At 43.3% G+C, this 144179-nt stretch overlaps 4 long non-coding RNA genes across 5 annotated transcripts; 2 read left to right on the forward strand and 2 right to left on the reverse strand.

The window, feature by feature from the left end:
- Nucleotides 1–1085: 1085 nt before the first annotated feature.
- LOC128328367 (uncharacterized) lies at nucleotides 1086–56286 on the reverse strand. Of its 2 annotated transcripts, none has more exons than XR_008309167.1 (6): nucleotides 56092–56286; nucleotides 36166–36307; nucleotides 6511–6568; nucleotides 3818–3965; nucleotides 2589–2747; nucleotides 1086–1434 (listed from the first exon to the last, which is right to left on the reverse strand). It is a non-coding gene; the product is annotated as an uncharacterized LOC128328367 (long non-coding RNA). The 2 variants fall into 2 exon arrangements; XR_008309168.1 differs by lacking the exon at nucleotides 56092–56286 and adding an exon at nucleotides 39596–39861.
- Nucleotides 56287–58255: 1969 nt separating this feature from the next.
- On the forward strand, nucleotides 58256–72073 carry LOC128328369 (uncharacterized). The gene is made up of 5 exons (XR_008309170.1): nucleotides 58256–58319; nucleotides 63010–63166; nucleotides 66551–66672; nucleotides 67214–67276; nucleotides 71612–72073. It is a non-coding gene; the product is annotated as an uncharacterized LOC128328369 (long non-coding RNA).
- A 9487-nt stretch (nucleotides 72074–81560) lies between these two features.
- On the reverse strand, nucleotides 81561–109819 carry LOC128328366 (uncharacterized). The gene is made up of 4 exons (XR_008309166.1): nucleotides 109645–109819; nucleotides 87268–87406; nucleotides 83777–83884; nucleotides 81561–81703 (listed from the first exon to the last, which is right to left on the reverse strand). It is a non-coding gene; the product is annotated as an uncharacterized LOC128328366 (long non-coding RNA).
- Nucleotides 109820–114065: 4246 nt separating this feature from the next.
- LOC128328368 (uncharacterized) lies at nucleotides 114066–118400 on the forward strand. Its single transcript, XR_008309169.1, has 2 exons — nucleotides 114066–114224; nucleotides 118055–118400. It is a non-coding gene; the product is annotated as an uncharacterized LOC128328368 (long non-coding RNA).
- The last annotated feature ends 25779 nt before the right edge of the window (nucleotides 118401–144179 follow it).

Raw genomic sequence — 144179 nt, forward strand, 5'->3', positions numbered from 1 at the left:
CTCTGTCATATATGCATGCTTCTCACAAGACAGCAGAAGGCAGATAGAACTTTGTGTTTGCTCCAAACGCAGTGCATGTCATTTGAGTCATTTTGGGGAGGGGCCTTAGATCAGTTGTAGAGCACCTATTTCGCATGCAAAAAGTTCCAGGTTCAATCCCCTACAGCTCCACTTAGCAACCCCTGCTAACTGAGCAGCGATACCTTTTAAAGTACGTTTTCTTACATTTAGCAGGGGGAGAGAAACTGGCCCTATCCAGCCCCAGCACAGCATCCCTCCAGTGGCTGTTGCTGGTGTTCATGTTATGTTTCTTTTATATTGCGAGCCCTTTGGGAACAGGGGAACATATTTATTTTTATTTTTATCTTTGTAAACCGCTTTATGAACTTTGGTTGAAAAGCGGTATATAAATATTAGTAGTAGTTAGGGCTGGAACAAGACTGCTGTTTGAAACTCTAAAGGATCACTGCCAGTCAGTTCAGACAGTACTGACCTACATGGACCTATAGATTGTCCATGACAGTACTGACCTACATGGACCAGTAGTCCTGCTCACATGTTATGGTCAATGTGCATACAATCTGTATAGAGCAGAACTTATGCCTACTGAAGCCCTGTGTGGAAAGGGAAATGCCAGATGTTCAAGCTGGTTTCAGAAAAGGCTGAGGAACAAGAGACATCATTGCTGATGCACAGTGGGTAATTGGGAAAGCCAAAGAATACCAGAAAGAAGTCAATATGTGCTTTATTGACTACAGAAGAGCCTTTGATTACGTTGACCATGTCAAGTTGTGGAATATCCTTAAGAAAATGGACGTCCCAGAACATCTAGGCATCCTAGAACATCTCATTGTTCAAATGAGTGTCCCAGAACATCCCATTGTTCAAATGAGCATCCCAGAACATCTCATTGTTTTCATGAGAAACCTATACACAGGGCAGGAAGCCACAATCCAGACAGTACATGGTGAAACAGACTGGTTCCAGATTGGGAAAGGAATAAGACAAGGCTGTATACTTTCTTCTTCTTTATTCAATTTATATGCTGAACATATACTGAGAGAAGCTGGATTGGAAGAAGATGAGCGTGGTTTTATAGCTGGAGGAAGAAACCTCAATAGCCTGCGTTACGCTGATGACACCACTCTGATAGCTGAGAATGCGGATGATCTAAAAGCTCTAGTAATGAAAATCAAGGAGCACAGTGATAAATGGGACTACAATTGAATGTAAAGAAGTCTAAACTAATGACAACAGGTACAGCAACCAGAATTGACAATGGAGACATTGAAGTGGTGGATAGCTTCTGCCTTTTAGGATTGACCATCAACAGTAAAGGTTCCAGCAGTCAAGAAATATACCTCAGACCAGTACTTGGTAGGGTTGCGATGAAGGCCTTGGAAAGGATATTTAGATGCTGTGACTTGTCTATACCTACAAAGATAAGAATAGTTCAGACAATGGTTTTCCCCATGACACTCTATGGATGCAAAACCTGGACTTTGTAGAAGCAAGATAGAAAAAGCACAGACACTTTTGAGCTTTGGTGTTGGAGAAGACTTTTGAAGATACCATGGACAGCCAGGAAAACAAACAAATGGATCATAGAACAAATCAATCCAGAATTTTCACTTGAGGCACAATTGACCAGGCTCAAACTATCATACTTCAGACACATTATGCAAAGACCCAGCTTCCTTAAGAAGTCTATAATGCTGGAGAAAGTTGAAGGAAAGAGAAGAAATGGACAACCAGCAGCAAGTTGGATGAACTTGATTACGGCAGCAATGAATGCACCACTGAGAGACCTTAAAGGCCAAGTTGGAAGACAGATCATCCTGGAGAGAATCTTTCTACGTGGTTACTAAGAGTCAACACCAACTTTACAGCACTTAATCAGTCAATCAGTCAATCATTTCAAGGAACCATGCATTTCCAAGTGTTTAATGCTATTTTTGCTTATATTTCTTGAACAATAGCTCTCCATAAAATACACTTTTGTAACTGATGGAACCTTCTACAATGAGGTCCTGCTGTTTAAAGGGGGTGGGGGGGAAAGTGGGCATGCCTAAGTCCTTGGCAACACCTAAGGTAGATCTTTGGATCCCAGTCAAGTCCACACTAACAAATCTCTATTAATATTATATATGACACTTAATGACATGTAACTTGCTGCTTCACAATGTCATAATGCACAATGACCTCTAGAGGCATTATTCCATAGTATTTCCTTAATTTTGTCTTGTTTAGGCTTCCTTAGTTGTAAGATGCATACTACCATGCATTGAGTCAACCCTCTTTCTCTTCTGTGTTGTGTGCTTGCTGAATAAAGCATGTTCTGTGGAAAATGTCCTGCAATCTTCTTTGCTAAGATATTACACACAGAACTTTATTTGAAAAGTAAAGAAAGCTCTGTCAGTGGTGTTTTATGGCTCTTTCACACTTTTGACCCATCTCTTGAATACAGCTACATAGTATTATTAATTTTACTTTTTATAGCTTGAACAAAGTTCTCACTTTCAAAGAAAGGTATAAAATACAAATTTGGTATAAAGTACAAATTTCATACAAAGGTATAAAATAGTCACCACTGAGTAGTCGAGCTACACTGTATTCATTCAAACATTCCTTTCTTCTGGCAGAAGGAACATCCTCCAAGGGAAGACCCCATGCATTGGAGGAAGTCTTATTCCAGGGAAGGGCATATTTAGATAGATCTGTAGATAGTGCCATCGTAGGTGTCCTTTCTAGCAGAGACAAAAACAAATGAAGCAACATAGTAAAAAAAAAAGTGAAACAAAAGAAGAGGAATCTGAAAAGTACTGTTTAAATATAATAAAACTGACTTTTCATTAGTTGGGGTTATCTGTGCAGAATTTTAGCCTGCTTTATTTGGCAGAGACCTGAGAAGACACTACTATTTTTTTAAAGTTGATATTGAACTCATTCAGCCTTGTTAATATGGTTGTACTAGCAGATGTGCATCTGACACACTAAAAGACTCTGAGAGACCTGGGATGGGTGGAGGACCTTTTTGGCTGGAGATTATTTTGGAAACAGATGTTGGAAAAATCACTGTGATGGACACCATCTGAATTTTTTTCTGACATTCCCCACTTTGGTCTGACTCTGCTTTCCTTGATTTCATTTGGGACAAGCGTTAAAGCATGCTCAGCACTCCTGCAAATCCCTCCGATGTTGCATTATATCCCCTACCTAGGCCCACATGCCACAGGAATGGTTTTATTACATTTGAAAGAAAATGTTAGTCAGTCTTATGGCCCGCTATGATGTTATCTGAGAAGACAAACCCTAAAGAAAGATTAAGCAAATGTGGGATACGAGGAAAAAGTCTCTAGCAGCTAACCCTGCTATATTTGACATCCAGAAATTTCATATTATTTAACAGGCAGATGGATTGAAGAAAATGCATATTGAGTAAAGATGTGTGCAAAGTTAAATAAGGCTTTATATAAGGGACAGACAGCAATGAATCACCCTTTTTCTAATGTGTGACTCATCTCTGCCTTTCATTCTTCACATTTATAACAGGAATTAAATTCAGTCGCAATGAAATGTTTATTCCAGCACCCTTTAGGCCAAACCCCCCTCCTAAACTAAGCAATATATCAGAATCTACTATTCCTATTATTAGTTGGAAGTGTAACTTATAACATAAAATATTCAATTCCCCCCCCCAATGCAGTACAGATGTGAAACCATATGCCCTGTTCATTTTGATGCACATGTGTTTCCTCACATTAAGCAAATTTATACATACGTATTACTGAAAAGTCACTTGATGTTCAGCACAGACCTCAGTGAAGAGTTTGGCCCTTAGAATCTTTATTCAGCGTGACTTTCAGCAAATTGGGCCTCTTCCTTGCATTTTCCCACCATTTGCTAACCAAGCAGAATCAATAGTTTAGCTGCACAAATGCACTTATCAGGTTCCAAGCAGGTATCTGCGGACAGATAATAAAGCATTCAGCTCCTTTTTAAAGGGTTCACTTACTAAGATTACTTTTTTTGAAAAGGGGAGAAATTGAGTTTAAAAACATTTTGCACAGCAGAATGACTGTGGGAATCAAGATTGAAATGTAGGAGTTACCTTATTAAATAAAATTCCTACCATATATCTTTTCATTCACATACATTACAAAGATATAGGACAGAGATGAAAAAAGAGAGCTTCCTGGTTCTGGGTCCCTGTGCTGTTTTACTTTCATGAAGATAGAGAAGCTATTCTCACAAGTAGCAGGAACAGGAGCTGTGCAGTTCCCCCTGATGGTGCAGTGGCAAGCCTGCTTATGGAGCCCACCACTTAATCCAGGTTCCCGGAGCAAGAGCACCTTAAAATCAGGTTAAATGATTGTGTGTTGCCACGGCGTGTGCCACAACGACTCATGAGTAGCCTTCCGACCGGGAGGCTACAAGACTCATAAGTAGCCTTCCGACCGGGAGGCTACAACAAGCCTCCTGGTGTCGGGAGGCTCCCTAAAAGGCACTGCGCATTCGCTGGGTAGGGAAAGCTACCTACCTTGAGTACCTAGGCTTTCCTCCTACCTTGCTTCCACACAACTGAAAATTGGGAGCCCAGACAGCTCCCAATTCTGGGTAGAACACAGATCTTGAATGTGTGAATGGCCTCATAATGTTCCAAATGTCATACTATTGGTGTACAGTGTACACAGGTACAGATCTGTACGCAGGTAAAGTGATTCACATGTTACGCTGAACACAGGTAACACAGTATACGTCCTAACTAAAGCATGTATTTGAGGGGCCAGTACCCAGGTTCACTTTAAAAATGAACCCAGGTACAGTGATTCACACAAAAACATGTATGAATGTACAGAAATTGTACACTTGTACAACATAATATATGGATGGGGTTTTATTCTTTTGCTTTGCATGTAAAAGGTCCGGGTTCGATCCCAGCATCTTCAGGTAGGGCTGGTAGAGCCCCTCATTGAAACCTTGGAGAGCTGCTGCCACTTAATGGGCCAGTTCGAATGGCACCACTTTAGCACTCTCTGAATCAGATAGGGAGCAGCACGTGCATGCACATTTCCTCTGGCTCGTTGTCATCCTGCCACCACATCAGCCCATGAAGACAGAATGTTCAAATAGGGGTGTGCACAAGACTGGAAAACCCAGTTCGGCTCGAACTGAACTGGACTCGAGCCAAACTGAGTCCAGTTCAGTTTTGTGCACACTCAAGTCAGGCCTGGTTCTATTGGAATTTGAACCAGTCGGGCCTGGCTCAAGGGTGCGGCTGAGGGCTGTGGCGGCTGTGGGGAGGGGTCTCTGGCGGCTCCCCTTCTCCCCATTGGCCTCCCCCTGAGTATCCCTGGGCTGTTTCAGCCCATTTGGGGGGCATTTCGGCATTCTGCATATGCATTTTATGGCCACCACACATGAACACTGGCATGCAAATGGTCAGTGTACATGCGCGGAAACTCAAAAAAAACAGCCCCAAAATGATCCAAAATGGCCCTGGGAGACTAGGCGGGGATGCCGGTTGGGGGGAGGGGAGCCACTGGAGACCCCCCACGTTCACTACAGCACTCCCTGAGAAAACCGCAGCCCTTGGCAGCTGTACGTCATTCATTTTTAAAAACAATTTTACTGCCCCTTGTCTTCTTTGAGTCAGGCCTGAACTGGGCCCAGCTCGAGGTCGAGCCTTCAAGCGAAGCTTGTTTGAGGTTGAGCCGGCTCGATTTCAAGCTCGCTCACACACCTCTATGTCCAAATAACCCCTCAGTGTGCAATCTAGTATAAGGCAACTTGCTGTGTTCCAGATTCCAGACCGCCCTACCCCAGCAGTTGCATTTCATTAAAAACAACATGTTGTGGGACGGATATTGCATCTCCTGATCAGTGGTCCCTCTAATTTTTTTTCATCTCTGTGTGGAATGAGTTTTGCTCTGGGCGGTGGTATCAAGACAGTGTGTGCGCACCTGCATTCAGAATGGGGCCTTCCTGATTCAACCTGAGCAGGATCTAAAATGAACTTAGTGGACATCCAAAAACTTGTGAGCCTGTGCATGTGTGTGCACCTTAGAGGGAACAGTATTTCTGATGCTTCATCCGGTTTGTTTGATCATAAGCCAAGGAAGCAAAAAGAGAGGTAGACCTTAGGCTAATGTCTGAAGAAGTATTGACTGGTCAAAATACACTTGTAATCATTTCAAGAGGAACATTTTCTTATTGTTTCACAGCAGGTGTGAATTAGAACTCTGAGGAAGCACTTTTTGAAATCAGAGAACTTTTATTTTTCTTGCCCTCAGGCATTTCATTGAAATATATTTGGCAGCATAATTGAATCAATCAATTCTTTTTTCAGGCAGTGATTTAGTTCATCTCTCTCTTTTTGTATCTCTGGCCACTTTTGATGCTGCACTTCATTTCATTTTCACTGTGCATTTGGATAATAGAACATACCAAAATATGTATTAATATGTGTCAATTAGTATTCCATCTGTTGGTAGAGGCAGAAATACTTACCAATCCCACCAGGGTTACAGCAAATGCCATCCTTCGTAGGGAAGCAGGGGTCACCATTCTGAAAGTGAAAGTATGGTTTTGCATAATTAAATGTTGGTTAAGCCTAGTCTTCTTTCTGGCTGGTCTTGCCCCTTTAGTGTTATCAGGGAGGTTTCACTTCCTAATGGAAATCAGCTCTGAAATTAAAATTGCATCACTTGAGCACGTCTCAAGAAGCTCTTATTGGGTGAGGATTAGAGCAGGCGCTTTGCTTTGTGAAGCAACGACTCTGAGATATAGATTTGCAGGAGGAGTCCACACGGCTGCCCAAGGGAATATATTTAGGTTCTTTATAAACCGGCTGAATATTTAGACCAGATTTTGGTACCAAACTTTAGGAGATTTTTGTCCCTAAGGTGATTGAACGCTCTCCCTTGGGCAGTACTGGATGGTAAATTCAAACAACTTCCTTATGATCAGCACTGTTGCCCTTGTGGCTCAGGGGATATAGAGTCTATCATCCATGTTATTCTTTATTGCCAATTTTATAGGGACGCTCGCACCAAATTTATTGCACCCATTTTAACCATTTATCCTGGTCACACAGACCAATTTTATTTGGAAATTATGCTGTCAAATTTCAAACCTGTAATTTCTGATTACAAAAATAAATGCTTTACAGCTGTTTCTGTAAAGTTTTGTTTCATGGCGTCGAAGCTCCGTAACGACTGTATTAGCAATTTGAACAGTTTGTAATTTTGTAAATTTTGAAATTTCTTGAATTTTGTTATTAATGTTATTAATTGTTAAGCCGGTCTGTGACCATAAAAACTATCATTCATTCCTACCAATCCCAGTATCACAGCAGGTGAAGTCTGCTTCTCTAAAAAAGACACAAAGACACAAAGCTGAAAAGCTAGCAATGGCCTAGTATCTTAAGCACCCCTCTTTAGTTATTTTGATGAAACCTTAGCTTTTAGTGGTTAGCTTCTTTTTAAAAACTTTTCCTCTATGGAATGTTAATGGCAGATTGAGATTTGGCAGAAAGGTAGATGTTAATTCGGTCTTCCTTTGTTTTAAATTAGTCAGCCATAACTTCTAGTATTATGTTCAAAACACTCATAAACACACTGACTTGGAAATATAATTCAATGGAATATATTTCCAGATCAGTTTGCATAACCTAGGTTACAGTCCAGAGCATGATATATTTGCTTAAGTCTCATCAATCTCCAGGGAACTTACAATATGATCAGTTGTGGCCTTCATGAGCAAATAAAGGTAGGCAAGGAAAGCATTGGCTATGTCATGATATCAGCACTGAAACATGCTTGAAGAAGTAACTTTTGAAGTATCCTCTTGGTCCCTGTCTTGTGAAGGGTTGGCCCAGCCCAATAGGTAGTCCAGACAGTTGCTTTGGGCGAATACAGCATCTTATGTCTCATTCAAGTGAATGGAACCAAAGCCCCTCCTCTGGGTAGAGAAGTGCTTTGAGGGTGGCTCAAAGGTGAGGGGCATATCTTTAAGGGCGGGGGGGCACCCTTACCCCTCCCACCGCATTTCCCCTGCTGGCACTCCATTTTAAAAGTGTCCGTCAGGGCAGCAGTATAACTCCCTGCCACCCTGTGTCCTCTTTGGCTGGAAATAACGAAGTACCTAGCGCACATGCGCATGCCTGCACACATACCTTTAAGGTATGTCATGCTCGCTTGCACACATACTCACTCACTCTCACATATGCTCACACACATGTTTGCTTACACACATACCTTTAAGGGCACCCTCCCCACCCTTAAAGATATGCCCCTGCACACTTTGAACCGGCCGCACAGCCAGTCATTCAAACCAGTTCGGAGGCCCTTAAAAGGGGCTAGTTCGAATGACACCAGTTGATGGTGGACCATTAACTGGCCCGAATGACACCACTTTTAGCACTCTCTGAATCAGATAGGAAGCAGCACGTGCATGCACATTTCCTCTGGCTCATTGTCATCCTGCCACCACATCAGCCCATAAAGACAGAATATCCAAATAGGGGTGTGCACAAAACCAGAAAACCCAGTTCGGCTTGAGTTGAACTGGATTTGAGCCAAACTGGGTCTGGTTCAGTTTTCTGCACACTCGAGCCAGGCCTGGTTCTATTTGATTTTGAACCAGTTCAGGCCTGGCTTGAGGGGGCAGTAAAATTGTTTAAAGAAATGAATGACTTAGCACCCCAGAGGGCTGCGGCGGCTGTGGGGAGGGGTCTCTGGTGGCTCCTCCCCCCCTGGCTTCCCCCCTAGTCTCCCCAGGTTGTTTCAGTCAATTTGAGGGCCTTAAAAGGGCCTCTGGACATTTTGGGGCCCCATTCTGGCCTTTAAAGGGCCTCTGAACAGGTTCATGCACATCCCTACTTCTGGACTTTATTTACTCATATATTTATTTTATTATTATATTTGTATACTGCTCCAAACCTCCATCTTGGGGCAGTTCACAGCAACACAAACTAAAACAGAAACTAAAACCTTAAAACAATTTAAAACCACAAAACTAGTTTAAAAGGTTTCGGTGAATAAATTGTCTTTAGAGACTTTTTAAAAGTTGTAATAAATGGAACTACTGATATGAAACTACTTATACAAATATGAATATGACAGATATTTATATACCACTTTTGAACAAAAGTTCCCAAAGCAGTTTACATAGATGGATGGATAGATAGATAGATAGATAGATAGATAGATAGATAGATAGGAAAAGAAAAGGGCCCCCTGTCCCCAAATGGCTCACAATCTAAAAAGAAAAGAAATATAGCAATAGCAATAGCACTTACATTTATATACCGCTCTATAGCTGGAAGCTCTCTAAGCAGTTTACAATGATTTAGCATATTGCCCCCAACATTCTGGGTACTCATTTTGCCGACCTCGGAAGGATGGAAGGCTGAGTCAACCTTGAGCCCCTGTTAAGGATCGAACTTGTAACCTTCTGGTTACAGGGCGGCAGTTTTACCACTGCACCACCAGGAGCTAGATAGATACTAGCAACAGGCACTGGAGGGATGCTGTGCTAGGTTGGATAGGGCCAGTTGCTCTCCCCCTGCAAAATAAAGAGTATCACCACTTTTAAAAGGTGCCTCTTTGCTCAGTTAGTAGTAATTCCAAATAAGTTCCATAGACTTACTGTATATGGAACTATTGATATGCGAATCTCCCCATAACCTTGTCTTGAAAACTATGTTTTTTTTTAAAAAAAATTATGTTGAACATGCAAAAGACCTTGTGGGTCTTTGGGAGTATTTGACAGGTAGATTCAAAAACACCCAATGGATAAAGTATGCCCTTTCCTCTGCCAGTTTCCCCTTCCCATAGCAAAAAATAAACCTTCACCTATGTGAAGTGGGAAGGGGATAATCTGTGGCAAAGATGGCTAATTAGGCATAGGATGAAAGGCCTTGCAATGCCTTTCTTTTGCTGAAAATGGTGCTCCTGAGCATGTCCAGGAGTGTCATATCTTGCTGAGGATTATGGGGCTTATAGTTTTCACTGTCTTCTGAACCCAATCAAGAGGAAAAGGAAGCTGCAACCTCATGTTTTCTAATAACCAATGATGGCCAAAGAACATTGGATTTTTTCCCCAGCTTCAGTTCTACAAACCTTGTGATTCCTGGCAGAAAACACTTTCCAGCTGAAGAGAGGCCCTGCAAATCATACTGACTGCCTAGATGTGCTGATAATTTGATGAATTTCAGTGGTGGTGGTGAATTGTGAGTAGGGTGAATTTGGCTAATTTCAGGAGTGGCATGAAATTTTTTAAACATTTGAGGCAACATATCTTACTTGCCTTTATAGAAAATGGTAAGTCTCTGTGTGTGGTAGTGACAGCAGCAGCACTTGAACTACTGTTCTCCTTTTCAATAGCTGGCTCTCACCAAATATCATTCCCTTCTCCCAGAATGCAGCTCAGGGGATTGACACAATGTTGTGATGTCATGGAGCATTCTGGGAAAAATTGTAGCCCCCTATGGAGCTGCCATATTTCCCCTGGAATGCAATAAGGATGACATAATATCACAACATCTCATAATTCCTTAGTCCGTAGGGAAATTGCCAGTGCATTCAGGGAACCTTCTAGGAAAACAGAGGCTGGTAGGAGCTGGCTATCAGGAAGAGGAACAGCATAAGTAACAAAAAGCAAGATAAATCTCCCCCATCCCCCAAAACATTTAGAAAAGGCTGTGCCCTCCAACCTGGAATTGATAAAAGCTCCAAATCAGTGCCATCTCCAAAAGGGGCAGCAAAAATTGGAGCGGTGTACAATCTGCAAGGCTTTCCCAGAGATGGCCAAGCTGAAGTTCTGTAGGTGTTGTTGGACTACAGCTCCTATCATCTCCAGCTACAATGGCCAAATAGCCAAGGATTGTGGGATATGAGGTCAAACAGCAGCTGTAGGGCTTCAGCTTGGCCAACTAGTGAGCCTTCCTCACCACTACCTATCCCTCCCTCCCTCCCTCCCTTCCTTCCTTCCTTCCTTCCTTCCTTCCTTCCTTTTGGCGGGAGGGAGTGAACTGGCAGGGGGAGAGCTGACTAGCTGCAGGAGCAGTATGAACCCATTTCAAGCTGCACCCAAACTAAAAGGTGTATAGACCAGTTTAAAATGACACGAGGATTTTCAAATAAAAGGAATTAACATTCTAAGTTTCCAGGGTGCATGCATGCACACACTACAATTCCATGTCTGTCTCCATCTCGATATGAAATATGGGGAAACAAGCTCTCCTCATGTCTGTCATTGGTTCTTTTTTTCTTAATAGGTTCCATGTACCAACTATCATTGTCTTTATTGTCCATACATCTCCACACTTCCAACAACAGCTCTAGAATCCTTGGCAAGGCAGCTCAGGACATCTCTCTTTCCAGTATGACTAGAAAAAATGGTCTCATCTTGCCTTCCATGCCTAACTCCTCTTGCCTGCTTTCCATATCTTTTGACACCACCATCCTCCTGATTTGCTTCCTAGGCATATAGTACTGTGTGTGTTTTTCACACCTCACTGCTCTCTTCCTTTACAACATAGATTGATTCCATGCTTTCCTCTTACATCACGCCACCCAAGCTGTTACTTCTGTTTTCACTAATATTTCCTCTGATTATTAGAATAAAGGGCCCCTTTGTTTTGGTGGTGAATCAATGGCTATTCATGCATAGGAGCTATTATAACATAGTGGTCATGAGACTAAGGCCAAACTCTGGCCCTTTGGATGTATTTGGACCTAGCACATCACTGGTCCTTGAATGTTTGTTTTTTGTTTCTTAAATAGTATCCTGGGGTGAGGCCAATAAGGACTGGAACTGTGGTGTCAGGGGTGCATAGATGCAACTCTTTGCCTCTGCTATGGTCCCAATCTGGAGCCACCCCTTTCCCCCCTGTGGGTGCTATTTGAATATACCTGATGCCCTTAGGAAGCAGTGTTCCTCTGCCTGAGCCCACAATCTACACAATGGGGGATAACTTGAACCTATTTTCAAGATGGTGGTGCTGGTGCTGGTTGTTATAAGAACTGCTGACCTAATATAGGTGAAATGCTTTGGATTCATTAAAACTCTATATTTCAAAAGCTAACAAGGAAGCAGCTGTTTCATGTTATGCACTAGAGATATGCACAAATCAGATTTTGCTATTCAATTCAAGCTCTAATCGAATTGCAAAATCCTTGAATTGATTCACCGAAACAGCCGGCTTGGCCAGCTGTTTGGACAAATCAACCTCAAATTACAGATTCAATGATTTTTTTCTAGGGAGAGCTGTTCTACCAATTGGCGTCAGCAGGTAGACCAGCCATTCAACCTAGACTTAGCGCATCAGCCTGCCTCAGACGACTGGTCTACTGGGTATAGACCATTACTCTGAGGTGGGCCAATGAGCTAAGTCTGGAGCAGAGGACTGGTCTACCCCCAACCTTGATTGTTAGACCAGCTCTTTCCAGAAAAACAGCACCATTTTGAAGCCTGTTTTTCCAGGGAGATCTGGTCTAGCAGTTGGGGTCAGTGGGTAGACCAGCTCTCCGCTCCAGACTTAGTGCATTGGCCTGCCTTGGAGAACTGGTCTACTGGGCAGATGTGCCAAGACAGGGGTGGAGGGCTGGTCTACCCACCAATCCCAATTGGTACACCAGCTCTCCCTAGGAAAAAATGATGCTCAAATCACTATTTCAGTCAAATCAGGGTTAATTTGATTCAAACTTGAATCAGACCCTTTATTCTAAGGGTGATTCAATTTGAGTTCAAATCACTCAAATTGCCCCAATTTGAGCTTGAATCAATTTGACTCAAGTCTATTTGCACATCTCTACTATGCACATCACTGCAGACAAATGGCCTGAGCATGAATGGTGGTTGTTTCAGAACAATTGTACAAATATGTTTAGTACCATATTTTCTAGGGTCTGCAATTTGCAAATTGCCAGACATCTTACCACAAAAAGATATTTTCCTTTCCTAGTGAACAACTGCAGAACCCACAACTTGGAAGTCATCAATCTAGTGCACACAACAAAGGAGCTGTCTGAAGTTTTGTATACCTTGTCGATCTTGCATTTCCCTGGTATAAGCCACAGAATCTTGTGGTTCCAAGGATAGTAAGTATGCATTCAAAAGGCCTTGCAAATGAATTTGTGTCTTGGCTTTTCAGAATAAACAAGAATATGTCTTTACAAGGCAATAAATGAATGAATTGGAAGGCTCCTCCCAACATTTTGCATGAAATTGCGGCCAGCAGCAGCCACCCACCATAAAGTATACCGTATATACTTGGCCTGATGCTGACTACAAGTAACTAATTTTTTTAATTACTCCTTAATTCTTGAGGTTTAAGTAAGGGATTTAACACAGCTTTAATTCAGTAAACATATATGCTACATAGCTTGCACTAAAGAACTGTTCCTTGCTTCAAAAGCATAGATTCATATCTTCTCATGGCTCAGACACAGCATGTAGTTAGTTTTGCACAGAAAATGTTTCCAAGACCTGCAGATTATTAATATATTATTGATCTTGATTATTGTAATTTTGACAGTCATACTGCTGAGGGGGCCCATTCAAAGACTGTTTACACTGGAGCAGTTTCACTGGTCTTTGAATTGCCCTCATATTCTGTAATAGTAGAACTGAAATGAAGAAGACTGCTGAATGTTTCCAGCCAATTTTTTCATTATTTGTTTATATGAATAATTTGAATTCTCACAATGGCAACTCTACAATGACCTTTTGCTTGATTTCGTTTTGGTTTTTTGCCTATGTAATGGGTAATACTGAAATCCTATGTGCATTTACTTACATAGGAACATAGGCAGCTCCCATATACTAAGTCAGACCATTGGTCCATCTAGCTCATTATTGTCTGCACAGACTGGCAGCAGCTTCTCCAAGGTTACAGGCAGGAATCTCTCTCAGCCCTATCTTGGAGATGCTGCCAGCGATGTAACCTGAAACCTTCTACATGCAAGCATACAGATGCTCTTCCTAGAGTGGGCCCATCCCTTAAGGGAAATTTCTTACAGTGCTCACATATGTAGTCTCCCATTCAGTCGCAAACTGGAGCAGACCCACTTAGCAAAAGGGACAATTCATGCTTGCTACCACAAGACCAGTTCTTCTCCTTTCATCACTGTAATCAATGAGACTTACTTCAAAATACGTGGCTGGTCAGATGATACCAGCTGACTGGCCCGCTCAAAGCATGATGAGGCTAGGTGTGCATGTCACACAAATCCTGCCCCTGGCACACTGCCTCATCACTTCATAATCATGTGGAGGGGGCATATTCAAATAAATACTACTACTTTAAAAAGCCACCTAATGGCACAGCAGGGAAATTACCTGACTAGCAAGTCAGAGGTTGCCGGTTCGAATCCCTGCTGGTATGTTTCTCAGACTAGGGGAAACACCTATATCAGGCAGCAGCGGAGATGTCAATGGTAAACCCCTCCTGTATTCTATCAAAGACAACCACAGGGCTCTGTGGTCACCAGGGGTCAACACCAACTTGACAGCACACTTTACCTTTACTACTTTAAAGGAGTATTTATTAATAATTATGCCAAAACCACAAGACAGTTTGGAAATCTAGAGACTGACTGCATTTACTCGTGTGGATATACAACTGCACTTGCATAGAGATTCTCAAATTTAATGAATGTTCCCCTCTTGACTTCAACAATACTAAGCAGGCATATGTACAAGGAGTCTAGCTGAACAAATTTATGGATCAGGCTGTTTGTCATTCAAATTCTGTTGTGAGCCCAACATTGTATATAAATAATTGCAGTGAAGCCACACTTTTCCAGGCTGTATTTTAGTGGGGTTCTGGGGTTATGAGGTTGCTGTATAATTTTTAAACTGGCAGCTATACAAGGTGGTGATTTCAAGCTCAATGAAGCAATCCAAGTTTAGAGACTTGGTTTTTGAAAGAAATTAATCTACCAGGTGTTTTGTGTTCTCTGAATTTCAGCAGGAGAATCAAGTACTTAGAAGTCAATGAGACGTCAGTGTGTTAACTGTGGCTCGGTGTTGCTCAATAATTTGTCACTTTGAATAATTGTTGTTCTGCTGTCAGTTTCCTGGATGACTTGAGTGAGCAAAATGAACATCACTCTTTAATAGTTCTCTTGGCTGATTTCTGATGAGATAAATCATTTGGCACTCTTTTACAAACAGGCTTGTGGAACACAGTGAGGAAGTCTTGAGTGATTTCATTTGTTGGCTTGTGTTTTAATTAGACCAGCAACTGCACCTGAGATTCCTGGAAATGTAGAATGAGGTTATGTGGCTCAGAAAAGAATTAAAATGGTACTTGAACATTCTGGGCAGCAATGTTTACTTAAGCAGGATGCTTAAGGTCAGAGGCTCTGCAGGCTGTGTGTTCCATTGCTCTGAACTTGGTGAGGGGATGTTCAACCATCCCTAGCAGATTCTAAGTATTTCATGCTTGTTTGCTTGTCCAGCTATTGTCAAATTCCTAGACACAGTTCATCAAAAGAAAACAGGCCTTCTGTGAATAATATATACAGATGCAGATTTCAGCCAAGAGATCTCAGTGTGGATTGGGTTCTTGTAGACGTTGTGCTTAGAACCAAAGATAGAAAGTGCTATATGTGATATTTTTGGTTAATCAATTCTTTGATCTAGGCCAGCTTTTGAATGGGGTTTAGTTACTTGTATACCAATCCTGGAGTACAGGCGGGGCTAACAAACAGCAAGCAGCAAAAGCACTGAAAAGCAGTCAGCACTTGCCTCTCTGTACATAATGAGGCTATTCTCACAACCAGGAGCAACCTGGCTAAGGGAGCCTAGCCCGGTTCCTCCTGGTTGTGTGCTGCCACAGGAGCCATGCGGCTCCCGGCAGCAAATCTCACAAAATACCCCTCCCCTTAAACAAGGTTTCTTCAAGGAACAAGCAGTCTTCTAGTCCCATTTAGTTGATTGTGTGCTGGCATGGCTCCGCATCATGGCGACACACAAGTAGACCCCCCGACCTGGAGGCTACAACAAGCCTTCCAGCCTCAGGGGTCTCTCTGGGATGCCCTGCACATTCTCATGGGGCATCTTGGGCCTTCCGGGGGCTGGGCGGCCCCCAATCCCCACTGCCCCTACTGGTTCCGCGACGGAGCCAGTAATCGTGTGGGCGGCTGATCTGGCCACCCAGGGACAGCTCCCTACTCGTGTGGGAAGAGCAGGCTAATCCCACTCTGCCTGCAAACCACCTCGAAGAGCTTCACTTTGGTCATGTGAAGTGCTTCAATATCTATTTCATTAAACTATTAATATTCCTGATCCCACTCCACTGCCTTGTCCTTGCATACCACAACTATTTCCTCTGGATTCTACACTATATTTGGAGCCAGAACTAGGATTTAGTAGAGTAAAAATGTCTTCCCAGAGGAACCATTTGAATACTTCATAGCCGACAGAAAAGCCTGCAGAACAATTAATTCATTTTTAAAAAATTATTCATAACCCACCCTTTGGGTCAAGTCCTCCTAGGATGGCTAATAGTAGTCAGGTAAAACAAAACAACAACAACTAAGATCACAATATAAGCACAGCAAACAGTAAAACAGCAGCCAAATCAAAAATACCATCACATTCTCAACCCCAGACATATTGATAATATATATTTTCCCACATAAAACCATGGAAATGAATTATCACATGGGATGGACTGTTATTAGTATTCCAATGTGGTTGCATCATGCCATTTGTTTGCTATCTTTTATAAAGTAATTTGACATATAAGAATAAATGATTTGGCATTTTAAAGTATAGTGGTGATTTGGAATGACAACCTGGCATCCTTTTGTTGATCACCATCGCTTCTCCCACTCTTTTTGTTATACCAGAGGTGTGATCATAGACATAAAGATAATCCATAGATCATAAAATGTGCAATGGCCTCATTGAAGGGAAGAGAATACAACTTTGTGCTAAATTCCTATTGATCCCATACAGGCATGTGTAACTTTATTCAAGTTGCACAGAAAGTGCTGACTTCCTTAAGGGTGATTGTTTGGTGGAGCAGTAAAAGCCAGTTAACTACTGGCCATTTATACTGTAAATTTATTGTCATTGGAACTGATGTCTTACCTCATTGCCTTGATGGCTTAGAAAGCTTTCCTTTAATTAAAATAATGTCATTTCCATATGCTAATAGCTCTGTTCAGAGTGTCTCCGGAGTTCTGAAGGAAATATGCTTGTAGCAATTTAATCAGACTGCTCTGTGTTCATTGAATGGTTCCACTTCAGACAGAAAATGTGATTGTGCAGATATTCATAATGAACTTTGGAGATATTTGCTGTTTAAGATTTATGGTTTAAGGAGATCTATTATTGAAAGCCTTTTTTTAGGTGCCTATTCCACTGTCATTAGCCTTATAAGCTTTATATATGTGTGGAGACTGGATATGCATAATGAAGAAATAGAATCACACCTCCTGGCTTCACTCCCACACATGCACTCTCAGCAGAATTTGTGAATGGAGCCTACAGGCTTACAAGCTGCAGGGACACAGGCTTTGTATGTGCAATCGAGTTCTTGCTTTTTGCAGCATCTCCAGTGGCATGGACAGAGGTTGTGCAAGCACAGCTTGTATAAATGTAGCTTCTGTTCACAAGTTATACAGACCATGCTTTGGTAAGGAAGAGGTTTTTGGGAGTGACCTCTTTCCCCCATATGTGTGTATATTCTGCACATGTACAGTTGATATTTTTGGATCTATATACATTGGCAAGGGAGTTCTTTGTGCATAGAGATAAGTGATCTCTTGTAGAAGAAAATGCTCAGTGAAGGTTGGGGAGGGGGAGTCTGAAACCATGAATCAGAATATGTTTAGAATGAATCAGTGGAATGAACAGAATGAATCAGTTTAGCCACTGGCTTTCTTGGATAAAAAAAGTTTTTAGTTGAACAAGAAACATTGGTTGTAGCCAATGAAGTAAAGGTAGGAAGGAAGGGAAGAATGATCTGAAAGAGAGAAGAAACCCTCCAATGATCTCCCAGATAGAAATACCATTTTCTGATGGCCAGGATATGAGTGGGATCTCTGTAAATGCTCCTACATGAAAAAAGTTGGAAATTACTTCTAAAAAGAAGTGTTGCATACCTGTCTGGTGTTCTTAGAGGATGCACACAAGTTAGCTTTTCTGTCAGGAAAGAGGTAAAAATCGTAGGACTTGTACAGAAAAGAATAATATTCTTCTCTTTCAGGATCACCGCCTTGGTGTCTGAAGTAATTCAGTGTAGGATTCATTTTTTGAGTGTGAAAGGAATTGACGTCTCTCACAGCTGAAAAATATCCCTCTTTCTCTCTCCAACCACCATCACCACCCCACTTATTGTCTGCTGCCAGATTGCACTGAACACTGTTTACAGTGATGTGGAACTGATTGTCTTCTGGCACAGAATTAGACAGTTTAATGGTTTCCTTTGCAGGAAACCAAGACATGCCATGCCCTTTTAAACTGGAGAAGGCATGAACTTTGCAGCTGAAGGTAATAACAGAGTGAGGAGAACTAAGAAGCAGGCCAAGCTGAATGACAATTGAGTGGACTACTCCTGAGCCATGTAGAGCTAAGTGAACAAGGGACTGCCAGCACCCTTAAGTCACAGACTTGCACTTGTCTTCTTAAAAGAAAAATAGGATTCTTCAGAACCTGCATTCCCTTCACATTTATAATTGCATTACTGTTTGGAAGGCACAGCAGCCAATCAGGGGCGTAGCCTCCATTGTGCGGATGGGCCTGAATAACCTGGGTCACCAGAACTACACCCCTGGAACCTTAGCCATGCCCTTGCGTCTGATGTGTGGCAGTGTGGCTCTGTTTGTGAGAAGCTTCAGGCAGCACTGGGCGCCCAGCCTGGATGGCAACACATCTCTCTGCCTATCCAGGTGGGGCAAGGTGCTCCCTTCCCGGCTGAAAAACTGGCACTGGCTGAAGCACCTTGTGAATGGGGCTGTATGGATCTGTTTCCACATATGGCCATGCCCCTGTGTCTGACATCAGATGCAGGGGCATGGCTAGATCCCAGGAACCACCACAGTGGATTGCACTAAGGACACTGCAGCTTCCTATGCACCTGCAGCCAATGCCATCTCTGCTGAGCTGAGGAATACTAGGGAACTGGACAGGAAAGGCCATTCTAGGCTCCTGTACTGGAGAAATGGGCAATTGTTCTACCAAGAAGCTGATTGTCAAGACCCATCAGCCCTTTTTATTTACTTGAAATATGCCTGAAGAAATCCATGTGTCTATTATCCAACTTCCTTTGAAAATGATCAAATGTTTCAGGAACCCTGAAATTCGATTTGAAATTCAAATGGAACTTGAGGTGAAAATTCAACACTGGCCCTAAGGATGTGCAATTCCCCAGCCCACCCCACAAGAATGTTCACTTTTTAAATACAAACTAGTTAGGTTTCCTTTCAAAAATGTCAGATATTTATCCATTGGAAGAATCTTGAAATTCTGTTTGAATGTCATTTTTTTGAGATTTTGGTGCTAACTCTATGTTAAGAAATAACATAGAAAGTAGACTCTTATGAGATCTCCCAGTCCTCTGGAATATATTAGAAGAAGTTGGGCAGTGCTTGGAAATTATTACTGAGGCTGTGACAAGTCTCTACAATTTTCCACCCTGTTTTAATATTCTTCCAAATACTGTAGCACAAAGGATTGCACCACATGGGATTGCAAGTTGGCTCCCACTTTGTTGCAGATATTGTGAGAAGGGAGGCTTTGTTAGGCATAAGACCTGTGACATAGTGGCTATGAGGGTGTATGCACAGAGATCAGTGTGTGGAGGGCCTTTTTCATCTTTTTCTGTGAATGGAACTGGTCAGGAGAGGAAAGCATTTTGCAAGATCTCAAGGCTATTAGCACACGCACCTTAATCCAGGCTAGGGAAGCCCAGCCTGGATTAGGCTGCGCATGGGAACTGCTGGGTTTGGGCCTGATCCTGGTGGGGCAGTTTGAATCCTGGCTCTTAGCCACGGTTAGGGGCTTGGCCGATGTCATGCCTTTGTTCGAGGACTGAGAAGAGGAGTGGGAGGCAGTGAATTTGCCCGAGGACCTTGAGGGCCCACTCTGTGATTGGAAGGAGAAGGCATTTGGGATGGGCCAGGAGGAAGGCTTGGTGCGAGAGGAGCCAACAGAGCAGAGTTATGAATCCCCGGAGGAACTCTTGCAGCCAGTGTTCTCTCCCAGGGCACACAGGCATGGGAAGTGGCATGACCAGGTCAGGGAGTTGAGCCGCAGCAGCCGCTTGCAGCTAATGAAGGGTGGGCAACTGGGCAGAGTGCTGATTCCAGCTGGCAATCTGCTGTAAATTCTGCAGCTTTACTCTTGACGGGCTGCTGGAGACAATTCATCAACACTCTCAATATCTCTTTGTGTGAAGGCGGTGGCGTACGCCTTGGAACCTCAGAATCTGAACCCTTGGGATCTGACGCTGGATGGAGCCTCTTGCCTGCTTGGACGAAGTGTAGAACCCGAGACATCTCTTCACCTGCTACTGCATCATAAATTACAGAAGGCTCATTGAGTGTGGCGGGTTTCCGACTGCTGAGCCTTTAACCTAGGCTCCAGGTTCATGTGTTCAGCCCCAGTGGACACCAAGATGGGTGCCTAGAGCATCTGTCTCCTGGGGTAATCCCCCAATGCATCACACATGTTGCATGATGCATTGTGGGCTAACTGGAGGCTGGGACATAGTCCAAACCTCCAAAGCACTGTGCTACAGCACGCAGCACGGGTTGTCTGGGAGCTCGGTCCACACTCCCAGCAACAGGCAACCACTCATCTGGGGGTAAGGTAAGGTAAGGTAAGGTAAGGTAAGGTAAGGTAAGCCTTCCTTCCCTCCCTGCCCGCCCAGTCATGTGAATGACCTCCTTGTGTAGTATTTACACAAAATATCTCAGGGCAGACACAGAGCTCCTAACAAAGCATTTTCACTGAGCAACAGACACACTAAGTAAAGTGAAACCTAACTGCAGATTCACTAGAGAATTCAACACATCTAACAATTATCCCTCCCCTCAAAAATGCCAATTGCAAAACAAAGATATATACAAGAAGATAGTGATGAACCTCCAGGAGGGTGTCCAGTCAAAAGTCCAGTCTCTTAGGTGGTTTGCATCTCTCTTCGGGATGGCACTAATCCCCTTCCTGCACACAATCCTGAGAGTTCAGTGCAGCTGCCCAGCTGTGAGGCTGCAGAAGCAACCGTGTGTTCTCCACTATCAGTTTCTGGTGCAGTTGTTGTGGACCCAGCTTCCTTGAAAGAGGTCAACAGACAACAGAAAAGTCCTACTCACCTTCACTGCGAGTGGCTTGATTGTTTCCTCCTGAGAGGGTGAAAGAGCTCTTACAGGTCATAATGTTTAAGGGGAATTATTCATACTTATGGAGTAACATTATAGGCCTACAGTCTATAAACATTCCAATAACATTCCAATAATATTGAGGAAGGGTGATATATAAATTAGTGAAATAAAATTTATTAAACATAAAGCAGCAAAACTTAAGCATGTGAAACATTTCACTTAAATGACCCAAAGAACTATTTACATGTTAACCGTGTTTCTAAAAGTCTGAGCTACCTCGGAACCATGTGCTACATATGAATTCTGTATTCTAGGGATGTGCAGAATGTTTCAACGTCAAAACATTTTTACTCAAAATGAGCCGTTTCGACTTTGAAACAAAATGCCCTTTAAATAAAGGGCCTGTTTCAAGCTCACAACAAAACAACCCCATTTCAATGGGAATGTTTCAATGTTTCAAGTGCCATTTTGGAATCCTGTTTTCTCCTTGCTGATTGGTTTTCTGGCACTGGCTTCCGTTAGGCTTGCGACCTCCTTGCTTCTTGGTTGGCTTGTTATTATTCAAACCAAGTATTGTCATGGGCAACTGTGCCACCATTAGATAGAGAGAGGGAGGAGGGATGGAGGAGGGGGAGCACAAAAGGAAGGATTTTCAAAATGTATTTCAAAGGACTGGGAGGCAGAGAGAGCTTTTATATTGTGCCTCTCTTGAAGGGGATATCAGGAAAGGAGGAAGGCAGTTTTGATATTGCGGTTTTCTTTTTCCAGCACTGAGTATAATATGATGTGCTCTTACTGCCATAGCTATCAGGCTCTGCTGGATCTCAGATTGACAAAGCCAGAACTTGGATACCTTCCTTGAGCTGTGGTTTGTTTTGTTTGTGAGATAGTGTTGTGGTGAGAAATGGACAGTGGCAGGTCTGTGTGCATGTGTGTGTTTGTTTGTAATATTTCTTGGTGATTGCTCCATGACTGCCTTGAGACTAACTTGTGCTTCACTCACTGCTCTGGTCTGCTCTGCAATCTGCATTGCAAGGTGTACTCAGTCAAAATGTGGCTAAAGTTGCACTAGGTGAGCTTATGCCTATGCTTGCTGCTAAGGGTGCTGCAGTGGCAACTGTTGCAATGCTAGGAATGTAAGGAGTCATAATTGTGTGTGAGAGAGAGAGCAACTGGTGCTAATGATATTATTGCTGCACAGGCACTATGGCTGGCAGTGGATTCTGGGTCAGTGATCCTTTTTTGGTGATTTTTAGACTCTGTTTGAAATGTGTTCTGTTTTGGGAGGGACAGATTTCCTTTTACTGTGTGCTTCTGCAGTGTTTAAGGAAGGGTTGTAAAAGGCATTTCAAATTGCAATTCAAAACTTCTGTGCAGTGCACTCTGTGAGTGCAGCTTCTTCCAGCCATAGAAAACAATGGGGAAACTCATAGGATCCCAGAGGCGTATCTAGGGAAAATAGCACCTAGGGCAAGCACTGAAATTGTGCCCCCTGTCCAAACATCTGACACCCATCTTTCAGATAACTTTACCATAATATCAGCTCAAAAATACAAGTCAAGCTCATTAATCTTTTAATATTTCAATAACTATTTAGCAGTGGACTTAGACAGACCAAAAAATGCTGGAAAACTACAAATTGCAGTATGTGGGAGCTCATGAAATACCCAAATACTATGTGGAGATGTACTTGGAAAACTAAACAGAAGTGCCTGTCTAATTCTCTACTATGCATTGTAGCATCACTATTATATAAGTTTTAAAAATAAATTGAAAATTTAACTTTTCCCAGATACTCTGAAAATAATTAAAAGATATGCAGAGTAAACTGCATCACTGCTTGGAATATATTCTAGTATTTCAGACAGTTAAAATGAGAGAAAGAGAGCAAGAAACTCCCAGTGGGCCTTAAAACTAAGGATTTCACACTGATTCAAAGACAAACTCACCATTAATAGCCATATTATTAAGACATCACATTTAACTCACTTATCACAAGAAGCAAAGTAAGAGCAAATGAATACAATCCTAGCTCATAATCTTCAGCTCAGTATTCACAAGCCCTGATTCTCTGTACATAGTGCCAGTCTGAATATGTGTACAGTGACTTATATTATATTAATTTTTTAAAAAAACAATTCACCTGTAGCCCCTTCGAGGGGCTTCCTAAAGGCTATTGGGGGGGGGTCTGCAAAGGTTCCCCTCCCCCCTCTGGCCTCTAGGGCCTCGCAGGGACCATTTGAGCATGTGCGGTGGCCATTTTTAAAAATATTTTTTTTAAAAAATGGCTGAAAACAAAATGGCCTCCACGCATGTTCAAATGGCCACTGTGAGGCCTGGCATGGCCTAGGGACTCACAGAGGCCATTTGAGCATGCACGGTGGCTATTTTGTTTTTGGTGGCCATTTTGTTTTTGGTGGCCATTTTTAAAAAAATTTTAATTTTAAAAAATGGCACCCCCCTTCAAGTAGCGCCCAGGGCACGTGCCCTGCCTGCCCCACCCTAGATACGCCCCTGTAGGATCCTATGGGAGTTTTGCAGAAAAGTGGAAAATTTGTTTAATATATCCTGCTTGCCCATTACTTTTGTGGGTTGGGTGGTATGTGGCACCCAACATGCCCTACCACCCAACCCATTTTGGTGTCCCTAGGAGCTACCCATGAAGAACAATGGGGTGTTTTGATTTTCTCCATTGTTCCCTATGGCTGAAACACTTGAAACGTTTCTAATTTGTTTCGTCAAAATGACTGGTTCGACCACTGTTTCGTCAAAATGTTTCGGCCATCTGAGGTTTGTTTTGAGCTAGAAACAAAATGAAAAATCCATTTCGTGCACATCCCTATTGTATTCCTTTCCTTTTTTAAGCACTGACTTTTCTATGGAATTCAGCAGTAATCCCAACACTTGTTAATGTGGAGTCAGGGATGTGGAATTTAACATCCTGTATGCTGTTAGAATGAAATCATATGTACCTTAAAAAACAATTCTTTCCAAAGCTTTTTGTCATTATGATATCAACAAACTATCTGAAGCAACAGCTATACAAACTAAAATACATTTATGATTATAAACATCAGGTATAGATATTCCAGGATTTGCATTGGAAATCTTTTAGTGTAAATGATAAACAGTCCTTTGGCATGTGTTATCAATCTGCTAAGCTAGAAAATGTGTCCATTTTCTTAAGCGAATAAATGATCAACAAGGGAGACAAATGAAAATATTGGTATGTTTATACATTATTCTCATTGGACTTTGTATCTTTCCCTATTTTTAAATGGTCTTTGAAGCAGAAACCATTTGTTTAATTAAAATTATTTCATTTTTGCCAGTATATATCACTCCTCAACATTTCACTCATGTACCCAAGGAACAATGCTTCTAATATATAAATGTGATTGTTAAATTGCTCCTGTAAAACTAAAGAGAGAGAGAAAGAAATATGAGACATTTATAATGAAATCTGCCAGATCTGAAAACATAATCTCTCTTACTGAAAACCATCCAGCAGTATAAAATAATTCAGGTATTGATTTCCAAAATGGAAGCAATAGAGATTTGAAAGTGATTGCTCCCCTTTCCCAGTTTTAGTTATTCGGGATGTTTAGTTTAGTTTAGTTTAGTGGTTCTATAGCATGTGGCTTCAAATCTAGTATTTATTTCAGAATAGCTCTGTTGTAAAATGCTGGGAATTTTTAAACTTTGACCAGAATGATGCACACAATTCCCATCAATAATGTACAAGAGCAGGCTTGTAAATTGCCTTTCAGCTATGGAGAGGAAAAATCTCCGGGTGTCCTGGCAGGGAAACTTATGTACATTGGAAGAAATTGTATTTCCCCAGCCTTGTAGTCATCAGCGTGCCAGTGGGTATGTCTAGGCAGCTGGATTAGTACCTTTTCTTATGGCTAGTGACTCATGTGGATTCATTTGCAAGCTTGTCACTGTATGTCAGCCTGGGATCCCAAACACAAACATGTGCATAGTTTTGCCACTGCTCTGACATGATCAGTGAAGAAATATTGCAGCATCTTTCTGTCTTCCTTGACCTAAGCACTTTTCAGTAGTGCAGCAAGCATTACAGTGAGGCCATTAGTTTGATATTCAGAATTTAGATATGTATCCACTACTAGGGTTAGATATGTGTCCACTACTAGTGTGTCCACTACTGTGTGTCCATTCCTCACATAGTGCCCTGGGTGAGGAATCACTCCTGTGCCCCCACCCTGGTAAGTATATCAGTGTTGCCAATTTGTGTTGCTTGTACAATATTTCAAACCCTAGTAGTGGAACATGTCCTCTTACTGTTCCTAGAGTTCCCCAGCAATGCCCATGAAAAGGGCCCTCTCGATCATATTGCTTGTCAATAATTTGCTGCTTTGCTGCCAGCACTCTCCTTCTCCAGTTCTGGAATCTGGCTGAACGTTCACTAACAGACACCAAACCACCAAGCTCATCTCAGCATCTCTGTTTTATAGCTGCTTCCCTCATACACACAAATAAATCTTGTGTAAATTTAAAGCTTTATTCAGCAACAACTCCATTTTCTCCTTCTTCTTTCCCTCTCTTTTTCTTTCTGACTCCACCCCCATACTCTCTACAGCTTAATACGAAAGGTTATTGGATAGAATACAACACATCCTTCCCCTTTATAACAACCCCAAATTGAACTGATTTAAAATTTAATGACAAAGTCTTTAAGTCTTTTAGGTGGCCTCCTGTCATGCACACATCTCCAAAGTTTTGGGTTCTCTGGCACAGGAGCTGTTTGTTTTTCTGGTACCAAGGACTGTCCATCACTTTCCTCAACTGTGAGGTCAAATCTAGAGGCAAGAGCAAATTCCTCTTCAGTCCCACTATTGAAAACAGACTTCCTTCCTCTTTTCTCATAGTATGCATGCTGGAAAGTCTCAGACTCTTCCATTTCTTTCCATCATCCAATATAACAGAATCTCCTCAGATTTCAGTTATTTGTTTTGGTCCAAAATATCAGGAACATCCCATTTTCACTTTATAAGGCAGCCATACTCGAAGAAAGTTTTCCAACTGAAATGTTTGCTGTTTCTAACCCTGTTTCTGATCTACATACAGTTTATATTTTTGTTGCTTCCTTCCACTAAGCCATTCCCTTGAGAATGATACAAGGAATGGTATTTTATGTTTGTTTCATTTATAGTTTCATTTCAAATAAGGTAAGCTGTGTCCCATTGTCAGTCACTAGTTCTTTGAGAAGACCTTCCTTCACAAAAACTTCAGCCATGAATGGGATCACCTTATTTGTAGTAATGTTGTTAGCAAATGAAACTTCAGCCACCTGGAATAGTAATCTTTTGTTTTGTGGGTTGGTAATCAAAAGGCCCAAATGATCAGTCTTCAGCACTAGCTCATTGGAAAATAGGAACGTGGGAACATAGGAAGCTTCCTTATTCTGAGTCAGACCATTGGTCCTCAATATTGTCCACACAGACTGGCAGCAGCTTCTCCAAAGTTATAGGCAGGAGTCTCTCTCTCAGCCCTCTCCAAGTGCCAGGAGGGAACTTGGAATCTTCTACATGCAAGCATGCAGATGCTCTTCCCAGAGCAGCCCCATCACCTAAGAAGAATATGTTATAGTGCTCACATGTAGTCTCCCATTCAAATGCAAACCAGGGTAGACCCTGCTTAGCAAATTGGACAATTCATGCCTGCTACCACAAGACCATCTCTCCTCCTCAAGGGGCAGCTCACTCACTATATACATGTATGGCTGAAGATGATGTTTAGGTACCTTGTTTATTCAAGGCCATCCATGTTATGTAATGTTTAAGTTAAGTTATGTAATGTTTAAGTTCAACAAGTGCTTGATCAGCACTGAGGGCCACTTGTCATTCAGAAGACCTGATCACTCCATGAAGCTATTTGTGCAATTACTACTCCTTCATCCTGTTCTTTTGGGATCTCCTCTTGGCCTGGAAGTAGAAGCCAAGATGAACAATCTGCAATTGTATTCCAGATATTCCATCTGGAAATCAAAATCCATAAGTCTGATGATCCATTTGACTATTCTTGGGGTTGCTTGGCTGGATCCCCTAGTAGCAAATAAAGCATATAGGGGTTTATGGTCTGACTATAAAGTGAATTTTCTGCCCCACAAGCAAAATATAGATGTTATCTCCAGACTCCAGCCAACTGGCATTGTATGCATCACGCTTCTGCTATAAACACACCCTTAATGAGAAGATTGATTGTTAAAATTAATTATAAGGGCTGGCATCCTAACTAACAAAGCATAATGTGGAGCATGGTGGGTAGGGGTGATTTTCTATGTTCCCTGCTTCCCCTGGAAATGCCCTGTGCCACTCTGTGGAACATATTTTTGGGTGGTGCAGGCCACATCCAGGGAAAACAGAGAGTGAATAAAATCTCTCTCTCTCTCTCTCTCTCTCTCTCTCTATCTCTATCTCTATCTATCTTTTTCTCTCTCACCCTCTCTGTGGTCTATACTGCAGTAATCTGGAAGCCTTTTGTAGCACAGGTGCATCTTCCTAGCATGTATCCATTTCATTAATTAGAATGTCAGCCAATAGGTGTGGTTCCACGGTGGATTCAGCTTCTCCAAGAATGTACATTCCTACACATGCTTGGTTTGAATTAGCTGAAAAACACAGGTGTTAATCCAATGTCCACATTCCTCCTTGTCAAAAGCTCTCTATCTTCTTCCAAATCTTATTATTGTTTGCTCCCTTGACCTCACTATTTCCTCTCGTGAACCTCTCCCATTCTCTGGAGGTCATATTTGTCCTCCAATAAGTTCCACAATCTTCAAAGATTGCCTGGATTTGAAAATGTAATTCTTTAATGTTTCAGTTCAGCAAATATGTTGTTACTCTGCTTTTTTTGGCCACACACCCTAATGAGTTTGTATAATTTTCTGAGTTTTCCCCTGAAGTAGAGAGGTATTCTCTATCATGTGCCAGATGTAAACAGGAGAGGCAGAAAAACTCAACATGGTGCCGATTTTTCATATGTGATAGTTCAGTATTGGGGTAAGGAGATACTCATATATCAGCCTGACCTTTTGGATGGGTTCACATATGGGAAATGGCTGACATTTGGGCTGGCTTGCTTATATATACTTGCAGGGGATTTGATGAGGAGAGAAAAATTCTTCACAATTCATTTTCTATACTAAAATATTCAGCTTTGGTTTTAAGCAGCTTACATTTTTTCAAGTGATCAATACATTTTATACAGGGTGATTAAGATGATCCTCAATGATTAGGATGATCCCCTTAATTTGTGAATTAAGTTGGGCATCTTATTTAATTGAGCTGCCACAAGTTTAAACAATCAATTCACAGCACAGAAGCTGAAGTCACAACCTGTACCTTGAAGGTAGATCAGAGATAACCTGCTTTTCCTCAGAGACTTTTTAAAAAGTTGGAGAACAGCAGTGAGTAAGACATCACTAAATATTGGATCTTTTGACCCTCTCCAAAACCATATGGAAAGGCTGCAGAACTAAAACAACAATGAAGTAAAGCTACCACCAGTTGCCCCTTTATTTTTTGAGAGTCCTGTATGCCTGATAGCGAGTATAAGATCACCGATAATCTTATAGCCTGATCCTAAGCAGAAAAGAACTGACCTCACATGAAATGTTGAGGTTACTACTCAGGTGAAACATCCAAGGAATTTCAAAAGGAAATGGGAATAGTTTTGATGAGACTAACCAAACTTGTCAGAAACATTCTTCCTTTTTCTGCAGAAGCACAGAAGATAATGAGAAGTTCCTAGTCATGCTCTGCCACATGTCCTTCATCTTTCACCAGCACTGGATGGCCTTGCGGGGATGGTGAGGAAGCTGGTCAACATAATTGATAGTAGCATCTGGGACTAGAAATGTTGTAAAACATGAAGGGGGATTTGAAATTCAATCTGGAGGTTCTTGCTTGGGCAAGAGAGGAATTCTGCGGGAAGTTAAAAAACTTTTCTGGAACAGAATTAAAATTTCTCTTGCAAACGCTTTAATACTTTGAAAATGATCGTACTTAATATGTATGCATGCATACATTATCTTCTTGATCTTAAGTTGTTTGTATTTTGGATGAAACTCTCTTTTCAATCCATAGTCACAAATCAAGAAAACATCCTGAATTTTTAAGCACCCTGGATCTTTAGGAACCCAATTTTATGCAGCTGAGAGTGATTTAACAACTAATTCCATTCCATTGTTATTACTTGAATATACCCTGTTTGCTGTATACAGTATAATAAACATGTATTAGCTCTTGTGTGTCTAGAGGATAAATTCAATTTAATCATCTCAAGGGAAAGTAAGAAAACATTATCAGTTGACTATTATTAAAAGAGCACTTAGATTTCAGTGTCAAAGATAAATGCATAAGTGCATTTATGGACCCATTCTAATAGAAAACTCATTGTAGCCTAATTACATTCCAAATTTTATTGAAAACATATACGGTATATATTGAAACTTAGCAAGCCCATTGAAGAATGGTATCTGTTAACTGTCAATGAAGGCTCTCTTTTAAAAATAGCCATTGGAATTTCATGTACAATTACTGTCAAACTGTATATTAGACATGCTCAGAGTGTGACCGATGCAACACATTTACTCTTTACAGATGCAGGTTACTGCTCATTTTCATCTGAAGGATGCACAGAAGTAAAGCAAAAGGAAGTCTGAGGGGCAGAGTTTTTCTTTAAGTGGATTTAAAAACGAAGATGTCATACTAGCCTGGGATATGGCATTAGTTACTGTCAGGGACTGCTGTTCTTGAAGCTGACTTATACTGCTATAAACTGTGGACAAAAAATTGGCCTTCAGTTAAAGTTAATTGTGCAATAATCAATTGTGGCCTAACAGTGATAGTGCCAGTAGAGGGCCGTGGGGCTAGTAGAGTGGCACTGCTTTTTTCCTGGCCACCATCATTAAATTTAGTGCCCTTATGGCCTTCTTCTCAAGATAAATGAAGGATAAGAAAGTTTATACTAACAAAAACTGGAATGGGTCTTCATCAAGTTCTACTTATGCCAGTGGCGCTCTTAAACCTGGACTTCAGGGCTGAAGTCCAGGGCCTCCACACACCCTGTGGGCAGAGGTGTATCTAGGGAAAATAGTGCCTAGGGCAAGCACTGAAATTGCGCCTCCTGTCCAAACATCTGACACCCATCTTTCAGATAACTTTACCATCATATCAGCTCAAAAATACAAGTCAAGCTCGTTAATCTTTTAATATTTCAAAAACTATTTAGCAGTGGACATAGCCAGATTAAAAAATGCTGGAAAACTACAAATTTCAGTACACTGAGGCTCCTGAAATATCCAAATACTATGTGGAGATGCACTTGGAAAACTAAACAGAAGTGCCTGTCTAATTCCCTACCATGTATTGTAGCATAACTATTACATAAGTTTTAAAATAAATAGAGAATTTGGCTTTTCCCAGATATTCCTAAAATAATTAAAGGATATGCAGAGTAAACTGTGTCACTGCTTGGAATATATTCTAGAATTGCAGAAAGACAATTAAAATGAGAGAAAGAGAGCAAGAAACTCCCAGTGGGCCTTAATACTAAGGATTTCACACGGATTCAAAGGCAAACTCACCATTAATAGCCGTATTATTAAGACATCACATTTAACTCACTTATCACAAGAAGCAAAGTAAGAGCAAATGAATACAATCCTAGCTCATAATCTTCAGCTCAGTATTCACAAGCCCTGATTCTCTGTACATAGTGCCAAACTGAATATGTGCACAGTGACTTATATTTTACTATTTTTTTAAATTACCTGTAGCCCCTTTGGGGGCTTCCTAAAGGCTGGGGGGGGTCTGCAAAGGTTCCCCCTCTCCCCACTGGCCTCTTAATTCACCTCCGCATCCCATCCCAAGCTGATTTTCAAGCCTGTTTGGGCCTGCAAAGATCAGTGTGGTGGCCATTTTGGAGGCTGCCACACATGCTCAAATGGCCTCTGCGATGCCTGGCAAGGCCTAGGGCCTCACAGGGACCATTTGAGCATGTGCGGTGGCCATTAAAAAAAATTTTTTTTATGGCCTCCAAAAACAAAATGGCCACCACAGATGCTCAATTGCCTCTGTGAGGCCTAGCATGAGGCCTTGCAGAAGCCATTTGAGCATGCATGGAAGCCATTTTGGTTTTGGTGGCCATTTAAAAAAATTTCATTTTAAAGAATGGCACCCCCCTTCAAGTGGTGCCCAGGGCATGTGCCCTGCCTGCCCTACCATAGATATGCCCCTGCCTGTGGGCCCCTAAGTCCTCTTTAGTCTGTCCTGGGTGGTGTGGTCAGTGTTGGTCCACACTGTGGCTGGGTGTGATTATGACCTGTGCTGGGTGCTTTAGAGACAGAAGGGCGAGTGGGGAAAGAAATATGTGGGATAAGAATAGGGGGATGATGCTTAACTTGTAGCATGGGGGCTCCAGCAAGGGGGTGGTTTCCAAAGGCCTTTAGGTCCCAGCTCCAAAATGGTGCACCTAGGTGCACCTCTGAGTTAGACAACTATGCTTTCCCATAAGCCTTTGCTACTAAGTTGGCTCCAGATGTCTTGGCATCTGTCATGAGGACAAGAGGAGAACTCAGATTCTCCATATACATTTGCATTGAATTGGAAAGAGGGCATTTTGCCCTTCATTTCACTAGAATTAGAAATTACAAAGTATATTGTGCTGTCCAAATTATCCAATGGAACATCATCTTCCAAAAATAGTTGCCAGAGAAGAATCAGAAACCAAGGGCTGAAGTTTGATTTGGATAGCATAATTGTATCTTCAATAAATATGTGTTCAGATATTATCTTCAAATAATAATATCCAATTAGAAATGTTTCTATGTTGAAGGCAGAGCCGCATTGTGCTTATAGTTCTGTGACTTTGATGTGCTGCCTCTCTGTCCTCTTCTATGCACAGGAAATCCCTTCTTTGCTTTCCTTCACAGATCAAGATAACACTGTCCACATACTCCAATGCATGGAGTGGGGAGAGAAGTTGTGTTGCCAATATTTTCTCCCTTTTCATACATATGTATGTCCACATGTCTGCAATGTGTATGTGTGTTTACAAACTCTATGAGTGGTTGGGAACTGTGCACCTTGCTGGATCCTGAGCATGTATATGAGCTTACAGAATGCTCATGTGCACTTTGTTTGCACATACACATTACTGATAAACAAATATTTGCATGCGCGGCACAGGTAGAGCTGCCCATCATTACCTGGTTCCCCTTTATACATATATGTTAGTTGTGCCCATCTCTGACTATGTCAACAGTGCTAACTGAAAGCACTTACTATCCCCTTAAGTAGCACAAGGAGTCAAGGGATTACACATGTATGGAAGTTGTCCCTGGTGCAGCAATCCACAGGGGCACATTGACAAGCCCCACCTCAAACCAACATACTTTGTAGCTCCTTCACACTTTGAAGAGATGAATGCTCTACTTGTGGACTGCATGCGGGTGGGAGAAGAGCCATACAGTTTATATCAGAACACATCAGTGGGGCTTGATGGTGGGGCTTGCTCATTGTTCATGAGGCGAGGCAAGGCAGGTCCACAGGGCCTTAGAGAGGTCCAAGGGAGCAAGTTGACTCAACACCAATCAGAGGCAGACTGAGCCTTCAGAACTTCTGAGCCCAGACTACCTCTCATGGGCTCCACCTCCCTTCCTGGAGACAGGGAAACTTAAAGGGGCAGTCTTCTAGCCTGGAATATGGCACTTCTCCTCCAAGACAGGGCATGATGGTGTGTGGGTAGATTGGTTCTGTAGTGGACTCAGGTTCCAAGGATGCTGCCCCCAAAAGCTCAGGTCCTGAAGCAGCTACCTCAGGTGACTCCAGCTCTGGAACCCGCTCAGGGTCTGGTCTGGTGTCAAAATCCATAGTTGAGCAGGTGCTGGTCCTGCCTTCTCAGCATCTGATTCAGAGTTGCAACTGTGAGTGAGAGTTGTGACAGTCTGGACTATGTCACAGGAACATAGGAAGCTGCCATACACTGAGTCAGACCATTGGTCTGTCTAGCTCAGTATTGTCTACACACACTGGCCGTGGCTTCTCCAAGGTTGCAGGCAGGAATCTCTCTCAGCCCTATCTTGGAGAAGCCAGGGAGGGAACTTGAAACCTTCTGCTCTTTCCAGAGCGGCTCCATCCCCTGAGGGGAATATCTTATAGTGCTCACACTTCTAGTCTCCCTTTCAGATGCAACCAGGGTGGACCCTGCTTAGCTAAGGGGACAAGTCATGCTTGCTACCACAAGACAAGCTCTCCTCTCTCACCAGCTCTCCTCTCTATGTCGGCTGATGGCTGGTGTGTTCCCATCCCCTTCTTTCAATAACACCTGGAAAAGACTTATGAGTCTATGTGGGTCATTCAAAAATAAGCATGAGCACTCATGCCAATGTAAGTTTTTCAATGGGAAAAACAAATTAAGCCACCTTACACAGAAGACATAATACCAGGCATCCCCAAACTGCGGCCCTCCAGATGTTGCTGAACTACAACTTCCAGCATACCCAGCCACAAAAAATTGTGTCTAGGGATGCTGGGAGTTGTAGTTCAGCAACATCTGGAGGGCCGCAGTTTGGGGATGCCTGCATAACACCATGAACAGTCCTGCATAGAGAGGCATTCTTTGTTCTGATTGCAGATATTTATTTTGGATTTCAATCCTGAAAATGTAAGAAAGTAAAAAGTAAAGTAAAAGGAGTAAAACACATCACCATGACTCTAAAATAAGACCATGTCGAATAGTCCCAAATGAAAGCTAAGAAGGAGAAACCCATCTAAGGCAGGGTTTCTTAACCTTTGGCCCCCAGATGTTTTTGGACTACAACTCCCATCATCCTCAGCCACAAGAGCTGGGCTCAGGAAGTGGGTTTTCTGCCATGTCGCTGGAGGGAGCTGAGCAGTTCTCATGCACAGGCAAAACCAGGCTGTGCTTTCTTAGCCTAGTTTTGCCTGCACGTGAGAACAGCCTCTTTACATAAGATCTTAAGAGTCTCCGACTGGTGATTCTGGTAATGAGACTCAGGTGCTTTACTCTGAGCCAGCTTTAGCTTTCCAGGGGAGGGATGTTCGCTGCTGTTCTTTGCAGATCATCAAAGGATGGTGTTGTAGCTTCTCAGCAGGAGGAGTCAGGTGATTAGAATATAACTTGGTCTGATAAAGTTTCTGACTCTTGTCTTCATTCTGAACTCAAATTACCCATCTCTGCTTAACCAGTTAGTAAATCCCCTTATCTGCTTAATTGCTTGTCTTCTTCATGGCTTGTTTCCCATTTTGACTGCCTGCTTGCCTTCAGACCACCACCTTTGTAACTAAGCTGGTCATCTGGATGTGCTGTATGTATTAAGGTACACAAGACCATGCTTCGATATTTGAGTAGAAGGTTGCAGTCCCCCTACCAACCTGCTGTACTTCATGCTCCAGTGTAACCAGGCAAGATGGGACACCACAGCAAAGGTCATTACACTAAGAGGCCTTTTCTTTGATAGAAGTGTTATAATTGTCTTAGGTCTTGCCATTTCCATGGAAATATCTTCATCAAAACAGTTCCCAGAAATGCTCAGAAACTTGTCCAAGCCTACTCAGCGACAGAAATTACTGCATTTCCCCTGAGTAGGTAAGGTTTTGATTTGGATACAGTATTATCTTGCCAGAAGATTGGAACTGAGGCATCTTTTGGCAAATATTTTTATTAGAAGCAATTCCATATGCTACATTGATGAAAGGAAAATAAAAAGGAAGGTGCTGCTGACTCAGGCAAACAATCATGAAGTTTGGTCTGAAGTAAAGAAAATGGACATTTGGATGGCAATACAGTAGAAGGGCAGAGTAAGGATATTCTGGAAACAATAGAAAATCAGAATATCTTTAATAAAGCCTCCTGGTGTCAGCAGATTTATATACAGGATCAAATACAGATGGTATATTTTAAAGATTTTTCCCCCTGAAATAAAGCCAGCCTTTGGTATTCCAGGAAACCTCTACTCATCTCTTCTTTGAAGACTTCCTCAGGTGCTGCCTAATCAGTGCCATCTACAACTTGTTTCCCCTCATTTAATTTGAAACACTCTGAACATTTGTAACTTTTTTCAGAGCTTACCTGGGAGAAATAAAAAGAGAAGATGCTAGCAATGTTTGTTAGGTATGGGCCCAGAAACATCTCTGCCCCTCATTTACACTTGCTGGTGGCAGTGGGAGCAGTAGCTGTGTCTGTGTCTCCATCCCTTCTTCCCCTCTCTGGCTAGTGTCTGGTGCTGGTGAGATGTGTAACCTCTCATGGCCCTTGAGAAATATAGACTTTCCCCCAAGAGCCATTGGCGTCTATACGGGTCACCAGTGCCAGGCACTGGCCAGAGAAGATGTAAGAGAGTGCATAAAGTGCCCCAGAAAATAAATGGAGGCATTTCCAGTTCCAGAAGGGAATCTGAAATTGTTGCCAGATTCCTCATCTGCAAATGAGAGTTGTCTCCCAGAGGCCTCTGCATTTCACAAGGCCCTGTAGGGGTCAATTCTCATTTTGGGATGGGATGACCTAGAGGAGAAGAGACAGTGACATCTCCATCTCATCACCTCTGGGCTGTCCCATCTGGTCCTCCCAACCAAGTCACTCACTGACTCAAGGCACCTCAGGAATTGGCTATGGGCAGTCCAAGCATCCAAGGGCTCTCTGCACCTCTTTTAGTGTCAACATCTGATGCTTGTTCCATGCCATCAGCTTCTGGGAAGAACATATAGCTATAGAGAGAACAAAAATATTTTCTGTTTCTGTTTGAGAAGACAATATTTGATTCAGTTCCTACCTTAGTGCTTCAAGGAAGGCCACAATTCAAATTGGTGCTGGAGGACAGGCTGATTTGACTGGATCAGATTCAAAGCAGTACCTTGAATTCAGAGCTGAGGATTTGGAGCCTTCCTCTCCTCCCAGGTAGTTACTTTAATGAGCTGCAAGAGAAATTCTTGCAGTGTTGAGGGAGCAGTGGCTGCAACACATGGCTTGTGTTTCCTATAGCATCCAGGAAGAGGATGCTGTTTGCAGCAGAAGCCTTTCAAGCCTAGTAGTAGTAGGGAAAGCCCAGAGTTTCTAAGGAACTGTAGTCTTCTGCCATTTCAGGGGTCTTTGAAAAGACTATGGTTCCCAAGAAACCTTGCCACTGCTGGTTTTCTTTTTCTTTTAAAAACCCTTGTCATGAGCTTCATTTGGAACAGAATCTGCAAAACGGAATCCACACATTGCAGCTACTGGTCAGACCAGCTACAGTCAGTTGCAACCAGGAGCATCCTGCTTCTCCTGTAGCCATGGTAAAGTAAGTATGGGTAGGGACTGGAGGAAAAGGGATGGGGGGAACTTTGGAGGCTGAACCATTTCAGATCAATTTGGCCCCTCCCAATCTTGATTCATTTCCAGTTTGACCAAACTAGATAGTGATTTGGTTTGAGTCAAATCGGACTGGTGCAATTTGAAACCTGTTCAGCTTTGCTGAACCAAACCTGCTCAGCCATTAGAGCTTCAATTTTCTTGCCTTTATTTCCATAATTATATGTTCTCTGCTTTTTTAAATGTCTTTAAGCAGCATTTACTCTAGGAAATTGCAGAGTAAGTGGTTTTTGAAAGAACAAGTTACTAACAATGGCGTATAGGCCACCTGTTCACTCTGTAATTGACAGTTAATGAAATGTGGGGATTCTGAAGGCTATAATTACTTTTATTGCCTTTCTTAGTAGATTTAAAATACAATGAGGTTCATGTGAAGATTGATAATGAGGGGTGGCTAGAAAAGAGCTAAATGCTACAGCATAAAAAAATTGGTAAGCGGAAAATATATTTTGAGTCCTGCTATGAAAACATCATGTTTGCAAGAGAAACAACTAACAAAGAAATAACAGAATACACTCTCATATGAATCTAGACTGAATTCACTTGGATGTGCTGTACATAATTTCTTGTTCTTTAATTTGCTCATTTGGATGAAACACTACATTTTAAATTGTTTGATTTTTTGGGTGGTGGTGGTAAATAATTGGTTGGTAAAAGTAAAATGCTCAGTTCAAAATAATGTGGCAGAAACTGCTACTGTATGGCATTCACAGTTTCTTATTCCCACAATTTCCTTGTATCAGTTTGGAATGGAAAAAATCCTTGTGATTTAATTTTATTATTGGTCACAGGAATGATTCCTTGCAAATAAGAGCCAGATTAGAGGTTTTCCTGCTCCATCCCTGTATGATGTCTGCAGCTACAATTACAAATATTTATATACCACTTTTCAAGAAAAGAAAAAGTAGTTTACATAGAAAAAATAATAATGAAGTTGCTTCTGTGTCCCTAGGGGCTCACAATCTAAAAAGAAACACAAAAGAACCACCATCAATAACCACTTTACGGGACAGTTGTAAGGATAGTACTACTATTCTATCTTACAGGATTGCTGCAAGGATTACTGAGGCTTGTTTCTTAAATATTGCATCTCCCACATGGCTGCAGCTGCATGGTAGAAGTAGCATATTAACTGACAGGGCTATGTAGCTTCTTAACAGTGATTTGTATAAGCTTGGGAGATAAAATAACAATAATACAGTGCTGCACTTGTAAAATCATAGCTGTGGGCAGCAGCACAGACCAAAGTTTACTTCCTCCATACTGCTGTGGCATGATCGGACTGTTCTAGTGGGGGGATTTTGGAGTGTATTAACTGGGCCTGAGAGGACTTGAAAACTTTCTGGACACTACAAAGAGTGCTATATTACAGAGGAACACAGGAAGCTGCCATATACTGAGTCAGGCCATTGGTCCATCTAGCTCAGTATTGTCTACAGACTGGCAGTGGCTTCTCCAAGGTTACAGGCAGGAGTCTCTCTCAGCCCTATCTTGGAGAAGCCAGGGAGGGAACTTGGAACCTTCTGCATGCAGATGCTCTTCCCAGAGTAGCCCCATTCCCCAGGGGGAATATCTTACAGTGCTCACACATCTAATATCCCATTCAAATGCAAGCCAGGATGGACCCTGTTTGGCAAAGTAGTAGTAGCAGAAGCACAGCATTCTAATAACCATAGGATTCCCATCCATTCAGGTCTGTGGTCCATAGCTCTCTTTCATCTAGTTGTGGGAGTCAGAAGTTTTGATGGCAAGATGGGGTTGATCTGTTCAGCTCTTTCACTCTTGCTATGCCTGATTTAGGATATTTCTTGAACCAAAATTTGCAGCCCCCTTGCGTTCTTCCCCAGAATGTCTGGCAGCACTTTCAGCTGTTTATTCTAGACTACTCTGACCAGACCACTTCATCCCAACAGACTACAACCGTGCTATAGGAGAGATTCTATAGGAAGTCTGATAGTATCAGTGAATAAATATCCATAGGACCAGGACAGTTCAGCATACCAAGATTTTCATTCAAAACAGGTGGTGGTGGGTGACATCATGGGCTGGGTCACATATGCATGTCTATCACTTTGACATGTGCACAGACTTGCATGGGTGAATGAGCCATCACAGATCAAGTACAACAGGCAGAAATCATCTGGTCCAATGGGTTTCAATTGAGTTACTTCATACATTTAGTTGCAAGGCATCTGATTGTGAAGTGATACAATGCATGATATTGATGCCTGTCTGAGATGCAATATGCTGTAGCATCAAATGACTTCTCTGAACTGTCCCACTAGGCCAGGCATCCCCAAACTGTGGCCCTCCAAATGTTGCTGAACTACAACTTCCAGCATATCCAGCCACAAAAAAATTGTGTCTAGGGATGCTGGGAGTTGTAGTTCAGCAACATCTGGAGGGCCGCAGTTTGGGAATGCCTGCACTAGGCAATACATACAATCAGAATAAAGTGAGAATACAACGAGAATGCTTAGGGAAGGAAATGGAATATGCATAGGGAAGAAGATGGAAGAAGATGGCAAGCCTATGCATGTTCAAATACAATACACATCTGCAACATGCCTACACACACATTGCAGATGTGTTCACCCATCATATTGTGTAAAGAGAGGCCACTGCCTTTCACCATAAACTTGTTGATTGAAACATAAACTTGTTGATTGAAACCTGAAACATGGAGACAAACCCTGTTTGTCGGAATAGGGCTCTAGAGGATAATGGTGGTGGTGATGGAGAAGAGGAATCCAGGCTACTAACAATATCATTTCAAATAACAATGGCATTCACCATCTTCTGTAAACATGAACAATTCTATGAGGTCATTCACAAAATCAAAAATTGTGTCCTACCTGAGTTTGGGTGCTGTGTGTGCTCCAAATTTTTGGTTATGTGGAAGCAAAGTAGGAAGAAAACCTGGGCAGAAGTGATTCTGTGGAAGCAATGTAGGACGACAACCTGAGTAGCTTTTCTTTCTACCTTGCCACTCCCTGCCACTTCCATGCAACTGCAGGGGGCAGGGTTGTGCTCCCAGGCCCTTGAGGCAAGCATGGAGACTGCCATTTTGGAGTCTGCCACGTGACATGGACCAGCCAATCCAATTTCATGAGCAGCATTTTTAAGAAGCCAGCTCCACAGCACTTGCTCTTATTTGCTTGGACTGAGCAGCTATCCCTTCCACCCATCTCAGTGAAGGAAGTATGGCCACTGTTTGCGGCCAAGTAGGAATTTTTTGGGCCACACCTGATTGGCCTTAATTTGGCTTTTTTTTTTTTTTTGCCTACTTCTAACTGAAACTGGTTTAGCGTAGTCACTTTTTGATTAGTCACTCTGCTGATGAGTATGGGTTAGTGTAAGTTTATTAACTGGTATTTGACTTGAAGACCATTTAATGGTGAGTAGGCAAGTCGAGGAACTGCCCTTGCAGGTTTTGCGGCCCTTGGGCTGGGAGCCACTCCTACTCAGGAGTAAGCTGGCACCCACCACTCAGAATTTTGCGGACTGGATGAGTGGGGCTGTCTGACCTCGCCTCAGCGGGGTTTCACACTGTAGCTTTTATGATGTCCGGATTCAGTCTTGGCAGAACTAATGCCCAGTTTGTCGCCTGGGGTTGGGCGGTCCTCCTTATGAGATTGATCCTTAGTTGGGGTAACCGCACTCTTGAGTTGTCATGCCTCGCTGCAGGATTTGTATTAACTAAATTAATAAAGTGGCCCTAGTTTATCCAACTATATGTTTCTTGTCTTTATTGGGGCCAGGGGGTTCAGTGCTTCCACACCAGAAATATGGAATCACTTCTACCCAGGTTTTCCTCCTACCTTGCATCCACACAACCAGAAATCGGGAGCACACGCAGCTCCCCAAACCAGGTAGTTTTTGATTGTTTGAATGACCTCTATGTGTGTAAGTATGTATGATGCATCCAGTTTTATTGCCTCGACTTCCAAGATGTGGCTTCCCTACTGGATAATCTCTCAGCCTAACCAACCTTGCAAGGTTGTTTTGATGCTAAAGTGGGAGTGGGCATGGGGGAACCTATGAATGCTACCCTGGTTTCCTTGGATGAAAAGTTAGATAAAAATAGGATATATGAAGTTGGTGTAATATTTGTTGAACATAAGCCTAGTCCAATAATGTACTTCATGCTTTATTTAGAAATTATACTTGTGACTATAGTAAAAGGTATTAGTCACCCGATATCCGGCATTAATATCTCTTTTCATGTGGTTACATGTGTTATTGATAAAAGAATAGACTCTTTTTTCCTCTGTAATTTGTAATCGACTAAAGGGTTACAGTTCCTGCTTGTAAAACAGCCATTTTCCTGTATGTGATTTTTATGTCCACACTGAGAGAAAGCTCAGCCATTATAAATAATACCCTTTAAATATTCCAATTGGCTGGATAAACTGGCAAACAGTGATGACATTTGTGCATAGTTTTTAAATGCTGCAATTCTCCTTTTGTAACTGAAAAGCTCCTTTCTTTCCCCTCCACAGAACTGTTATGCTTTCCATGTAGTTATTATAAGGTGTAATTCCTGTAGGGTAAAACTTTATATTTTATGACATTGCAAGTTCTATGCAAGAGCTTGACAATAACTAGTAGGAAACAGTAGAATACAAACTTGAATGATGTAAGTCAATGAATTTGCTTCAGGGTCAGCTTCAGCACTGCAAAGTTGCAAAAGGCTAACCATCTTCTCCAGCACTGCTGCAACATCTGAAGGTTTTTGTTTTGTTTTTTTTAAATAAATAAATGGTTGCAAGTGGAGCAAAACCTCCAGGCTGTGACTTCTGCAAAGGTCATTTCTTCTTGTTCTTTTCATTTTCAGCCTCTGTGTATTACCCAGATTTCTTGTTTGCATAATTGGCTGTGGGTCACAGAGCAGGCATCAGACTACTGCATTACTGAAGCAAATATGATGCACCAGCAACATGGCAAGAAATTAAAAAATAAAGCTGAGATCCTCAAATAACCATCTCAGTATGGGAGTGGCTGAAGTTGCTCTAGTTGAGCTTATGGCTATGCTTGCTGCTATGTAAGGGTGCTGTTGTGGCAGCTGTTGCAATGCTAGGAAGTAACTTAAGGAGTCATAATTGTATGTGAGAGAGCAACTTCTTCCAGTGATGTTATTGCAGCGCAGGCACTGTGGCTGGCAGTGGATTCTGGGTCATTGATTCTTTTCTTCTTCTTTTTTTGCCATGTTTGGTCTGTCTTTTAAATGTGTGTTCTGTGTTGGGAAGGGACAGATTCCCTTTTACTGTGTGCTTCTGTGGTGCTTTTCAAGGCAGGGTTGCAAATTGCCTTGCAAATTGCAATGCAAAAGTTGTGTGCAGTGCACTCTCTGAGTACAGCTTGTTCCAGCCATAGGGAGAAAATGGGGAAAGACAAAACACCCCATTGTTCCCCATGGGTAGCTCCTAGGGACACCAAAGTGGGTTAGGTGGTAGGGAATTGGGTACTACCTACCACCCAACCCACAAAAGAAATGAGGAAGTGTTCAGTATTAAACAATTTTTTAACCTTTCCCCAAAACAATATATGATCCTTTGGGGGGTTGGGGGTAAGGTTAAAAATTTGTTTAAAATTGCCTGCTTGCTCATTACTTTTTTGGGCTGAGTGGAAGGTAGGTAGGGCCTTACTACCCAACCCACTTTGATGTCCCTAGGACCTACTCATGGGGATCAATGGGGTGTTTTGATTTTACCCATTGTTCCCTATAGCTGAAATACTTGAAATATTTTGAGGGTTTTTTTCATTGAAACAACTGGTTTGACTGCTGTTTCAATGAAACATTTCGACTATCTGCATTTTATTCTGAGCTTGACACAAAATGCAAAAACCGTTCCGTGCACATCCCTAAAAGAAACCTTTACTTGTATTAGATCTTAGGCCATCGTCTCCAGATCTCATCTGTAAGCTCATTATACAGGGTTTCTTTGCTAAATAAAGTGTTGATTCAATTTCTCCCCTACAAGCTAGCACTACAAGCGGCACAAGTAGCTAGCATAACATGTTTGTGCTTGTGTGTCTTATTCTCACGTGCTGTTCATTGCTCTGGTCACTGTCCTGATGGCATGAGCTTTGAGATGTCCTGCCATAGCAGTGCACATCAGGATCTCACAGCCTTGGGCTACAAAGCCGCATCTCCTTTATCTCTGTTAAGGAGACCAATGATTGCTTTACCTATTATGCTATCAATTTTATTCATTATGCTTTACACTTAATATTTTGGGATATGGTTTGCTTTCTTTGGCTGCAATTCATCCCTCAACTGCATTGCTCATGTTCAATCCTATCAAAATAAATGAGGGCCAAGAGTTGTGTGACTGAACCTAGAACTTCAGCCTTAAGCATACAATTATATTCTGCACATAAGGCACACAGTGGACACAGGGAATCCCATCCCAGTGGAGTTGACACCATCCCTTCTTTGCTGAGAAATGGTCTCCACATGGTTTCTCTCTGTATAAAAAGAAATGGGTAACAGCCACCTAATGGTACAGCAGGGAAATGACTTGACTAGCAAGCCAGAGACTGCCAGTTCAAATCCCCGCTGGTATGTTTCCCAGACTAGGAGAAAGACCTATATTGGCAGCAGCGATATAGGAAGATGCTGAAAGTCATCATCTCATACTGCGCTGGAGATGGCAAAGGTAAATCCCTCCTGTATTCTACCAAAGACAACCACGGAGCTCTGTGGTTGCCAGGAGTCAACACTGACTCGACAGCACACTTTACTTTAAAAATAAATGGGTAGCCCTTGTTCCTGTTGAGCACCAGAATTCTGTGGAGCTTGAAACTGGGCCATATATATGTCCTTTTAAAAGATGTCTCGTGAGACACCCACTCAGTCTGCTGCCAAGTGACTGATGTGGTCTAGCCCCTGCGGCATCCCATGATGTATGTGTGTGTGTGTGTGTGCGCGCACACACACATACAGAGCTGCTAAGAGGACTTGGACCGACTGGACCACATTTAAGGGCTGCAAGGTAGCAGAAGGTGTATAGATAAGGGTTGTGGTGTTCTCATCTCATTCAGGCAAGGCAGACCAGCTTACATGTCCTGCAGTATAACCCTCAAACCACCATGATACGAAAAGCCCCATGGAAGTTGAAAAGCCCCATTAGAAGTTGACATCTAATCTCTTGTATATATGTATATATGTTTGAATAAACCAAGCCAGATTTTTCTGATGTTTCATAAAAATAAAAAGATTATTTCAAATTTCAGCCTGTAAAAAAAGGATGAGATAAACTGTTCTAGAAATATTAAATAGTTGCATTGATGATCTTTAGTTCCCAACTACTCCCGATCTTTAAAAAAATCTTAATTGTTTCTCAAGTCCAGTTACCCAAAGACCTGAATTACTATCAATAGGAATATTTTAATATACATTTGAATGTGTATCTTTGATTTTAAAAGTTTTAAAAATAATTTCCAGTGTGAATTTAGGTTAGCTCCACATTGACTCTCTTCTCTTGCAATCCATTTCTATGGCTGCAATCTAGGAACATAGGAAGTTGCCATATACTGTCTGAGTCAAACCTATTGGTCCATCTAGCTCAGTATTGTCTACACAGACTGGGAGCGGCTTCTCCAAGGTTGCAGGTAAGAGTCTCTCTCAGCCCTATCTTGGAGAAGCCAAAGGAGGGAACTTGGAACCTTCTGCTCTTCCCAGAGTAGCTCCATCCCCTAAGGGGAATATCTTACAGTGCTCACACATCAAGTGCTCACACACCATTCGTATTCAACCAGTGTGGATCCTGCTTAGCTTAAGGGGACAAGTCATGCTTGCTACCACAAGACCAGCTCTCCTCTCCCAAATATCTACATATCTGGGAGTAATATTCCACAAAATGTAAGAGCTGACATGGAAAGCACCTCCACTGGATTTAGTAATCCAGAGATCCCCCTGTACATCTGGTGAGGGGGTAGATTTTTGCCAGTCCCTCTTCTACCCAGCCAACTGTGCAACTTGGGAGTAGGCTCCTGTGGGTCGTACTCAGAGATCTACTTCTGAGTCACAGAAAATGCTTCTGGGTTGTGATTTATTAATTTAGTATTGGCAGCAGTAAAAGTTAAGTAATCATTTTTGTCCCATGCTATAAAATACTCTTTTGAAAAGAAAAGTTTTAAAATGCTTTTAAGTTCAAAGCAGCTAACTGCTAAATTAATTCTTTACTACAGCTGCAATCAAGAAGCTCAACTGATTTCAACTGGGTCTCAGCAGCAGCCAAGCAGACAGTTCTTGGTGTGCATTCTTACTCATCTAGATATGACTCAGGCATATTCAATTTAAGTAACCCCTCAAGCACCAAATATTTGGGCTCCATCAATTTCCTGTGTGTAATGTGAAATATACACATTACTAATTGAATACAGTTAGGTGTATTCTTGTGCCAAGTGATTAGGTCATGTAAATGGCTCTGCAGCGGGCTTATTAAATAACCACAGTGTAACGTGACCTGCACAAATGGATATTCCACCAGAATATCACCTAACTACTGGACTGCTAAGTGGTGTGTCACATGGTGCATGGTACATCATGTTAATTATTGTTTTCCTAATATTAAACTTGCAGCAATGAAGAGTTATGTCTGCTCAGCGTACATAAGGAATGCAATCTGTCCCTGTTTCTGAGAATATATTACTGGCAATATGTTAAGCATAAAATAAATCAATCAGCTTTTCCTGCATGCCAAAAATCTATAAAGCACTCCAGTGAGCAGACATTTCACTGCTAGCATTCACAGTGTATTAGAATTTGTAGACTTAATTAACTAATGCTATACAGTGGATTCAAATTCTGATGATGACGGATTAGAAACAGAGTTAACTGGATGATGTTATCTACCTGCTAACTTCAGACATTGTGGAATTCATATCATGGTTATGGCAGCAGTAATTCTGCAGTCTAAAAGCCTTTTCAGATTATGCAGTTTAAGCATGATCAACCCCCATTAATGCACCTAGACACAGTGCGGCAAATATAGTGGCATATTCTCTACAGGGCTTTATTGAACTCCCCACCCCCACCCCACTCCTTGCTGCTCCTCAGCTAGGTGTGTATTTTGCCGGTCACATTGCAATGCACCCACCAAAATACAGGCTACTTGGTTTTTGGTAAGATTAGCCTGAACACTGGGGCCTTATGGAAGAGTGATGTCAACATGAGTCTGACTGAAAAATAGGGAGCAAGAGGGTCAGTAATGCCCGATGGGATATTCCCAACTTCCCAAACTGTACGTGTGGGATAAGATTAATCATGCGCTTTCCCACAATTAGCTTCCAGCTCTCAGGGTATATGATGAGCGAAGCCACTTCAAATTACACTTGTGGCATGAGGGAACAAACAGCCCCTCCCCTCTGCTCTCAGGTTTTCTTTTTGTGCAGGTTCACATTGCATGCCTCTGTGTTTTCCTTCTAGCCAATGGAGGGAGAGTCAGTGTGGGTGTTTGGGATGGGAGCTCCATGAGGAGGAACACAATGTTGCCTTCCAAACCTCGTGTCCTAGACTGGGAGCATTTGTATACTATAACAGTGTATGCATTAGGGATGTGCAAAAAATTTCGGGCACAGAATGATCTGTGCCCAAAACGAGCAATTTCGGGTGATTCGGGTCCGAACCGAATCACCCCCAATGTCCCCCGATATTTTTCAGGGCTGAGCCGAATCATTCGAATTTCGGGCCCGAAAAATTCGGGTGATTCAGGATGACATCTCTTTGAATTTCCCGCCTTTTTGCATGCATTGATTTGAATGCAAAAAGGTCTGAAGTGATGTCAGCCCGAATTTTGGGTCCCAGGGGCAAAATAGTGGGGTGGGGTGGTAGTGCCTAATGGGTGGAGGCTACCACCCAGATTTCAGGGGAATTGGGCAAAGGGCTTATTTTGGGGGAATTTTTGAAGTTTTAGTGTCTTTGGGGCAGTTTGGGGGCATAGAGTGGGATCTGGGCAAAAAGAGTGGGGTGGGGTGGTAGTGCCTAATGGGTGGAGGCTACCACCCCAATTTCAGAGTGATGGGGCAGAGGACTGATTTTTGGGGAATTGTTGAAGTTTACACGTCTTTAAGGTTTTCCCCCATAGAGAAGCATTGAGGTGACAGCAAATGGATAGCTTCACGCGGGGGGCAAAGGGGTGGCCTAGAGCAGTGTGGGGTTGGTGGTAGTGCCAGGTAGGGTCAAGGAAGCTACCTGAATTTTTTCAAAGGATTTGGGCAGAGGGCTGATTTTTGGGGAATTGTTAAAGTTTACACGTCTTTAAGGTTTTTCCCCATAGAGAAGCATTGAGGTGTCAGCAGCCCCATAAGTGCACTTGTGGGGTGCTGGGGTGGCCCAGAGCGAGTGGTAGTGTAGTGCACATAGGGTGCCAACCACCCCCATGGGTTTCTAACCCATGGGGTACACGGTTCTGTTGTTTCAGAGGTATTCGGAGTGTGGATTAGCTATCATAGAAATTCAGGTAGCTTCCTTGACCCTACCTGGCACTACCACCAACCCCACACTGCTCTAGGCCACCCCTTTGCCCCCCGCGTGAAGCTATCCATTTGCTGACACCTCAATGCTTCTCTATGGGGGAAAACCTTACAGACGCATAAACTTCAACAATTCCCCAAAAATCAGTCCTCTGCCCCATCACTCTGAAATTGGGGTGGTAGCCTCCACCCATTAGGCTCTACCACCCCACCCCACTCATTTTGCCAAGATCCCACTCTATGCCCCCAAAATACCCCAAAGACACTAAAACTTCAAAAATTCCCCAAAAATAAGCCCTTTGCCCAATTCCCCTGAAATTTGGGTAGTAGCCTCCAACCATTGGGCACTACCATCCCACCCCACTATTTTGCCCCTGGGACCCATTTTTCCTTCCCGAATCGATTCAGATTTGGATTTAATCCGAATCCGAACCGAATCAGGGGTGATTCAGGTGGCCCAGATTCGGGCACAGAACAGATCGGGGGTGATTCGGTTCGGGTCCCGAACCAAATAACTGAAAACCCAAATTGCACACCCCTAGTATGCATACAATAACCGATGTCTTCCCTTTTTTCACACACATGCCTAGTGTGCTTTACAGCAGTTTGTTGGTAAAACCTCTTTTTCAAATCAGCGAAAACCTTATGCAAGCAGTCTAATATTGTTCAACAAAGCCCACTTGAGCATACACAGAAGTTTTGTAACTACAACTTTCAAAGAGTTTGCTTCCTAAAAACTATTCCCCCCCCCACTCTTCGCACCTAGGCAAGGCAGCTCTTATCATGTTAATGACTCTCTTATAATGTTAAATGATTCTACATCAGTGCCTCTCTCTATTTGCCCCATTTTCAGGAAAACTTGCTTAAAACCAGGGTTTTAAAAACCTGGAAATACGTCGAGATAAGCTAGAATTCGGAAGACAAAGCCCGATTTGTGTGTAGGGTGCTTCTAAAGATCTCAAATGGATTTCAGGGTAAGTTTGGCCGGTGTGTGAATGCACACACTCTCTTCCTAAAGGAGATTCACAGAAACAGCCCTATGTGGAATTGCTCCACGTCTTCTCCTTTAGTTCAGATGTTTATGAACTACAGAAGCTGTTGTGTGGGGGTTTTTGTGTTTGTATTATGGGGGGCAAGGTGAAGGGACTTAATGAAATTCACAAACTGCACTCCCTCACTTCCCACAGTTTAGGCCAAATCATGGCACCCTCACTGGCTAAGAGGAGGGTGTATGTATAATGTGAAATATACAAAAGGTAAGCCCAGCTGTGCCTCTGAGGAGCTCAAGAGGCCATGGAACAAACAACCCTCCTCCCATTCCATGAGGAGGGAATGAATGTGGGATGGGCTTATGCAGAGTGAAGAGACCTGTAACATGTTTAGAGCACTGAGGCTGCTCCAGTACCTTTCATCTCTAAAGTTAAATTCGGGGGGCAGGCGGGTTTTTCTTCAAGTTAGGACCATGTAGAATTCAAGGGTAAGGGTTGTAGTACGCAAGGATGAGGCAAGGTTGTGGTATGCAAGGATGGAATCAGGAATATTCATAGTTTAATAAAATCAATATTCTATACAGAGAGGCAAGCACAGATTGCTTTTCATTGCTCTTGCTGCTGGCTCTTTGTTAGCTCCAACTTGACTCCAGAACTGGAATACAAGTAACTAAAGCCCCATTCATAATCTGGAATGCATTAGTGAATGGATTAACCAAAAACACCACAGACCAGAAAGTGCACAAAACTGACTGAATAGTTTCCCATGATGTTTGCCCTTCCTAAGAAGCCTCTCCTCAGTTCCTAGAGTAGTTTTGTATTTTAAAATGGTCAGTTTTTAGAATAATGTGATTCAGCAGATGAATGTCCATGCAATGCTTTTAGAACCTTTTTCTAACAAGTGAACAGTCATGCCTCCCCCCTCAACGAAAAGATATGAAGAAGGGCAAGGCTTAGTCATTGAGCCGGGTCTCACTATCATTTTTGCAGCTAAGCGGGGAGAGCGGGCTGAGCCCACTCTCCCCGCAGACAATCGTGGAAGGAGCCCTGGGCAGCCAGATCCGTGACGGAGCCAGCGGGGGCTGGGGGGACCAGGGCCAATCGGCCCCCAGAAGCTCCAGCGCAGGGCATGCTGGCGAGTGGGGAGGCGGCTTTTCATCCCCCTCTGGGGGTCTCCTCGTGAGTAGGTGCGGTGCAGAGCTGTGCTGCGGCTACTACGATCTTCAAAACCAGGTTTGCGGAGCACTTGTTCCACAAACCTGGTTTTAGGGCAGGGGTATTTAGGCAGGTTACCCACCTAGGAACCACTGGGCTTGCAGCCGAGCCCAGTGGTTCACACGATGGGGCAAAAACGGGCTAGCATTAGCTAGCCAGATTTTGCCCCATCATGTGAATAGCCTCATTGTTTGCTAGTAAGTGGCTAGGATTTCATTTGTGGAGTATGGAATAAGCCAGGCTTTTCTCACAGCTGAGGGTCATGCTGTGATCTCTTATTCAATGTTGCATCTGTCTGCACCTGGAATTAGTGAAATATCTTGGTATTGGGAAGGTATTGGCTAGGGTGCACATCTCTGTCTAATTTTGCATAGAGCCAAATTTGGGGCAAATTTGAATAGCCATTCTTGAGTAGAATACAATGAGTTTGATAAAGATCAGTGAACCTTCTCCTGAATTTGAGAGTCTCACAGATGCCGAGAGCCATTTTGGGTGTTCTCACTATGTAGTTGCTAACAAAACTAGTGAAGCAGGTTTAGCCTATTGCTCTAATTGAGGTCGAGAAATGTTGCTTTTGACAAATCTGCAGAGGTCAACTATTTAAATTAATCTATACAGCGAAGCATACCAGATCCTAAATTCAGTTTGATAGACAACAAAAAAATTGAGATATTTAAGTGAGGATAAAAGGGAGTGCTATTTGGATACATGATTTAGTTAATTATATCCAAAAGGTGTTTAGAAATTGGGCACTCTAGCAATGCAGCCTGTTAAAAATGGGATGATGTGTGGATGAAAATATGGACCATAATAAAAGAGATCTAGTGAAACTTAACAATTAGCACTTGGTAACTGTAGCCTTTGCTGAAACCATATTTGTTGAATCACAGAGCAGCTGTTCCTAATAGAGTTAATTTAATTTCTTTTAAAATTGTGAACCTTCATTCAGCTCCTGGTAGTACAGGAAGTTAAAGAATGTTGATTTTGGATGTGAACAGTGCTGTGCAATTGCAATACTGGATCATTTTGGGAAAGAGATAAATTTTATTCATACATTTGATTTTGTTCTGTGTATCTATTGTCTCTCTTTCTTCCCATCCTTCTCTCTTCAGTACAGTGAGAATATGCCACCTTTCTAAATATGGACTTGTCTGCTAAAACAATAAGTTTTGCATTTACTGTGAAGGAAAAAATACTGTAAATGGTCATAAGTTTTTATAACATAAGTCTTAAGGCTGTCTCTTATACCCCTCAGGCTGTTGTCTCTGATATTCCCTTGTCACAGCACAGTTTGCAAACTCTGAAAAAAACATTATTCTAATCTCTCAAATGATTTATGCTTCAGATCCAGACATTAGTTTTTCATGCCGTTCTTCACACAGAACAAACTTCAGATCTTTAAAATGTTCCATTGTCTTGCTTCACTTTTCCTTTCTTCCTTACTTCCTATTCATATCCTGTCTGGGCCTTTGTGCCTCTAATTCTACTACCTTCAGCTGGCCTCCAGCTTTCAAAAACGACTCTTCTCATTTTCCTTTTGCTTCTTCTGGTGTCTGAGATTCCCTCCCTAAACAACCAATTAGTGCCACTTTTCCCCCTTTAAACCCCTCCTCAAAGCCCATCTTTTTCATAAACTCTTTAATCTTCATTCCCCAATCAAACAAACACAGTATGTTTCACTGTGATCTCATCTGAGTGTATATGTACTCGTGGTGAAAGATGTTAGGATTTGCTATAGACATAGAGGCTGTTCTCACATGCAGCTTAACCCAGGCTAGGGGAAGCCCAGCCTGGGTTAAGCTGCGCATGAGAACCACTGGGATCAGGCTTGCTCCCGGTGGGGCAGCACTGCCTAGGCCCACTTTGTAGCACGGCTGCTGAGATTAAGAAATGAGGGCTCCCTTAAAATGGGCTATGGGATCATGTTTTTGCTGGGGCTTATGTTTAGCTCCAGAGGACACAGAGACGGGTGCGTAGAGCATTGCACATGTCGGATGGTACATTGTGGGATCTCTGGAGGCTTAGACATATTGCAGCCTCCAGAGCTCCACGCGGCAGGCATGCAGTGTGGATCATCTGGGAGTGGTCTGTGCACCCAGCAAAATGGAATGAGTCATCTGGATGGAAGGTAAGTTTAGCAAGCCTTCCCCTCCAATCCACCTGCCATGGGTGGGGTTACTACTCCAGAGCCATTGGGTGACTACTATGGTTGGCCACTCTGAGAAACAGGATGCTGGAGTGGTTGGATCTTTGGTCTGATCCAGTAGGGCTCTTCAGAAGTTCCAACATCTTAGCTTTTTTTTTTTTTTTTTGGCTTTCTTCAAAATTCTTTAGACTTTTTGCCTGATGCAAATTTGGGACGCTAGCCATTGTACACAGAAGTCTTTAGATCTCTGTTGATAAGAACTACCATGTGATGTACACAGCCAAACTCTTCCAAGTGCTGCAGCTCAGAAGGCCATTACAAACGCTGCAAACCTTTGAAAGCCATCAGTGAAAGTGTGTCCCAAACATATTTGATGCTTTACTTAACATTCCTGTAATACCTTTTATCAGTGATGATAGCGTGACTTGATGAATGACAGGGAGGGCCCTGCTGGAGGGGAAGAGCTGCACTGTTGTTTCTATCCCTCCTTTTAAATTTTGGAAGCTGTGCACTACTGGAGGAGGGGGCAGATTTTCCTATAATGGTATAACAAACTTTTCTTACACTGTTCTGATACTTAACAGCCCACCGTACATCCTGGTATTTAAGCTAATTTAATCCATTGCAGTTAATTTAATCACGCCTCATAAATCTTAGTGCCGGAGGTAAGTGTAAGTGTGTGTGCGTGTGCGCGCGTGTACGCATGCGCCTTTCCCCTTGCTGCTCATATTTCAGACAGGTATTTGAAAAATAGCTGTGTAATCAATTCAGTATCTATGACAGACTAGCAGCACTGCAAGAAAGTGAAATATGAGCTTTCACTCTTTGCCTTATGATGCCATTGCTTTTTCAGAACTATATTTGTCATAGGCATTTGACTTTCATTTATCACGGGAAGAAGCTCTATTACATTCAATAGAACAATAACTGCACTTATTTTAATGGATTACATTATTTTAGTAAATGTCGCAGAAATCCTATAGACTAGTTTCTACTTCTTCCTGGATTAGTCACATGTGCAACCCCAGCCAATCATGGATCACATTGTGAATTGGATGGCAGTATAGTGCTATGTATAAGTGCATGATGATGTCAGTGAGGACAAACAAACCTAACTGAGAAAAAGAACAAGAGAGATAGAAGAATAGAGAAACATTTTTACAGTCATTTCTTTAAAATTAGCAAAATGAAGAACTTTTTTCAACACTGCCAAAAATATTCTCAGAAAATGGTGAGTAATATTTAAACTTTGAATTAGTTGACCAAAAAGCTTGGGTGGGATATAAATGCAAATAATAAATATTCTAAGAAAGTAAACACGTTTAATAATGTATAATTCTTATTAATATATAACAAGAAGGCCTTTTGGCCTTTACTGTGGCTATTGTATACCCATTTATTGTATTGAAATAAAATGCTGAAAAATTCAGTGTGTGTTGCATGTATGAAGCATATGTGCAAATCAAATTTGCACACAAAATGTTGAATCAAGGTTGATAAATATAGTTTGAATTATGTACAAATAACTCAAGAACCATTTGTAAAACTAGCCCTGAATGCCCCATTCCTATCTTACTGTGTTAGTTAGGATGTTTTAGTTTTTATTGCTTTCTTTTTAGTGCTGACTTTTCTGACTCTTTTGTCGCATGCCATAGCTACTTAGCACATTCTGGGTAAGATTTATGCACTCCCCTATTTCCCTGTGAAAGGTTTCATTTTAGTTTAGCTGTCTTAGAATAAAATAAAATGTGCTATTATGATTCAATTGGGCTTTTTACCATGCTAATTGCAACCAATCCACATGCATTAATATCTGTCGCTATTGTATATACCATGTATAGTTCCTGTCAGCTGCTTTAATTGCTAATTTGTATACATGTTCCCTAAAAGACCCCACAGCTAGGTGAAATTAGAGCCTACAAAAAAAAAGGTCTGCAAGAAGCACATGGGCTGATTTTACTGATCTTTTAAGCTACATAAAGACTCCATTCACAGGTCCTTATAACATGATTGAGAATGTATTGGCAGTAAAACAGATTAGTTGTAGTGAGGGGCATAAAACTGCTAGTGTGTTTAAAGCTCCTGCACTTCTAGGAAAGTTCTCCCTTATGTAATTTTATTGCTGAAAGTAATATGGCATTATTTTTCTCTATCCCATTAAATGCCTCCTCAAAGTTTCCTTGCCATAACATTTCAAACAACCTCCCATCATACCAAGCTTTTAAAACACAATAATTATCATATATATTATGTTAAGAAGCTGCACCCAAGGAAGATTCTCTACTGTACTTCCTGTACATTGAATGGATATTTAAATACAGGGAGTCCCCCACTTACTAATGTGTTGTGTACCAAAAGTTCATTTGGAAGTTGGATGTTCATAACTAAGAATGCGTACAGTTCCTATGTGCGACTAGTGTTTGTAAGTTAGGGACTTCATTAATTTAATGAGTTATGAACCTTTGTTTGAAAGTACAGATCATTTGCAAGCTGGGTGTTTGTAAGTAGGGATGTGCACAAAACAGGCCTGGGCTGTTTGGTTCGAATTCAAACCAGCTTCGAACCAGGATGGGTAGGTTCTGTTTTGGTTTTGCTCAACTCCACTCCTCCCCCCCGATTTGGCTCGAATTTGAACCCAATTCAAACCGGTTCTAAAAGGTTCAACATAGGGTATAATGGGGACTCAAACTGGCCCATCATTCTCTATGCAGACCACCTAGGGGCAAAAACTAGGGTGTGTGGTAGGCACCCATGGGTGCCAATCACCCACTGAACCCAAAAGCAATCAGACACTCCTGTGATTTCTAATGGCTTTTTGTTTTAAGATTTTCCCAATTTTTGCATTTCTCCCATAGAGAATGGGGATTTGAGGCAGCCCCATTCCTGCCTTTGTGGGGTGCCAGGGCACTCCAAAGTGGGCCGGAGGGCATGGCAAGTTGTGCCAAAACTCCACCCAGGCAGCCCAAAGCCCATGGCGTTTATGGGTTTTTCCCCCAGGATTTTTTTTTTAGTTTCTGTCCTTTTAACAGTCTATCCTTATCTGAGTAGCTTCTCTGGTATGTATATATGTGCGTGCGTGATGCGTGTGTATGAAAAGATCTTCATAGGGATTCACTGAGAGAATGCATACAGCCACCAACAATCCAATTTGTGTTTGGACTTGCTGCTGTCAAAGAATTCTTTGGACTTGTCAAAGAATTCGCCAGTGGGGACCTTTGGGACCCCATGCTGCCTTGTTCTCTGCCCCCCACACCACAGCCACCCACACCAGCTTGGGGACCCCCTCCCACCTCTGCCTGCCATCCTGCTGCAAGCTTTTTTCACAACATGGTGCTCAGACATTCCCAAAGATCCCCGGGTTTTTTTTAAAGAAGAAACATTTTTTAAAAAACCCTATTTAAAACAAGCATATGCACCCACAACAATACAATACAATAAAAACAATGCAAGAAAATACTGAGTGGGGGGCTACTAAGACGGAACCTGTGAAAACAAGAAACAACCTGTAAAGGAAAAGCACAGAAAATATACATCCCCACACCCAAACCAGAAATGAGGCCCTATTTAAGGGAAACTAAAGTGGATAAGGGGGGCAACAAAAAGATTCCCCTCATTGTCCTGGAGATCTTCTGCCCCACATACTGGTCGGGGGAAAAAAAAAAGAAGGAATGTATTCTAGGGATGTGCATGGAACCGGCTAACCCAAATAGGCCAGTTTGGTCCAGTGCCCCCTTGAACCCCGCCTCCAGTTTGGTCCAGTCCAGGAGGAGTTCGCGAGCTTCATTTTGTGGGGGGAAAACCCAACTTTTAAAAAACTTTTACTCCCCTCGGGGGAGTTCCTGGAGGCAGTGGGGTCTGGGGGGGTTCCCCCTAGTCCTGCCGGCCTTCAAAATGACCGGGTGATGCTGGATTCTGGAGCAGGTGGTGTGCTAAGCACAGCAAGAAAAGGGTTAACAAAGAAAAGCACCTGCTCCAGAGAAAACAAGGAGCCCACCCACTCCCCAAATCAGAAGAAAATAAAAACAACTGGCAGTGGCTGCTGAGCTGAGGACTCTCTCTCTCTCATCTCAGCCAACAGATTTAAAATCAGCAGCCAGCCACCACAGAAGCACAAAAGGTTTGTGTGTGGGAGGGGGGAACGGGGAGCAGTATCTTGGGGCTAGGGAAATGGGCCAGAGAGAGAGGCCTCAGGCCGAAGGGCCTGGGCCCCTCGGCCCAGAGGAGAGGGGAGAGAGAGCCAGACAGACAACAGACAGACACTCAGGGGAAAAGAAAACAGCAGCAGAGAACACACAGTCAGTCACAACCAGGGGGGAAGGGTTTAAAGCAGGGGGGGACAGAAAAACAGACAGAAGGGGTTGGGAACAAAAAAACGCAGCAGTGTCTGCCAGGCAGACTCTCACCACCAGCACCAGCAGGCCAGAAGGAAGCCAAGCGAGACTGCAGCCAGAGTGATTTTGCTAGGCCAAAAGTTTAGATTTAAATAGGATTTGAAACACCCTCCTTTAGGAGCACCCACCTTTGTCGTCCCCTCTGGCCAATAGGGTGTCATTTCTCAAGGTCTGGCACAGTGCATAGCCTGCCAGAGACCCAGACTCATCTGGCCCACACAAGTCAAACAAAATGGGAGGAAAACATCTAAAATGGAGCCTAGAACCTTCGAACCGGCTCAAACATGTTCAAACGGAACCTGACTCAATCCATTCAAATTCGGACCAGCATTGCCAATGCAATGCTCTGTTTGGTCCCAGTTTGAAGCTATGAACTGAACCGGTTCAAATTTTAACCGGTTCGGGTTTGAACCTGTATGCACATCCCTATTTGTAAGTCAGGGAGTGCCTGCCTATACAAGGCATCATGTTTCTGCTGTAAGATGTGAAGGGCAAAATACATCAGTTTTCTCTTTCCACATGTAGTGCTCATGCAGAGATGACTAACTTAGTAACTTGGCAAAGAGGCACCTTTGGTGATTCTCTTTATTTAGCAGGGGGAGAGAAACTGGACCTATCCACCCCCAGCACAGTACCTCCAGTGACTTTTGCTGTTGTCTGTCTTATGTTTCTTTTTAGATTGTGAGCCCTTTGGGGACAGGGAGCATTCTTATTTATTTGTTATTTCTCTGTGTAAACCGCCCTGAGCCATTTTTGGAAGGGTGGTATAGAAATCAAATTAATAATAATAATAATTAATAATAAAGGGAACAGCCTATATTTTGTGACGATATCTATAATAACCAACAGTATTGATGATAAAATTCAGCCATCCCAGGTCCTTGGGAAGGACTCGATGTCTGGATAAAACAAACCAGTCAATAACACCTGTCTGACTGTGTAAACAAATAATAATAAGTAATCCTTTCACATATTATAGTGGACATAGGCAAAAACAAAACATGAGAGATTTTCACAACCTCCTTGAATGGTTGAAATGTTTAACCTGCATCCCAAGTCCAATGAACACAAAGTATCTCCAGCTTCTTCACTTTCTTCAGTACTGGGCAGCTCCACAGTAGGGATGTGGGACCTGGCTTGAGGTCAAGCCAGTTCACACTCAAGCCAGCCCGGTTCAAGGGCTTGATTTCAAGCTGGAGTGGGCCTGGTTTGGCTTGAGGTTGAGCTGTCTCCCCGGGCCTGTTTGGGCCTGGGCCAGGCTGTTTCGGGGACACTGGGGACTTTTTTCTGTTTAAAACATTGTTACACACCACCACCGCTCGGGGGGGGGGGTGCTGCTGCAGCCACAGGGGGTCTCTCGTGGTTCCCCTTCACCTGCCAGCCTCCCCCATGTCTAAAAAGGGCTGGTTTGGCCCGTTTCAGCCCTTTCTGTACTGGCAGTAGATGCTGCCACGCATGTGCACTGGCCATTTGCATGGCTGGGTCATGACTTGGCCATGCAAATGGCCTGTGTGGATGCATGGTATTCCTCCAAAATAGCTACTGTGCACTGAGAAAGGGCTGAAATGGCTTTGAAATGGGCCAAACCAGTCCTTTTAAAACTGGGAGGAGGCTCGCAGGGGAAGGGGAACTGCCAGAGGACCCACCTCCCACAGCCATGGCAGCAGCCCACCCCCCAAGGGCCCAGTGGTGGTGAGTAACAGTTTTTTAAGGGGGGGAAGGCCCTGGTACCTGCAAACTGGCCTGAACCAGTTTTAAATCAAACCAAGCCAGGCTCCTGTTCAGGGTGCCTGGACCGAATATGCCTGGTTCAGTTCGAATCTCATTCATATTTGAACCAAACTGGGCAGACTGGTTTTGTGCACATCCACCGGTGTAATGGAGATTCCCTAGTACTAAAGTTAAAAGGCAAGCCTTGCTCCTGCTTCCATTACATCTGAAGTGATGTTTTGCCACAATTTGGTGGCTGTTATGTACTGCTCAAATTCTGGGGAACTGCTGAGGGATTTGATTGCTATCCATTGTAACAAGAAGATATATAATAATAAAAAAACTAGATCAGACTCTAAAATAATATTGGAAAGAAATCAACGTTTTAGTCTTATCCCCCTTTCCAATCTTTGAGGAAGGAGGTACCGGAGATAGTCTGATGTGGATATGCCAAGATTTGGGCACGAAACCCTGCCCATTGATGAAGCCTTGGGCAAGTTACTGTATTACAGAGATCATTTTATATGACCCTTGCTAACTGAGCAAAGAGCCTCCTTTTAAAGAGGTGTTTCTCTTCTATTTAGCAGAGAGATAACAGCTGTCCCTGTCCAAATCCAGCACAGCATCCCTCCAGTGGTTTTTGCTGGTATGTAGCTTGTGTTTCTATTTAGATTTTGGGGCCCATTCACATGACCATTTTGGAGGGTGAGAGGGCAGGCAGGGAGGATGAATGCATAACCTTACATTCCTCACAGACAATCACCAGAATGTTGCTGGGCACACAGCTCAGACGCTCGGCTGCTGCCCCTGGTGGAGGCACGGGGGTCAGGATACGTTGTCCCAGGCCCCCGGGAATTCCACAGTGCACCACTGCACCAGTGCACAGTGCTTTGTCGGGACCCCCTAGCGATGGGTGGGAGCCTGTCAGTGTTGGAGCGCTGGCTGAAAGCAGCTGGCACTGCACAGAGTCAGGTAAACAGGCTCAAGGGAGAGCTCCCTCCCTTCAACTCATTTAAGTGGTGGGTTCCCTAGGTGGGTTTGCCACCGAGGCACCACCAGGAGCCCTGGGGCTACTACCAGCAGTTCTCACGAACAACCAAGCCCAGGTTTGGCTGCCCTAGCCTGGTCTTGGCTGCTCGTGAGAACAGCCTCTTTGAGTCCTTCTGGGACAGGGGACCATCTTTTTTTTATTTTTCTACGTAAGCCACTTGGAGAAAATTTTTGTTGAAAAGAGGTATGGTGTTACCCATTTGGTACATGTTACTATGAAATGCACAAGTGAGGTTAAGTCCTTTCTAATATAAACCTCCATGGCATGAACAGCTATCATAAGAACAATGAGAAGTTGTCTCATAGTCTTCTCCTTGTTAAGCTGGTATTCTGTGAACCAGGATAGATATGTTTTAAATGTGAGGTTAAAGATCCTATAACAAGATGATTTACCTGTCTAAATTCAGGAATAGTACAATGCCAGAAGGGCTGTCTTTTGTGCCTTTATGTAGATTGGCTGTCAGGCTTTCCCAGTTATTTATTTGATGATAAATGATAAGAATTATAGCATTTACTGAAAATTGCTGTAAAAAACCCAGAGCTCTTAACTAGTCAATTTCCTGTTCTCCTGTTACAAGTAAGAAGTATATATTCATCTGAACTGCCAGAAAAAGTTCCCAGTTTGCAAACTGGAAGTAAGTTGGCATCTCCCACCACCTTCTAGGCTGTCAGTATGCCACAGATGACTGCAATGTGGATGGGTAGACTGATATTCCCCCATCTGATTTGTAGTCTAGTAATTACTTTGGGGGACTTTTAAAGGCTCTGTTTGGAGTTGTGTCATTGATTTTCTTTCCCATCTATTTTATTTTAAATAATTTAAGTATAGATATACTTTTAAAGTATCACTTCTAAATTCTTTTCATTTTTGTTAATATCTGTATTTAAAATATGTTGTGTTATATATATATATATATATATATATATATATATATATATATATATTGCAAACTATGTAAAGCCATGCTCAGGACCAGCGAGACAGGCAGAGTTGAGGGGTCTCAATGCATGGATGAGATGGTGATACTGGGAGGAGGGGTTTAGATTTGTTAGGCAATGGGATACATTTGGGGGCAAACAAAGTCTGTACATAAGGGACAGGCTCCACTTGAACCAAGATGGAACCAGACTGCTAGTGCTTAAAATAGAAAGGGTCACAGAACAGTTTTTAAAATGATGCCTGGGGAGATCACCAACAGGAACTGGGTGGTACCTGGTTCATCAAGAAAGATCCCCTAAGGTGTAAGTGTGCAAACTTTTCAGATAAACCAGAAGGGGACAGAGTGGAATCAGGAGTAGAGCAGAAGGAAACACATGACAGCTGGTTAAAAAGGTCAAATGATGTCAAGGGAGATAGCACATGCCAACACTGGATAAGAGAATCGGTGTATAGGTGCCTATGTACCAATGCCAGAAGTCTCCAAGCCAAGATAGGTGAGTGCTGGAGTGCTTGGTTACTAATGAAAACATAGATATACAGTAGTTGGCATAACAGGAACCTGGTGGAACAGTGAGAACCAGTGGGACACTGTTATTCCTGGATATAAATGCTTCAGAAGGGACAAGAAAGCAAGGATCGGGCTGGAGTAGCACTGTATATTAAAGAAGGGATAGAATCCAACAAACTAGAAAACCTAGGAGGACTAGAGTCCTCCACAGAATCATTATGGGTGACAATACAAGGACTGAAAGGAAATGTGTTATTAGGGATATGCTATCGCCCTCTGAATCAAAACACCAAGAATGACCTGGAGCTGGAGAAGCAAATCAGAGAGGCGTCAAAGAGAGAGCGCGCAGTAATAATAGGTGAAGAGGCCAAATTTCTAGACATGCTAAATGACTGTGCCTTAGAAAAGTTAGTTGTGGAACCAACCTGAGAGATGGCAACCTTAGACTTAATCCTGAGTGGTGCCCAGAACCAGGTGCGAAATGTCATTGGGGAGCAGTGACCATAGTATGATCTAGTTCCACTTATATCTGAGTGGAGCATTGCCAAGGAAGTCTAACACTGATGTGCTGGACTTCAGAAGAGGAAACTTCTCACAAGTGAGGGAACTGGTAAAAAGGAAGCTGAAAGGGAAAGTCAGGAGGGTCCAATCACATCCAGAAAGCATGGAACATATTTAAAACCACAATAATAGATGCTCAGAATATATACCAAGAAGGAGGAAAGGTACCACCAAGTTCAGCAGAATGCCAGCATGCCTAACAAATAGAGTCAGGGAAGAAGGCTTCCTTTAGGAAATGGAAGTCCTGCCCAAATAAAGAGAACAGAAAGGAACATAAACTCTGGCAAAAGAAATGCAAGGAGTCAATAAGAGATGAAAAAAGAGAGTTTGAGGAGCACATAACTAGAAATGTCAAGGGCAATAACAAAAACTTCTTTAAATATATCAGCAGCAGAAAACCTGCCGGGGAGGCAGTTGGACCCTTTGATGATGAGTGTGTGAAAGAGATTATTAAGGAGGTTGCAGAGAAACTGAATGGGTTTTCTGCATCTGTCTTCATGGTGAAGGACACTAACCATATACCCTCATTGGAACTGAACTTTTCAGGCTTGGAGACTGAAGAACTAGGCCAGTTTGAGGCAACAAGAGAAGTTGTTCTTAGCTATCTTGAGAAACTAAAAAATTAACAGATCACCAGGGCCAGATGGCATCCACTCAAGAGTTCTGAATATCAGGAGCCTGTCCATCTGGTGTCCAAGTCAAGGTCACTGTCAAGGTTGCAGGCAGCTCCTGGAAGTTCTCCCTGATCTGCAAAGAAAACACAAGGATACTTTACTACAGTATCAGGTTCAGTCTCCCCCACAAACTCAGTCCGCTCACCAGACAGCATAGTTCCAGAGCAAAAGGAATGCAAGGTGTTCCTGGGGGAAGCATTGCAGCTAGGGCAGCTATCAGGACTCAGTCAGGTAGCATGGTAACAGCAAGAAAATCCTGGGTCTCTAGAGACCAACATGAAGCTGGGGTTTCCTCTGAGTCAGTGGCTCAGCAATAGCAGACTCAAAAAGAGCTGTTGCTTCCAGCATCTAGCTGCAGCCTTCAGGCTTGATTTATAGCCGGACTTAATTGTTCTCTGCCTTTGGCCACCTGACACAGATTCAGGATTTATCTGGATTGTAAAGCAGGTGTCTGCTTCTCCTGAGTTCTTCCACCTGTTGTCTGCATCTAATCAGTCTCCTCTCACAAGGATACAAAGGTGCCTCACAGTTATGCTCTCCATTCCCTGTCTCTGCTACATCTGATGGTCCCAGTTGTCCTGAAGCTTTGACTGGACCTGCCTCAGGTGCTGTGGGCTGACAGCTGGGCTCTGCCTTCAGGTTGCCCTGCAGCTGCTTGTAGACTGCCAGCTTCCCCTTCCTCTTTGCTATCTGAGGACGGGGGCATGACACTGAAGGAGCTTAAATGTGAAATTGCCAATGCTAGAGATCATTAGGGATCCATGCTAGGGATCATTAGGAAGGGGATTGAAAATAAGAATGCTAGTATTATAATGCCCTTAATAAATCTATCATGCTGCCAGATTTGGAGTATTGCATACAGTTCTGGTAACCATATCTTAAAAAGGATATTGTAGAACTGGAAAAGATGCAGAAGAGGGGAAGATGATTAGGGGCCTGGAGCACCTTCTTTATGAGGCAAGGCTACAGTATCTGGGGCTCTCTAGTCCGGAAAAGAGGTGATTATGGGAAGACATAATTGAGTTATATAAAATTATGCATGGGGTAGACAGAGTGGACAGAGACTTTTTTTTTCTCCCTTTCTCACAACACTAGAACCAGAGATCATCCCATGAAGCTGAAGGTTGGGAAATTTTAGGCCCTCAAAAGGAAGTAATTTTTCACACAGCACATAATTAATCTATGGAATTCTCTGCCATGAGATGTGGTTATGGCCACTAACTTGGCTGGCTTTCAAAGGGGCTTAGACAAATTCATGGAAGACAGGTCTATCAATGGCTACAGGTTTGGTGGCTATATGCCACCTCAAGCCTCAAAGGCAGGATGCCTCTAATTGAATACCAGTTGCAGGGGAGCAACAACAGGAGAGAGGGCATGCCCTCACCTCTTGACTGTGGGCTTCCTAGAGGCATCTGGTGGGCCACTGTGTGAGACAGGATGCTGGACGAGACAGGCCCTGGACCTGATCCAGCAGAGCTGTTCTTATGTTCTTAAAAACAGAGGTTCCTACTTTATCATTACCTTTTTATAGACCGCTAAACAAGTGTTAGGTAGAATCTGCCATTAGTGCAAACAGTCTTAATTTTTCTTTTTAATATCTCAGCCATGAAGACCCAATACAGATGAGGACCATGTTGGTGAGAAAGGGACCAATGGGAGCTTTTCTCCCCTTCCCAAACAGCACCCACAGGGGCCCAAACCAGATCTGAATCATGGAGAGGCCAAAGGTTTTAGGCCCAATTATATCAAGCCCGTGGCAGGTACTGTTTTTTAAAACAAGCCCATCAGTGCTAATTATAGCCTTAAGATAATGTCTAGTTTGCTTCTAAATTTATACAGTTCTGAAATGTATTGTGACATACCAAAAGATTGAACCTTTTCCTTTCCTTAGCTGGATTAAAATTTCCTCTTTCTCTTCTCAGTTTAGGTATATCTTTCTAAATTTGCTGTCTCTTGCAGTCTTATTCATAGCAATCTTCTATTTGCTTTGGACTTCCTTTTAGTTTATTCCTTAGGGAAGCTTCTACTTCGCTTAGTTAGGAGGCAATCGGTATAACTAGCCAAGCAGAGCAAGCACAGAGAGCTGCAAAAAGCCTTGTGATTATATTTTACTAAATTTAGAGGACCCAAGGGAAATTTTGTCCATGGTAGAAGATCTTTTGTGGGGGAGGAAGAGGAGGCATCAACAAGGCAAATTTAATCTACAAGGTCCAGCTTCAGACCTAATATAAAAATGCAGGCATTTGGGTAACTCTTAGCTTAAAGGAGTAACTACAAATGATACATTACTATTACAATAAGGATTACAGTCTCTTGACATTGTAAATATTTTGCTGCCTTCCCTCCCACAAAACTGTTTATAAACATTCAAACCCAAATTCAAACTTGAAAATTCAAACCACAAAAATTCACCAAAATTCTAGCTCAGATAATCCTCATTTGTTGTGGATAATACAATAAATACCCACAGGTGCAAAAGGAAATATTACTGCAGAATAGTAATTTTAGTAATAGTAACTTACAGGATTAGTAGTAATAGTAATAGTAATTTATGGGAAGGCCCATAACGGACAGCAGACGGGGTGTGCAGTTATTTGGGAAGGAGGAGGGGAGAGGGAAGGAGTTCTCCCTCGCTGCCCACGCCGCCCACACTGTGGCATTGCTAAAAGGGGGAATTTTCCCCTGGGCCCACTACCACCATCCCCACTGCCACTGCTGTGTGGCCTTAGGAACATGGAAAGCTGCGATATACTGAATCAGACCACTGGTCTATCTAATTCAGTATTATCTTCACAGTCTGGCAGCAGCTTCTCCAAGGCTGCAGGCAGGAATCTCTCTCAGCCTTAAATTGGTGAAGCCAGGGAGGGAACTAGAAACCGCGATGAAGCTGCTCTGGGAAGAGCAGAAAGTTTCAAGTTCCCTCCCTGGCTTCTCCAAAATAGGGCTGAGAGAGATTCCTGCCTCCAACCTTGGAGAAGCTGCTGCCAGTTTGTGAAGACAATACTGAGCTAGATAGACCAATGGTCTGACTCAGTATATGGCAGTTTCCTATGTTCCCATGTTCCCAGAGTGGCTCCATCCCCTGAGGGGAATATCTTACAGTGCTCACACTTCTAGTCTCCCATTCATATGCAACCAGGGTAGACCCTGCTTCACTAAGGGGACAAGTCATGCTTGCTACCACAAGACCAGCTCTCTTCTCTGGGATAAGGCCTTTGCTTAACTTATCCCACCGCACACAGTGGTGGTTTTTAAGGAGAAAAAAGGGGGGCTTTCCCATCGCTCCCAGAGAGGGGTGGCAAAATTTGAGGAGTGGCAAGTTTTGCCACCACAGGCAAATGGCTATTCTGCCTCTGCTAAAATCTGCCACTGTGTGTGAAGTGCTGAGTTCGAGGCTGATCCCAACACTGCCTCCCCCGTAAGCCCAGGAATTTACCCAAGGTTCAGGGTTGTGTGTTTGCTCGGACTACTCTCAGCCCAAGCAGACACAGAGTCAGGCACCTAGAGTGCCCAACTGATGAGGGAATTCCTAAATGCACCACACTACTTGTGTGGTGCATTTAGGAATTCCTGAAGGCTGGAACTCATTTACTTGGCCTCCAGAGGTCCACGCTGCCAGGAGCAACACAGATCATGTGGGTGCATGAGCAACTCATCCTACACATCAGCCAAAATAATCTGGGGAGAACTAAGCTCGATCCTGCCTTCCCCTGTCCCGTTCCCTCCCCAGCCACAGAAAATGGTTGTGTGCATAACCTTGGAGTGTTGCACATTAGGGATGTGCATAGAACCAGTCCATGCGCTCCCAGAAGGGTGGGGGGTCACTTTAAGGGACAGGGAAGATGCTTCCTGCCTACCCATCACTGCCTGGCCACTTCTACCCCACCAGTGCTCTCCTAAACAGCATGGGCGCGGGGCTGCAGCATTCCTGCTTGCATGTCCAATGCACACACTCGTCAGCCATGGGTGTGGTGATGCTGAATGGGGCTGCAAGCATGAATGCTCAAGCCCCATGCCTACACGATTTAGGAGAGCGCCGGCGGGGGGCGAGAGTGACGGGTCAGGGATTGGCAGGTAGGAAGCTCTTTCCGTGTTCCTTAAAGTGACCCCCATCCCTCCGAACTGGCTCAAATTCTGGACTTTCGAACTGGACTGTTGAACTCCAGAATTTCAAACTCTAGCAAAGGAGTGCTGAACTGGTTCCATGCACATCCGTATTGCACATGGCTGCAGTATAATAGGGCTATCTTAGCCAGAAATCTCTTCACCATCTGCTTTATTGAAATGCATCCAGAAATATTGACTCGTGGGAGGAGGCCAGCAAAGTGTTCACGGTATGATCAGGAATATTTAACTCACATTGGACCATGAGTGGAACAACAAGTCTTACACAGAAAATACAAAACAGAATGGAAGGAAGGAAGGAAGGAAGGAAGGAAGGAAGGAAGGAAGGAGAAGCAAGTCATCCAATTCAAGAGTTATAAAACAACTCAATGGCTGTTAGAGCAAAGGCTCAATGGCTTATTTGTTCTCTTGCACATGTGAAATTCAAGGATGGTATTACTGTGCAGTTATTGTGGCCAGAAGTCTATTGGGGCATTTGCTTCACAAGGGGGAAAATATCATGGAAATAAAATACTCCAGGGAAGTGACTGGGGAAAAAAGAGGTTTCCTCAGATTTCCTTGCAGATAGAAAATTGGCCTATCCTGAATCACTTCAAGCTTCCTGCAGTCTGTTTATCATAAGGAATCTACCAGTGCTACCACCTAATTATGTTCAAAGCTGTATTGTCTCCGTATGAGAGCTCTTTTCAAACATTCTAAGTGGGTACTATGACATTATGAGGAGGTGTATTATGACTGCGGACTCCACCCTGAATAGCAAGCATTTATAAAACTGTTCATAGGGACTTCTCTGTGTTTACAGTTGTATGAACAAAGATTCTATACAGATAATTTTAGTGAGTGGGGGTAGGTCAGTGGTAAAGCCTCCCATCCCTGTCTTCACCACACATATCCATTGTACCCACTTGAAATGTCTTAAATGTGAATCAAAATGTGGTTTCAATTTCATTATCACTGAAAAACAATTCCCATTTTTTGATAGACTTAAACTGAAATTTTTGCTATGTTTTTCACATTAGTCTTGGACACAAAGTGCTACACACAGAGAGATGTACACAAATTCCCCAAATGGCCATTTTTAGGACACCAGGGTTCTGTGCAGTCCTGGAGAGCTCCCAAGATCAGAAACCTGCAAGGCAAGGTAGGTGGATTTGCAGCACCTTGGATAGCTCCCAGTGAGCAACTTGCTCTGGCAAGGGCCAGAGGGGGTTGAGGTTTTAAATACATCCAGTACACATGCACCAAAGTAGTGCTCACACCACCTTCCGTTATATACCTCCAGACTATCTCTCCCATCTTTGCTTATCTGCCTGGAGAGCAGAGAGGTTTTAAGGGAACGTCCTCTGGTCTGGAGTCTATCACTTCTCCTCCACTCCAGCAAGTTCCTATTGCCCCTTTTCTGGTGCTGCTGTTCAGACTTGGGAGAACACAAGAGACATAGTGTGGATGTCAATTTATTGTATACCCTGTGTAGACCTTTCTACATACCATATAACCATGGGAGTGGCCAAGGCAAGTGCCCCAAATTTTATTGGATATACATGGATGCTGGGAAAGAATGGTTTGATGAAGAAAGCAGATCTAATGTCTGAGATCAGGCTCAGGATAGACTTTCAAATAACATGAGATGGCCTGCAAGCTACTTGTTGACTTCTTCCTTTTCCAAATATTTGGTTTTCTAGATTGTATAGAACGATCATCTAGCATTCTGGTTAATCACCTTTGAAAGCAAGTCACCTTTGAAAGTGAGTAATTTCAGAGTATCTACTTACAGGAACCAATCCAGTTGATTGTAAAATAAACTGTTTTGTTTTTAAGGATATTCCTCTCCTAATGAATGTTTATAGCCAGGCCTGTCTTCAAAGCATATTTACTTCCTGAAACAATTTACAGGAAATTGAACTGGAGTCAGTGCAGCTACTTGTAAGCAACAATTTCAGAATTGTTGCCTGTGTTTTACATATGAAGGAAATGTGCCGACTGATCCTATTATGTTTACTTGGAAGCAAATCTCATTATTTTGAATGGGGTTTATCCCAAACAATCATGTACAAGATAACAGCCGCAAGCTGCAATGTTGTACTCAGATGGTTCAGTTCCTATTTAAGTCAATTTAGGTTCAGCACCCTGATGGACCACATCCTTCCTTATGATTTTCTCTAATTAATTTGCAGGTAATACACATGCAAAGGCTAATTCACAGCATGTTTATCACCGGATAATGTAGCTGGGTGTGATAGAGTTTTAAGACTATTACACAAAGACGTTATTCACATGTGCAGGCAAAACCGGGCTAAGGAAGCCCAGCCTTGTTTTGCCTGCATGTGTGTACTGCCGGGATCATGCCTGATACTAGTGACACCTCGGAAGCAAACCCACCTCTGGAGCCACCCTCTTAAATGGGATTAGGAGAACAAGCCCGTTTTATTGATTGGCAACCCCATTTTACTGATTGCCAGCCTCAGCTGGGGCTGGCAGACTGCGGGGCTCCTGGCTGGCATCGGGGAGGTGGAATTGCCATAATGCACTGTGTACTCGCATGGTGCATTATGGGAATTCCAGGGGCAGGAAGATGCAGGGTGATGCGTCCCAGCAGCCCAGCCCTCCAAGCTACTGGCAGAAACCAGTAATCATCTGGGAGGCCAATCTGGCCGCCTAGGAACAAGAAGATGATTGTCTGCGGGGCAGGTAAGCTTTTTGAGTTTTTCTCCCCTCGCCCCTTCAAGCCCTTCTCATGGATCATGAGAAAAGGCTCAATAGCTATAATTTTTTAAAGGAATATTCACATATAACCTTGTACATGTATATATGTCTCCATACACGTGTGCATGTTTTTGTGTGAATGCATTCATTTTTAAAGTGAACCCAAAGAACAGACCCTTCAAAAGTAGGGTATCAGTTGAGTGTACAGCTATATGTGTGTTGAACATAACATGCACAGTCCAATCATCTGTGTATACTGTATTTCTAGGTTGCACATGCATTGCCCCAGCACCCCATTGCCCTTGTTTGTGGGTATAAACAAGGGCCACAATTTTATTTAACTTCTTATTAACTTTTTAAAAGCAGGAATTGGCTCACCACCCCAACCAGTGCAGTATCCCAAGGCACGCTCCAGCAGGACATGCCTGGCCTATGGCATCGGGCGACACACCTCAGCTTGAAGCAGCCCCGTTGCTCTAGAGCAGGGGCTGCCTGTCCTAGCCGGCCTAACGCCAGGCCTCAGCCACAGCAGCAACCCCCAGTAGCTGTGCAGCGATTCCCAGGATCTTAGCCTGACCGAGCAGATCATCCAGAGCAGATCTCCCTGAGCTGCGCAGCCTCTAGAGAGTTACCATCTGACCTGTAGCCAAACACTTACCTGAAGGTGCTCAGCGGCCTCAAATGTCATTCCTGACCGCATTGAATCTGTCCAATTGTGACCATTAGATTAAATCTCAACTATCTAGCAAATGTCAGTACAGTCCAGAGCAGGCGAAAAAGGATGCACACCAGGAGCCAATCAGGTGAGCACCCAAAAAATTCCTGCCCGGCCCCAAGTGGCGACCAGCACAAACCTAGACTGTACTTCAGGGAGGGAGGGCGGGTGCCTGAACAGAGCGAACTGAGTTGCTGGTGTCGGAGCAAGCCCAAGTGGCCAAAGCTCTGCCCCCACATGGGCCGGGTGGCCAATCAGGGCCTCCGAAGCCTTGTGCTTCTCCAAAGGGGCTGCCGCAAATTGGCCGCGCTGCCCAGTTGGGTGGCGAGCAGCCCAATACTGTGGAATGGGTGAATATCCCTACATCTTTTCTATCATGTGCATTAGAGATATGTGCTCCCCCAGTTCAATTCAGAATAAGCCTGCTTTAAGTGGAAGAAATGTGAAAGTCATCCCAAATGAAACAGTTTTTCAGTTGGATCCATTCCTAATTGGTCAGGCCTCTAGGCTCTGTCATGCTCCTGATGATATCATTGGTGGTGCAACAGGGCTAAATATTAACTTTGCGGTTCCCTTCCCTGGTTCAGGGGAAGAGAAAGGATTGCTGGGAGGATTCTGGGAGCCTTTGTGGTAGGGCTTAGGATTTGAGGCCCTAGGGACTGTGGTGAACATGCCCAATAGTGTTCAAGGGAACTAGCAAATATGGGGAACATATTCCCTTGTTTTCCAGCTTCCTTGGGCATTCTGCACATGCTTGAATTTTGCCCTGAATTATGCTTTAAGCAACATTTCACTGGTAACTCTATTATGATGGGATGCTAATGCATTTAAAGGCAATTTGGAAATGCCTGAGGGAGGCCCATAACCAGGGCAAGATAGTAATTGCCTTCTTCCCAAATGGTTTTTAAAATAGTACAGCCTTGGTAACTTTGAGCATATCCAAAGCTTTGTTACTTGTTACACCACAATTTAGCTGATTGCCGATCACAGTGTCTCAGTAAAGAGCCATATTTCCAGTTCCAATTTCCTTTCAGTCATTGCTACGTTCAGTTCAGATTAGATCTGATATGGAAATTCACCCGGAAGCAATTTTGACTAACTTCAAATGTTCAGGGAGGGAGAAATGATGTTCAAAACTTCATTTTTGTTGGTCCTAAATTTCCTGGCCTTAGGATTGTTTGGTGAAAATGGGAATGTCTCTTGCTTGTTTCTGCAGAAAATGGGGAACAGATAACAGACAGTTCAAGCAGGAAATTAAAAAATAAGTGTGATCTCTGATTTAACAGAACTCTTCTCACTCTCACCCCAAATCATTATTGGGGTGTGTATGTATGTGTTTAATAATTTAAACCAATGTCCCATTCTCCCCACCATTCTTTAAAAACATGGTGCTGGGAAAAGGTTGGCTGACATCAGCTCCTCTCAGCTTTTGCTCATGTGTTTCAATGGTCCTTTGCTTCATTCCTCAACTTTCACTTTAGTTTCCTTTAAATATTTTACTGACCTCATTTTATAAATCTAGGCATAGCAAAGTGCTATGGTAGGTTAGAATTATATACACTTCAAGGATCTTTCTTGACCAGGGACAGTCTCTATTTTCTGATATTTATTGAACATTTTATGAATGAGTTTATAATTCCATCCAGGGAATTCAAAGAAACTTTGTATTTTCATTTTGGAGAGTATATGTTTAAAATGTTGTTAATGTACCTGCACATACATTAGAGTTTCTATTCCTTTTGAGGGGAGTATCTTTGAGAGGGAGGCAGCTCCATCTTGAACAGGGGCATTGCTAGGTACTTAAAAGATCCATGTCCTGCACCCATGTCCTGCCCCCCCCTCACTCTGATAATTAAACCTTTTAATGTTTTTCTTGTCTTCTCTAGTCTTTGAAGCCATTAATTCTCTTCCAGTTTTTGTAGCCATTAATCACCAGTACAGCTTTGTTATATCTGGTGTGCTTTAGCCTGGGATGTTGCTACGGTACTGTTAGGTTTGGTCTATGCTCTATTTTAAAATTCCCCACCTCTTTCCAATCACTTGTCATGGCCTTGCCATTATGTAAAATCTCTGTGTGTGTGTGTGTGTGTGTGTGTGTGTGTGTGTGTGTGTGTGTGTGTGAGAGAGAGAGAGAGAGAGAGAGAGAGAGAGAGAGAGAGAGAGAGAGAGATCTCCAACTTTTGTGCATGGCTTAATGGTCAGTTGAGGAGTCAGGATGGACAATGTCTAAGTCTCATTTGGCCTTTGTAAAGTCTTAACCTTTCCCTGTTTGCTACTAGGGATGTATGAAACCTGTCCCTTTATTTCCACAGATATTTTCACCTTCCCACATGTTCAGGACAATAAACCTCAAAAGTCAATGTCCTTTTCTCTGTTGCTGGATGGAGACATCTCATGTGGGTTATCCTTCCCACATGCTCCAGGAGGCAGGACTATGCAAATTAAGAGACATTTAGTAGCCTGGGAAGGAGAATCCCACCCAGTTCTCCATTCTGCTCCAGAGACAGACTTTTCTTTCTCTTAGCCAAACTTTATCTTTTCTCTCTCTTACCTTTGTGTATATATATTCTTATTTTTCTATACCTTTTCCACTATCCATTCATCTTTGTTACTACAACAACACCCTAACCCTTCCTCTTTTCTCCTTTCTCCTATCTCTCAGCCCTATGGCCCAGATGCCCAAGAGGATCCAAAATATACTTCTGCTGAAGGGAAAGCAGACCTCATCATTCCATCCCCCGAGGAGACCTCACCAAAGCATGGTGATCACCATGTCCAGGTTCATCCACTGAGTCACTGTCTCCTCCGCTTCAGATATGCAGGCCTGTATTATCAAGACAAGGCCTTTCCATTTGGACTATCCTCAGTGCCAAGGATTTTCACTAGGGATGTGCAGAACTGGTCCGGCGGTCCGCAGTCCGATGATTGGGTCTGAGGGTTCAGGGGTTTCGTGATCGAACCAAAACACACACAAACACACCCGAGTTCTGTCCAGACCGGAACCAAACTGCCGGTCCAGTCCGGCAGGTCCACAAACTTTTTAAAAAATTTAAATGAAAAGTAACTACCTGTAGCCTCTTCGGGGGGCTTGCTGTAGCCACGGGGGGTGGAGTCCACGAGGGTTCCCTCTCCCCCCACCGGCCTCCCTCATCACCACCGCGGCTGGGTAAATGTAATCTTTTTGGCCCTTTCGGGCCTCTGTAAAGGCGAACGGCAGCCATTTTGGCTGCCACCGCACATGCACAAATGCCCTCTGTGAGCTCACAGTATCAGTTGACTGGAGCTCAGAGCCATCTGCCTAGCACTCCAAGTATTCTAGCCTCTCTTCCTGAACCAACATGTGTTAGTTTGAATGAATGATGTCACAACCAAGGCACACGTGAATTGCCGGGGAGGTGGGGCAGATCTCTTCATCAAGAAGCAAATTTATTTTCCCACTGGGTGGAGTCTCACTTGACCCCAGCAGGAAAGAGATGCACCTGGCTGAATAGAGCCTCAACACTCATATGTTCCAACTACTGACCCAAGCCTTGGGCTATCCTCAGGTGGACCTCTTTGCATCACCAGTCAACACAAAGGTGACCAGGTTCTTCTCCTGATTCCCCTGTGAGAAAGCAGAGGCAGTGGATGTTCTATCCTCCCCATGGCCCACAGTTCTACTGTATGCCTTCTCTCCAGTACCACTCTTCAGCCACCTACTATGCAAAATTTGTCTTGTCATAGCTCAGTAATCCTGGTGGCATTGCATTGGCCACAGCAGCCATAGTTCACAAAAAATACTACATCTCACTGTCAAGGGTCCCTGGTTCCTACCTGTCTTCTTCACCAAGATCTTCTTCACCAAGACCCAATCCTTCACTACGATCCAGCATGGTTCAAGCTTGTCACCTGGTGACTGAGTGGAACATCCTGAAATGCCAACCTGATACACACATAATATACTAGACACTATTCTCACATCCAGAAGAGATTCCACAAACCTCATTTTCTAGTCAACCTGTCAAGTTTTTCCTTTACAAAACATAATGAAAAACAACGGGAACGGTTTCCCAGAATGATAGAGGGGCTCCCCCAAAATGGCTCAGATGCACTAAGCTGTGGAGAAGAGACTCAAACTACTAGTAAAATATACTGTACTTCATTTGGAGTAGAGGTATTATACTGAAAAATGAGAGCTGTTGTGTCTCATGACACAGCATGGTACCTCTAGAGTTATATGAAGATTTAGACCAGATGTATGATATTATTCAGCAGTAACTATGGCACTATATAAGAAAGGGTTCTGTAGCCAGGTACTAGATGCAGCAGGCAGGGGCTATTACTGAGAGCCCACCTACCTCCTGAAACCCCAAATGCTTGAACCAAAGAGAACCAGTTGAGACACTGATGCACACAATCTCGATTGAATAATATAATTCAACAGACCCCATTTCCTGAGCAACCTGAGTGTGCCATGAGCATATATCCCATCGCCCGCCCACTGCCTATTCCCATATTGGAGTAGTTCATCTGAACCACTTCTCCATGTATAATTTGACTACAGGAGAACATCTTTATAAGATTCTATCTCCACAGTTTCGCATATTCATGGGTGTCTAATTGACACCTGGTTTCACTGTCCATAGATATGAAAGGGTTAAACCCTCTTTATCCGCTGTTTGTAGAGGGCCAGAAGTGACCACAGAGGTAATTTTCACAGAGGTAATTTTCACAGAGGTAATTTCCCACAGACAAAATGGAGATTTTGTCTGTGGGAGCCATTTTGTGGTTCACTTCAGTAATTTTTTTTTTTAAAAAAAATTGGGGGCATTGCTGTACACTAGGGATGTGCAAACCTGTTCGATGTCAAACTGGTTTGACATCGAATGGGTTCCATTTGACAGTGTGGGGTCTAACCAAACCACTCTGGTTCAGTTCGACCCTGGACTGAAACCCCGGCCCTGGCTGTTCGGGGAAGGAGTGTGTGTTCGCGATCAAGGTGTTTTTTTTAATTGCACTTACCCCTTCTGGGTAAGCCTTCTCTGAGGCCACTGGGGGTCCATAGAGGTCCTCCCTCCCGCTGCCAGCCTCCTTTCTGCTACAAATTACCCAATTCCAGTGTTCTTTGGCCCATTCTGGGCCTCACCCCCATCACAGCGGCCTCCAAAATAGCTGCGGTGATGGGGGTGAGGTCCACAATGGGCAATTTGTGGCATAAGGGAGGCCAGGGCAGGGAGGGTAACCTTTGCTGACATACACACCCCAACAGCCTCAGAGAAGCTCCCCAGTGGGTGTTAAGTGCTTTTTAAAAAATGTCTGTGAATCCACCCCCCAAAAAAACCAAACTGGGGGGGGGGGTGTTCAATGGGGGCAAAACTGAACTGGCCCGGTCCAGTTTGGATTCAGATTTGAAATGAACCAGGCCAGCTGGTTTCATGCATACCCCTACTGGACACCAGGAGACAGTACGACACTTTATTTGGGCCATTTTGGTGTGTGTGTGTGTGTTTAGTATGGGAACCTAACCCCTGCATTCTCATATCTGGGAACCTATGCCCTGAAGACTCAACAACTCATTATTCGTGGTTTCATTATCCGTGGTAATATGCAGGAATGGAACCCCCATGGATGAGGTCCACCTGTACTACTTTAAAGTAGCATTTGAATCATATGTTGTGGAACAGTTCTGACAAACCACCTCCCAACATGACTAGAAGTCTGCGTCCCAGCATGCCAGAAGGGGGGAAAATGATGTGCACATTTCTAATCCTATGGGAGTAGGTCGGCCAGACAGTAGTTTCTGAATTGGTTCAAAAACACACACACACACACACACACTTTGGCTAATCCTTTTGAAAATAAATACCAAGGACTGAAAGATCTGTTTAGGTTTGGAGCCACTGAGGAATAGGAGAAAAAATGGCTGAAGATCAAGTTTGCTGGTTTGTATCTATCTATCTAAACCGGGAATAATATAATTAAAAGAGGTCAAGTTTTGTTTCTGGTAATAAAGATTTAGTGACAAATGAGTGGTTTTGATTACCGATGCATTTATTAAACATTAATGAGCAAATGTACTTTGTTTTAATTTAGAAGCTGTAAGGCCTTCACGTCTGCTTGGGTCAAAGTTATTTTTACAATTAGGCAACATAATTTTAAAATGCTAATTAGATAATTAATCAAGATTTAAATGAAAGAATACAGGCTCCAGTGTTAATCTTATTTTCAAACAAGAGGAGTCCTTTATGCTACACTACACATCAGAAGATACTTTTTTGGCTCATGCAATTAAAAGGCTGATGCACTGAGAGTGCACCCATCCTAACTTCTTTCAGCAAACATCCCAATGTCTTCCTGGATCCCCTTCTTTATCAAATGGAGGTGGGGGTTACAGTTCATCCAAATAGTCACTCTACAAAATGCACAAATGGCATTTTAAACTAAGAGAATGTATTGACTGTCCTGCTTCCAAGACATTATCACTCTGTTCCTTTCCTTTCATGGGCTGCTTCTTTCTTTTTGCATATTCAGCATACTCACTGGAAAAGTTAATATCGGAAAGAACCCTAACTGCTAAATGACCCTAAATAAAAGTGTTACTGTCCTTATTTTTCAGTTGGAAATAAAGAACAATGGCTGACATACTCCACAGCATCGAGCAAGGGTGGAGCAAGGGTGGAACAAGATCTCCATGCTCACGGAAATCTAAAAAACTCAACTGTGTGCAAGGTTTTCTTTCAGGTGCAAATAGCAGGGAAGGGGAATTAAGTTTTGCATCTCTCCCCTTCCTGAAGCCCTTTTTGTATCCAGGAGTATGTCTATGAGTGCTGCCCCTTCCCTTCTTTGTGCATTGCAGCTGCAAGGCAAACCTCACATGCAGTTAGTTTGTTAGATTCTTGCAAAGATGGAGCTCTTGCTCCATCCTTGTAAGCCTGCAGAACATGTCAGTCAGTAGGTATATAATCTCCAATTATTTAGTTTTCAGTAGATAAATATAGAACACTATAATATGCTCTCCATCCCTTCCAATATGCATGGAGGGAGGGATTGGCTAATTAGTTAGCTGAGAGATCCAATGCAGGTTTCTTCAAATAAGGTCTAATAATAGCCTCCTTAGGACAAGGAGACATCCTGCTCTTCCTCAGAGAAGCACTTATAATATTTACAAGACACTCTCTGATAATATGATTACCAGATAAAATAAGCCAAGTTAGACAAGGGTCAAGAGAACAGGTTGTAGGGCATATAGTCCAAAGCAGTTTGTCCACATCCTCAGGAGTAACAAGCTGTAAGTGATCCAATCTAATCCTGTAAGAGGAGTTACACCCCCACTGTCGACTCTGTAGTAACTGTGGAATACAGTTCAGCCCAAATACCAGAGCTTTTATCTGCATAAAAGTCATTGAAAATGTCACAGTGAGTGACTGAAGATTCCAAGTTCAGATTCAAAGGTGAGGGGGCACATACTAGCCCCCTCACAACCACAGACAACTCCACTGGACATGAACTTGCAGGAGCAATGTGGGCAGAAAAGAACTGCTTCTTTGCCACCCGCACTGCCAGAGCATAGATCTTCGTGTGCTCTGTGTTTTGATGTCAGATTTGTGCCAAGTCTTCCTACACTTGTGCTCTAGCCATCTACCTTGCTGCTTCAGCTCCCATAGTTCTTCCAAATACCATGGGGCTAATTTTGAAGCCGGTCAGAAAGGATGCTTAGGAGCGATTGTGTCTACTGCTCTAGTGGGTTCATTATTCCATGTTTGCACCAGAGCATCAACAGAATCACTAGCAGAGTCAACTCTAAACCTTTCCAAGGGTTCTTGGAATCCTATTGAATCCAGAAACCTTCTCAGGCGGACCAGCCTAATAGGTCCTTCACCCCTGCAGAAGTGCATTGTGCTTGTAAGCCCTATCTTAACGAGATGGTCATCCGACCATGACCATAGGGAGATGATGGAACACTACTCTGAGCAGAGCAAAAGACATGTGACCAGCATCATGCGTCGGTCCAGAGACTAATTCGGATAGGCCCATAGTCATCATGACCACTATGAACTACTAAGCCACTCCTGACAACCCAGTCCCAAAATAAACATTGAAGTCCCCTACCACCAACAACCTGGGCAACTCCAATGCCTACTTCGCAACCAGATCTGTCAGCTCAGGGACTCTGTTGGGCAGCAAGGTGATTGGTGCACTTAAATAAGTCAAAGTCTATCCCTGGTCCTGCATTAAACCTTGTTTACTTCTCAGAGCTGTTGGAAAGTGGAATTGTTATGCTTGTAAAAGATCTGGAAATCCTTGTAGGAGTGGTGTTGTGAATGCCAGTAATAAATTACACCTTAGTCAAATAGCTGAAAATGTTGAGGAAACTTTGGCATATACTCTGCATCCCAATGCCTTCTTTGCCAAAAATAGTTTATATGGACATTCATATTTTAAATCTCCAAAGAGTCCTATGGCATCTATACATTTCAAATGTTTTATCAGACCTAAGATATATTGATTTCAGTCTACACAACTTGAAGCTTTTGTGGGTAATCATGAGCAACATTCATTCTGAAAACAATAAAAGTGTAACAACTGATGTGAAAGTTAAAATCTGATCCAGATTCAGAAAAGATGTTTATTCCTAAAATGTTCAAATTTGTGATGGAAATACCCTAAAGGCTGCTTTAAGTGCTTTGGTTTTTGATGTAAAACAGTAACATGAATGTTTCATTTTCTTTTGCATTATGAATAGAAACCTTTGCCATAAATAGATCTGAATGCATTTAAGGAAGAGGGGGCCTATTCCTGTCTTGGTCTTAGACTGCCAACCACAACTACCATCTACACCTTTTTTCAGGTTTCAAAAGTTCATTGTTATTCCCAGCCTTGTCACCAATCACATTCAAAAGGGCAGATAGGACAAACATCACTGCATAGATGGCACCAAGGAGGGAAATAAGAGGTAGTCCTCTTTACATAGCATGGTTAAAAAAAAAGGAGGAAGTTAATAAGCTAAAACCAAGAAAACTACTTTCAGGGCCCAACTAAACATAACAAGGAGATTCATATTTGTTTATGCACTTGTCTGCCCTTTTCATGTATAAAGTGGGAGGTGGCAGCTTATTTAAGATGGCTGTGCAGGTAATGGAGCTGAACACTCCCCCCCCCACACACACACCCCACTCCCCTAGTTGAGACACTTTTCTACCAGCCCAACTTAATTCTGGTATCAGAGCTAGGCTAAGAAAAAAATGCCAGGGTAATGGAGAATAGACAGTAAGATTGGGGAGAAGGAAATCTCAGCTCCTGTCATCAATATCTCCCTTTTGATGTAAATATTGGACCTTCTCATCCTGCACTTTCCATGTGGCTTACCCCATCACATCTTGTTTTGCCCTAAGTAATATGCACAGTCTACATTAGAGGCCCCCCAAATGGGAAGTTGAACCAAGGTATCAGAGTAAGTCTGGGGAAACCACACGGTTGGAAGTATGTTGGCAGCCATTTCTTCTGTCTGGCCTTCATCCCACATTAGCTGACACTTTTCAGACAGACAAAATAGAGAATGAATACCAGACCAAAGTCTTGGTGGTTTGGCAGCATGTACTCAAAGTGAGGTGGTGAGTTGCAGTTAAGACCCGGGTGGAGTTAGACCCATAGGAAGCCTATAGAACTGCACTTGGCGAATATGCTGTTAATACCTTATTTGAGAGTCACAAAGACTTTGATGTGGTGGTTCTTTTCCTTCAGAGCAAATACAATAAGCAATTTAGGTTGGTAGGATGAATATCTTGTGCTCTTTCCAGCCAAAGCTGAGCTTTGTTCCTTGATATGTAAAACAATGCTACCTCAAGTTGATGATTTTGTGGGAGTTTTGCATCTATTGTGTCCACTTATAAAAGCTTAAAACTCAGTGCGGGCCTGCCCCAATATTCCTTCCTTTGTTGCTCCTGCCCTTGGCTAAGATCAAGTGCTAAAGGCTTCTGATCAATCTATATTTCTCTATCAGCGCTTCCTTCTAGATGTAGCTTGAGCAGTTTTTGGTTTTTGTTTATTATTACTGTTTTACCTTTGCACCCCACTGTTCCCTGAAAGGGTTCAAGGGAGTGCCAACATCCAAACAATGCACTTGCACAACAAAAAGGTTGTGTTTGTGCAAGATGGCTATGTAGCTATGCAAAGTCACAAGAATGTTGGAAGATACAGTTTAGCATAAAGATTTTTGGCAAAACTTATGGGGAAGAGGTTTCATGCCAACTTGTTGCACAAATGCAAAGATGTTAACAGGATTTCCATTTTTTCATTTCACTGAAGATCAGAGATAGAACTGGGTGTCATCAGTATATTCGTAACTACTCAGCCCATACTTCCAAATGCCTCTGCCCAATGGTTTCATGTACAAAGCATGGGGCACAAAATAGAAAGCTGTGAGACTTGACAGGTCAAAAGCTATGGATGATGCCCTTTAGACATATTTCTAATCTTATGAAGATAATTGTAGGTTTTTAATACTCTTTTATTCTTTCCTTTCCTTTTCTAGATCCTCTTAACATTAGAACTTGACATATATCACTTGTCAGAATGCATCCATATATCATCTCATTCTAAAGCATGAAAATGTCAACTGGTAATAGGCAAGGCAGTTAAATCTCCCCCCGCCCCAACCACATATTATGCCTCTAAAGCTGTTGGATCAGAAATAGCTTTAACGTTTTATTCCATCATTTTAAATTTTAATCTAGCATGAGTGCATCTAGATACATGTTGACATTTTAATGTTTCAGATCACATAGTATTTTATACAAGTATGGTACACATTAGAAAAGTATGCCGGGTAGCAGTGCATCACTGTTTCAGTGTAGGTAGGTGTTTCCTTCTTTAAAATGCAGCCCTTTAAAAATGATGATAGTGAATGGCAACATTCTCCTCAACCCAAGTTTGGACAAACTGTTAATCAGTTATTAGTAGTCAGTAAAAAATCGAATACATGATTAGTGGTCAGTAAAGATAATGGAAACTCCTGAGTGATGGTCTTAATGTGGACCACACTCTCCTCTTAGGGATCCCCTAGACCATGACAAAAGATCAGGCAGGCCACATAGGTGATGTATTACTTATCACCCATACAGCTGTCTGTTAAGGACATCATTTTATAGCATAAAGACAGCTAATTAAGGCTCTCATGTTGAAATGACCAAGACATCATTTCCCATGGAAGAGGCTCTATGCAGGAGCCCTAATGCTCAAAGCTCCTTCATATGCTGATTGATGGGTTGATGCCACATGGAGAACGTCTATGCCAGTTCCAACTCCTCTAGAAATGCATAATGCTGGCATAAAGACTCTCAATGATAGATTTGAACCACATGGAGATGTTTTATGTGCCCTATGTTGAGCTACTGCCAGGTAAAAGTATTTTTCAGCTTTCTGGTGGCTTCCATAATAGCTATAGAAGTCCTTCATTGTTGTAAGTGCCATTGTAATCTGTAGAGTCAACAGGCTGATTTGGGATACACTGATGCAAACTGAAAGTGGTTACACTGTGATCAGTGTGCCATTCCAATTCACCAACTGTTCCTATTTGTTCATTCCATGGTTTCCAAATATTTTCAACAGAATTGAGAGATTTTCCTCCATTGTGATATAAAATTGGAAATCAGATTGTGCCCTTCTCAAACATTGATTTAGAAAGTCTACTGAATGGAAGACAATGAGGCTGTTCAAACAAGCAGCCCCACCGGGTAGGGCTGCCTGTGTGACGTGCTCCTGTGCTGCCATACCAGGTCACCCGGGAATTTACCCCAGACATTTTCCTGGGTTAAAGAGCATGCACTTTTACCCAGAGCCCTAGTCATGTGGATGCTCAGGCAGAAGGGGATGGTGGGGTGAAGAGTGAGCACAATCTTGGGTGGATCTATTATGGTTCCAGAAAGTGATCAAAACCACAGTTATGGCGCTGTCTGCGTTCAGATGTAGCACTGCCACCAAAAAACATCAGGTTACGGCGGCGAAACTCACTACAAACCAGAGGTTCAAACTGAAGTTTGGCAAGGCAGAGCGCAGGTCACTTTTGCCACAAAACTGTGGTTGTACTCATTTGGACGTAAAGGAGTTCCAACCTCTGCCTGTTTAACTGTGGGTTCACATGATGTGCGAATGCAGCCTATAAGCTCAGTCAGAGATGGCAATTCATATATAATGCTGGGCATTTATTCCTGATTCCTTTGGCTGGGCTTGCAATGAAATTCTCTCCATCATTTTAAACCAATGCGAAAGTCAACACAAAGCCAAGACTAGCATAGAAAGTTCTGTTTTATATTAGTGGTACTATTTTTGTTGTTATAGCTGGGAGCTACCATTTCAGACAAGATGGTTTACACCTAGTCCAAAGGTTTGATTTCAGTAACCAGAATTGTGGTGGCATAGACTAAAATAAGGCAACAATGGCTAGAAGTCTCCCCCTGCACAGCATGGAAAGATTTATATTAATATTCTTAATATTGTCCTAGGAAAGCTTACATTGCTCCTTGATGTTTTCCTATGGAATAACCCTTATAACAAAAGTATATGGGATCATTTTAGAACTTCATTTCAGACAGATGGCATGTTTTCAAAAAAATAAATGCTGTAGGAAAAGTAAATCCATTACACCAATAATGTTTATTTTCCTGCCATCCAAATAAGTATACAATAAAATAGAGTGAAATAAAAATGTATCAAGCTTGCTGATTCAAGGCAAAAGTAGCTTCCATTAAGTAGTTTCTTCTTCACCTGGAATGTCTGTCTATGAAAAGATATTTTATACCATTTGAATTTACTGCTCAAAATGCATTAAAATACAAGAAAAGACAACTGAAAAGCAATGTTGGCTGTAGTCAGACATTCTCCGTTTATTATTGCATTTAACTGGGATTCCCTGAAGAGACTGAAAGGTCAGCTTGTGACTTAGTTTTGAATCTCTCAGAGGTATGTTGTCATGATTAGAAAATCTCTTCTGGAAAGTGCATCTAAACAAGGGCAACTCCTTTTAAAAAGGTTTTTTTTGTATTTGAGCCTTAGAGTATATTTTATTGCTCAGTGCATCTGGTCTAAGATTGTCAAACCTGGAAATAATAGCTTTATGTACTGTCAACTCCACCCTGTAATTTTAGGAAAGGTCTGACATTGGACTTAACAAAGAGGATTTGTATTTATTTCAGTGGCCTCTTATTGAACTACTATCTCTGGAGTATAAGAGAATGAAGAGTGGAACTGAGTTATGTGGTTAAGTCATCAGTCACTGGAAAATACTGAGTTATGTGGTTAAGTCATCAGCTGGAAAATACCTTTTTAGGTGGATTAACAAAAAATGCCCTAGGAACAGAGAGTAGGGCAGAGATCTGTATGAGATACTTGTTCCTTCCAGCATGCTGACATTACATGTTCAGTACTGGGACATTCCTTTCAGCATGATGACATTACATGCTCGGGATTACATGTTCACTGACCTAAACAAGAGGATATGCAGTTTTTGCAGTGGAGGTCCAAATCATTTTGCTTAGCTTGCATATTATTATCTGCAGTTCTTTGTGCATCATGTTGCTTGTTGATAAGCACATACATTTAGCTAAGCCATATAAATACAGTTCTGAATTATTCTTACACTCATACACATAGAGGCTAGTCACACGCATGTGCAAACCAGTCTAAGGAAGTCCAGTAGAGATAGACTGCGAAGAATTCAGGGAGGGGAAGTGGGATCATCAAAATGCACCACACACTTGTGTGGTGCATTATGGGTGCTCTGGAGGCTAGGACACCCATCTGGGCCCCTGACCCTTCCCACTGTCTGGGCCAGCAGGGATTCGTCTGGGCGTGCAGGGAGCGCACCCAGCAATGGCGGATCGATCGTCTGCGGGGAAGGTAAATTTAACTCGCCTTTTCCGCAGCCTGCCCTCAAGCCCTTCTCACTGCACATGAGAAAGGGCTCATACTGAGGTCATTCACACAATCAAAAACTGTGATCTACCTGGGTTTGGGAGCTTTGTGCACTCCCAATTTTGGGTTGTGTGGAAGCAAAGTAAGAGCAAAACCTGGGTAGAAGTGATCGTGTGGTTTTCCTCCTACCTTGCTTTTACACAACTGAAAACTGGGAGCACATGCAGCTCCCAAACCTGGGTAAAACACAGGTTTTGATTATGTGAAGGACCTCATTATTATCTGCCTCTGACTTTATTGCAAATCAGCTGTAATGTTTCCAAATGGCTTTGTTTTCCTGTGAAGATAGTTGCTCCACTTCCTGTTGCTACCTATGAAAGCGTGAAAAGTGGCTCTCCATAAGGGAATGCTGAAAATGCCTGTGGGCCAGTCTGTCTGTCTGTCATCTGCATGCCAGTAGTGTTGCTACCAGGCCCACAGCTTGTCTCCATGCAAGAACCTACATATGAGCTTGTGTTGAACCTAGATAGTTCTCCAGGTTTGGTTTTTGTCCTGAAAGTAGGGGTGAATTTTTTTTTGGAGGGCAGAGAGGGGGGGAACCTCTTCCAAATCCTTTGAGCCTTTTTTTTCCCATAGCTGTTCCCAACTGTTCAAAGGTCCCCTCTGCTGCTGCTTTGCTTGCCATTTCCCCTCTCAGTTTCATTTCATTTCTCTTTAAGTGATCCCAGCCAATCAGAACCCAAATACTGAGTGTGATGATGTGAGATTTGGGCAGAGGGCATTGTTTACTGTACTGGCCACACATCCTAACCAATCTAGGAACACTCAAACAACTTCTTAGTCCTTTCACAAAGTCCTGGAAAAGAGGAGTTTCCAGTTCCTATGAACAGATTTTTGAAGCTGCCCTCACATTTTGATTTTGCATTAAATACAGACTTACATCCATTAGGGATCCTGAACATTTTATGGAAAGTTCATGGAGTGCTCTGGCAGGAAAGAATTTTTAAGTCCTGCTGTCCATAGGAAGTATCAGGCTGGATCCAAGGAACTGTGAGCAGAAGGGAAACAATTTCGAGCCTTGTTCTGAAATGTTTGCACCAGAGCTTGCACAAAGAGTGTGTAGCAATATTATCCGTCATTTAGACTTTTCCATGCCTCTACAAAATATTTCTCAAGCTCTTTCACGTGTGTATGGACATATTTAGATTTAGTTTCACTTTTCCTGCACAAAGCTGTAAACAAAACTAAAACAATTCTTCCATCAGCAGAAAACTCTCCATATGCAGATGGTGTCTTTGGATTCAGTCCATTAGGTTCAAACTGCTGCTTAATCACCACATCAAAAATGGGGAGATGAATTGGTCTACAGTGAGTAGAAGGAAGATTATGAAATGGTGCTGCTTGGGGCACAAGGTGACTCATTGCCCCTGTGGTTCAACAAGAGGCAACACTCTTCCAAAGTGTGTCACAACACTGTAGGAATGCTTGTGCTGTGGATTTAAAATCAACCAAATGCAACATTCTTTTGTGCAGCTGGAATGCCTTTCTATTCTGTAAAACCCGGGAAATACACTTGGTTTTGGAGAGGCACGCACTTACATGCTGTTGACTGAAATGATTAAAGATCTGATTGACTCTGAAGCCTAAGTGTAACTTTTATACAAACCAGATTAATTTGTCAGAGCTTTTATATCCCTTAGGCCTAGGTTCTTGGACTGAAAGCATCCCAGAAAGGCTGAACTCTGCAGAAAACTAAGAGGGTCTTGACCAGACTGTCCCTGATGTATGCAATCCATGGCTCTGATTCATTCACTTGATTCATGCCACATTTGCAGCACCTGCCGCTTTCTTTGGTATTCTAAGGGCAAACCCAAACTGTCTGAAGGTGCACTGTGTACTAATGATTTCATGTTAACTAGCAGGCCATGTGATCTGAAAACCTTCATTTGTTGAACACTGCTGCTGAGCAGAGTTTTCTCAAGGGGCACTAAGACATGAGCTTAAAAACCATGCTTTCTTAGCCCCTCTCTTTTCCATAGGCTCGGTGCCAAGAGAGGAAAATGTATCTGCTTGCAATATGGTAGGCTTGTTGCACCACTGCTGATTCCCTTCTCAGTCCACAACCAACGTCTACATGGAGGTCATATATGCTCCCCATGAATATATACAAACTACACTTAAATCTGCCTCTTTTTCTGTTTACATTGTACTTTGTATACATGCAGTTCAATTGGTGGTAATAACAGGAAACCCCTTCACTTAAATAAATCATGCATTTTTATTTGTGTACACAAACTATGAAGAGACAGGGAGCTGAGCTAAAACAGGGAGACATTTCATGACTATTTTTACCCCTGAGAAGCACCCCAACTTTCAACCATTATGCACACACCATGGGAATTTGGGAAAGAGTATGAAATTGTTTGCTAGGAGGTAGGAGAGGAAAAAGGCATGTGGCTTACCATTCTCTTGCCCCAGTCCATAGGAATACAGGAAGAGGCCATATACTGAGTCAAACCCTTGGTCTGTGTAGCTCAGTATTGTCTACACAGACTGGCAGCAGCTTCTCCAAGGCTGCAGGCAGGAGTCTCTCTCAGCCCTATCTTGGAGATGCCAGGGAGGGAACTTGGAACCTTCTGTATGCAAGCAGGCAGGTGCTCTTCCCTAAGGGGATGTGTGAGCATATTACAGTGCTCACACATGTCTCACATTCATATGCAACTAGGGTGGACCCTGCTTAGCAAAGGGGACTATTCATGCTTGCTACCACAAGACCAGAGCTGGATCATGGTGCAAGACTTGCCATGCAGTGCTGTATGACAATCAAACTGCGAGATAGTGATGTGCACAGTCCGGAGAAGTCCAGACCGGCACCGAAGGGGGGCCTTGTTTCTAGGGCGGGGAGGGCTTGCTTAGCCCTCCCGCCTCCTTGCCCCCGCCAGCGCCCGTATTGAACAGTATGGGGCGCTGGAAACCAGCCGCCCCCCCCCGCCGCCGCGGCGAAATAACCCCCAAAGCCAGCCAGCCAGCCAGCCCTCCCTCCCTCCCAGCTAGCTGCCCTCCCACCCGCTCGCACACTGGATAAAAAACGAGAGGAGCTCCGGCACAGAGCTCCTCTCGTTCGGAAGGCCTCCTGCAGAATGGCGGCTTGCGCGCGCGCGCGCCGCAAAGCACGCCGTTCTCCGGAAGCCCGGTCTACCCGGCGGGAAAGGGCCGGGTAGACCGGGCCTCCGATTGCTGAGTAGACCGGGCCTCCGATCGCCGGAGGCCCGGTCTACCCAGCGATCGGAGGCCCGGTCTACCCGGCCCTTTCCCGCCGGGTAGACCGGGCCTCCGATTGCTGAGTAGACCGGGCCTCCGATCGCCGGAGGCCCGGTCTACCCGGCGGGAAAGGGCCGGGTAGACCGGGCCTCCGATCGCTGGGTAGACCGGGCCTCCGGCGATCGGAGGCCCGGTCTACTCAGCGATCGGAGGCCCGGTCTACCCGGCCCTTTCCCGCCGGGTAGACCGGGCCTCCGGAGAACGGCGTGCTTTGCGGCGCGCGCATGCGCGCGCGCGCGCAAGCCGCCATTCTTCAGGAGGCCTTCCGAACGAGAGGAGCTCTGTGCCGGAGGCATACCCCCCACCCTCCCTTAAAGGCATACCCCCCACCCGGACCCGAACCAGGCAGGGCCGGACCGGTCCGGCAGTTCGGCCATTCTTTGGAATGGCCGCCAGACCGGTTCGGGCACACTGCTAATGCGAGAGCAGTGTGGCAAGTCATGGACTGTTGGCCCAGTTTCTTAGAGGCCACTTCCAGACGTACCTCTTAGCTGTAGTTGCAACGGAACCACAATTACTTTCTGGCCGTGTTCAATTCCGCCAGCGTGCTCCCAGATGATGAGCATCAGCAGTCTAGGAGACGGCAAAGGGGGCGGAACTGGTGGTGCGGGCTTCTTCTGACACAGGAAGCCAACAACATTTGAGTAGCGGAAGGAGCTTTCTCTCCTAACTCCAGTTTCAGCGCTGTAAGAATTTGGACATCACTCTCCAGCCTGCAGACCCTCAGTTTTGTATGTGTACCTTCAATCTAACTGAGGGTTCATCTGGAGGTTGAGTCCTGCAACCACAGTTCCAATAATTCGGACATCAAGCTGGGGCAACCTAAGGTGAGTTCACTGCCCATTTACCAAGACATCCGAAGGCAGCCAGAAGCTTTCTTATACCAAGTCAGACCATTGGTCCATCTAGCTCACTATTGTCTGTACTGACTGGCAGCAGTTTTTCTGAGGCTTCAGGTGGGAATCTTTCCCATTCCTACCTGGAGATACCAGGAGTTGAACCTGGGACCATCTGCATGAAAAGCAGATAGATGCTCTACCACTGAGCTGCTCCAAAGGTGGCATACATGAGTCTCCCATTCAGGCAATGAGCACATAAAAACCCACTTACCTTCAGCAAGGTGACAGTATTGTGTGCCCTTAGACAATGTTCTCAGATGCATTTCTTCTTTTTCCCCATTCAGAGGCAGGGCAATGAGATGGTCCCATTTGCTCTCTGTGCTTTGATAGGCCTAAGTTCACTTTTTCAGCTGTATAAAGATTGAAGATAGATATATTTTTCATTTGACAAAGTGAAGCTACTGAGGGGATTACTTCATTTGGCAAAGTGGATCTAGAAAAGCTTTTGCGACAATAAATGCACTGTTCTTTAAGGTGGCACAAAAACCCTCCATTGTTAAATCCAAATCAGTTTGCAAGTCAAAACCTTACTTCTGGCTGGAGGTGATATTTAAATGTATGTGAGCACAGAGTACAGGTAATATTGTTAAATACAATGCAAAACAATGTTTTGCCAGAAAGTGCCTCTGCATATAGCAGACTTAGATGCAATCTCTTTAAATCACTGGCTGTCTCTTTATTGCTTTTCTGTAATCTAAATCATAAAAAGACCACCTTCATGCTGTGGTGTGTTTTTTTTAACACTTCTGCTAGTCCCTCATATTGTCATTGAGAGGAAAAGAACAGAGCCTTAAATCAAGAAGACATTGGTTGACTTAGCCAGGATTTTACTAGCCTTTTTCTTATTTTAAACATTAGATATAAACTTTACATTCTGATATAAAATCCTCCTTATCTTCTTCCTTTTAGCCTGCATATAAAACCTAACTATTAAAAACTCACCTTGGAATACTTTGGTATAATTTGGATACTTTGGTATAATTGCCTATTACTATCCATACAAATGTATAGAGCTTTTTCCTCTGTACATAATGAGTTTCTACAATCCTATAAAATAAATTTATAATAGTGAAGGCACTAACTCCCTAATCTGATTTCATTACACATCAGCAAGGAGAGGACTAATTATGAAAGAATTAGTCTTCTGTATTGGAAGGGCTGCATTTGACCAAATTGATCTTTATTTTACACCGGGGGGCTTCTTTGTTAAATGTGGAGACCATGAAAATCACGTGAACACTGCACCAACTTAGGGTACTAATGTTTTTAATGACGTGACTTGCAGGGCAAGGGTATAAATTGTGTAGGAAGTTCTCCTGCATAAGCCCAATTGGAATGAGGTTAATTTGTTTAAAAGCTTGTGCAGGAGAATTTCCCAGTAGATACTGTTTCAGGTTCAGAAGGGAGGGGGGAATCTCACAGGTCCCAAATAAATCCAATGAGTTGTTATGTAGGAAACATCATTTTATTTTATCTGTATGAAAGCAGAAGTGCCACCTAATCTGAAACTACATATACATTAATTAAAATTAATTAAATACAATAAAACCACTACTTCATGATGGACAGTATCTAAAATACAATTATTTAAAATACGTCTCCAATACTTTCATATTTTGTATCTAGAATATATTTGCTCAGGTATTTTGTATTTTTAAAATACATTTCTGAAACCAAAATACATCTCCGCCAATCACTGCTTTGCTTTCTTGCTTCAGGAGCTGCCTTTTTATTGCAAGCAGGCAGCCCATAGGCTTCCAAGCATCCTTATGGTGTGCTCCGTTCCTCCCTTTCTGTCTCCTGAAGTTTGAATTGTTGCTGACTGGTCGGCCAGCCAAGTTTGAAAATCAAAAGGAAATTATGGGGCAGTTAGAATCTTCTTTATTTTCTGATTTGTAGGAGGCTATACAAATAAATCCTTTCAGTTTGTATATAAACTAGAAGCTTTCTTTAGTTTAGTTAGGAGAATATACAAATAAATCCTTTCAGTTTGTATATAAACTAGAAGCTTTCTTTAGTTTTCTTACTAACACCTTGTGTTTAAGGGAATCTTTCTGAGTCACTCTTGTAACACCCTCCCCCCAATTGCTCTCAATGCTTCAAGGAGAGGAGAGCTGGTCTTGTGGTAGCAAGCATGACTTGTCCCCTTAGCTAAGCAGGGTCTGCCCTGGTTGCATATGAATGGGAGACTTGATCTGTGAGCACTGCAAGATATTCCCCTTAGGGGATGGAGCCGCACTGGGAAGAGCAGAAGGTTTCAAGTTCCCTCTCTGGCTTCTCCAAGATAGGGCTGAGAGAGATTCCTGCCTGCAACCTTGGAGAAGCCGCTGCCAGTCTGTGAAGACAATACTGAGCTAGATAGACCAATGGTCTGACTCAGTATATGGCAGTTTCCTATGTTCCTGTGTTCCTAAGAACAGCATAGAGAGGAAAGTGGGGGCTGGATTAATTGGGGTAAAGGGAATTGTTCTTCTCCCCATATGATTTGACCATATGATTGCTTCACTATAGATATAACTTGCTGCTCATTTGACTATGCCACAGCAATTGGATTTCAGCCTTTGTCATGACTAACTTTCAATTATTTCAGTGGGCCTGCTCTAAGCAAAAGGAAACAAGGTATTATGTCATTTGCCCAGTTGGTCTTGCCCCCGCTAACCCCACTCAGCATTCTCAGTGCATGTTGCCAAGGCAGTGTCAGCAGCACACAAAATATGCCACCAAGCTAGACAGTGATGGCAGGGTTGTTCCTAGCTCAACTCATGAGAGGGGGAAGTAGAGGTGTACCCCAGCAAGGCAAATAGGGGGAAATGAAACAGTGTGCCCCAACGAGGCAAAGAAGGGCAGAAGTAGAGGATGACAGGTGATCACCTCACACTGCCTCATGGAAGGTCTGCCCCTGTGGGCAGGTGTTTTTTGTTTGTTTTGTTTTGCAGTTCCAGGTCCTTCCATTCATCTTCTTGTTTTCTCTGTATGTTACCAATGTGAGCATATCAAACAAACAAACAAAAAACATTAGAAAAGCACAATGTGGTCATGAGCATGACTGCATCAAGATTTATTGTATCCCATGCTTACTGAGGTCTGCGTTGATTCCTGCTCACTGGTAAAGCACTATACAAAAAGAATCTTAATACAACTGAGCATAAAAATCGCATCATGATTGCTAGTGTGCAGCGTTGTTCATTGTAAACATGTGCATAATGCAGAGGTGTTGCTAAGAGATGCAAATGAACTGGGAGGCTGGAAGGTAGAGTAAAATGCACGTGCATAAAACTCTGACTGAAATTCACAATTTATTTATTTATTTTAAATGACCAGTCTTCCAAAACACTTCCATTCAAAAACAAGAAGAGGTAATTTGGATTTCTTGCATCTGGGAAGAAATTTCAGAACCCATAATTGTTGCATATATACCTGGCCCTATCCACCCCAGCACAGTACTTCCAGTGACTGTTGCTGGTGTCTATCTTATGTTTCTTTTATATTGTGAGCCCTTCGGGGACAGGGATCCATCTTATTTATGTATTATTTCTCTGTGTAAACCGCCCTGAGTCATTTTTGGAAGGGCAGTATAGAAATCAAATCAAATCAAATCAAATCAATCAATCAATCAATCAATAGATGCTTGAACCTAGTGACTTAGGATGTCAGTTATTGGGTTACTTTAACAAAGAGATGATTCATCAATGATATTTTCCACTGGGATAATCCACATGATCAGAGGTGTCCAAACAGTCCACAAGGAAGCAGCAGTGTGACAATAAGCTCTTAGTAAAACATAATCAAAATATTTTAAACTCTTTCTGCCTGTGTGCATATATGCAATTTCTTGTGACAATATTTAAAATATTTGAGCTCTAATAGAGGGCTACGTTCAAACTTTCCATGTTGGTAGCCCCTGAGTTTTTCAACCTGAATGGCTGCATCTTACATAAAAACATGAGAAGAGCCTTTTTGGCTCAGGCCCAAGGATTATCTAGTCCAGCATCTGGTGCTATGGCCCACCAGATGCCCCTGGGAACCCCACAAGCTGCAGATGAAGGTATGCTCCCTCTCTTAGGGATGTGCAAACCGGCTCAATGTCGAACAGGTTCGACATTGAGCTGGTTTGGTTCGATGGTCCGGGGTTGAACTGAACCACCCCCTGTTCAGTCTGACCCCGGACTGAAACCCCCCCCCCAACTGTTCAGTGGGGTTCGTGAACTGGTTCAGCTAGTTCTTTGGCCCCTCTGGGCCTCCGTAGTTTGGCACGGTGGCCATTTTGGATGCCACCACACATGCACAAATGGCCTCTGTGAAGGCTGGCAAGAACCGGCCGAACTGGCTAGAGGGGGTAACAATGGAGGCCGGCAGGGGGAGGGAAAACCTCTGTGGACCCCCCACCACCACCTCAAGGACGTTCCCCAAAGGGGGGAAGGTTTTAAAAAAAATAATGTTTGGGGGAAAAGTTTGCGAACCACCTCCTGGACCAAACCGAACCAGGGGTGGTGGTTCGAGGGGGTGCCAGACCGAACTGGTCTGGTCAGGTTCAAGTCTGGTCTAGATTCAAACCAAGCCAGGCTAGCCGGTTCCATGCACATCCCTACCCTCTCTTGCTGTTGTTCTGTTATTCAGAAGCACCCTACCACTATTTGTCAGGAACAGATGATCTGAACAATTTGTTGTGGCCATAAAGCTTTCTATCCTATGCATACTTACCTGGGAGCGAATCCTATCAAGGTCAAAAAGTAACTTCTGTCTATTAAATAAGCATGCAATTAGACTGCACATCTGCTCACTGTTGTCTGTTACTGGGAACAAATCCTACTGCTGCAGGGGGTAGGCTTAGAGGTGGGCTAATCGCCCACCTCCACATTACCATGAGAACAATTCACATTACTGAGCACCATAAGAATGTTGTGATCTGAGCACTTTTTGAAGAGAAAAGTACCCAGACACTAGAATTTAGGCTTGTGTGAATTGAACTAAATTGGGCCCAAATTCCTCCAGCTGATTTGTTACAGGGAATTAAGGAAGCACTAATTCCCAAGATGATTACATAAAGCCCATACATATGCATGAAATATTTACCAATTTAGAGTCATAAGCAAATGCATAAAATTATAATTTATTGACAGATGTTTCCTGTGCAGGAAGGCTAATCTCATTAAGTGAATAGTTCATGGACAGCAGCCATATCTCATTGTTATAAAGACACAGTAAAAGCATATGTTAAGTAAATTGTTTGGTTTATATACATTCTCCCTGTCTACCCACTTGTACTGTCCCTTCAGCAGTAAAAGCAGTCACTACTAAAAGCAGAATCATGTTCAACTCCTTTTTACTACTTACAGAAAAGCAATAAAATTATTAATGTGGCCAGTTAATATGCAATTTGGTGACTGCATTCACACATAATATGGAACCACAGTCCAATGGACCTGAGGTTCTGCTCTCCCCCACCCCCACTCCTCTTCCTGCATTCGGACAAAGCGAAGAGCAGCTTCTCTGCAGTCAGGAAGACTGCAGAGGGGGATCTGGCTGTGCAGGCTTCCTTCTTGCTTGAAGGACAGCCCGCACAGCCAATCATGCATGGAGAGAGGGAGGAGCTTCCTCCCTCAACTGAATACAGCCTCCACTGACCAAATGCAGCCTCCAGTGCTTCGTTTGGACATAACAGAGGCAGACTGGAACCCCAGTTATGAGCAGCAAAACTCATTACAAACTGAGGATTCAAATTAGAGTCTGCTGAGTGCAACCTTGGGTCACTGGATGAACAGGACTGGAGTTGCATGCATTCAGACATAACGGTAGGGAAACCTCTGGCCCATGCAAATCCAGTTCTGCGTTGCATGAGAATGCAGCCATTGAGAGCATTCCATTGAAAGATCACCTTTGCTCACTGATATATTTGATATGACATCTAGAAAAAATTGCAATTCGAGCAGTGAGCAAATATACTGAGTTCCGACCTTTCTATATGCATAGGTGGTTATATAACAAATTCTTGTAATATGTAGTTTTTAATTCCACTAAATATTGTGTAATTAATACAAGCTTATGGCTTCAGCCCTATGCATATTTCCTTCAAATGAGGTCCGCTGATCTCAGCAAATCTTACTTCCAAGTAATGCTGCAAGGGATCAGCAAATAAGCACACTCAGAAATAAATCCCAAGGAAATCAACAGGATTTAGTTCCAAATAAATGTAGTTGGCATGAGGGTGGAGTATCCACACTCTAATGGTGAAATTAGCAATTTATTTATTTATTTATTCATTCATTCATTCAACATATTTTATACCACCCAAAACTTACATCAATTGCAAATGGAATTGCTATTTCCATGTCATCATCATCGTCATCATATGCAGTGGTGTGTAATTCTGTATAATAGCATTTTTAAATGCTTAAATTTTTAGTATTTTAATAGGGAAATTTAACATCAACTGATATTTCATGTATCACAATGTATAGTCAAATTAATTCATAAATAATGAAAGCTTTGATGTTGTCATTTATTCAGTTTCTGAAAGGATTACTTCCATTCTTTGCAAATACATCTATAGGTACAAAGAGAAGGAAGATTCACTTTGCTTTGTTTTGCATTGTTTTGCATGTGTGAAATGCTTGTGATGCCTTTATTGAAATTTTTAAGACTGCATTACAGCCAAGATTCTGATGTACTCAGAATCCCAGAACTACCCACTGCCTGAATTAACAGAATAAGAAAGATAAGGTTTGTCCAGACCATGGTATTGCTCTATAGTGATTTCCGTAGTCATCTAATGGTACAGATTTCTGAACAGTCTGATCCTGTTGTACATGTAGTCCAGTCATGAAAAATGTGAATTGATGAAGAAAAAGCTCAGCCTGCACAGTGTATGTTGGTCTACAGTCAGATTGTATGTATGTTCAGCTTTAATTTTTTAAAAAATCTACATTAAAAAAAAAAATTCATGAATTTACAACACAAAGTAATGATGTCCCCTTTCACAGTCAGTCAGTCCTTTATTACGGTCATGGACCAGTGCATAGCTAAAACATACATGCTTACATGCTTACATATAAGAAAAGAGACTCAGCATAATAAAACGGACAGATTATAACACAATAGTACCAAGTTAAAATTAGAACAGTTATGGTGAACTCCAAATAGTCTGACTGAAAACCTTATTAAGCAGAGCACCCTCCATTGCAATCATGAAACAGGAATCACAGGGGAAGGAAAGAAAAGAACAGAACATTATTGAAAACCTGAGCGGATGGTGCAAATGATATGACAATACCTTGCCATTTTGATGATTAGGTTGTCATCAGAACTGGACAATAAGTACTTCAAATAGAAGTCATCCAAGTGCCCGGGAAAACATTGCAACAAAGGGGACACTAATCTTAAGTGGGTGTCCCTATAAAAGTTACCATAAAGTATGGCATGCGCAATTGTCTCCACTTGACCAGACCCGCAAGGGCAAAGTCGAGCAGAAAAAGGGGTACCTTTAAATCTTTCCTCCATGACAGCAGATGGAAGCGCATTAAGATGGGCGAGCGTCAGAGCACGTCTAAATTTGGGGATGGTAACTAGACTTAGATAGCTAGCTGGTTTAGTGTTGAAGATTTGATCCCCTAGAAAGATATTCTTAGGCAGAGAAGCGACTTCTTCCTGCAGTTCCATGTCCATGGTACGTTGTTTAATCTCAATCCTGGCACGATCGTATCCCAATTTTATAATCTCATCCTGAGAGAAACCATAGTGAGCCAATTTGTCAGCAATTTGGGTCTGCCACTTAAATCGGAAACAATCAGTCTCAATAAGGGGGGCCAGTCCTACGCAAGAGAAGACAAATTTTAACCAAAATAATATGATAGTCCTCCAATAGCAAGTTTCCAATCTAATCATACCCACCTCTCGTCTAAGCGCAGCATTGGGCACTCATCGGGGGACTAACAATATAGATCTCAGAAATTTAGACTGCAGGGTTTCTAAAGCCATAAAGTTGCTGACAGGTCCTATTTGGGCTCCGTACAGCACTTGGGAGTGGACTTTAGATACAAACAGTTTAACTGCAGCGGGGATGTAAGAAGCCCCCCTCGAGAAATGAAAAGAGGTAATAAGGTTCGTGGTTGACTGTGCCGTCAACAATGTGGATTTGAGGTGGGCATTGCGTGAACCTGATGACTGAAAAACCACTCCTAGATATTTGAAGGAGTTGACCTGTGCAATCCTGTGGCCATTGATGGACCAACAATATTGCCTAGGTCGTTTGGCAAAGACTAGAACTTTGGTTTTTCTATAATTAATCTCAATGGACACTTGGGAGCAAAATTTTGATTGCCATATCATCTGCATATAAAAGAATAGATACATGTTTATTTGCTATTTTGGGAGGATGCGTGGAAGGTATAGATACAAAAGAGACCACCGAATTAATATATAGATTAAATAATAAGGGAGCTAAAATGCAGCCCTGCCTCACGCCCCTGTATGTGGGTATCGCATTCGAAAGGGACCCCAGTGCATTACATCGAACTTTCAGAAAGGCACCTTCATACAAGGAGGAAATCAACAATAGCAACCTTCTGTCGATTGTAAGGTCCCACAATTTGCGCCAGAGCCTTTCACGGGATATGAGATCAAATGCGGATTTAAGGTCAATAAAAGCGATGTAAAGTCCGGAAGCTGGCTTACTAGAATATTTTTCAGACAAGAATTGCAAAATAAGGGCATGCTCCAAAGTGGACCGGCCCGGCCGAAAGCCAGCCTGCTCCGGAGCCAAAACGTTATTTGACTCAATCCAATCCTCCAGTTTACAAAATAGGTGTTTAGCATAGATCTTACTAATCACGTTCAGAAGGCTAATTGGGTGGTAATTTTTGGGGTCATCCCTGTTGCCCTTTTTATAAATGGGTATAATAATAGCTACCCCCCAATCACAGGGAACGTTAGCCGTGGAGTCGATGTAAGAGAAAAGAGAAGCAAGTAGGGGTACCCACCAGTCAAGATTGGACCGAAGCGCCTCAATAGTAATAAAATCACTTCCTGGGGCCTTGCCTCTAGGGAAAGATTTAATAAGGCTTTCAACTTCGGAACACGATACAGGGTCCCAACTGGGGATCATGGTGTTATTTAATTCATTGATAATATTGTCATCCATCCCGCTAACCCTTTGATAAAGGGTTCGAAAGTGCTCTTCCCAAGCAGCAGCTGAGATACAATAAGAAGGGGAAGAAAAAGCTTTGCCCATTATGGGTGAGATCAGCCTCCAAAAGATAGCTTGAGCCGCCTCAATTAATTTGGCCCAATTTTCTCTGGCAGCTTTAAATTTCTTATCTCTAATTAGCTGTTTGTATTCTGATTTTTTCTTTGAGACCACCTGCTTGGAGATTAGCGAGGGATCAGCCACATGGCTTTTAAAGGCCCTTACCAAATTTTTTTTGCATGCAGGCAGTCAAGATCGAACCACGGTTTAGATGAAGCCTTGAGATTATTTGCAGAATGAGAACGAGACTTAACTAACACAGGGAGTAGAAGGGCCAAAATATCATGGTAATAGGCAAAAATGGAATCCCTCTCCTGCATAGTATGTGGGGCTAATATCGCCTCCCGTAAGCCACTAGCTTTGTCTGAATTCAATATTGCAGAGAAGCGAAAAGCACATTCTTCTGTCCATTTGGCTCTGAGGGGCCCTTGCTCCAGTTCTAAGTGGGACAACTGTCCATCCACCAAATGGATTGAGTCAGATCATTGCTGCCAGCCCACGTTCCCAGGCTACTGATGTCCAGGTGGAAAACTTAAAATACTGTAGATGTTTTGCTCAAACAAACAAAACAACAAATATTTATATACCGCTTTTCAATGAATGTTTCCAAAGTGGTTTATACAGAGAATGAATTAAATTAAATTAAATTAAATTAAATTAAATTAAGATGGATCACTGTCCCCAAAGGCCACACAATCTAAAAAGAAACATGAGAGAGACACCAGCAACAGCCACTGGAGGGATGCTGTGCTGGGGGTGGATAGGGCCAGTTACTTTACTCATGCTAAATAATAATAATAATTATTATTATTATTATTATTATTATTAGATTTCTATACTGCCCTTCCAAAAATGGCTCAGGGCGGTTTACAAAGAGAAATAACAAACAAATAAGATGGCTAAAGACAATAATAAAGACACTCACCACGTTAAAACAGGTGCCTCCTTGCCCAGTTAGCAGGAGTTGTTGTAAATAGGAATGTCAATCAGGGATGTGCACAAAATTCATTGGGCACATCCCAGGGGGCAGTGAGTGGTACCTTTAAAAGGAGGCATGTAGGTCCTACTTGCTCCTCTAGTGAGCTGCTGCTGTCGCCCCTCCCCCCCGCCTCATTTTAAGCTGTTGTGCTTAAAACCTAATTTAAAAGCAGCAGCTGTGCTGCTGTCCTTTTAAAAACACCACTCTGATGGGATGCTGCTCCCAGCAGCCCTCATGTGGCATCGGTGCACAAATGGCATCAACACATGTGCCCACACTATTTTTGTACTGAGCAGCATTCCATCGGTGCAGGATTTTAAGGAGGATTGCAGTGCAACTGCTGCTTTTAAGTTAAGCATGACAGCATTGTGATGGGGTGGCAAGGTCGATTCACCTGAGGAGCAGGTAGGACCTGCCTGCCTCCTTTTAAAGGTACCCCCCTTGCCCCGCACCAAAAACATTGGAGCCTGAATCATTTCGGCATCTCTCTGAAGAGGCACCAAATTGATTCGGGCACATCCCCGATGTCAACATTAACTTCAAAAGTTGCTTTAGGAAGAATCCAGCACTGGGGTGTGTGGAGCCCTCCCAGAGGAAATTTTGCCAGCATTATCAAAAGCCCATCTGGCTTCCCTGAAAATTGCTCAGATCTTTTGCTTGAGGAGCAATCCCCAAATTAGTTTTGAGATTCTATCTAGGCAAATTTGGGGTTTAGCTCTATGGCCTCTGAGATTATGCTGCATATATTCCAGCCCACCAATTCTTCCTTTTCTGAAAAAGAGTAAAAAATAATATCATATTAAACCTAAACAACAGTTTTGAATGAAGGAAAGATAAGTAAATACTGGGTGCATGCAGGGACGTAGATAGGTGAGAGGGATCCCGTTCCGCCCATCTCCCCGGAAGCCCTTCAAAGTGAGTGAGATAATAAAGAAAAGTAGGAGGGATGGAGCTGGGGGGGTTCCTCTTGAGCTCGGGGGCCCGGGTTCTTTGAACCCATCCACTCAATTAAAGCTACACTCCTGGATGCATGTATAAATTAAGAAAACAATAAAATTCAAGAGTCATCTTTTTTCCTTGTATCCCAAATCCACTCGTGTCATGCAGCCTCCTGCCAGATGAGACTTCCAATCACATCACATCTTCAATGGAACAGATTGCAAATGTTTTCCTTCCTTGCTTCTGCTGCCTGTTGTACACCTGATACGTCTTAAATTAAGCCCTGCTGTACTCGTTGGGGTACTGTGGGGAGGGGAATGGGTACTAATAGTTGCCATTTGTCAGGAAGCTGAGAACTGAATCAATCTCAATTTGTTTCTGAATGGGATTTGTTGGAGAAGATGGAACTCTCTTTGATTCTCCCTTTTAATCAGCACAGACCTCTTTCCTCCATGAATTCTGGAGGAATATAATTGTTTTTAAAAGGAAAGGAAAGAATTAGAATAGTGAGAAAAAAGGGCAACATTGTTCAAAACAACTTTGATGTAACAGCGACAGAAATGTCAAATTATACCATGATCTTTGCTACATACATCTCATCTAATCATATTTATAACTCTTCTTCGTAAATTAAAAATTCATTTCATTTAAAAAATGTTTTACATCATTCAAAGGAGTGTGTGTGTGTGTGTGTGTGTGTGTGTGTGTGTGTGTAAAAAAATACAATTTGGCTGTCAGGAATGGTGACCCAGGGGAGATTAAGATAACATAAGTATCTCCCACCAGGCTTCCAGAAGTGCCATCATGCTTCATAGACCTACATGTGAGGAATAATGAAAGGTGTGAATTCTGAGCCAGGAAATATCCAGTTCCGCCTGCCCTTAGCATGAACCCAGTAGGTGACCTGTGCAACCCACCACCAGCCATCCTCCACTCCCCACAGCTTTACTATGAGGGGGTGAGAATACTGGCCTGTGGTCAGGATTACTGAGATAATGGGGCTATTCACATGTGCAGGCAAAACCAGGCTAGGAAAGCCCAGCCTGCTTTTGCCAGCGCATGTGAACTGACAGGAGCCATACAGCTCCCAATGGTGGCATAGCAGCAAACCCTGTTGGGTGCTCCAGCTGTTAGCCAGGGTTTAGGACGCAAGCACATCGAAAACCTGAGCTAATGGATCGTCCATCAGTGCCACACAGCACTGACACATGAGTAGCCTCCCGACCAGCATCTGGAGACTCCCCATAATGGACGTTCTGGGCAGGGCAAGGGGCAAGACAGTTGTCTTGACAGTTCTGGGCAGGGCAAGGGGAGACAGTTGTCTGGGGGCCCACTGCCTTGGGGGGGCCCCTGAGGCAAGTCATATGACTGACTCCCCCAGCCACGCACCCACCTGGGCTTCCTTCAGTTGTATCCATCCTCCGAAACTGATGTGAGTGTTAAGACCTGGAGCTACCAGAACAGCATGTCTTGCTCTAGTACCATTAAATGACTTGCATCATCCACAATTGACAAAACCTTTAAAAAATTAATTTAGGATGATGGTATATTGTGGAGGAGGGGGCCCATTTTAAAATCTTGTCTCTGGGCCCACTCTAACCTTGCTACACCCCTGGTTCTGGGGCATCCTGGTCCCAGAAACTCCCTGCTGCCAGCAGGAGCCAGCAATCATCTAGGCAAGCAACCCACTCGCTCAGCAAGGGAGAGAGCATCATCTTCAGGGGAGGTAAGGGTTTTAAGGCTTCCTCCCCTCACCCCCTTTGAGCCCTTTCTCTGATCGTGAGAAAGGGCTCAGTGTATGCAAAACACTCTCTGAAACTCAAAGCACTACATAATTGCTAAGGATTATTAATGACACTTGGCAAAGCTAGACATGGCTCCTATGCAAGCCCATAGGGTCAATGGCTACAAAATGCTGCTCTACTGTATGTAATAACCTAGTACTCCAAAAGGTAAAGCTGACCCTGCTCCTAATAGAGCAGCATAGGAGGCTTGGCAATGATTAAGGCTCAGTACAACTCATTAGTTTGCAGCTCAAGCAAAATGAGCACACATTATGACATCTGGTGCAAGGAAGGGGCACTGTGCAGATGAACCTGTGGGCATGCAAATTGTAAACACACATTGATTTCTGTCAGAATATGTTTGCATGGTATGACTTGGTATAAACCCCACAGTGTTTGAGGAGCAATCGCCTGTCACAAGGTTCATAAAGACTTCAATCACCTACGAAGAGCCAAACTGGACAAAATAAAATCAGATGTCTGTTCTCTACGGAGTGTTCTATGAAAGGGACAGCATTTGCAGAAACATATAGAGACATGTGTTTTGAATCTTGTCTCCTGACCTTGTTCTATCATTACTTTATTGATTAATGTGTTGTCTACTCATATTCCCAGGGCCAAGAGTCTCGATGAACTGGTGATGTTTCGTACTGATGAGCCTCCAAGTAGGTGGATCAGATCTCATGCTTTCTGTTTGTATAAGCCAAAACAATACATAGACAGAGCTTAATTTAATTACACAGCAGATTGCCATGCTGTTGAGGAAAATCACAAGTGCTTTTGCTGCCAAGCTTGAAACTTTGTGCCAAAAGAGCTCACAATCTGGGAGACAACAGTACATTCTGTCCACTTGTTATGAGAATAAAGAGGATTAATAAGGGGAGTACAGGAACAGAAAAGCTTTTGAAGATAAAGGGATACTTTACATTTCCTTTAGACCCCGGAAAGAGTGAGTTATTATATCTCTCAATCTCTGTCTGCATTCGTATGAAACCAGCCCCTCTGGGATTAAATGGCTTGACCCCTCCCCATGTTGCTATCTCAAAATGTTTTGGCTTCTCATGACATTCCTCAAACCTCTCCCCCCCCCCGAGATTACTTCAGATTTGCTCTGAATGTCACTTTAATTTAAATCAAGTGACAGTCTAGAGAAGTGTGGTACACCTTCCCCACTGAAAATGGCATTATTTCAATTATATTGGCTTCCTAGTCATTCCTTATATTTTAATCTGAGGGATTCCTGGGTTTGCCCAGTTTGTTGGGCAAATTCTGTATGCAGGATTGTATGAGAGCATTTCTTCTCTCACACCACAACTGAAGCCCATATTCCAGTGTTCATTGAAACAGGTGCCTCCATTCCATAATCTCCAGTTACACTTTTCTCATTTCGGGAGGTCATGGATGAACAAAAGAGCTGTGCACAAATAGTTTTTCTTTGATTCAATTCCAGGTCGAATCAAATCACAAAAAGAGAGAGAATTGATTCATTGAACTGGCTGGCCACAGCTGGCCCGGTAGACAGATCGAATCGGAAATTCACAAAAAAATCTATGAATTGCCCATAGGAAACTCAAATCAACCCTGTTCCCCATGAGTAGGTCCTAGGGACACCAAAGTGGGTTGATTGTTAGGGCATGACTTTACCAACCTACCACCCAACCCAAAAATCAATCTGGCAATCCGGCAATTTTTAATGAATTTTTGAATTTTATCTGTGTCAGTAGGTCCACGACCTGCTGACCCAGATAAAATTCAAAACAAATATTTGAAAGCAGCACAGAGGCATCCTTAGCAGCTAGAAACCATAGCCATAAGCTCAACTAAAACAGCATCTTCACTCAGCCATATTTTGACTGAGTCAGTGAGTACACCTTGCAATGCAGATTGTGGAGCTCAGCAGCAGACCACAGCAGTGAGTGAAAAACAAGACATGTTCAAGGCCAGACATGGAGATAATCTCTTACCATGAGAAGAAATCTTCTTTTTTCTCTTCTTCCCAAGCATAAGCATACATCCCTGCCTGCCTGCCTGTCTGCATATGGCTTCAGATGGGTTAGGGCACCAATCTATATCTCATCATTGGCCATGGTGGTGGTATGCACATGTGTCTGCGTGTGTCAGCAGCACTAATGGACAGACTGTGATGCATCTGGGTTTGGGGGTGGCCAAGGTGGGCAAACTGCCAATGGTGGTGCAGTGGGTGGGAGTGACCATGAGTCACTCAGCCTCCATGGCCAGCTCCAGATAGCCCAGCCGTGTGAGGCTGGCCTTCAGGAAGACCAGCCATTCCATCATGTTAGTATCCAAGCATGAGCAATGGGGTGTCACCACACCCACGACCATGAAGAACACCCTCTTGCTCTGGACATTGGTTGGCGTACATGGGACTAACCTTCCAGCAACCGTCACCAAGTCTGATGAGACTTGACAACGTGTTGACCAAAAGTGGATTGGCTCCATCTCCCAGCCTACCACCAGCTCCAGCAAGTACTGCAGCAGAAACTGCTCAGCAGTGCTGCAGGGCTCAGCTCCAGTACCCCTGGCAAGACAACAAGAAACCCCTCCATGAACCACCAGGAGGTACACGGAGGTGGAAAGGCCAGCTCACTTGGCCCTGTCCGGTACACCACGCTGTTGGACAGGGAAGCAGTGGTGATGGTGGTACTGCTAGAGGTGGACTGTGCACAAGCAGTAGGTGCTCCAGCACCCTCTTCCTGGTTGTGCCCCATCATCCTATTCTCAGCTTGCCTAACCTCTGCAGCGAGAAGGTCCCTCCAACTGGGCAGCTGGGCAGGGGTGACTGCTTTGCCCTTCATCCTTGGGTCACATAGACAAGACAAAACATGTGCTGCTGTTTTACCACAGTGTGTCCTGAGCTGATCCACCACTCCAGTCCTCGACCAACCTGCCAAGGCAATTACTTCCTCAGTGGTCAGTGTGGTCTGGAGCTGACCCGTCATCTTTCCAAGAAGAGTGATGGGCAATGCCTGGCTCAGTGTTGTTGTCTCAACACACAAGCTGTTCACGGCAACAAAGAATGGCTTGAATGCCAAGACAACCTAGGAAAGGAGCAACCAGTCCTGGCTGGATAGATCTCACACTTCATAGCCACGCCTCCTTGCCAGGGCATGGATGGCTAACTCTTGCTCCTGCAGGTGCTACAGCAAGAGAAAGGTGGAGTTCCACCAGGTTGGAACATCCTGAGGGATCAGGTGTTCAGTTAGGCCCAGCTCAAGCTGCCTCTCCTTAAACGTACATCTACCCTTTTTGCTCAGGTGGAAGAAAATTGCTACCTTGCACCAGGATGGTGCCCAGAGCCTGCAGCCGGGATGTCTCACCTGGCTGCAGCCCCAGAAGGGCCAAGCACATCCCTCATGACCAGGTTCAGAGTGTGTGCCACACAACAGATGGACATAAAATTCCCTGCTCAGCTGCCCTAGTTGTATTGGTGGCATTATCGGTGACCATGAACCCTCGGCAAGTTTTGGATGCCTGGTCAGCCATTCCTCCACTTGGTGATTGATGGTCATTGACAGTTCAGCTGCCATGTGCTCAGTGTCCAGCACCTCCACATGGGAGAAGAGCTGGTCTGTGGGAAGACTGCTAGCAATCATGCATTTTCCGCTTTGCTAAGCAGGGTTTTATTTTGCATTTGAATGGGAGACTACATGGGAGCACTGGGACCCCCAGTAGGGATGTGCAAACTGGCTCGATCTCAAGCTGGTTTGATATTGAACTTGGCCAGCTCGAGGTTCACCCCTGGCTCACCCTCAAGCTGAACCCCACCCTCCAGCCAGACCAGGCATTCTCATGGATTTTTTTTTAATTCACCACCTCCAGGGGATACTGCCACAGCCACAGGAGGGGGAGTCCTCTGGCTGTCTCAGTCCAGTTCAGATTCAGACCAGACTGGGCACACTGGTTTAATGCACACCCCTAAACCCCGGGTGATTCTTTTGCAGATGCTGCCCCATCGCCATCATCTCAAGATGCTTGGGGTCCTTATACCTGCTGACCTGTGTCCTGCAATGGATGCAGGCAGCATGGTGTGGGTCACCATGGCAGAGTGCAAAGGGGTCAATACCATGCTGCTCTACATCTGGAACTGTTTTGGTGATGGTGGTACTGGAGCTCCTGGTTCTTTCTGGGGGCCACTGCCGCCACCATCCTTCATCTGGGGCTGAGAAGGTCCAGGAACAACCAGAATGACTTCCACCTGCTCCTCCTAGGTCTCTGATGCCCCCATTCGCACTGCCAATGGGGACTGGGGAGGATGGAAAGAGCAGTCTGACTGGTCTAACAGTCAACAACACCTTCTCTTCTGCTACCACGGGAAGAAGAGCTTCTTCCCTGATGGGGAGGATCTTCCCCCTACTTCCACCTCAGCAGCCACAGGTGGCTGCTCTGAGGGGCCAGGCTCCTTTGAATCGGAGAGCCTGTGTGCAACCACATCAGCAGCAGAGACAACTCAGGGACTAGGTCCCTCTCACTGTCACACATCATGACCAGCAGCATCACCCCTCCTTCTGCCTGCCGCTCTGCTCCTGGCTCTGCTTCACACCCTCCCAGGCATCTTGGGTTTTTTTGTTTTTTTTAATTAAGTCTTAACATGATGGGAGGTGGGGAGGGGGAAGAAGAGAAGAAGCACATTTCAGGGAATGTGGGTTCAGGAGCAGACTATTTATGTTTTGTGTGTGTGACACACAGCACTATCTATAGCACTATGGTGCACACAGAGAAGCTAGAAAAATTAAATCCCTCCAAATAAAGAAGCAGGCTTTATTTGTGGGGTGGGAGGGGGTCTGATTTTGGAGGGGACCAAGAAAGCAACAATGGGGGAAGTCCAAGGGAAGGGAAGGCAAAGAACTGTGGGGAATTACTGTGGCCTCTCTCTAACCTCTCTCTAACCTACGGTCCTGCCACCCAATCCTTCCCTTCCCCAAACTAGGCCCTATTTAAATAACTCCGAGTTTTAATAACCTGATTGAGGCAAGTGGGAGGTTTCACTTTTCTGGCATCTTTTGCTAGGGGCAGACTCGAGTCGGCTAGCTGTTGCTCTTGGAGGCACTCTTGGGCCGAGCAGACACCGGGATTCAAAGGCTGGGGGAATGGGGGTGGGCACGAGAGAGAACCAGTGGGCAGGCTAGGCACCAGACAGAAGTCACAGCACACTAGCCTGCAAAAATAAAAAAATAAATATAAAAATTCAGTCCAGCAGCAGCAGTAGCAAAGAAGAGATGCAGGGAAAAATTAAAGAAAAAAGAAAAAGAAAAAGCTCTTCACTCTCTCCATCCCAACTCTCCAAAGAAGGAAGTGGAGAAGTGGAGGAGGCAGGGCGCCATCTTCACTTTTTGTCTTGCCATAGGAACATAGGAAGCTGCCATATACCAAATCAGATAATTGGTCCATCTAGCTCAGTATTGTCTACACAGACTGGGAACGGCTTCTCCAAGGTTGCAGGCAAGAGTGTCTCTCAGCCCTATCTTGGAGATGCCCGGGAGGGAACTTGGAAGCTTCGGCATGCAAGCTGGCAGGCGCTCTTCCCAGAGCGGCCCCATCTCCTAAGAGGAATATCTTACAGTGCTCACATGTAGACTCTCATTCAAATGCTCAGCAAAGGGGACAATATATGCTTGCTTCCACAAGACCAGCATTGCACATACAGTTGTCTCGAGCTGCAGGTTGTTGAACCTGCTGTGCTTGAGGCCAGAACATACCATTTGGCCGCAATAATATGAACTCTTTAGAGACTTATGGTGACATCGTTCCTAATTACATCCATGAATGCAGCAGTACAACTGTCAATCAATAAAAGCTGACTGCTGAGATAAACTGGAGTTTTGTTCTGGGTTTTATAGAGTGGAGTACATTGTGAACAAAACAAGAAATAAATAATGATATCCTCAACACATTTCCAGATTATTTAAACACACACACACCAAAATGAAAGATTTTAAATCTAAACAATTGCACTGTAACTGGTAAACAACTAACATTGTTTGATACTAAATTTTTTAGTGGAGTTATGCCAGACCAGTTTCCTAGAGCTCTACACATGAAATCAAATGCATTTCTTTGATCAGTTTTTAATGATGTTACCATGTCTCTTGTTTAATTAAATGAAACCATACTCTGTCACTTTTCATATGGCTTTATCATTCTTCATTCCCATCAAAAGTTTAACCATTTCAAAATTTTCTTCTATAGTACCCTTGGCACATTTTGGAACTTAACACTTTAGTACATGTTTCTAATCTGCCTAAATTTGTTTTTCTCAATACATGTAAAAATGTCTTCTAGTGCATGTCTAGTTATTTCAATCACAATAACGTATCACAGTTATTATGTTATTATTAGTTATATGAGAATGCTTTTTAGTGTAAAGTTGTCATTGAGACAACTGGGCACTAGGGATGTACAAAGAACTGGTTTGGAGGCCCTTTAGAAAGGTGGCTGGTTCTGCCGGTTCAATGGTGGGGGGGGAGTGCTGCTTTAAGAGTGGTGGAGGGTGCACTTACCCCCTCCCTCCACTCCTGCCCCGCCGGAGCTCCTTTCCCCCCAAAGTTAATTGGAGCTGCAGTGTACCTCCCTGCGGCCCCATTGACCTGATACAACCAGAGGTATCCAGTGCGCCTGCTTGAGCTGGCACAGGCACGTGCCCGCTGTGCCGTCTTGGTCATTCTGTGCATGTGCAATGTACACATGTCCATGACGGCATGTGCAGGTGCGCTGGAAACTTCTGGTTGCATCCAGGCCACGGGGCGGTAGAGAGGTACTTTGCCGCCCCGATTAATTTTGGAAAAAGGGAGCACTGGTGGGGGAAGAGTGGAGGGAGGGGTAAGTGCTCTTAAAGCAGCACCTCCTGCCATCAAACCACCCCCGCCTGGTTCCGTGCACATCCCTTCTGGGCACGCATGGGGATGTATTTACCCAAATAGAAGATTTCTCTGAATTTAAGATGACCCCCTTAAAAATAGAGGTTAAATACAGGTTATACTGTATTTACCTGAAAGGAAGAAGACTTTGAATTGAAGATGACACCCTCATTTCTAACATCAAAGAACTTAGAAAAAACCTAGTTTTGGATTTAGGTAAATACAGTATTTCACTGTTTTCAAATATTTTCACAAATGTTCACCGCCATTGCTCCTCATTCTAACTTTCAAGGATTTTGCCGACTGTCTTTTATTAGACCCATTGCTGTGAAGTGATACACATAAATGCCTGACTTTAAAGTCCTGTGAGGCTACAAGAACTCAATGTTGTGTGCAAATTTACTTTAAGAGGTGTTTAAGCCCTGCTGCACTGATTTGCATAGGGATCTCCAATTTTAAAATAAAATCCTGAAAATCTTATATAAAGGTAAAATTGAAATAGTCATATTACTAGTATTAATATTAATTAATTTCTTATCAGATATCATTTTAATATGTTAATATGCAAATGAAAAGTATGTCCTAAAATGTCCTTTTTGATTGTGGTGCTTCATTGATGGAAAACCCTTCCACACTAGAGAAGCTCACTTAGCTCCCACACTATGACATTTTCTTTTATTCTCCCAGATCTTTTGAGAGTTTTCAATTTAGCTGCCAATTTTAATTGCTGTGATTATTTTGCAGTGGTTTTTGTAACTGCGAACTATGTTTGTAATTGAAAGTTGCCTTGAAGACATTTTGTTTGAAAGGTAGTAAATCAATGTTTTAAATAAAAATATAAAATTAATATAATATAGAATAAAGTTTAATAAAAATGGAAATTCCTCTCATTTTTGTGCTTTTCAGTTGCCCCTTGGGGAAAAACCAAACCAAAACTAGATCGAGCACTTTTGATAGTCACAAACAAAACTATGGCTGTGTTCAGACATAACTCCAAACAGAGGCAAAAGTGCCAGTTGTTCATGTTTGTGGTTGTCCTAGTTTGTAGTGAGTTTCTCTGCTGAAACCTTGGGTTCCAAAGGGCCATTGTTTTATCCAAATTCTGCCACCACCATAAGCTGGGTTTTGTGCTGTGGCTCCTCCTGAAACCATAGAGAGAGTGGCTCAGAGCAGCCCAGAAATAGGTCAGCTCTATGCCAGCCATGTTTCTTACTGGCTGCCTCTCAGAGCTGTTGCTGTTGCCTCCACTCTCCTCCTGCTGTTGCTTGACAACAGAGAAGCTGCATCTAGCATCAATTTATTTAAAGGGAAAGTACCACATTGGAGAAAGCCCCTGTCCCATCCGCACAAAAAAGGATGGAATGCCAATTTGGGCACAGAAAGAGAGGTATCCTGCAATTCAGGACTGCAGAGATATGTGCACAAACACATGAAGCCCTGGTAACACCAGAAATTGAACAACTAGGATGTTTTGTCACCAAGGACACACATGCCAGGCCTTTGGGGGAGTGGTACCATGGCACCGGTAGAAATACCAAAGTGTTGATCCCATGCACAGAGGGGCTCCCATCAATGCTACATCTGGAATAAACCTGTGGAAACCCCAGCCAAGGCAACCTCCCTGTGGTCCAGTCATATAAAGAGACAATATATAGACCCACAAATCTGGTGTCTGTCTCTGCCTATTGGATTGGATTTCCTGAGCAATCTGAAACCTTTGCACATTGCCAGGCATGCAGGACCTTTACTTGGAATTTCCAAATAAGATGTTTTAACAGCTTCCTTCTGGGAAAGGGGAAGGAACACATGCATAAATAACTCTTTCATTAATAACACACTTGATCTAGTGTGGCTGCTCAGCAAGGCATTCTGTCAAAGGTCTTGCATGCATTGTCTGGTTGGGCAGCAGGGCATTGATTTCTCTGGATGCCAGGCAGGGGCGTAGCAAGGTTGGAGTGGGCCCAGAGACAAGATTTTAAAATGGGCCCCCCCCAAAGTCCAGGGCCTCCGCACACCCCAGGCCCCCAAGGATTTAAGTCTGATATTCCAAAATAAGTATGCTGCCTGCAAATACATTTCACTGAATACACACACACACGTCACAATATATAGTGATATACATTGAGTACTATACATTTGTATTACTTTTAATGCCTAGAACACACTAGAAAGATGAATTATTAAAATGGGCCCCTCGCTGCAGATTAGCAAAGGAGACTTTCAAGCATGCAGGGTGAGCCTATGTTTGTTTTCTCAGAATTCTGAACAAATTCAGTCAAGTTTGATTGCAGGAGGTTTTTCACAGGAGACTTTTAAAGCCCTTTAAGACACATCTCCTCTGGAATGGAGGTGCTGCATTCACATGTTGGCCAGATTTACCCTGAAGTCCCTGCAAGTTATTGGGGAGCAGTTCACACACAAGAAAAATAAAATAAAATAAAAGCACCACACATGCTTCACAGTTCTCACTCAGACTTTCTGGGTTGCAAAACAACTTGAACATAAGTGCATTTATAAATGAATGAATGAATAAATAAAATTAATAAAATACTGTTCCAGAAGTTTTTGCAATTTTCTGCCATGAAACAAGCCACGTATAGGACTTTTTAGATAGTTTTTTTTAAGTCAGCAAATTTTCCAAGCTGTTTCAAAATAAATATTCAGAGACTTCTCGGTCCCTCCCCCCCCCCATATCCAAGCCCTATGGCAAGCAGATCCCTATATATGGGGGGGGGGGAAAGGTAACCACAAAAAGGAGTTCACACTCTACCTGGCAAATGCTGGTCTGGGTTAAGCAGGGCAGCAAGGGATCTTCTGCTGCAGAGAACACTCGGGCTGCCTCCTCCTTCCTGGCTTGCTTGGGCCCTACTCGAGTTCAGGCTTCACTGCGGCCTACACGGAGGCCTCCGTGGAAGCCCCGCCCACCCGCCGATCAGCTGAGAGGCGGGAGAAAAGGAGCTCTTTGCCGCTTGCCTGCTGCTTCGATTGCGGGCCAGCAGAACAAGCAGGAGAGACCGCGAAGAGGGCAAGTGGCTGAGAGGCTATGGGGCTGGGCAGGGGGCAATGGGGAGTCACATGAGGTGTCCCTGGGGTGCCCCTCCAGGCAGTGGGGCCCCCAGACAACTGTCTCCCCTTGCCCTATCATTGTTACGCGCCTGATGCCAGGACAGTATCTGTATGTTTATGGTTCCCTTGGACAATTCTACTCCCTCTGACTGTATAGAGGGGTGCCTTCAACTCTACACATATATATGTGTGTATCCACATGTTTAGCCTTGCCCCCCCCCCCCCGCGAGCTTGGAGTTACCCTAAATTGGTGCAGTATCATGTGTACTGGCAAATGAAATTCTTCCATGAACAACATAACACAAAGTTTGGCCTAAAAGAAAGTCACTAGGTTTTTTCAGTGTTTCTGTTCTATTTGTTGTATCAATTTGTATAGGAAGGGAACCCAGCCCTTTCCTCTGGGTTGCAAGCACGCAGTCTCAGACATACCTCATGAAAGCCCTGTGTGACAGTAACATGTGCAATAGGTTTATGTCCCCTTCTCCCAAGGACCGCTCTGTCATGAGAGTGCCTGGCCATTGAGACACACATGTGAGCTGGAGGCTGTTGCCACAACTCGTTTACTAGATCCATGCAAGGCCCTTGGGAAGTGTACCCCAACAACACCTTTCCCAGTCCCAGCAACTTCAGCAAACCCATAAGAACATAAAGAACATAAGAAGCTGCCATATACTGAGTCAGACCATTGGTCTATCTAGCTCAGTATGGTCTACACAGACTGGCAGCAGCTTCTTCAAGGTTGCAGGCAGGAATCTCTCTCAGCCCTATCTTGGAGAAGCTAGGGAGGGAACTTGGAACCTAGATGCTCTTCTCAGAGTGGCTCCATCCCCTGAGGGGAATATCTTACAGTGCCCACACATCAAGTCTCCCATTCATATGCAACCAGGGCAGACCCTGCTTAGCTAAGGGGACAAGTCATGCTTGCTATCACAAGACCTGCTCTCCTCTCATCAAACCCACTGTGTTAACCCCACAGTGTTAACACCCCCTCTGACAATCTGGTCTCCCCACAACACATATCCATGTGTTTTTTTTGTCCTGCACTGCCACCTGTCCTGCCAGGGATCATTCACATCCGTGGGGGCCTTGTCCTGGGATGCCTCGTGGCAGCCAATTTACATATGCCGCAATTTTGGTCCCAGCCCAGCCCATTTGTCTGTGGATGTAGGATCCATCCCTGCTATCTCCAGAGGTGCACTTGGTAATTTTGGAGCCCGGACCTAAAGGCCTTTGGAGGGCCCCCCTCCCCTGCAAATTAAGTATCATCATGCTCAGCTGGGTGACCACACCACCCGGGACAGACTAAAGAGGATTTGGGGGGGGGGGCCCAGGGGCTGTCGAGGCCCTGAACTTCAGCCCGGAATTTCAGGGGTAAGAGTGCCTCAAAGTATCTCCCAACTCTGCCCATCTGAAACTACTTGGACAGATGGAGTGGACCAGACTTCTTAGTCTGGAAGGGTTGCAAGCAGTGGGGAAGTATGGAGTATGAGTTCTGTTATTAACCAGAGATACCAGGAGCCCCACATCAGCAGGGGTCCTATAGATGGATAGCCTAACTCATGAGAGTGCAGTCCAATAGTGACCCAAAGCTCATGGTGCCTCTTCCCCCCCCCCCAGTGGACTAGCCATCTCATAACAAGGCTAATCCCAGACCAGCAGTCAGCATGGGGGCAAGAGTGTGTTGGGGCTTCCTGGGCTGCTTGGCCCAGGTCTATGAGTCCAACAGGATCCTTTGTCATGTGGACCTAACCTCAATCTCTTGCCTGTCCTCATATACATATTATCTCCTAGGAAGTCATCATGACCTCTTCCCAGAGTAACATGGCCCTTCACCATCCCACAGTATCAATAATTGTGTTTTTGTGAGACTGTATGGCTGCAAGTGATGTTAAGAAAGATGTATTTATTTATTCATTCATTCATTGAATTTTTATACCACACTACCCAATTCGGCTCAGGGCGGTTCACAAACAAAACAAAAACAGTTAAAATCAATCACCAATAAAAACAAAAAAAAATTAAAATACCATAAAACAATTTAAAAACCCTAAAAACAAAACAAAACCCGCAGTACATTAAGAAACAAAACAAAACCTTACAACAACTTAAAAGCCTTGGAAGGCCATGCCAAACAAATAAATCTTAAGGGCTCTCCTGAAGGTCAATAAAGAGTTTAAATTACAAATTTCTGCAGGGAGCACATTCCACAGCCCAGGAGCAGCTACAGAGAAGGCCCACCTCTGGGTCACCACCAGACGTACCAGTGGTAACTGGAGACGGACCTCCTCAGATGACTCCTCAGATGAGCAGGGAATGTATTTTCCCTGCTGGAGCTAGATGATAAGATGTCAAAAGGCCACGATCATACTGGGCATGCCCCCTCAATGGTCATGGCTAATGGTTGCCACTTTACTGATGTCCTGATGCCTTGCCCCTGGTCTGGTGATGTGTGCTTGCTGGAATGCAGCCTCAATGAACCAGGAAGCGGGAGGGGTCCCTCTGCCCAGAAGCCAGAGCTTGCAAAAATGCAGTTGAATGATCATCTGTGGGATGATTCCCGGCTTCACAGATTAACCAGAGGTCCATCTACCTGGGGGTTCACACTATGTCCAACGGGTCCCAAGTCTTCTAGTTCACAAACACAAAATCCAAATATCTCAAAAAGAAAAAGTGAAATAATTTGGCATGAACATCCTTAAGCATGATCCCTGATTTATGCTCTGAGCTTGCTATCCAGACAGGTTGCCCTAGATATTTGCACCTGTGTAAAGTGATCCCTTTTCCCTACCCTTATTTGGGCTATTCTTACCAATATTTAAGCTTTATTAATTTTTTTACTAATTCAAACTAAGTCAACTTTTTTTTCATAATCTTGGACCCCGTTTGCACATACATGTTTATTGCATAATGCTTTGCATGTATAAATGGACCACCACAGATACACTATCTCAGATAAAACTTCAATTTCACTGATATGCAATACTTTTCAGGGAAGCCCATTTACACATTCAGCGGCCAGCCATCAACTGTAGAGAAGCAACAATGTGTGAATCAGACCTTGTTTTTAACAGATTGCATACTGCTGGAACAGCCGAGACGGTGCCTTCAGAGACATCCAATTTAAACAAACATTATTCACTAACATAACTTACTGCTTATCATATGCACTATTATAGTTGCTTTGAAATATTAAGCTCTACAAAACAAAGCTGCATTATTCTGTTTTAAAGGCAAAGTGTGCTGTCAAGTCAATTTAGACTGCTGGCACCCACGGAGCCCTGTGGTTTTCTTTGGTAGGAGGAATTGCCTCCATTGCCTCCTCCCGTGCAGTATGAGATGATGCCTTTCAGCGTCTTCCTATATTGCTGCTGCCTGATATAGTACCAGCGGGGATTAGAACTGGCAACCTTCTGCTTGTTAGTCAAGCATTTCCCCGTTGCTCCACTTAAGGTGTACACTCTCCTTATTTATTTTGATATTTGTATCCCATGATTTGGTCATTTGAGACAGTCAACATTGCTCTCTGGGCTTCTCTCCCATCTGCCCCTTCCTGTGATCATCCACTAGAATGTAATGGTAACATACAGAGAAGCACTTTGTATGAACCAATGATGCGGAGATACATTCAGCATCAGTACATTCTCTGATCATAATGATACTATTCAGTCCTGACCTGATTGTGGATATTGATTCTTTGTTCACTTGATTACAGGGTTGTACAAGCAATAGTTAAGGTGGGACCCTTTTAAAAACATGCTATTGTTATTCTATTTATTACAAAATGAAAACAATTTGTCCTATCAGTATATTGCCTCCAGCCTAAGAGGCAGGATGCCTCTAAATACCAGTTGCAAGGGAGCAACAGCAAGAGAGGGGGCATGCCTTCACTTCTTGCCTGTGGGCTTCCCAGAGGCATCTGGTGGGCCACTGCATGAAACAGGATGCTGGACGAGATAGTCCTTGGGCCTGATCCAGCAGGGCTGTCCTTATGTTCTTATATCATTTGGCACAGAATATTTACAGAGTATTGGATGGGGTGAGATCTGTCCAGTTTTTTTTTAAAGACACACAGATGAGTTATAGCAGCAATTGGCATAACAGACAATATCATTTCAGGTGATTCAGCATGACCCAGCCTTTATATCTCACCTTTACATAACAACAGCTGAAACAGCAGCATAGAATTGGATTGCTCACCAACTGAATCTGAAGGCTATATGTTGCTCTCCTCTTCTTTTCAGTCAGCATGATTCAGGACTTTCCAGGTGTGAGAGTACAGTATAAGTAAGTGCATTCCTGTAGACACTTGTCATTTAACTTCTTTATAAATTAAAGTTGAATTGTATAATCATTTTTATTTTGCTTTCATCTTGGCAGGAGCAAAATGCAGTATTGCACTTTGTGAGATGTGAGACAAATTTGCCAGATCCAAAGAGCCATGAAAATAGTTATTCGAGCCCTAGGCGACTGCAGATTTATTTTTCATTAACATCTCCCCCATTCTCCAGTGCTACATGGGAAGCCTCCATTTGAAACAATGGGGAGCTTCAAAATTAGTAGGGGTGTGCAATCAGGTTCGAATCTGAACTGGTTCAATATTGAACCAATTTGGTTTGAAGGTTCAGGGTTGAGCCAAACCACCCCCGGTTCAGCTCAGTGCTGGACCGAACACACACACACCCCAGTTCAGGGTTTCATAGAACAGTTTTTTGGGGGAAACAATCTTTCTTTTAACGTGTGCCCTCCAGGGGGCTTCTCCAAGGTGGCGGGGGGGGGGTCCAAAAAGGTTCCCCCTCCCCCTGTGGGCCTTTTCCTAAAAATCGCTCTGTTAAGATGTCTTCAGCCCTTTCTGGGCCTATTTCCCAGTGCAGTGGCCATTTTGGAGGCTGCCGCACCTGCGCAATGGGGCCCTCCAGTGGTCATGATTCACCAGGCAGTTGAGATCTAGAATAGAGCTTGTAATGTTCAGCAGTCACATTCAAAGTAGGGTTGAAATGATCATCTAAAGCTTGAAGAACAGCTTCATAAAGGCTGGCATCCCCTTCCAAGTTGGTAGGAAATAGCAAATGAATATATATTATTTGGCCTTCAGTGAAGCAATATAGCCTTCTGCTTTGCTGGAGTAAAATCAGGGTTCTGTATGTTGAGGAGGTAATTGTAGAAATAGGACTTCCATTGTTTCCAGGGAACAGCAAGTTTTCCTAGGGTGTGCTGGAAATTCTCTGTGGTGAGAGAATCCCTTTTTTCAATATAGCAGAGTGCACAGAGGCACAAACACAGAGGATTTAGTTAGGCATGCATGTGTGATAAGAGTAAAGTAACTTGGAGCCAATTGCTAGTTTCAAATCAATATAAAAGGTATTTATTACGGAACTCCATTCTAGATAGGAAAGTGAGGATTTAGGATCTCTAATCTATCTATCTAAATGGATGCAGATGGATTCACCATCTTCTCTGCACATATGGTGCAGGGCAAGAGACTTGCCATGTTGCAAGGTCAACAGCCAGGTAGCAAGAGAGAGAGAAGGAGGAAGGAAGTTGAATCCCCTAAGATTAGCAATCTACATTTCAAAGGGATAGCATCAGAGCAGCGGGAAGTGATGACCAAATGTCTTTGACCTTCTAGCCCTCTGACTTACTAGTCTGTCCTCCACTGTCTGAGGCAAAGAGACAGCGCAAAGTCCTTTACTTCCAACAGGGTGGACAAGAAAAAAGGTGGCCGTTGGATCTAAGTCATGCTGCAGTGGGCATCCAGTGAACAACAGAGTCCAGGATTGAGAAGGGGGAAGTACCTTCAGGGGTTGTGCAGGTCAGGGAGCTGGAGAAGCAATCAGTAGCAGCAATAGTTGTTAATGCAACTACTCTGAGGTGATTGGCGAACACCCCTAAATGCATTCGGGCTTTGTGTCGGGAATTAGTGAACTAGGGTGGAACAGTCCCACATCAGTATAATTTTCATGCAAAGCTTTGGTTACGGGTTTTGAAGTTCAAAACAAAGGAACGTTTTGTCTGGGGTTCAGGGGTACAGTGGAATAAGAAAGTTGATTAAAGCAATGTTATTACAAGATGAACCAGATAACTGCAAAGAGGAAATTTAGCTTAGTGTCTGAATTGAAATAACTTCTAGGATAGCTAGAGAAAAGAGGCTTGAAAGAAACAGGTTTTCAGATTTAAGAAAAGGAGCGGGGGTAGAGTGAGCCCAGAGGGGCACAAGGATTATCATATGACCTCACCCTTCCTTTAGTGGCGACTGAACCTTCATGGCTCACATGCAACTGAAGGACCTCTTTCTTCAGGGATGGAAGCAGGTGATGAAGAAGTGAAAACAGCTCGGAGGTTAGGCAGCAAGGGTAAACCCAAAAGGTGTCTGTTCTTGTGTAGCCAGCTTCTAGTGGCAGCAAGATGGGCTGGATAGATCAGGCCAGATCGGGCCAGTGAGGAAGGCTGATCTGAAGGCTGGAAGCATGATTGGCACACAGAGCAAGGCTAGATGTTATAGCAGGCACCAGGTTTAGTGTCCAAAACGTGGGTGACTCCAAATTGTAGAAACCAAATGAAGCACACTGGTTCAAGAAACCAGGGGCAATTATAGCCCCCAATGTTTCCTGAGATAACATTCCAGCTGCTATTCTTTCCTGGGAAGGGCAACTCTGGTGAATCTCAAAAGGATTCACTGTCTGTGTTTGCTGTGTGTGGGTAAAACACAATGATTTGAATGTGTTGAGACGAGCAACTCATATGTAAATGAAGTGAATGAACATGCACGTGTGGTATCTTTTAGGTCAGAAGAACCTAGTAAACCAATCACTATTTTAATGAGTACACCTCTGAGTTCCTATCTCCCACTTAGCTCTTTAGTGAGGGGAAGGGAGTTGCATTTGCTGTGCCTTATCTGACTTTCCTACTGAGGTGATTTGGCTTGTCTGAGGCAATTGCAGTGGAGGGGAAGTAAAGGGGTCAGTCTTAGAACATAAAGACCTTGAGAGGAGGCTAACTCGGAAGTTAAGTCTGGAGTCAACACAGACATTCCCTAATATCGGGAAAGGTGCAAGGCTAATCCCCTTTCAATTTGCTAAGCTGCTGTTGAATCTGGGAATGTCCGTCCCACTGCTGGCTATGTGACTGGCCCCCAATATGCCAACAAACAGGAAATCATAATCCCATGAGACTCCTGATCACATTAAAAGTGAGAACCACAAGCCTGTGGTCTCAGACATAACCAGAGAGGCTTCTGGGAGCCCAAAGAATATAGGCCCAGTAATTCAATGAAAGGAAGATGCAGGACCTTGCACAAGCTTTACAGGCTCACATGCATAACTGTCAGGGATGTGCATGGAACCAGTTTGGAGGTCCTTTATGGACCTCCGAACCGGTTCGATTGACCGGTGGTTCCAAGGCGGGGGGCATACCTTTAAGGGTGTGGGAGAGTGCCCTTACTCCTCTTGCCCCATTTCCCCCACTGGCGATCCATTGAATAAGTCCATGTCAGGATGGCAGAGTACCTCCCTGCTTCCCCAGTGTCCTCCTCAGACGGAAGTTAAAGGAAGTACCTGGTGCTCATGCACATGCCTGCCAGACAAGCACACAAGAAAGTGTGATGTGCACACGCACACACCCAGCACGCACACACACCCCAGGCACTTCCTTTAACTTCCGGCTGAGGAGGACACCAGGGATTAGCCTTGTACCTTTCCCTATATTAGGGAATGTCTAAGTAGACTTCAGAGTTAACTTTTGAGTTAGTCTGAGCTAAATCACCTCAGCAGGAAAGTCAGATAAGGCACAGCAAATAAGGCACAGCAAACAAGTCAGATAAGGCACAGACCTATTCAACAGAGTGCCGGCAGGGAAAATGCAATGGGAGGGGTAAGGGCACCCACCAACCCTTAAAAGTATGCACCCCCACCTTTGAACCACCCCCTGCCGGTTCCATACACATCCCTAATAGCTGTTTCAAATTTTTTGTTGCCAAATGTTTTAGAACATTTCTTCCCTTGTAAACAGGAAGAAATCTTATGCTGGTTTAACTAAGACTTTAGTCAGAAGCAACTCCATTTTTCTCCTTCTCCTTCCCCTCCCTTTTCTTTCTTACTGCTCCCCCATACTCTCTACAGGATCTCTGCTGGGACAAACATCCAAAGACTAAAGATTATTAGATATAATGCAACAGATATCAACTTTTTTTACCATTTGGACCTGGCAATCCTAATAGGAATTAATCTGCATGTCATTTTCAACCTATTATTTGAACTTTCAGAAGTGGGAACTGGTTTGTGTGTGGGGAGCGTTAAGCATGTGCTGTGCTGGGAGAAGGAATGTGTGGCAAATACCATATACACCATCTCCTTAGCAAACAATGTGCTTGCACAGCACTGGCAAAGATAAATATTTATTAACTGCACAGACCTGCTAAAGTGAAATATTTATTAGTAACCTTATAAAAGCATTTTCTCACAGTGAGGCTGAAAGTAGCATGATACTTTTTTAAAAGGGAAATTTTATTTTATTTTATTTTTAATGACATTTAATACATACCCTTGCCTATATAAATTGTTGCTCCTGGTATAATCATGGCAGTCACATGTCTGTTTAAGAAGCCTTTGCTTATCAGATTGAATATCTTAACTTTCACATTATAACATATATTTTATGGACACATTGGTGTTTAAAAGGAAGTGAAAGTTGATTATTTCCCACTCCGGTATAAAAACAAGTCATTGAAAGAAACACATTTTCTCTCTCCTTGACCTTCCAGTTGTGACATATGGCCATTTTAAACAATTTGTTTCAATTGGTGTATGAATGGTTGCATTGACTGCCTTTCTGTTCAAGTTCAGAGAGACAAATGACAATAGAGGGTCTTTGTCTTATAACTTTTGTATGAGGTAAGGTCTCCACAAATGTTACAGATAATTTCTTTTCTTGTTTTGGAAGCCAACCATGCTAGTTAATATGATAGACTTCTGGTACAATAATTAGAGTTCATAATTTCAGCAATCAAAGCAGGAGCTGAACAGCCAAGGCTTTGTCTGGATTCTTGTGAAATCAGCACAAGTATTTGGGAAAGTGTATTTGCGCTAAGCAGTAGGAGGGAAACACTTCTGGGTAATAAAATCTCCATTAAATTTCACCATTAGGTCATAACAAAACAAACAGTACGGAAACTACTCTCCCTCTTCACCCCCCACCTTTAAAAAGCAATTATGTTTCAGATACAAATTCTACTGAGGAATTCAAATTAGCATCCACAAGGTTACACAGGAATAAAACAGAAAGGAAGACTTCAGTCTTCAAGCTGTGTTAGAAGTACCACCTGAGGCTATCCTCACAGTCATGCAAAATCGGTGTAAGGGAGCCTAGCCCAATTTTGCATGCGCGTGAGAACCACCAGGCTCACAGCCGAACCCGGTCTCAGGAAAGCGGGTCACCCGCTTAAACAACTCTCCCCTAAGCCCAGGTTAGCGGAGTGAGCGCTCCGCTAACCCAGGCTTTCTGATCGTGAGTTGCTGCAGTGCGGCTCCATGGCGCAGCAACTCACGAGTAGACCCCCAACCGGGAGGCTGAAAAGGGGTCTCTCCAGCATGCCCTGCACACAGCGCCCGATCCTCCCAACCCCCACCGACTCCGTAATGGACCTGGCAGTCGTGTGGGCGGCCACTTTGGCTGCCTGGAGCAGACTGACTGCTCGTCTGCGGGGAGAGCGGGCTTAGCTTGCTCTCCCCACAAACCCCATCTAGGCTCTTCTCAATAATCATGAGAAGAGCCTTCCTATCTGATCATGAACATTCAGGGCTGGAAGTAATCTATTACTGCACGCAACAATATTTGTGCCTAAAAGTAGTCGCTTTTAGCTACTGCTCCAAGGAATTCATCTAGAGTTTGAGCATATCCAGTTTGATTTTGGAGCGCAGATTCCTGAGGTGGATCACACAGTGCTTTGTTGGCCAAACTACAAGTTAATCCCACTGAAGACAGGATTAATAGGAACATAGGAAACTGCCTTCTACTGAGTCAGATACTTGGTCCATCTAGCTCAGTATTGTCTGCAGAGACTGGCAGCAGCTTCTCCAAGGTTGCAGGCAGGAGTCTCTCTCAGCCCTATCTTGAAGATTCCAGGCAGGGAAATTAGAACCTCAGATGCTTTTGCCAGAGTGGCTCCATCCCCTACAGGGAATATGTTACAGTGCTCACACATGTAGAGCCAGTGTGGTATAGTGGTTAGAGTGCTGGACTAGAACCGGGGAGACCCGAGTTCAAATCCCCATTCAGCCATAAAACTAGCTGGGTGACTCTGGGCCAGTCACTTCTCTCACAGCCTAACCTACTTCACAGGGTTGTTGTGAAAGAGAAACTCAAGTATGTAGTACACCGCTCTGGGCTCCTTGGAGGAAGAGCGGGATATAAATGTAATAAAAATAATGTAGTCTCCCATTCAAATGCAAACCAGGGAACACCCTGCTTAGCAAAGGGGACAATACATGCCTGCTACCACAAGACCAACTCTCCTCATGTCCCTTCTTTGAGGGCTGAGGCTTGAGATTATGGCCTGTGTGTGTGTGTGTGTGTTTGGTGCAGGGGGAGGGCGCATTAATTCTTTGTTCTTATACTATTTTAACATGGAAAATCAGTCCCCTGAATATTTTTGCTTAATGAATTGCGTAGTGTGGCTCTGAAACTCTACTCAGTTTCAAAAGCCATTTGCCATGTGGCCTGAGCAAAGGCGGGATGCAACTGTTTGAGAACACAACCCAAAACCCTCTTTGGGTTTGGATAAGTGTGTGTGTGTAAAATCTTGGCCATTGATTATAAAACTATAACGTTTTTATAGTTTAAAAATTTACACAGCTAAAACTTGCTTTCGGCTGCAGCCTTCCCTTTTTCTTCTCCCTCTCCTCTCCTCCCCTGTCCCCCATCCCCCTCTGTATGCCCTCACTGCAGCCCCACCCATGGGGCCTGAGTGCATCGATACCACCACTGTTCCCTCTTGCCGTCTCTTCCTGGGCATGCGTTGTCTACCCACTAGTCAACTGCTCTCTGCATCTATAGCAGCAGCATGCATCCAGCTTCACCTACCTGAAGTCGCTCAAGCTGTTGGTCCCTCAGCGGTCATCCCTCAGCAGCTGGTCCCTCAGCAAAGATCACTGTCACAATGCCCACTTGCTGCTCTCTGACTGCTTCTGGCTCCACAGCAGCACACCATTGGCCCGTTTTGTCTCCGTGTTGGTGAAAAAGAGCAAGCCAGAGTGGAATTGACATGGCAGGAGAGTGGGGGTGGGTGGGATGGAGCCAACATGGCAATGGAGTAACCACTTTGTCAGAGAGTTCCTGTGTCTTCTTCATCCTCCAGTGGCCAAATTGGGCTGAAAAGCTTTTTTTTAAATTAGCCTGGTGTGAATCAGATTGGTTTTTCCTCCTTGACATTTGACGTCCTGGAACATCCTGGACTGTTTGGATGGCAGGCGAGCCAGCCCAAGCATGCCAAGGAGGAGGAGTGAATATACCAACAGGAGTGGTGTCAGCATGCTCTGGCTCCATGAGCAAGACTGTGGTGACGTGGCGGGGAGGGGATACCAAGGCCAGGTGGCAAATTGCTCCATGCTTCCAGCAGTGACTTTCCTTGAGCTGCCTCTGGTGTCGGCACACTTCTTTGATGAATGTGACTAATCACCTACAGTTTGGTCAAAAAAATTGTGGCAGTGCTAAATCCTCTCCAGTCATCCTTCATGCCACCAGTTCAGGACTCACTAGCAGGCCTTATACAGACAGTACTAAGAGAAGGAGCTAAAAAAAGGCCATGATAGGGGTTTTTGTCCCTTCCGTGGCTGCTTCAAAATAGCTAGAAATTTGGGAGGGGGAGGGGTGTCAATTACCCAAATGCAAAATTTGCAAAGAGTGGGTGTGAATTACATTTCAGAAAAGCTTCCATTATATATGGCTAGATAGATAAGGGGAAGGTGGCCCATCTATTGATCTGTTGTTTGCTGAGAAACCATGTTTGCTTCTGGTTCAGGAGGCTAATAAGGTCAATGGAAGTTGAAATCAATACACACAGGCTGAAATTTATCTCATGAGTAATGTGGGAGACTTTAGGGCTAAGAGAAAAGTGGAGGGAGAGTACAAAGAGGTAAGGGGTCTTTTTCATGACCTCCATGTCATTTCACTCACTTTTCTTATCCTTGAAGAGCTAGTTGCATTCTTTTTGTTTTGCTTTTTATATTGATCTGTTTCTCACTTACCAGCAGGAAAGGGGAGAGATAAAATTCCAAATAACTTGATGATAGTGCTATTTTGTGTGGATTGTAGTAGTGTTTTTCTTTTCTTAAAAAATGTTTTTGATTCAGCATATGGGGCAGCGCTTAGTGGTTAGGGAGAAACTTCAGAAATCAAATACAGCTGCCTGCAGTAGAAATCACAACGTCTTGCTTTGAGGTTTCCCCCTCTAATCTCAGACACAGAAGTAAGGGCTTTGGGGAGGGATATGTCAAGGAAAGCATATAGTAACAACCTCAAGGAGTACTGGCACAGTAAGTTTCAAAATTAAAAAATGTTAACACATTTTAAATGTTTGTTATACCAGCAAATGTAACATAGTTAGAGTGGAAACTAGGGGTGTGTACAGAACTGGTGTTGCCAGTTCATCTTGAATGCAGACTGGATTTGAGCCAACTAGACCCAGTCCAGGCTCGGCTGAATCGGGTCTGGTCTGGTTCACCCATCGGGCTCAGGGGGTATACTTGCAGAGGGGAATCCAGCGAGGAACCCCACCCCCGTTGGGGGCCAGGCCAGTTCAAACTCAGACCGCTCAAACCAGGCTGGTTCATTGTCGAGCCAAGCTCAATGTTTTTCTTAGACTTTAATTTCTAAGTTTTTCTTAGAAATTAAAATTAGACCTAAATGATATTTTTTTAAAAAAACCAACAATATTTCAAAGCAGGATTACAAAGATTTTAATAGGCTAACTTAAAACTGGGCAAGTGATAGCATTCATGCACAAGATCAAGAAAACAGATTCTTGTATTATAGTATGACACTTCACTAGAAGTTCAGAGAGAGAGAGAGAGAGAGAGAGAGAGAGAGAGAGAGAGAGAGAGAGAGAGAGAATACACACACACACACATTCTGGAATTCCCATATCAGTCTCCCAGATGGAAATTTGGAAAGCCTTTTAGTTGGCAATACTCAAATAGGCTTCCCAAATGCCTTTAAGCACAACTTTCTGTAGTAATTCTTCTCCACTTGAATATATTTTCATGTGTCTTTCATTAATTTTATTGAAAGAATATTGCTTACGTAATGACAGTTTAAAGTATTGTTCACTTTGGCTATACATTTGGAAGTTCAGAGCCATGTTTGGAACTTCCCCTCATTTTTTTGTTTTTTGTTTGCTTGGATGTGTACACTAGTATATTTTCTTTCATGCACTAGTGAAAAACCAGGTGCAAAAACATCCACTGCACTCTGTGAAATTATCTGGCAATAAGAAACTCTGAATCAACTATACAAATATTATGTACTGCAAGAAAGAGAACCTTGGCTCTAGAAATCTTGAGTTCAAGTTCGCTATGAGCTGATTTTGTGACCTAAGTCACTAGTTCAGGAGTCTACAGCCTGTGGCTCCTGAGCTGCTTGCAGCTCTTAGGCGCCGCTTGTAAATAACGTGAAATCTCAGGTAGATGACGCTGCGGTTAATCTGCAAAGCTGAGAATCTTGCTGCAGATGATTGATCAACTGTGGTTCAGCAATCTCCAGTTTCTGAGCAGAGGAACCCCTCCCAGATCTCCCAAAGCTGCATCCCAACAAGGTCTGTACTGCTCACGTCTCCAGACTGTGGACATCAGGACATCAGTGAAGTAGCAACCATTTGCCACGATTGTTGAGGGGGGGGGGTGTTCAGTGCAGTCATGCCTTTTCAGCATTGCTCGCCCGCCCTCGGTGGGGAAAACACATTTTAACTCTTTTCTCACTCCACTTGCCCCACTGCCTTTGCAAGAGTTCTTCAGCTATACAGACTTGCACAAGTACAATTATTGATACTGGGGGATGGTGAAGGGCACTTGCAGATGGTGATGGGGGTCTTGCAGGAGAGAATGACAATAGCAACCAAAAAATTGAGGCAAGGCGGCGACGGGTTGGTGGTTTGCATTGTTCTCAGTGGAGTTTATATTGTGATATAGCTTTGGTTCTGCGGTGTGAATATACATAGAGGTGGGGGAACCAGACCTAGGAGCATGCCAATGAAACCTGGGGGGAAATCGCAGGTGTCAGAACAGAGGAAGGTCGGAGCCTAGTTATCTGTTACTCTGGGAAGGGATTTTACTGACTTCCTAAGAGGGAATATGTATATGAGGGCAGGCAAAGAATTGTGGGATTTGGTTCATTGTGATACATGATATTCTTAGGTTTGTAGACCCAAGCCTAGCAGTCCAGGAAACCTCAACACACTCTTGCCCTTGTGCCGGCTTGCCAGCTGAGGATTAGCCTTTTCATGAGAGGGCGAGTCCATCCAAGAAAAACAGAGGCACCATGTGCTTCAGCTCTCTGTTAGACTGCACTCTCACGAGGAAGGCCTTCCAACTTATAGGGGCCCCCACTGATGGGGGGCTCCTGGAATCTCTGGTTAATAACAGAACTCATATTCCATGCCTTCCCCTCTCCACTCAAACCTTCCAGACTTCCAAGGCATCCAGTCCACTTAATGTGTCCAAGCGGTTTTGGGTGGGCAGAGTTAGGAAAGACCAGGGATGGATCCTATGTGTGGAACTACACAGGCCAGGCTGGGACTGACATTGCAGCATATGTAAATTGGCTGCTGTGGGGATCCTGGGGCAGGGCACCCACATATTAGAGCGATTCCTGGCCTGGCCCGCCAGGTGACCATGCAGGGCAAAAAAAGGAAAAAGCATGCATATGTGTCACTTGGAGACCAGACTGCCAGAGGAAGTACTTTCACTCTTGCTTCTTGGCAGCTGCGAAGACCGGGAAAGGTGTTGCTGAGGAACCTTTCCCCCGGGCTTACATGGAACTAGCAACTGGTCTGAGTGGGAACACCCTTCTGACCCACATGCATGTCTCCATGGCCAAACACTCTCATGAGACCATGGTCGTTGGGAGAAGGGCATAAGAATTTATTGCACATTCTGTCATCATACAGAAGTTTTGAGCCCAATCTCTTTGTCCCATTGGATGGCTCCACTCATGAGGTATGGCCAAGACTGCATGCTTTCATTCCATGGGAAGGGGTCGACCCCTCTTTCCTTAAAAACTGGTACAAAAAATAGAACATAATCACTTTTAAAAAACAAGTGCATTATATTAACTCAAACTTGGCATTATCCCATTTATGGTAGATTTTCCCTTGTTGGACCGCACAATACTGCACCAGTCTGGGGTACTTCCAAACCGGGGAGCCAAGGCTGAACATCTAGATACACCTCTCTCCCCCCCCTCGCTCTCTCTGTTCTAGATGGGGTTGCACTCCCCCTGAAGCACCAGGTTTATCGTCTGGGGGTGCTCATCAATCCAGCACTATTCCTTCTTACCAGCTATGCTAATTCTACTCAGCTCCCAGGAGCCTCCCTGTTTGCAGTTGCTTCTCCAGGCTTGGAGATTGCACTTTGGATATGCTCAGGAGCTTCACAGCAACATGAGCTCTCCGCTTATAGTACACATGGGGGACAGGTCACTAAGTTGGGAATGGGCTAGTCACCCCTAGATTTGGCTACAAACAAAAGCAAATTGGAATGGGGATCAAGATGCATGCCCCCTCCCTATGTGGGGGTGCCAGCTAAGTAGACTTGAGAGTTAACTATAGAGAATTAAATGGCATCCAAGGCCACTTTAAACTTAGAGTGAACCACCTCACTCCCCTCACTCCTTTCACAGGAGATAACAGCATGCTAATGAGCCAGTTATGCCAAGCAGGAAGAAAAGTAGATCAGGTAGTGAAGTAATGGTCTCCCCATCACAAAGAAGATGAGTCAGTGTCACAGACCTAGAGGTGTACCCATTGAAATTATAGATAGGATTACTGGAGAGCCCATCCCAGCACAGACACTCTTTTGCGCACTTGTATACTCTGGTTTTCATCACAAACAGCCTTCATTGCAAAAGGCAATTCCCTCCCCCACCCATTCTCATGCAGGTAGAACAATTAGACACAATGTATTCCATGCAGGTCCACCCAGGCACTTCTAATCAGCAAGGTATGACAGTAGGAATGTGCCCCCAAGGCACGTTTTGGGATATGTATCCTCAGTTCCATGACCCAGTGTGTTCCCCTGTGCCTTTTACTTGGGACTCCATTGCAACAAGTGCTCCCTTGTGCCTCTCACTCCAACAAGCAACCTGTGTGCTTCCTTGTATACTCCATTGTGTGCTGTACTTGGGACTCCATTGAGCACTATGCTCTCTCCCAACCTACAAAGGGCTTGAAATCGCCAAGTACCAGCAGGAGGCATGTAGAGACAGTAGGAGCGGGTCACCAGCTCTGAGATGTGGCAAGCAAGAAACACGACCAGCATATAACTGATGCATTTCTGGGCTGTGCTGAGCCACTCTCTCTATGGTTTCAGAAAGAGCTAGAGCATGAAATCCAGCTTACAGTGGTAGCAGAATTTGGATGAAACAATGGGCCTTTGGAATCTGAAGTTTTAGCAGTGAAACGCACTACAAACCAAAGGTTCAAATTCAGGTTTGGAAGCAAAAACAGAGCCACGGTTCAGTTACAAAACCACAACCTTGTGTTTTCAAACGATCACAAACTCCAACCTCTGGCAGGCTTACCTCCAGGTTCATATTATGTCTGAAGGTGGCCTTAGAGTACATACATACAGCTCTTTGTTTCTCAGAAACAAGAGCTTTGGAATTATCTGCTGAATACATATATTTGGGCTTCTTCTCTTCAACATATAATGGTGATCAAGTGTTCTCAAATATAAATTTATCGTATTATATTTTAAATATTTATGTATTTATTTTTAAATTTAACGTATGTGTATACTGCCCGAAACACAAGTCTCTGGGTAGTTTATATAAAAGGAGCCAACTGGAAGATTTGAATCTTGAGACCTGGATGAAAATGAAAATCACAGTGTGTTCACCAAACATCAGAAAACTGTAAAGAAGTCCAAGAGCAGAAGTCACATTGAAAGGGGTTTGAACACAAAAAGAATGTGTAAATAGTTATTAAACTGTTGTGGTAATAAGTAATATGTAGTAAATAAGGGACCTACTGTGCACCGCTTGTGTTTCCCCCGTCTTTTTACTTCTGTTATGTCAGTTACAATTAATATCAATTGTCTGTTCGTGTGTGTGCGCATTATATGCATGATACAGCTCTTGAAATATGTTGGCAAAACATACACACAAAGAGTCTTCTTTGAAACATCGATAAGCCCTGCACTAGCACTTGAGATCAGTTTCCCATCTGTAAAACTGGAATTATATTCTATTAATTGTTTTCATGGCCTTCTGGGTCCACCTGACATGCCATTTAAGGTGCTGAGTGACTTCATCGGCAGTCATGTCTGGATGGGGGATGAGAAATTGTATGATTCCCACCTGCTCTCTCTCAGGAAGAACTATGAAATAAAAAATGAGGCCTTAGGAATCCTAATTGCTTAGGATGGGCCTAAACTTTGCAGGAAACACAGGCCTGTGCTGAAAATTTGCAGCCCTGTGTAATCTCTCTTCTACAATGTAAAAGATAATTTACCCAAGATCTTAATGTTTTTATCCAGCACATTTCCCTGATCCCATTTCTTTGGTGCAAACTGTGCTTGGTTTTCAGCTTGACTTTTACTAATTTACAGTGGTCCCTCGACTTACGAAGTTAATCCGTTCCGAACGCACGTTCGTAGGTCGAAATTTTCGTAAGTCAAAAAGCGCACCCACGGAGGTCTGGAAACATTCGTAAGTCGAGGAAACCGCATCTAAAAATTCGTAGGTTGAGGAAGGCGCATCTAAACCGGCAACGACTTCCGGTCATTTTTGTTGTTCGTAAGTCGAAAACTTCGGATGTCGAGTAGTTCGTAAGTCAAGGGACCACTGTATTTAGGTTATAGACCTATTTATTTCATCATAATCACGTGGCTTGTCTTTTAAGCTTATCTTTTTTGTAGGAATGTATACTCAGAGGGTGCAGTACAATGAGAAGATGCAGTCCAGTGGGGTTGGGTCTAACAGCCCAATCTTAAATAGTTTCACTTAAAAGTGTGCATAGTCTTGAAGACCGAAACATTTAAGTAGCCACTATGCATCCAATCCTCTACAAAGCAAGTTCCACAGTCCTCATCATAGCTTGCTTTCACTTACATATGCAGAAGATTGCAGCCAAACAGCACAATCTCGTGAAAAAGACTCCGAAAAATAGTAAAGGTAAAGTTGTGCCGTCAAGTCCGTGTTGACTCCTGGTAACCACGGAGCCCTGTGGTTGTCTTTGGTAGAATACAGTTGGGGTTTACCATTGCTTCTCCCGCACAGTATGGAATAATACCTTTCAGCATCTTCCTATATTGCTGCTGCTCGATATAAGTGTTTCCCATAGTCTGGGAAACATACCAGCAGGGATTCGAACTGGCAACCTCTTGCTCCCTAGGCAAGTTACTTCACTGCGGCACCATTAGGTGGCTTAGAAATATAGTAAGTCACACTAAATTCAATAATACATATCCCTGAGTAAGTAAGTGTGCATTGTGCTGGAGGGTGAATGGGGACAATTGCTCCCCCTTGCTAAATATAAGAGAGCCTCTTTGCCCAGCTAGCAGGGGTAACTGAGGGTAATATGACAAGGGTAATTTGACAGATAATATTTTAATCTCTTGGATAGATTTGGAAGAACAGTACCTTTTCCTTTCCTTATTAATAAGGTAAAGTAAAGGTAAAGTTGCACCATTGAGTCGGTGTCAGCTCCTGGCGACCACAGAGCCATGTGGTTTTCTTTGGTAGAATACAGGAAGGGTTTACCATTGCCATCTCCTGCGCAGTATGAGATGATGCCTTTCAGCATCTTCCTGTATCATTCAAACTGGCAACCTCTTGCTCCCTAAGTTACTTCACCGCTGCACCATTAGGTGGCTCAGAAATATAGTAAGTCACACTAAATTCAATAATACATATCCCTGAGTAAGTAAGTGGGCATTGTTTAAAGTCTTATGGGACTGGTCTAAGGGAGGAGAGCTGGTCTTGTGGTAGCAAGCAGGACTTGTCCCCTTAGCTAAGCAGGGTCCACCATGGTTGCATATGAATGGGAGACTAGAAGTGTGAGCGCTGTAAGATATTCCTCTCAGGGGATGGAGCCGCTCTGGGAAGAGCAGAAGGTTCCAAGTTCCCTCCCTGGCATCTCCAAGATAGGGCTGAGAGAGATTCCTGCATGCAACCTGGAAAAGCCACTGCTAGTCTGTGAAGACAATACTGAGCTAGATAGACCAATGGTCTGACTCAGTATATGGCAGCTTCCTATGTTCCAATGACTTAGATGTGATATTTTTCAGCTCTCACAGTATTCTCACAGTATTTTAATCACAGAATTGCAAGAAAAAGGACCAAAAGATTGTCTAGTCTACTCACTGCCCTCAGCTAAGACAGGAATGCCACATTCACACAGGAACCCCTACTCTATTTTACCTTGTTAACAAATAATCAGAAAGGAGATGCAAACAATATGATTATGGAACTTTAATATGTTTAAAGTCTTGTTTGCATTGATGAATTAAGCTTTTAAAATCAATAGTATGGATTAAACTGCAGCAAAGGGCAAAGGGCTTTAACCTTACCCCCTAACATGGTAATCCAAATCAGGATCCTATGCAACTGCTCCTTACCCTGGGGAAAAGCTCCCATTTCCACCAATGGGAGATTCCCCCCAACCCCACTTGGAGTAAATAGCAACCACATGAGCCTCCAATCCAGGCTGCACCCACAGCACTGAGGTACACTTAAAGCCCTCCTCACCTCCCTGGTACAGTCCTGATGTGTTTGGAGCCCCAATCTAGCTGCTACTGACTCCCTGGTAAGTGCGCAAGACAACATCCTAATGTGAGAAGTATTGTCTTGAAATTACAGACCTTATAAATTAAATTTGTAATTTTTATAATTACAATTATTCTAATTATGGAAGTTAGTGAAAATCACATAGTGGTTAGGAAGGAACTACTGGTCTCTACAAAATTTACCAAAGCTCTCTTATGAAGTAGGTGTGAACAGGGTAACCTTATCAATTATGATTGCTTTGTTTATTTTGCTTTCATCTAAAGGTTCATGAGACAGTTTATATCAGAAGGAAGTAAGAAATGAGAAGATAGTTCCCTGACCAAAAGGGGCTTACAGTCTAAAAGGAAAGACGAGAGAGTCCTCAGCAACAGCCACTTCGAGGGACACTGTGCTGGAGGGTGAATGGGGACAATTGCTCCCCCTTGCTAAATATAAGAGAGCCTCTTTGCCCAGCTAGCAGGGGTAACTGAGGGTAATATGACAAGGGTAATTTGACAGATAATATTTTAATCTCTTGGATAGATTTGGAAGAACAGTACCTTTTCCTTTCCTTATTAATAAGGTAAAGTAAAGGTAAAGTTGCACCATTGAGTCGGTGTCAGCTCCTGGCGACCACAGAGCCATGTGGTTTTCTTTGGTAGAATACAGGAAGGGTTTACCATTGCCATCTCCTGCGTAGTATGAGATGATGCCTTTCAGCATCTTCCTGTATCATTCAAACTGGCAACCTCTTGCTCCCTAAGTTACTTCACCGCTGCACCATTAGGTGGCTCAGAAATATAGTAAGTCACACTAAATTCAATAATACATATCCCTGAGTAAGTAAGTGGGCATTGTTTAAAGTCTTATGGGACTGGTCTAAGGGAGGAGAGCTGGTCTTGTGGTAGCAAGCAGGACTTGTCCCCTTAGCTAAGCAGGGTCCACCATGGTTGCATATGAATGGGAGACTAGAAGTGTGAGCACTAGAAGATATTCCCCTCAGGGGATGGAGCCGCTCTGGGAAGAGCTGAAGGTTCCAAGTTCCCTCCCTGGAATCTCCAAGATAGGGTTGAGAGAGATTCCTGCCTGCAACCTTGGAGAAGCTGCTGCCAGTCTGTGAAGGTGTTTCCCATAGTCTGGGAAACATACTAGCAGGGATTCAAACCAGCAACCGCTTGCTCCCTAGGCAAGTTATTTCCCCACTGCACCATTAGGTCACTAAGGAAGGAAGCCTAAATGATACAACTTACACTACTCTCTCAGTAGCTCATTAGATGGCCAGGCAGCTAGCAGCTCAAGACTAGATGGAAAGTTCAGAGAGAATAAAAATAAAAGAAAAACCTATTAAATTCAGGTAGGGACATTAAAACTTGTTTTTTGTTTAACTGGTAGATCCTATCTTTGTTAGCTTGCCTCTTGTCACAGTGATGGCAAATTTTATAATTGACTATTTTGTATTAATATAATTTCATCCCTCCCCCTCTCAGGGGTTCCGGGGTGAGTGGGTGGGGACAGGTTTGCCCACACTCCCCATCTAATTTCAGAAATCTATTATGTGGGACACAGCTCACCTACCCATAAATGCATTTTGCCCCTTCTGTGTCCCCCTCATTTTTTTTTCATGGTGCTGCTACAGCTCTCTCTTTGCAAAAGAAAATGCCCTGTCCCAGTTTAACTTATAGAAAGGTAGTGTTACCTTCAATTACCAAAGGAAAAGGTTATTGATGAGATCATATCTCTGGAAGGAATCCATGTTTCATTCATTCATACTTGGCTTGCATGTGAGCTATTGCTAAGTGCAGAAGAATGAATGTATAGAAGGGCTGAATAACCCCAATCATATCAAAGGTCAGCCTCAGAGGGATGGTGCATGACTGGGAGAATAGAATAATCACTCTAACAATGTGTAATACATTCATATACCGGGGGGAAAATAAAATGTTTTGGAAGATGGAACCAATAGAATCACAAAGAAAATAGATATGGAACCAATCTTTTAACCTAATTTCATCTTTTACATTTATCATCTTATCTGACTACATCATGGTTCTTATTAAACTTTAGACCTTTTATGAATTGCATAAAATGAAACTACAGATGCGGATTTGGCTGCTCCACAATTTTTTTGGAACATACAGTAGCTAGGTAGGAAAAATATCCCTGAAAGGGGTGGGAGGACACACAGAGAGAAAACAACCACAATGAATAGGAATCTTTGTAAAATGGAAACATGATTCTCATTGCACATATATGATGCAAGGAAAAATAAGCACATTTTTTTAAAAAAGGTAGAGCCCTACTGGATTGGACGGACTGTTTGCTTTATCGTACTGGAGACATTCCTAATATATTTAGTCTAATGTTTAGTATCTACAGAAATATCCAATTAAGATGATCTGAGGCAACTAAAGTGCATGCTTAACTCTCTCTGATTAAAATTAATGGACCTTAAAAGAGCTGAACTTTGCCTGTAACTTGCCCATGGACCGCAGTCCTATGTATAGTTGCACATGCAAACATCTTATTCATTTAAGTCAGTGGTGTACCTAGGTACTTTCGGTGCACAGACCACCCCCATAGCAAGCCCCCCCTCCCGCTGCAAGCTCACCACCACCACGCCAAACCACCGCTGAGGCCCCACCACGCCAAACCACCGCTTTTCTGTAATTTTAGCCACCATCAGGGGCATAACTACTATTAGGCAAGGGGAGGCGGCTGCCTGGGGGCCCCAACACCTCGAGGGGCCCCCCAGAGGCAAGTCACATGACTATGTATTGTGAAGTGTGTGTGTGTGTGTGTGTGTATATCAGCAAGGGGCCCATTTTAAAATTTTGTCTCTGGGCCCACTCCAGCCTTGTTACGCTCCTGGCCACCATGTGCATGGCCAGGAGCTGGGGGTGAGCCAATCTGATCCGAGCAGGCTCCCCTGTGGTGGCAGCGGTGACATCAGGGGTTGAGATTATCTATTCCAACTGCGCAGGTACGCTGGAGTGCCTCACAGTTTTCAAAGGCTGCTGGGCCAGACGGATAGGCCCAATGGCTACTCTGCCTGCTGCGGTTGCCATGATGGGGGCGGGGGGAGACCTGCTTGACTCACTCCCCTTGCCACACACATGGTGGCTAAAATTACAGAAAAGCGGCAGTTGGGTGCAGCAGGGCGTCATGGCGGGGCTGATGTGGGGTGGCAGCAGGAAGTGCCCCTGAAACTTGAAGGCCATGGACCAGGCACCTCTAATTTAAGTACAATTTGGCTTTATGTTAATTGTAACTATACCATGCTGGATCAAATTCACATTTTGTTTTGAACAGTGGCCAGTCAGCTTCCTCTATAAATGTGTAGGCTGAGCACGAAGGCGATAATACTGGGGATATATTGGATCCCTGTGTATACAGGATCTCCATGTATTCTGTGACTCACAAAGCATGAATTGGACTTTCCACACTGCCCATCCCTAGATGGCAGTAGACAGCAGGTAGTGCCAACTGTGATAAAAACATAAAAGTCCTCCTGGATCAGAACTAAAGTCCTTCTAGTCAAGCCTCCTGCCTTCTGCAGTGGCCAGTGTGGTGCTTTCAGGAAGCCTACAGGTGGGCAATAGACCACCTTTCTTGTTTGCTCTCAGGATCTGGAGTGTACTGCTTCTGCACATGGATGGTCCATGTAGCTATTATTGCCAATAGCTGATGATAAGTCTGTCCTTTATGAAGATTCCAGTGAAATTGATTGCCCTACCTTGTTGCTGATTCAATCAAAATCCAAACCGTTTATTGCTTCTTATGATCCATAAACTGCATTTTATCACTGGGTAAGTATGGTTCATATTGAATAAAGACAACAAATAAAGAAACATTACTATTCAGATGGCTGATATATACAATAATAAACACATTCAACTTTTTAGTGTTTGTGAATTCAGAAAATGGTCATTACTGCAAATGTTTCCACAGGTGGAAACCATTTCGGAATCATCTTACTGTGCCCATGAATTGCCATGGAAAATCCACCTGTCTTCTCAGATTTTAGCTGGGTACATTTATGCTGATGTGATTCACTATCATCAAAAGCTTGTTTCAGATAAAGTCTTTCAGCTGTGTGATGCATGCTTGTGTTTCCCCCCCCCTTGCAGTTGTGCTGCATTATTTAATTATAATGCATGATTTAATTATGATATGATATGATATGGGATATGATATGATATGATATGATAATTATTTATATGGCTGCCCCATAAATTCTTCTCTGTGTGACTCACAAAACAGTTTTTTTTAAAAAGTATCAACAAATATGACTCCAAAAACAAGGGCATTTAAAAAGCATGTTTAAAGCCTAAGTGAACAAGGTCTTCACCCGATGCCTAAAAGAAGTTTTAAAGACCCCCTCTCTAGCTGCCCCTTAAGTTGCACAGTGGGGAAATGCTTGACTAAGAAGCAGAAGGTTGCTGGTTTGAATCCCTGCCAGTATGTTTCCCAGGCTATGGGAAACACCTATATCGGGCAGCAGAGATATAGGAAGATGCAAGTTTCCATTTTGCTGTAGTTGAGGCTCACAAAAACATTGATTATTAATCTTATAGAAAACTGACATTCATATTCAGAACTTGTGTTTTGGGTGGTATAGAAATATGCTAAATATTAAATAAATAAATAAATAAATAAATAAATATTCTGCATATATTGCAGTATAGAAGTAATGCAATGAAATCCAGCCGTTTGTCGCCAGCATGGGCAGCAGGGCTTGTTTGCCCCAGCCACCTGCACAAGTAGCATGAGGCTGGGGCCTATTGGCTCCTGGGTGGGAGGGGGCAGATCTTCCAGCCAGCAGATGGTGTCGGCATCTTCCTCCCTCAGTCCATTCTTAGCAGGCACCCCCCTTCCCTGGGGTACAGTCTGGGCTTGCTGGTTACCTTTTGGGGCTGGTCAGGAATTTTGGGGGCACTCACCTGATTGGCTGTTGGTACGTGTCCTTTTTTGCCTGCCGCTGACAGTACTCTTTAGTCAGTTAGTTAGGTTTTCCCATTGGTCACAATTGGCAGGTACAGTGTGGTAGGGAGTAACATCTGGGGGTTTGGTGAGCACCTTCAGGAAAGTGTTTTGTGATAGAGTGGCAGGTCAACTCCCTACAGGCTTGGTGGATCAGGGAACTCTGATCTGGCCTGCTCTACTCTGTCATGCAACACCTCCCGGAAAGGCTTGGCAGCTTCAGGGGAGTGCTGCCAAGGGCAGAGTTCAGACCTTAGGTTGGCTAAGATGGGCAGCTTCTGCTTTAGAGCAAGGGGGCTACCTAGAACCAAGGTGCATTGCCCGTGGGTATTAGTTAAGGCTGCCACCGAGGTGGCATGCCTTTAGCTTCCACACTGTGTGAGTGGAGAGCCAATCCTAATTTTGCTTCCAGTTGCATTTGAAGTCAATTCAATAAAATTGTGGCTCTTTCACCATATACTATTGTCTCGTCTCTTCTTGGGGTGTGGGTGCAATGTGTCTAGAGAGATGTGCTACAGTTTGGAGAGGCTAACAGCTACAATAATACACTTCTCAGATCTTCATATCTGCTGTGTGGATCCAGGTTTTCAAAGCTCATATGTGGGAGCAATCCTGATGTGATGGTAAAGCATGGATGACAAAATACGGCAACTATGTTTCTAGTTTTCTGCGAGGATATCTGCTAGAACTGAGCTCCTGTCATAATATGATGTGCCACATTGCCTCTCCCATTCATTGGCAGCCAATGACATGGAGCAGGGCAGAGCACAAACTTGTGACGTTACAACATGAAGAAAATCTGACTAGATGCTAGAAAGGGGGAGCCAGATGCTGTGGCAGCCATGCATTGCCATTATATCTATAACCTGATCCCAAAAGTACAAGCAAGAATTTCCACAAAATGACTCCCTCTGCTCATTTAATGGAGCTGTTTGTTAGCAACTGGGGATTTCATTGAACCTGCATTTACATCATATACAATTAACAGGCTGCTTTCAGCTCAGCAGGCCACAAGCTGTGCAGGTCTGTCAATGAACAAAATAGCTTTTTCTTTGTCCAATAGTCTCTTTATTGAATAGTTATTACTGGGAATGTTTAACACCTGAAGGTGGAATTATATTTTCATATCTATTTTACTGTGATCTGAAATCATATTTTTCCCCTTAATAATTTTTCAGACAGGATGAACTTTTTTTAATGAACATAGATTATGGCAAATAGACAATTATAATTTCTTCAACTTCTCTGTAATAAAATGTTTCCTTCTCTCAACTTTATATAAGATATCAAGTAAAGTAAAGTGTGCCATTGAGTCAGTGTCGACTCCTGGCAACCACAGAGCCCTGTGATTGTCTTTGGTAGAATACAGGAGGTGTTTACCATTGCCATCTCCTACGCAGTATGAGATGATGCTTTTCAACATCTTCCTATATTGCTGCTGCCCGATATTCTAGGAAACATACCCATAATTCATCTAACCAAACCCCTCCCCCTTAAATAAACAAACACAAAAACAAACAAAGCAGCCAACACAAAAACCAAACAAAAAAGATTTCTGTCACAGAATCACTCTGACCACCACTTTCTATTAAATTATCTGTTACAATGCATACACTTCCAAGAATGGTTTCCAAATGACCTGGAACTTGTCATGAGCTCCCCTCATAAAATAAGGAATATTTTTTTCCACAAGTTGCCAAAAGCAATAAATCAGAAATCTATCGCTCCACCTCAGGAGTATCCTTAACTTTCCATTTCTGGAAAGTATAAGGCACTTAGCCAGTACTAATGCCCTCAATAACCATAGTTCTGTGCCTTTAGATAAATTCCAGTCACTCCGTATAAGTCCTAGTATTGCTATAGAAGCTGTAAATTCAAAACTGGAAGTTTAGAACCTAACACCAAAGAAAATCTTTAAAAACCTCCACCCAAAAGATGGTTACAGTGGCTATATCTCTGAACATTTTTACAGACAGGCAATGAGGGGGGACGGACCCTAACTAGAGACTAGACTGATGTGGGACATGAATTATCCTTACTATTGACCATCCGCAGTTGAGACTGTATGACTCATATTTATTTTATGTATCCTCTATCTCAAAACATCCAAACTTCATCATTTAAGTCCAGCGGTGCTGTTACATTTAGCACAAAGATTTTGTTTTATCAACATATTTGATGTTCTGTTTGGATTTTTGTTTGTATTTTGTTTTAAATATAGATGGGGTAAGGAAGAACTGCTCCCAGGGCTCTAACAGAAAATCCCAGATGTTATTGACTACAACTCCCAGCATCTTCAGCCAAAGACCACTGCAGCTAGAGATCCTGGGAGCTGTAGTCAACAACATCTGGGATTCACTCTTACAGGGAACACTGCTCCCAGGTACTGCTAAGTCCTGATTCTCTTTCCAGTCCTTAAAAAGCAACTGACTCTTTCAGATTAGAAGGCTGTATGTTAGGCTCTTTCTCTTAATCTGAATGTAGAAAGGCAACATCTCTGGACCCCATTTCACAAAGCAGCCTAGACTGGAGACTGTGTACTGGGATTCATTCCTCTTGCCAGCCTTAAATTTTCAGTTCTGGGACTTGTTACAAGTTGTAGGCCATGGATAAAGCCCTTTCCGTTTTGGTGCCTTTTAAAAAATCCATCAAGGGGCATGAACTTTTTTTTTAAGGTGCCAAACGGCTCTTGAATTGAATTTGAATCAAATTTAAAATAAATGTTTCGAATTACAATCAAATTGCCCATTTAAAGGGTGATTCAATTCGAATTTGAATCACTCGAATCACCCAGCTTCAAGTCACATCTATTCAAATTTGAATCGATTTGTACATCCCCTAGTAGACACCCAACAAATAGGAGCAGCACATTTGTTGACTGCAGTCTTCTTGATCCTGGCAGTTGATTCAAAATAACTCTACCCTGGTTCCAATCTTGATCTACACAACCTATCCTGAATTAATCCCTCATTTACCAAATTCCCCAAGTATCTCTCCTAACCACTGCCCTGATCTGCCAGCTTTATCATGGTCTTTCCACACCCTATGTTCATGCCAGTCCCACTCAGGTGGCCAATATTTCTACCAGCAAGAGTTGACTCAACATGTATAAGCTGTTACTCATTGTTCCTCTCACGCAAGTTTTTTGGAACATAATACTATTCCACTTAAGCATGGCAAATCTTATTTCTCAGTAGATTTTTTTAAAAGGAAATTGCTCTTAGATGATCAATTCCTTATTTATACAAAAAAATAGTACACTGATGTATGGCACAGCTTTGGGCCGTTGCAGAACGTTTTCCTATAATTAGTAGTGATTGGTGCCCCTCTATCTTGATTTGAAATCTGTTCTCCTATTTTAAAAAGCACAAATACGGGCTGGATTTGGATTTGGTCCTGTCATTGGTTCCAGGAGGAGACAGATCACAAACCTAGGGGCTTCTTTTACTTTCAGATACATAATAATGCCAGGAGCTGGGATCAATGCCAAAAATGGTTAGAGTTCTTTATTTCCAGGAGTTCACCCTGTTATCTGGGAAAGCAGTTTAAATGCTATCTTCCTTGATCTTGATAGCTTAAGAAAACTAAACTATCCCCATCTCTGACTGGCTTCCTTCCCAAAATGCACATCCACCCTCGTTCTTACTGTTGCTTCTCATACCATTCTGGGTTCCACCTGACTAGGTGGAAACCTGGTCAGGGCAGCCAGGAGCCACTGTTGAGCCCAAGGGCCTCTGCTAGGAACCTTGTAGTGCTTCTCTCTGTTGTTTGCTCTCTCATAGCCATTCATTGCACTACCATCTCTCATTCATTCTCAACCATCTCTCTATCCGTTCTTGTTCTTGTTTCTCTGTTTGTTCACTCTTTTTCCTGACTTCCTTCCCGGCTGTACCTCCATATTTTCTCCCAGTGGGGTCTGATCACAACTTTCCTTCATGCCTCACCTCTCAGATGTCTCCTTGCCCTTGTGAGATATCAAGCTCTTTCCACTTTAAAGAAAATACTAAGATTAGTTTGAAGAAAATAGCTTTATTCAGACTCGCACCAAGCCAGGCCGCAGAGGTTTAGTTTTTCACACTGGATCTCTTGCAGAACTGATCTGGATTAGCCTCATACACAAACTAGTTATAAGTGCAACAAAAACGATCAGTGAGACTCGCCTGAATGGGGTTAGTGGGGAGAGCGGACTTAGCCCGCTCTCCCCGCAGACAAGCACACTAGCAGCCCTGGGCGGCCGGATCGGTCGCCCACACGATTGCTGGATCGGCCACCGACACAACTGCCGGGTCTTTCACGGAGCCAGTGGGGGCTGCGGGGATCAGGGGCATCCTGTGAGCATGCTGGGCATCCTGGAGAGACCCCCAGGGCCGAGAGCCTTGTTTCAGCCCCCTCCCGGCGGGGGTCTCCTCATGTGTTGCCATGGCATGGAGCCGTGCTGCGGCCATAGACAATCAGAAAGAGGAGGTTAACGGAGAGCTCGCTCTGTTAACCTCGGCGAAGGGGAGGGGTACTTTGGGAGGTTTGCTGCCGAGAGCCGCACGGCTCCCGTGGCAGCAGACGATCGGCACAAAGTGGGCTAGACTCCCTTAGCCCGATCGTGATAATCTCCTCATTCTCTGCTACTCCTGAAAGGTACATTTTCTGGAAGGAAAAGCAAAAGCAACTTGGAATAGGACTGAATTCATTTATAGGTGGGGTTTGGGGTCTCGTTGCAGTAAGCTTGTCATTTCTGAAATTATTCCCCACCCCAGGGGCATAGCTATAATTGAACGAAAGGGTTCAAAGAACACGGGCCCCCAGCTTATGAGGGCCCTCCAGCTCCATCCTTCCCTATTTTCTTCATTGTCTCCCTCACTCTGGGGGGCTGCCCAAGAGAGGGATGAACACAGGCCCCCTCTCCCCTAGCTACGCCCCTGCCCCACCCCTAAGAATTAATTCATTTCCTTTCAGCAGCATCCAGCTAAATATTTCAGCAATTAAACTTTCTCTGATATAGGATGTATACCACTTTGATTTGTTTTATCATCTTAATAAAATGGAGGTCTGAGTAAAATTGTATTTTTATCAGCTTGTCCTCTGTCTTTGAAACACATTTTTAAAATAGGTATGTCATTGTCACAGTTACTAAATTATTTTTAACTCAAAAGCAGCTGAAACCCTAGAGAAGCAAGTTTTCATCAAGATGTAATATTATTCATCAGACACACTTTCTATTAAGAGGTGTACCAGTCCTAAATCTGGTGCTAAGTCTGAATGATTGTCCATAAATGCTCAGAAAGGCAGTCTAAGAAGTTGTTTGCAAATGGTTTTTCCCCCCACATGGAGTGTGCGGTACTAATTGATTTGTAACCCCTCCTCATAGCTATGACTGCACCAGTTGCAACTGAACATGCTCTGAAACTGTGTTTCGCCTTAAAAGGCCAATCTTGCAAATCTTTACCCCAAAGTAAAAGTAGCTGCCTCTGTGTTTGCCTTTAGAAGTGTCAGCATCACCTGATAACATCTGTTTAATCTTAATGGAGAAAGACCTGTTTATCTTTACAATGAGCCAAGTGGCTTGGAAACAGCCTCTGGAGAATCTGATTGTCAGATTAGAGGGATGTGTGTGCCGCATGAAGTTGAGGCTGACCCAAACTCTGCATCTCTTGCAGCAAGTAGCTTTTTAGGGGACCAAATGCAATGAAGGAAAGTTTCCTATACCTTAATGTACAAAAGAGGCAGCTTTAGTGCGTGTAGCTTATCAAGCAGGGAAAAATAATACCTGAAATTTCCACTCCCACACAATATTAAATGACCAGAAGGTCTTTGTATTGAACTGTCCTATGAAAATTGACACAAAGGCTCACCCCTTTCAGTAAGGCATCTGTAGTTTTGTTCCCCGGCTAACAGACAAAGAAGTACCTTTTTAAAGGAGTGATTCTCTTCTGTTTAGCATGGGGAGAGCAACTGGTCCTATCCAGCCCCAGCACAGCATCCCTCCAGTGGCTGTTGTTGGGGTCTACCTTATGTTTCTTTTTAAATTGTGAGCCCTTTGGGGACAGGGGACTATCTTATTTATTATTCATGTTTCTATGTAAACCACTTTGGAAACATTTGGTAAAAAGTGGTATATAAATATTATTAGTAGTTCCTTCTATAATTTATTCTTATCTTGTATATGAATTATATGCACATGCACTCTATACTGGTGATAGGCAGGTCTAGGGGCCACAGAGATGCACCTAGGTAATTTTGGAGCCCGGACCTAAAGGCCTTTGGAGCCCCCCTCCCCTGCTGCAAGTTAAACAACATGTAGGTTCTTGATGGCACAAACCACACCACCCTAGACAGACTAAAGAGGATTGGGGTGGCAGGGGGTATGGAGGCCCTGGACTTCAGCCCTGAAGTCCAGGGTAAGTGCGCCTCTGGGGACCAACTCCAACTCCAAAAGCCTTTTCATCTGGGTCCCAACATAGCCACAGATCCCAAATTACATGCCCCTCACACAGAGTAATATGTGTATGTAGCCGATTTAACCCAGTCTTTGTCTCAGAACAAGCCCATGTGAGGGGAAGAAAATTGCTGAATCATCCCCTCTCTATGCTTTCACCCACAAAGGCTGCTTCTTTAAACTTTCCTGTACTTAGTAGCTTATTCGCTGCTGCCACCACCCAATTGCTACAGAGTTTAACACCACCACCCCTGGATTTGGGTGGAATTCCAGGGAGACTCTCCTTCTATTGAGAAGTACAAAAACCTTCCATGTGCAAGCTTACATGAGTTAAGAAACCTTGGTAATGGAACAATCAAATTGAGGCATGGTTGCAGCAGAGTAAACCCCTTTCCACCCCCCCCCCCCTTTCCTGAGTTAAAAATCCATTCAGAGGCTGGATAAAATTTGCAAAGAACAAAAAGAAAAATAAACTTTATTCAAAATACTACAGACAGTTTCCATCTGAGGATTTCTCAGTTTTTAGTTACAGGTAAAAATACTCAGTAGATGACAAGGTTCCTTCCAAAAAGCACTCCAGCTGATATTGGAGTGGCACACTTTAAAAATCGTGGTTACCCAGTTGCAAAGAATATGGATACAAGAAAATACAGAAGCACCTTTAAAGTTTACAGAGACTCTTTCAGCGCCCTAGCAGGATGGATGAATGCAGGCTATGGCTTTCTTAGCTTAATTACATTCTAAGTAAAACAACAATAGACCAGTTGCAGGGCTATGCAGAGCACATGAAAAGAAAATAGAAGTCTAACGCAAACTGACTAACAAACTTTTCCATAGGCTAAACTTCCAGAAGCCAAAAGCCCTGGCTTCCTCCCCCACTTGAACTCACCCTAGACCTGATGAAAATCAAGCTTCCTGCAATCCTGTCTCTCAAGGATCTGCAGATGTCATTCCATGAGAGAATTCTTCAGACTAGCTTTTGACCATGAGGCAGGAAAACTCCATTGCTCCTCACTAAGCCTTCCGCCCATTCTCTCCCACCTCCAGCCTAGCTGCTTCTCAACAAAGAAACCCCTCTCTTTCTGCCTCATGGTCCTCTAGGTCCCACCTCCATGTGCTGAGCAGCTGATCTCTAGAGGTCACCAACCTGTCAGTCAGGAAAGGGTTCACTTCCGGTTCACTCTTTAGGGGAGAGGACAGCTGATCAGTTTGTGATCATTCCAGTGCATTAGCCACTTCCTCCCAAGATGAGATGTGGGCAAGAGGCTCTATAACCCCTTCTTTGGGGAACAGCAAGAGAGTCAACCGGACTATCCCTTCATTGTGCACTTCACTTATTTGTAAGTATCATTGTGCACTTCACTTATTTGTAAGTATCAGAGTGAAGGAAAATGGCAGTGAGCAGCTGAGGTGCCTGTCTATAGGAACACTCTGCAAGATCACTTCTGTTTTAATTGTGATAGAAGGGGTTAGAGAAGCCCTTACCTGTGTCTTGGCTCAGGTCAATTAGTGAGCAGACCCAGTTTTGCTAGCCGCAACCCCTGCTAAGTGAGCAAGTAGGCACTTGTTAGTAGTGACTCTCTTATATCTAAGCAGGGGGAGAGCAACTGTTCCCGTCCAACCTCAGCACAACATCTCTCCAGTTGCTGCTGCTGGTGTCTTCCTTGTGTTCTTTTTGTTAAAAAATGATATGCAAATAATAATTGCGATGGTGATGATGATGATGACTGATGATAAAAATTACCTGTTAAAATTAGTTGCTCTTCAGGATGTTACACACTCTAGTTCAGTATTTCTCTCCAGACCTTTTTATTGCATAACTTAAAACATAGAAAGGGGGAATGCAACAAAGAACAGGTGTTTCAATGTATATATATATACACAATGTTCTATATCCCACTGTTTAAAATGCACACTTATATCCAAGACTTTTCCCTAATCTAATTAAACATTTGGGTAAAACATAACAAACGGGGGGGGGGGGAAGGTTGATGACTCACAGCTATGCCTGATTATCGCTGACACTGACACAAAATGTTACTTGCACCCTTTAATGGCCTATGTACTTTAGGATTTCCCTCATTTCTTCTTTGCCATTAAAATCTGGTTCATTAACACTCTGGTTCAATTAAATGCAAGGTGCAAAATGCTTAGTTTACATTCATGGCTAAGTATCTGGAGTTTATAGTTTAAGACTGATTACCTAATTCCAAGTGTTAGCTTACTAAATTTTCATTCTGTAAAGATTTCTCCTTTTTCATTGCAGCCTTCTGGGAAACATAAGATGTATGGATTTTATTTTCGATGAATGCTGGCCAAAACTTAGATTCTATTGTCTTTCTTATAACTGCTGAAAAAAATGTGGCTATGCATCTATCCAACATACTTGTTTACAATGTAACCTCAAGAGTGGATTCCTTTCATCACATTGCACAGTAAAACGCAGGTGGCTCAGCAGTCAGTTTGTAAAGTTTATTATTTCCAATTGTAATACAATTTCATCTCTTCTAAGACCTAATCAAGTTTGCAGCTAGTTAATAAAAAGATATACGGCTACTTGAATTGGTGCGTGGCTTTTGTGTTCAGTCCAAGGGTGTACATAAAGAACTGAACCTAAACAAGGCTGCTTTTTCTTACATTATAAATGGATGATATTATCTTAACACATTTGAACATTAACAACAACAACTCTAATGGCTCACAAATATGTTAAGCTACAAATCAGTCCAAGACACTTTGGTATGGAGAAGAAAAGTGGGGAATAAATATTTTGAAAAACATGCAGGAAATAATAAAGTTGATATCCATGATAATATACACCAGATTATCAAAACATACAACTATCCCACATCGAAATATGC

Source organism: Hemicordylus capensis, chromosome 5, assembly GCF_027244095.1.
Source record: "Hemicordylus capensis ecotype Gifberg chromosome 5, rHemCap1.1.pri, whole genome shotgun sequence".
NCBI lineage: Eukaryota > Metazoa > Chordata > Lepidosauria > Squamata > Cordylidae > Hemicordylus > Hemicordylus capensis.